Below are 144,179 nucleotides of genomic sequence, written 5' to 3'. Positions count from 1 at the left end.
ATAGACCAACGGGGGGCTAGAAGTTTTTCTTAGACCTCTAACCCTTTCCATTAGCCACTTTGAGAGTACAACTTCACCTTGTCCACCATATCTGTTGCCATAATAGCCCAAGATTGGTCTTGCTTTGCAATCCAGACCACAAGTTTTGCACAGTGGGCCTCAGCATGAATAGTTGGGTTGAGGATCTCGACACCACCAAGCTCCACTGGCCTAGCAACCATCTCCCATTTCACCTATTGCCATGGCAATGAGTCTTTAGTGTTATTTTTCCATAAAAACCTTTTCACCATTACAAGAACTCTTTCTAGTTACACTTGGCAATCTTGAGGAGCAGTCCCGTGAAGGCAATGTACATGATCATAAAAGACTTGATCACTTTGACTCACCTTGGGAAGGAAAGCTATGCATACTCCCATCTTCTTAACCTATATCTGATCTTGTCCAAGAACCAATAGAATCTTTGCTTGTGCGTCACTTCAACCCCCAGGGGGGACTCCCAAATTCCTGAAAATATTTTCTTTTGACACAATCTCTCCCATCTAGAAAGATGGATTGAATGAGTCATTTTCAAAAAGTGAGATCATTATTGATATCTCAATATTGCACTTAGATCTTGAGGCCATCCCTTGCTTGTAGTAGATAGAGCCAAACTAGGGGCATTTTTGAGTAGCACACACGACGGCCCATTGTAGCATCGATTTCAGCATCAACCACAGCTAAAAATAGCCCATTTCATCAACAATTTTAGCCCTCAATGATGGCTGAAAAAATTCCATAAATAGCAATGTATTTTAGCCAATAAACAACTATAACTTTAGCCCCAAAACACTATAGATAAGGCAATAGCTTCAACAACTAAGAACGACTCTTTCGGGAGAAAATCAATTGCTCATATGGGCGAAAAGTTGTGGTCATCTGTCCAACATCAGCGATTTGGCTTCTTACCTCGGAAAAAGTAGAGAGTAAGAGCAAGAGAGAGTAGCTTGGCTCTCCTCTGACATAGCTTCAACTTTTGGCTTCTTGGCAAGCTAGCTAGCGACTTCCATTCGGCAGTGAAAGATGGCATCAACATCTTTTCCCTACTTTGACATAGCAAGAGCAAGAGAGAGAACTTTGCCTCTCCTCCGTTGTGGCCTTGAAATCGGCTCTCCTCCCACACTCATTCAGAGTGATTTTTCTTTGATGGACTCTCCCTAGCATCCCGGCCTTGATTTAGAAGGAGACGAATTGAGAGAGAGTGGCGTTGGCTCTCATCTAGCATGCATCCAGAGAAGCTCATCTTTGATGTAGTCTCCTTGGAAATCCTCTTGGTGAAGACTTGATTCCCCCCTTTGATGACACACATCCAACACATATGGCTCTAATGGATTTTGTGGAGAGATCTTCCAACGAGTGGCTTTGACTCCCGGATGTCTACAACTACGGTACATCTTGGACATCACAGGGATTTGTGCACCAGATGGTACTTTTTTGGGCACAAAACCCGAGAATATGTATACCTTTTGTCATAATAGGTGGTTGGTTATTCTATGTGTTTGATTTTTTATTGAGACGAGCTTTTTGACGTGTGCCAAATTCTAGGCATTTTGTTCATAGGTTGTGCTTTTTCCTATGTGGATTATGTGGCACAAGTATTGTGCTCATGTATGATAGTGTGGGTCACTTTAGAGAGTATTTCCAACATGATTTTGTGCTATCGTTTTAATATGTATGCATATATGGACAGCGAGTGAGCTAGTTACAGCTTTCAAGTGGTAGCTTCATGGGTTTACATGGATTTTGGATAGGTATAGTTGTTCATAGAGACACTCCTTCAAGACTGAGCTAGATTGTCAAGATTTTTGTAGTTTATGTATACCATATGTGGATTTGCTACTGAGACACTGAGTGTCGGTTTATGGTCTATCCGATTTTGGTGAGATTTTTGATATTTTGCTCAAATTACAGGGAAAAATCTATCCATTTTTCCCAAGATTCTTGTGATGATTTCTATGTATCTTTAGCTTACTCTTTTATGGTTTAGTAGTTCACTGTGACCCCCACTTTGATAGCGATCGAGTTTTGACTCTCATCTTGACAGGTTTTGTTAGTTTGGACAGAGATTGGTGTTTTATACCCACTCTTTCAGGAGTTGAATTTGCATATGCTTGTGTGGCTATCGGCTATAGGTAGCTAGCTGATTGGTTCTACATGTTATAGATATAGGTTACTTACAATTGTCAGATTGTGCATGAAATTTTGTGGGATGCGTATTGAGCATCGTGTTTGCTCTTTACTTACACATATGGTTATGCAATTTATGCTTGTTTAAGAGTTGTTTATCCTTGATTGTCTATGCATAGATTTTTCTTGGTATAGAAGATTTTACTCCATCATAGTATGTTGACCCTTGGACAATGCTATAGTACATTACTTTGGTAGAGCTACATTGTGCATATGCAAGCATGAAATTGATGTAGTGGTCAAGTGATCTCCCACTTTGGCATGGTTTATGGTTGAGATTTTACTTGAGATTTTTCTCAACTTACAAGGGGGACTCTGTCAGATTTCTCCTAGAATTTCTCACAATAGTTTTGGTTCCTTGACATCCATCTAGCAAGCATGTCTGATGTTTCAAAGTCTCTAGACATGACTCATGAGAGACAGAGGTCTTGCTCATGCTGATACTTGTGTTGTTGGCATTGTGGTCACATTGGGCACATTAGCCATCGCATTGTTTTTTATGTATGAGGTAGCGATATTGATGTATGCAAGAAGTAGATGTGGTTTAGACACATGCTAAAGAGGTGGCTTCATATACCAATGATAATGATGTCACATTTACCTCTAGTGTTCCTCTTGCTTACATATCTTTGAGGTGGAACTTCTTCCCATTTGTTACTAGATGAGGGTGCAATTTCCCATGTCACACCACATTGTGAGTGGTTTACCACTTTCTCTAGTGGAAGCTTTGGTTGTAAGCACTTGGCCAATGTTTTGGCATTTGACATTGTAGGAGTAGGAGATGTTTTCTTGTCATTGTCCAGAGGTGCATCATATACAATTTATCATGTGCGTTATGTTCCTTGGGTAAGATAGAGTTGAATCTCAGTGAGATAGCCTAGCAGATAGTAGATGTCCTATACTACATAGAGAGCAATCTTTCTAGATGCATTGTAGATCACTAGTGATTTCCAAGGGAGCTAGGAGTGGCTTAGTATATCCTATGCATGTATCTAAGGTACAAAAAAAAAAGTCTTGATTTTGTTTCTAGCATGCAATGAGCAAGAGACAAAACATGTCTCCTTTTCTTGTGAGCTTCACCATGCTCACAAGATAGAGCTTTTTTAGTTGTGCTAAACATCCCAGTAGACTCTGTAGAGATAGAGGTAGAGCGGTAGTGCTCTAGTGACACAAAACAGGTGTGTGATCCAAGTCTATGTAAATAGAGGTATAGCATGTCTGCTCCCTAGAGATAGAGGACGAGATAACAAACATGGATTTCTTTGATATGCTCATGCTAGAGGCTGATAAGTTGATGACAGGATGCATAGTTTTGACTATGGATGAATCCTTAGACTTGGCATGATTGTAAATGCAAACTTTCTCTTTGCAAGAATATGCAACATAAGTATCACCACTCTTGGTAATATCAATAGAATTCCTGTGATATCTTCAATGAGCACACTACCAACTACATCATTGTAGACCAACTTTCCCTTAAGCGCACAATTACTTATGGATGCGCAAAAACTATCCCATGAGGAACATAAAGAGCATAACAAGAAGATAGATTGAACCTCTTCATCAAAATTGAGTCCTTGCGACGTCAGTTGATGAGAAATATTATCAAACTCATCTAAGTGTCCAAAACTGGAGCTACCTTCTTTCGTACAAATCTCAAATAGCTTCTTCATCAAGTAAACCTATTACTTGCACTCTTGCTCTCATACATTTTCAACAAATTATCCCATAGCACTTTAGAAGCAGCTTCAATATTAATAGTAAAGTACACTGATGCTGCAAGATGTAGCCAAATAGTGGATATAGCTTTAGCATGAAGTGATTTTCACTGAGAATTTGTGTAACTACTGCCCTCTTGGTGCTCCAACAATAAGTCCAATTGACCTTCTTGGATCAAACATCCTGAATTTTCTCTTTTCATATGGAAATTTTTTTGCCATCAAACTTTCAAATGTTATAAATTTTCTTCTCAAAAGTAGAATCCATAAATGCAAGTATCAAATCTATGGCAAGAAAACCAAAAAACTATGGCAATAATTCTAGAAATTTTTTTGACAATGTCTCCCTTGTAACTAGAGCAAATCTCAAACTAAAATAAGAGTAAAGGGCTATCAAGTCATAAACAAATACATAAAGAGTCAATTGACTATACATGCATCTACCACTCATCACAAATGACCCCAAAGACTACCAACACAATGTCAAAAGCACCTATTTCTCTCTGTACATGTCCTACGGCAAGGCCTCATAAAATAGGGGCACTGTAGAAACCTGTATCGCCAAAGGGATCTCAACATTTGAGAATACTCGAGCTCAATAAAACCTTACTATAACCCTACAAATGGCTATGCAAACTCAAGACTATGGTCAAGCTCATGAATGACCATCTACTAATCAAGTCTCAAAAATTATATGGGCTATCGTAAATGCCAAGATGGCTCCACAATCGACATACAAGAAGGTATTATCTGCAACTCAACGTACATAATCAAAGTATATCGCTACTAAATGTAAGAGGATCTATGCATAAATAAGCACCAAAAAGATGCATGCATAAAATAGTGTCAAAACTACTTGTGGGAAAATTTGCACAATGCTTATGACTATGCATAACCATAGAGCAATCATAGTACTCTATGCATCCCATAGAAGTGTAAAACTCTAAAAACTACAAGTACATGGAACGTGTAATCTTTCCCTTAAAAAAACCCGTGTGTAGTTACACCTGTATAAAGAAATCCACAAGATAATCTATAGCTGTAAAAACTTTTGGATATTTTCAAAATATAGATGTCACCAATGTGTCTAAAGCATGTCAAAAACCCTTGGTGGTTAGACTCCATCATTATACATATATGAATCCGTATGAGAGAGGTATGCAAAAAACTATGTTTTGGAGCTAAAAAAAAAAAGAAACATGAGGTGCATTGCTTGTTTCTACCTGGTTCTTCTTTGCCCAAATCTATCAAAAACCTCAAACCTCAAGCTCTATACACACTTGAACTGTATCTTCAACCTTAAAATTTATGCAAACAACTTTGAGCACCCTTCGTGCTTTCAAAAGTGTATCATACTCACACACTGTGAGAAACAAAAACCTGAAATGTTTTGTATATAATCCGTCTAAGCAAGATAGCAAAAAACGGAGAGGAGTTTGCAAAAAGTTTCTTATGCAAAGTTGTTGACCACGTCAAAACAAAGGGGCATGGTAGGAATCTACAATCCACAAGGAGAAAAATCAATCTATAATCTACAAGGGAAAATTTGATCTGCAAAATACTGCCGATGTGCACAAACACATGGTTTTAGGGCACCTGCACCTACACATTGTCTTCCACACTCTCTTTTGAGCTTCTACAAGTGCATACATCACTCTCAATTGAGCTCACAATATCCCATTGTATTCTCACAAATCTCCTCATCTTTCTTGATCCCTCTCCACGACCAAGTTGACAAACACATCTCTAATACCAATTGAAGTGTGTGTGAAAGCGGAGCATGTCTGTAGTGCATGCGGTGGAGAAGTAGGAGACACACAGTGTAGGTGGAGTCTAGTAGTTAGAAATCTCTCACTAACTCCTTATTCTATTGATAATGAATAATAGAGTTAGTACATGGGAGTTAGTGGTTGTCCGGCCATCCACTTGGTCATTACCCTAACACATTAGGGACAAAAACAACTAAAATAGGGATGTAAAATGGAGCAAGAAGAACAATTACGACATCATACTTGGACGACCCTTTATGAGACAGCTTAAAATGGTCCAAAACCGGGGGTATGATTATATATACCTCAGACACATGGAAACCACAACATGAATAAACCTAAAAGACCATAGGTTTACAGTCCTCAAGTCCAAACTTACATAGTAATTTTTCTATGTATCTTGCTTGACATAAAGCAATCCCTCCATCACACTGCTTAAACTGTATGCCCAAGTAATGATGCAAAATCCCCAAGTCTTTCATTTTGAAAGTAGCATTCAAATCAGCCTTAAATTCAGCAATGTGTGTCTCATTCGGACAAGTAATCAGCAAATCATCCACATATAGAACGACAATCAGAAATACATCACCCTCACGCTTGACATACAAAGTACTTTCAGTTGGACTGTTACGAAAACCTTGCTTGACCAAATGAGTGTCAAGTTTCTCATACCAAGCACGAGGAGATTGCTTCAACCCATACAAAGCTTTGCTACATTTGCATACTTTGTTTTCATGTGCTTTCTTGACAAAACTGCGAGGCTACGTTACATACACTTCCTCAAATAGATCACCATTCAAGAAAGTAGTAACAATGTCTGACTGATGTACATTCCATCCAAAATGGGCTGCCAATGGACATAGAAAATGAACAATAGTCATACGATAAGTGGGAGCAAAAGTCTCTTCGTAGTCAATGCCTTTTTGTTGTGCATAACCTTTTGCAACAAGTCTAGCCTTATAGCGATCAATTTCACCATCCGGTTTACGTTTCAACTTATAAACCCACTTTGTACCAATGGCCTTTTTGCCAAGAGGCAAATCACATAAAGTCCACGTGTCATTTTCTATAAGTGCATCAAATTCCGATTGCATGGCAGCCATCCAATTTTTTGAATTCTATGCTTCATCAAAGAAAAGAGGTTCCTCTTCATCACACAAACTGGAAACATCCAAAGAATAACAATCCGACACATAAGATGCATGGGCAAAACCTGAACAAGTACGACTAGATCAAGATGCATCCAATTTATTGTCACGCAAAGTGTGCACCAGCCATTTTTGCATACTTCTAGCCTCCTCATTTTCAACCCTTTCCACATCAAGTACATCTGCATCAGTAACAGGCTAATCCGTAACAATTTCAGAAACCCCCAAAGGCTGTATACACATGTGCCTCATTGGAATTTACATTGAAATTTCCACTCGTAAAAAGAGGCAAGAAACTGTCATAAATGTCCTATGAGCTTACATTACTATCTCTAGTACATGATAACAAGGGCTGAACAGAATCTTCCACAAACACATCACGTGAAACCAAGATATGCTTTTGTTTGTGGATGATATAACCTGTAACCTTTTCTTTCAGCACTGCAGCCAACAAAAATACATTTAACAGCCTTATCATCCAATTTTTTGCATTGTGTTTGTGGCACCAAAGCATAAGCCAAACAACCAAAAACACTCATGTGATTAATAGATGGCTTGTTTTCATGCCATGCTTCATAAGGAGTGACAAACTGCAAGGCCTTTGTAGAACACTTGTTAAGTACATAAGTGGCACACATGACAGTCTCAAGCAAAAACGAATGTAGTAAAGCTTGAATTTTGACCATACATTGTGCCATTTACATAAGAGACCTGTTTTTTCTTTCAGAAACACCATTTTGTTGAGGTGTATACGGCAATGTAGACTAGTGTTTTATCCCACAACCAGCCAGAAATTCATTAAACTCATGAGACATATACTCCCCCCCTCCCCCCCGATCTGAACGAAGGGTGTCCATAGTACCTTTAGACACATTTTCAGCGATAGCAAGAAATTGCTTGAAGCACAAAAACACTTCGGACTTAGCTTTAAGCAGATACACCCACGCATGCCTGGAGTAATCATCTATGAAAGTCACGAAGTACAATTAATTGCCCACACATGGTCTAGTTTGAGTGTGTGTGGAATAATGCCTCACAAATCAGCCCCTTCCCTAGTTCCTCGCCCTCTAGGCCCGCCCCTACACCCCTCTATGCCGCCCCCTACACCCCTGGTGCCCCTCCGGAGCTCTCTCCTTCCATTATTGGGGAGAGAGAGAAAGAAGACAACGAGGGGGGACCTGCTGCCCCCCTCGTTGACTCACATACCGCCCCCCTACCCTCTCCATCTCCCCGCTGCAGAAGAGGAAGAGAGAGCGCAGCGCCCTCTCTCTCCATCTCACTCTCCTCTCTCGCTCTATCTCAGTCCCTCTCTCTCCTGCTCGTTCTTGCCCTCTCTTCATCTCATTCTCTCTCGCTCTCGCTCTCCCACTTACTCTCACTCTTCTACAGCTTTACCCACACACTCTCACTCTCATCACTCCCTCTCTCACCCTCTCGCCCAGGCCGCAGATTGTTCTCAACCGCCTAAGCGAAAACACACACACACACACACACACTACCCACACACTCTCTCACCCACCTAAAACCTCCCTCGCACACATATTCTCACTCTTATTCTCTCTCTCACACACATTTTCAAACTCACCTACGTTTTCACTCACATACACACACACATTCATCATACACACACAAAGCATACACTTACGCACATCCACGCCATACACACATGCTTACGCACAAAGCACCATCACAAGCACTACACGCATTATGCATGATGAGAAAAAACGAAGGAAGAAGATCGACGCAACATCACCACACCGAGCGGACGCAGCACCGAAAAGGCGCCAAAAGCACGCAAGAGGAGCACCGAAATGAAGATTTACGTCGGAGGCATGCGTGAGGAGTCACTGGACCGCACAAATGCCAATTCTGGGCGGGTCCTGATGACCGACGACGACCAAAAGTCAGCTAATCAATAACAAAAGCGGTAAAATCCACCTACTCTCACCTTTTTCCGATATTTTTGGCCTTTCACCCTCTCCAGCAGTTAAACCATCGACAAAACCTTTGTAAAAATCCCCCACACCCTCTCTCTAGCTAGTCGCCACTAGAAAAACCCCTGTAAAAAGCCACTACTCACTCTAACTTTCTCTCTCTTACTCACACTCTCTCTCCTTCTAGGCGCGGTGGCCACCCACGCACTAGAAGGAGCATCTATCTGCATCACCCCAATCCAAAACAGTAGTCTTCTGTGGGTGCCTGAGTCACATGCTTGGCTCCACACATTAAAATAAGAGAAAGAAAATAAAATAAACCCTAAAAAACCCCTATAAAATCACACTGAGAGGTCACTCTCAGGGACAACAGCAGACAACAACAGGCAACAGCAGACCACCAGCCGAGAGAATAGCCACACAACACAGCCAGCCGGTGCTTGAGTGAATCAAGTGCGCTCATTGGCTCCAAGGATCATTACGCACACACCCTGCACACATGGATTCTCCTTAGAGAGCGCACCATTAGCTACACATCTCTCTCTCTCTCTCTCTCTCTCTCTCTCTCTCTCTCTCTCTCTCTCTCTCTCTCTCTCTCTCTCTCTCTCTCTCTCTCTCTCTCTCTCTCTCTCTCTCTCTCTCTCTCTCTCTCTCTCTCTCTCTCTCTCTCTCTCTGCCACCACCATCTGCCGAGGTACAAAAACCCCTTGTAAATTTCCCGTTAAATCAAGCTGGTATGATCACCTAAAGGGAGTCTGTTCCATCCTCTCTCTCTCTCTCTCTCATCTCTCTCTCTCTCTCTCCTCTCTCTCTCTCGTCTCTCTCTGCTACTCTCTCTCTTCTCTCTCTCTCTCTCTCTCTCTCTCCTCTCTCTCTCTCTCTCTCTCTCTCTCTCTCTCTCTCTCTCTCTCTCTCTCTCTCTCTCTCTCTTCTCTCTCTCTCTCTCTCTCGTGGTGTGTAATTTTAGCGAGGCTGTGCATGGTTGCTGTCCGCGTCCTAGCCGCTCAAAGCTAGGTGGTGCCCCTACCTGCCACCCGGCTCGTCGCTGTCGGGCCGGCCCCGACGTTTTCGAGGCTGTGGTTGGCTCGGCTTGTGCTTGCGCGCGTCATTTGGTGCCCCCACTGAGGGGGGCTTCTCGGAAACCTCCAAAGTTTACAAGATGAATAAAACGATGCTCGTTGCCAACCATGGACTAGTGGCTTCAAGAGTTCTCAAACTAGAGAATGGAGGAGGAGGAGATGAAAGAAGCGTTGCAGATCTTCATCGAAACACTGTTGCCAGGATATGTCGTCATGAACATCCAAGAAGTAATTCATCGTGTTTCCCCTTCTAACCTTGAATCAAGAATAAGGAGAGGGAGCATTGTAGGCTGTTCTAACTGCCGTTGCCCACCACATCCTGTCAATGAGTGCCGGAAAAAGTAAGGAAGAGGCAGAAGTTTCATGTGGAGGACCAGGTTCTTCTTCTCAAAGGCTTAAGGAAGGTCCACAAAGTACACATATTTTTACGGTCAGCTCACCAAGCTTGAAGCATCTACAAAGGTCAAGCGGGCCCACCCTCTCTTTGGGTCGCGAACAGTCGACGGAAGATCGTCCGTTAAAGCTCCGCCAACGAATGCAAAATGGGAGACCAATCCCAGTGGACTTCTCTCGCCCAGTGTGTTTTGGGCCAGGAGTAGAGGATTGCACGGAGATGTGCACTCAATGCATCAACGGCCGTATGGTAAGAGTGTAAGAAAGCTTTTCTACACTCTGTACATTATGGATAACGGGCCAACCTTTTTCCCGTTTAGGTTTTTACAACATATGCATGTAATTATCCATGTAGATAGGAAAATCTTCTTCCAACAGAGGATTGTATTCCTATTTGGTGCTGCAGTGCTAGGAGAAATCCTCAGCTCCCCGAATCCCTTCATTCTCCCTGTGTTAGATTACCACAACTCTTTCAATGTATCCATCTTCATTCTATTTTGAGTTTTCCACCTAGCCCTGTAAAAAGTCGCTATAAGCCGCTAAGTTTGTACTTTTAGAAGAGAAAAAAAGAAAAAAAAGAAAAAGAGGTTTGAAAATCTTGTCTACATGGCAAATGTCTCCTTCCCAACCTTCACTGGTAAGGTGGGGGAAGACACATCGGATTTCTTGGATAACTTTGAGATAGCATGCGTCGTCTCTGGGAGAGATGACGATGATTCACGGTTACGAATCTTCTCACTTTTGATGAAAGTGGAAGCAAGGTCATGGTACAATGCTTTGGTGCAGGCCAACAAAGAGAGATGGGATTTTCTGAGAGCAGCATTCCTAAGGCATTTTCGAGAAGGCACCACATCCGAGAAGTTATGGCAATTGCTGACAGAACTGAAGCAGGGGAGTATGGCTGAGTATGCAGCCTACGAGTCAAAGTTCATAGATTTATGGGAACGATGGGTTGCATCGTTGAGGGAGGGTGAAGGAGCGCCCGATTTCCTGAAGAAGGATCGGTTCGTGGCTGGTTTGTGGCTAGTTCTTAAGGAGAAGGTGAGGGGAAGGTTTCTTGCTACATATGAGGTAGCAGTTGAAGTGGCCCGCCTTAAAGATAAGAAGTTGCATCTACAAGCCAGGACGATTGACGTAGAGGAAACGGGAAGGGCCCCAACCACACCTTGCCGCACCTACAACAACAGCCATCCAGAGAGAACAGGCACAGGAGCCTCTTGAAGAACAACAAGACCGGCTCAATCGGATCACCAACCAGCTAGAGAACCTCTCGGTGTATTTGGTGTAGCAAGGGCATGCACCTGCCAGAAATCTAGAACAAGGAAGAGGGCAGCGAAGGCAGAATCAAGATTACTTTTGTTACAACTGTGGAGAAGACGGGCATGGCATTTACTACTGTTCTCACCCTAGAAGGCAAAACTTCAATAGAGGAGGGAGGCAGAATCAGATTTCACCACCAAGGGCGAGACCACCACCGCCTAGGCAGCCAGGGCCGACTCCACCAATCCAAATCTTACGACCAACTGTACAACCACAACCACCACCACCACCACCACAACCTCTCATTCCACCTCTACCTCCACCACCTACTGGGAACCAAGCAGTAAGTGTCATCAATCTTGAAGCTAAAGGCAAGACAAAGGTAGAAGAGCGTCTCAAGGAGAAGGACAAAGGAAAAGGAAAAGCAGGAGAAGTGGATGCCATGGGAGTGAAGCGTGCTAGGCACGAGGATGCCTCTCAGAGGGAGGACAAGATGAAAGAGAAAGGAGAGTCTAGCAAGCATGCGTCTAAGCCTTGTCGAAAGATCGACATTGTGGACTTTTCATTGGGTGAGTATGCTAAACCATATGACTTAGTTCAGGATGTATTAATGCAGGGTCCGAAAATCACTTGTCCCTAGTTACTTCATCTTGCACCAAGGATGAGAAGGCAATGGACAAAGATGGTAAGTACCAGAAGATCAAGACCGAGGATAGCTGGGGCTATCTCTGGGAGAAATCTTGACGACATCCTACCCATCATGGATGCCCACATCAAGGGGCAACGTATCTCCAACATTTACATAGATGGTGGCGCACAGATATGCATCATGAGTGAGAAGATGATGCACCACCTAGACCTAGAGGTAAGTAGGCCGGCACCTTGCCGAGCCAAAAAGGCGAACAACGTCAAGGTGAAGTGTGTAGGTATCGTGAATGCTGTCAACATAAGGGCATTCAACACAAAAGTGGAGGTAGACATTTTTGTCATGCCACACGAAGGGGAGGGCTATCCTATCATTCTTGGAAGACCATGGCTCATGGCTATGGAAGCTAAACAGGATTGGAGTACTAGAATGATCTAGATGAAGGATGCTAAGAGTAAGTCTATATTCTACGACATGAGGACAGGCAAGCAACACAACATGATCTTGGAAGCGTCAGAAGATGAATTCACTAGCGACTCTTCAACCACCTCAAGCAAAGAGACAACAACCACTAAAGAGAGTGACAGTAGCATCGAAGTGATGGGAGTCATCCTCAGAGATCCCAAGGGGCTTACACAGTTTGAAGCCCTACCAAAAAGTCAAGGGGAACTATCAGGTATGTAACCCTTGGTGGATACAAGTAAGCTACACCGAATGATCTCTAATGAGTTAGCTAGTAAAGAGAGAGAAGAATACATTTCTATGATGGGAAACTTCACCACCTTTTTCATTGATGGCTATGACAAGATCACAGGCATCACAATGGTGCAGCACCACATAAGGCTCAAAGAAGGAAGCAAACCAATAGTGCAAAAGCTCAGAAGGCTTGGGGTAATCCAGCAAGAGGCACTACTGAAAGAAGTCAGGAATCTGCTACATGCAGGATTCATTTACCTTGTCAAGGACTCAGAATGGGTCTCTCCAGTGGTAGTCACACCAAAGAATAGCGGTAAGTGGAGAATCTGTGTAGAATATAAGCCTCTCAATGCAGCAACAAAGAGGGACCACTTTCCCCTCCCATTCCAAGACGAGATTCTCAACGAAGTAGCAGGTCATGAGCGCTACATAGTCTGTGATGGCTACTCAGGCTACTTTCAGATTAGTATTGCAGAGGAAGATCAGAAGAAGACAACCTTCATCACACCATGGGGATGTTTTGCTTACAGAGTGATGCCTTTTGGCCTCACTAACGCTCCGACCACATTTCAGCACTATGTGACTTTTGTCTTTCAGCCATACTTTGATAGTTCAATACGGGTCTTCATCGATGATTTTTGCATCTACAGTTCCCACTCCCTCCATTTGAGCAAGGTCTATGATGGCCTAGTCAGACTGCAAACTTTGGGAGGCCAGTTGAATGTAGATAAGTGCCACATTGGTGAAAGTAAGGTCACTCTTCTCGGCCATGTGATTTCAGTCAAAGGAATTGAGGCGGACCCAAGAAAGATTCAAGCCCTAGTGTCTTTGACATCACCCACATCAGCTAAGCAGTTGGTCTCTTTCCTTCAGAAGGTAAGATACTTAAGCAGGTTCATTCACTTGCTCTCTTAGGTAGTTCTTCCTCTACAATAGGTCACCCATAGAGAAGTTTTCCTATGGAGTGAGGAAAATGAAAAACAATTCAGTGAAGTGAAACAAATCTTGGATTCACTTCCCACCATTGCACCCCCCAAATGGGATGAGCCATTTTATGTCAACCCCAGTGTCGGAAATGATACACTTGGAGCCGTGTTAATGCAAAAGGATCCCCAAACCTCATTAATGCGCCCTATCTACTTCTCTAGTAGGGTCATGATCCCATCAGAAAAAGGTTTCACAATGGCAAAGCACATGGTGCTCGCATTGATGTTTGCCACCACGAAGTTCCGCTCCTATCTGTTGCCTAGACCCTTTGTCATCTTGACAATGGAGGAGGTGTTCCCATATGTACTACAACACATGGATGTCTCATCTCGAATCTCAAAATGGCTTGTTAGGTTGCAAGAATTTGATTACACCATGCAAGTGGAAAACTCCACCAGAGCTAGTCTAGCAGGCATTCTTACTCATCGTCACTATGAGAAGAAGCTTAAGATCAACTCAGAAGGCAAGGAAGTAACGCCAGTGGTAGAAGTTCCTAAGGTAGAAGGAGTTTATTCACTTTTCTTTGATGGAGCTTACAAGCGAGCAATGGACCAGGCTGCGGCCGGCATTGTCATTTTTAATGAGCAAAGAGAGAAGGTGTTCTCTATTGGGCAACTACACTCTCACTCTAACAACAAGGCAGAGTATGCAACCCTCATTCTTGGGTTAGGGCAATGTGTTTTGCAAGGGATACAAAATCTAGATGTGTTTGGCAATGCCATGCTCCTAATCAAGCAGATAAAATTATTTCACATTCCCAGGGCAGAAAATGAAGAAGCCGATGCCCTAGCCAAGGACAGAATACAAGATGTTCCCGTGGGCGCTATCAAACTAAAATTACCCCTCTTTCAAGGTAGTGATGCTATGCAAGATATCATCAATTTCTTAAATGCAAGAGAATGTCCTGAAGGGTATACCAAGGGCCAGAAAACATGGCTTGTTCTCAAGGCAACAAGATACCGCCTTATCAACGACACATTGTACTGCAAGGGCAAAGATCAGATTCTCAGGCGCGTGCCAAGCTCCAGTGAAATCATGGAGGTAATCTCAAGCTGCCATGATGGTGTTTGTGGCGGCCACTTTGCTCTAGACACTAGTAGGAAGATTCTACAGGCTGGGTTCTATTGGCCTAGTCTGAACAGGGATGTGCATCATTGGTGTAAGACATGCAGGGCTTGTCAAATCTCCAGTGGTAGGACGCTAACATACGAGCCACAGACAACTATCATCTCATATGGCCCGTTTGAGAAATGGGGAATTGATGCAATTGTTCCTTTACCAAGGGCCCAGTCAGGTAAACTGTACATTATAGTTGGTGTGGATTATATGACCCGATGGGTAGAAGCAACAACGACCACCCACATTACAGCCCAAGAGGTAGCAAGGTTCATTTTTGAGCACATCTGTTGTTGTTTTGGCAAATCTCTAGAAATAATATCTCATAGAGGACCAGGCTTCAGAGGAGATTTAGTGGGAGAATTGATGAAGAAACTAGGCATCACACACCGACACTCAACTCCGTACTATCCACAATGCAATGGCTTGGTGGAAAAGGTGAACGGCATGATCTGTAAAATTCTCACAAAGCAGGTGAATAATCACATAGGTGATTGCGATAAGCATCTCACGGCCGCTCTTTGGGCCTACCACACCACATTCCGAACATCCCTAGGTTTCACCCCTTTTCATCTGGTATTTGGAAAAGAGGCCATCTTGCCCATAGAAGTGCAAATAGCCAGCTTACGAGTCATGGCTAGCCAATTACAACGCCCAATTGTCAACCACATTTTGGATCTCGAAAGGCTTCATCTAGACCGAGAAGAGGCAATCAACTACTATGCAACACAGGCAGAGCGACGCCGACTCACATTCAATCAAGGGCTCAAAGAAAAAGGCGTGGAGAAAGGTATGTTAGTGCTCAGGTATGACAACCGGTCTGACACAAGGAAAGATAAGAAGTTTCAACACAGATGGGAGGGGCCATTTATCATCAAAAAGCGATACGCCAATGTTAGCTATAAATTGATGGATGCAGATGGCCACATCCACAAAATTAGAGTCAATGGATGGCGGCTCAAATGGTACTTCTTAAGGTTTGATCCGGAGTTCATAGTAGATATCCCAGAGGAGGGAGAACCCTCCAACACACCCGCCAACGAATCAAAAACAGAGCTAGAGGCATGAATGCCTCTAGCGCCAAGAGGAGGGCTTCGGTTTTTGAAAAAAATGTTTTTTTCTCTTTCCCTCTCCTCCCAGAGCAGATGGAAAATTTCGGCAGCACAGGGATTTCTCTGGTCAATTAGTGGGCCGTTCGACAAGTCGTGGAGAACATCGGTAAGCCGGGGTGGCCTCAGTGTATGAAGCTATTTCTAAAGTAATATGGAGTGCTCTGCCGACGGGCACCAAGCTACAAGAAAGTTGAATCGGGCCCGATCATTGCTTGCAGTGCAGAATGGCTAAGAGGTCTAGCCCAAGTCTCTGTGGGATGCAAGGCTATCAGTAGCATGGCTGTAAATTTGCAAGTGGATAAAAAGGACGTGGTAAATCAAGTTCTTCAAGAATGATCTGCTCTTTGGTAGCAACCGGACGGGAAGTCGTCTTCTTCTGGTATGCACTCAAATGGTCAGGTACTACTTCGTTCACCATATTTGGCAGGCACGGAATGGTCGCAATGTTGCAAGAGATCTCGCTTTGGAAAGCTTCTTGGAAGTCATACAAGGTGGCAAAGTGATGCTTCGGCCACTCAACCCCCTCCCCTATGGGAACCCCACCGGAAGAGGGGGATTTTTAACAAAAAAATATAAAAAGTTTTTTAAAAAACTAAAGGTGGCGGGCCGACAGCCAAACCCCGCCCCCCTGAACCTACGTTGCAGCGCGTGGGGGAGGGGGAGCCCCCCCCCCCCCCCACCCACAGGTTGCTCTCCTCTCCCCCCTCTCACACACCCTACCCCCGCCCTTTCTCTATGTCGGCAGAGAGAGAGAGAGAGAGAGAGAGAGAGAGAGAGAGAGAGAGAGAGAGAGAGAGAGAGAGAGAGAGAGAGAGAGCAGGGCTCTCTCCCCCTCTCTCTCGTTGCTCCTGTCTTGGCCCCAGTTGCCTGCCCTCTATGCCCGTCCCTACACCCCTCTATGCCGCCCCCTACACCCCTAGTGCCCCTCCCTCTCTCCCTCCATTATTGGAGAGAGAGAGAGAGAGAGAAGACAACGAGGGGGGACCTGCTGCCCCCCTCGTTGACTCACATACCGCCCCCCTACCCTCTCCATCTCCTCGCTGTAGCAGAGGAAGAGAGAGGGCAGCGCCCTCTCTCTCCATCTCACTCTCCTCTCTCGCTCTATCTCAGTCCCTCTCTCTCCTGCTTGTTCTCGCCCTCTCTTCCCCTCATTCTCTCTCACTCTCGCTCTCCCACTTGCTCTCACTCTTCTATAGCTTTCCCCACACACTCTCAATCTCATCACTCCCTCTCTCACCCTCTCGCCCAGGCCGCAGCTTCTTCTCAACCGCCTAAGCAAAAACACACACACACACACACACACACACACACTACCCACACGCTGAGAGAATATCCACAAAGCACAGCCAGCCGGTGCTTGAGTGAATCAAGCGCGCTCATTGGCTCCAAGGATCATTACACACACACCCTACACACATGGATTCTCCTTAGAGAGCGCACCATTAGCTACACATCTCTCTCTCTCTCTCTCTCTCTCTCTCTCTCTCTCTCTCTCTCTCTCTCTCTCTCTCTCTCTCTCTCTCTCTCTCTCTCTCTCTCGTTCTCTCGTGGTGTGTCATTTTAGCGAGGCTCTGCATGGCTGCTGTCCGTGTCCTAGCCGCTGAAAGCTAGGTGGTGCCCCTACCTGCCACCCATGGGGCCCGCTTGTTGTTGTCGGGGACTCGATGTTTTCGAGGCCGTCGTTGGCCCGGCTTGCGCTTGCGCACATCAATACGCTTCAATTCTTCGCGATGGCCATTTCATGGAAGCTATAGAACTTCATTAGAGAACCACAAGTGATCATTTGAAGAGTAGAATCCCTAATTGGATGCCTCACAGCCTCAACCATGCAGTTGGAATTGCACAGGACTGCACACGGACCCTTCTTTGGAATGGGTGTATCTCCTTGATTATATGCGCAAATGAGCTCATTCTTTGCACTAGAAGTTCACTTACAACTCGAGCAATGACGGCACCATCGTTGATGTGGAATTTTGAGTCATTTTGTGCTATTTTTGGGCTATTTGTGACCATTTTATGGTCATGCCATTTTTAGCCTAAAAATACGCATTTTTGTTTGTAAAATGCCCAAACGAGCCAGGAAAAATCCCCAAAATTGTGGAAATGTCCCTTTGGCCTCAAATTACATGTTCAACCTCATTTTTCCACTTGGAGTGCATTTTGTATGCATCTTTGACTACCCAAGATTGCCCGCATTGATCTTTCTAGATGAAACCATGCACTTGACATATGTACATTTCTAAAGAAAATTTGGCATGTTTTAACATAAATAAACATGCAACAGTGCCATGTCCAGGGTGTTGCCAACCTGGCAAGGTATATACACGACTGCAGTAGTGACAACCGGCCTAACACACGTGACACTATATACATTGTAGCATTTAGTCCCACATACCAAGGGGCATAAAAGCAGGGTGGAATTTAATATTTCACATAATAAACCTGCCACAGCACGACAGCGCCCACGCAGAGCTCCCCGAAGGAGGAGGAGGGGCCGCCATAGCCGGCGGCTCCTTCAAGCTTTGCCTTTGCTCACTGGATGGTTACAAGGTCGCCATCATTTTGGTTAAATACAATGCGCCTTTCGGGGAATTATTCGCATGTGGGGTAATTGACCGCCACATGGCGTCGCCTCATCCCTTGCTGCCCTTTGGGCCTCCAAAAACTCACCCAAAAGACTTTATTTGAACCACCTTTTGACAACACTTTGGGAGTCTGCCATCCCTTACCTAGTTGTCCAGTGGCTTGGCTATCAAGCCTTAATGAAAGCCCACTTTCTGGACTCCACATGCCAAAAACCTCGCCACATTCCGACTTTATCAGGCTATTGAACCGGGGGCTCCAAAGCAGGAAAAAATCTTCGATTCTCTCGCGTCATCTTCAACCATAAACTTTGATTGGCCGTAGCTCTATGCATTGTATTCCAATTGATGAGCCGTTTCTTTCAGTCAGCTTCCTATGCTATGCATTATCTCCACAAACTCTGGCGAGCCCAAAATGCCACCAAACAGCCTACCTACCGATGCAGTCAGAACACACCATATATGGCCCCCGTGAAATCTTCAACTGGCCATAACTTGTCCGCCACCGATTCCCTATCCAAGAAGACCGGCCTACTCATTATTGCAAGCACTCCAAGTCTATCCACTCGTATCATCCATGATTACCCACTGGCATCCGCTCAATCCGCTGGGGATCTCGAAGCCACTTTTGCACTAAAACTCCCATAACTTGCTCTCTAGGGCTCCGTTTGAGAAGCCGTTTGAACCGGCCTAGAGAGCATATCAAAGACCACATTCTCACATGGGGTTCCCACCTTCCTAGCACCTTTGACTACCAACTTTACTAGCCTGATCTAGAGTCTTCTTGGCCTAGAAAACCACATCGGGCATACATTTCCCCAATCCTTTGGCTACAATGGCTTTAGACACCTGCTCTAGCACCATCATGTGCACCTATACACATACATATCCCTAGATGAGCCCATAACTAGAGTCGACATGTTTTGGGTGCACCATCATTGCCAACCCTCTCGCTGAGCATTCATGCTCAACTAAAAGCACACTTTTTGAACCTAAAAACCGAACACTTGACAAGCACTGAACGAAGCCAAAAACAGCAGCTGTATGTACATGCTATATACAGAGTATGTACAAGGTGTCATCTCTTTTTGAATTCCCTCTCTCTTTAGGTTGGATGCCCAATCCCCGTATCCATAATTTGGTTTACGTCAGGCACTAAACCCCTAGCAAAATATAGCTTAAACCGCACACCGTTCACCCTGTGTCTCAAATGCCCGCCATTAGCTCTCACTAGCTGATAGGTCCCATTCGAAAAGGCTTTATGCACCTTATACGGACCCGTCCACTTCTTTTTAAACTTCTTCTGGAAAGTAAAATCCAAGTAGCTCTCATACTTCATCACCAGATCCCCCTCTTGAATCTCTTTGTCTGGCAAGCTCTTGTTGAACTTCGCCACTCGCTTATCCCTTTGCTTTACATAAAAGTCTGTTGCTGCCTCTCTATCCATCTACAAAGCTTCCAAACTAGTAATCCAATCCTATAAAATATCCTTTTGGGTGGCACTGACATGCCACATACCCTTTAGTGCACCTAGCTGTGCATGCAATGGCAGCACCGCTTTCTTACCATAAACCAGATCAAACAGAGTGAAGTTTGTGGCTACTTTATAGGACGTTTGATAGGCCCACAAACACTTCTCTAGATTCACCTCCCACTCTGTCACCTGTTTGTAAACATACTTGGTGAGCATCTTTATAATCTGTCCATTAGCCTCTAACTTTGATAGGTCCATTTGGATGCCCTCTTGAGAGATAATGTGACCTAAGTACTGAATCTCTTGTAAGAAAAAATCACTTTTCTTTCGATTAATGAAAAGCCTATTCTCTCGCAAAACTTGAAAGATTACCTGGAGGTGTCGCTTGTGTTCCTCTAATGAATTAGAGTAGATGATTATATCATCAAATAACACTCCAATAAATCTACAGTGAGGCCTAAAGAGTTTCTCCATCATGCGGTTGAAGGTAGCTGGTGCATTGGTCAAGCCAAAAGGCATGACAATGTATTCGTAGAGACCAAACATGGTGCGAAATGCGATCTTCACAATGTCTTGATCAACTATCCTTATCTGGTGATAGCCACTTTTTAGGTCAATTCTACTGAAGTAGGTCGACCCTTGTAGCTTATTGAATAGATCTTCTACCCGTGGAATGGAAAATCTTTTCTTGATAGCGATCCTATTTAGTGCTCTATAGTCTACACACATACAATATGTGCCATCTTTCTTTTGCACTAATAAGACTGACGAACAAAATGGAGAAGAACTCTAACCATTTCTTTCTCAACCAACTCATGCACTTGCCTCATAATCTCCTCTTGTTGAGCTTGTGAAACTCAATAAGGAGGTTTATTAGGCGGTGAGCTTCTTGGTAGAAGCTCGATTGCATGGTCATCATCCCCTTGTTTTGGAGGTAGCTCACTAGGGATGTCGTCCATGAAAACATCTTAGAATCCGTTTAGGAAATTGAATAACTCTAATTCCTTTTGATTCCCTTAATTTTTATTTGACAAAACATTAGGTTCATTTTGAGAGTCTTTAACAAAAATCATGTACGCGTAAATAGAGCTCTTTATTGACTTATCAAAAGCTTGCGTATGTACAAGGGGTATGGTGTTACCCGACTCGTTGGCAACTATGTACATATCCTTTTCCTTGTACCTAAAGTAGATTTTCCTTGCAAGGAATTTGATGTTGCAACCATGCGATCATACCATGGTGCCCCTAGGATAACATCCTCATGCAAGTTTGGCCTCTCTTTTGTGAAGGAGATGCCTCTTCAAGGAGTAGGCTTTTGAGCCCTTCGTACAGGTCCTCTTCTTCTTGCACCGTAGAGAGTCCTCTTTTGGAAATCTCACTAGGAGCTTTCCTAGGCACTCTCTCTTCTTGGTGGGGAGTTTGGAGGATCCCATGGGTGAGTAATTGATGTAGCACTTCACCTTGGAGGGATGGGTTTCCCATGGCTTGTTGCAGCCTAGAAACAAGATAGTTCACAAGCATAGGGGCATCATTAATTGCACTATCATGTGCAAAATCAAAGCCATCAACATTTATTTCAGTCTCTATACTATTGTCAGCCATACTAACAAAATTTAGGTGTAAATTTTTACTTGTTCTTTGGCACTTCAAGCCCTAGTTGATACTCCTCTTTACTTTCGAACATTAGCACTCAAGCATCTATACTTGTGGCAAGGAATATTGTTAATTGCAAGGAATAGAAGAGAGGGTTCAACAGAGCCAAGATAGCACCGGTTCCTGTCAAGCTTCTAATATCTCAATAATGATTAAGCCATAGGCAAGCCGCATGGGATTCCATTATTAATACCATAGCTCTTGACGGTGATACCCCGTTAACTGCATAAAGCGGGCGTGCCTCAAGGATGAAAAATCCCTATTCTACTTACCCTCCTACAATTAACAACACCAACCGTTTGTAGCAAGCTTGATGACCTCTCTTCTTGAGCAAGAAAAGAGAAATTGATAGCTTTGATACCAATGTAACATTAATGAACTAGTAACGTGTGTAGCAGAAAATAACTTAACATAGTGAGCATTTCATTAGGAACAAGTTTCTAATAAGCATAGAGAGTGTGCTTGGTTGGAGAAAGCAACTTAATCATTACACCTAGTTAGTTTGGCATGAACAATACTTGAAAAAGAGAAAGAAATAGAGCAATTGACAACAATTGAGGACCGGATTTACATGAGCCGGTCCCCCCTCCAAAAGGCTTTTGTATTATAGCTTCTCCCATTAAGAGAGACTTTGTACAATACAATACTTTGTGTTCCTTGATAAAACTCGTTGGTGCAATGAACATGGAAGCTTCATGCACCAAATTATGCTTGAAAACACAACTATTCCTCCTAGCTTCAGTCCCAAGACCGCACACACTTTCAAAAATGGTGAGAGCTAGCAAGGAATGAGGCAAAGAGAAGAGGAAGAAGATGTAACTTACGAGAAATAATTATTCTCCTCACATAATCACTCTTATAGCATAGCATAGCTTAGTAATTAAGATGGTAGAGGAGATGAGCATGCCATTGAAGCTTGGCTCTTGGTTGGATTTGGATTCCATAGCCAAGAGTTGTTGGTGTAGGCCTCCACTTCTGAATTCTTGGAGAAGGAGATGGAGTTCTTTGCTCCACACATAGCTTGTGTGAGTGTGTGTGTGTGTGAAATTTTGTGATGCAAATGAGCCTTCTCTCTCTCTTCTTGGTCGACCCCTCTTGATTTTTGCTCTTGCTGGCTCCTCATCGGCTCTTGCAAAGCTTAGACAATAGGAATTGAGAGGGAAAATGGTTAGCCTTGTGACAAGTGTCCTGCTTTCCCCTTTAGAGAGATCTTAGGTAATTAATTTAATTAATCTAAACTCTCATTGGACCTTTGAGTCTTCTGGACAATAGGAATTAAGCAAGCTTATGGGCTGCTTAATTCTCATTGGATCCTTTGGTAGACTGTCCAATAGCCTTCTAGGACACTTAATTTTCGTTGGTTCTTTTATCAAGCATTTCTAAAATGATTAAGCTCAATTTACTCACATTTAATTCTCATTGTTCCACCTCTTTGGCCATCCAATAGGATTTAGGCTTAATTGAGGGCAACTTACATGAAAGCCTGACATGTGTCCTATTTGATTTATATGTAAAGGGGACTCTTGTAGAGAGAGTGTGTGTGTGTTCTCTCTCATCTCCTACTCTTTGGGCTTGCCCCCTCCTTTGTAGCCCACTTTGTTGACTTTTGTGGTAAGCACCTTAGTCACCTAAGAGACGAGCCCTAGTTCCCATGGCGTAAGACCTAAGGAATTTAACACTAGCCTTTGGAAGTCCTAATGGAGTTGAACCTTAGGGTCTTTTAAAACTCCATTGGTGCACATTTCTCTTTAGTAGACCATCTCCATTTGGATCCCTATTTTCCCTCCTTTGGATCCCCTGCTGAGACAGGTCTGACAGCCTAGCCAATATACTAGCTTTTGTTCCCCTTGTACCTCCCCATATTAAATGATCAGTTTAACATGAGAAAATCTTTTGGCAAAGTTAGATATTAGTTTTTATGACATCAAAGCTTATCTGGTTTTGTGCATACTTGAATTTTATGGAATCTTTGTTTTGTTGGAGTCTTCTAATGTTACTTTTACTTGAAGTACATTCATAATGCATTATGGCTAATGGAATTGCATAGTATTGACCATTGGTTACAACTGTAAAGTATCCATTGACCAATGTGGTGTAGCATGGTATGTACACATCAACGGTACTCCTAATACAATTTGCTCATTGATATCATGGTCAACCATTATATGAAATTGATGTGGGCATTAATGTTGCACAATGGTGTATTCTCCGAATGTGTGACTCATCAATTGTTGAAAATTAGTAGGAGCATTGGTTAGGCCAAATGGCATAACTCAATAAGCATGGATACAACATTCAATGGCAAAGGCAATTTTTTGTTGGTTCTCAAGTCTGATTTACCAAAATATAGCCATTAGGAAGAGAATGGGGTATAGGAGGGCCTCTTTATTTGGCAGTTTAAGGGAATACCTTAAACTTAAACAAGATTTGACCAAAGGCTAGAATGGTGGGGTAGATAGCTTAAACATGCCTATATAAAAATGCTTTTGCATTTTTTTTTTGAAGAGTATATGTAGATTTTACTAGATCTTCTTGGAGGGGGGAGTTACTCTCCCCCCTCCCCCAGTAACTCCCCCCTCCCCCCAAAAGTACTTTTCAAAAAATTAAAATTAAAAGTTTCCCTCTCTTATCCCCTCTTTGTCTTCTCTCTCTTCTTATTTCTACCCCTCTAAAAGTTTTCCAAGCTCTCTTTCTCTCCCCTCAACTGCTCAAAAGTGTAGAGACTTTGTCGTCGGAGTCTTCAGATGCCATATTGATTTTGCCTTTGTTATTGGAGGTTCTACCTCTATCTTTGTCCTTGATGTGCCAATGTCTTTGTCTTTGTAAAAACAAAACTTTTATGAAAATGTGTTCTTTCCACATACGTTGCATTGGTTGATCTTGTAGCAATCCTTTGATAAATGGTTGCTTCTTCCATAGTGTTGGCACCGATCCTTTTTGCTACTAGTGACTGCATAGGTTCCATTAAAGGTTTCTTTAGTGCTTTTGTTGTTCTTCTTGGCCTCTTCTTGAAGTGAATTGGTGACGCTTTCAAAGCTTGGTATTGGTTCATTTTCTTTGAGAAAGGTCATTATTTGATTGTACTCTTTGGGGAAAGCTTTTAAAAGAACTGCTATCTTGTCCTCTTCATCTACTGGTGATTTTATGTAGACCAATTGAGTGGAGATGATCTTTAGCCTATTGACATGGCTAGAGCAATCCTCTCCCTCTTTCATCATTAAACCATACAACTACATTTTGAGTGAGATTTTAGATTGTTATGCTTTAGCACCAAAGATACTGAGGGCCGCTTTTCAAAATTTGTTCACCTCCTTCTTGGGACATGCTTGATGGCAAGGAGATCCAGGTTTGATAGGCTTCAAATTGGCATGGTCAATGTAAGGTGGCATTTTTTTCGTAGGAACAAGTGCTTGAGGAACCGCTTGTCTAAGGAGCTCATGTCGAAATGCCAAAGTGTGCTACTTCTATCATTAGGAAGCTGCATCTACAATATTCAGTATTATGTGGACACAAAGGAAATTTTTATCATGCCTTTGGAAGGATGTGATGCCTCATTGGGGATTTCTTGGATGTTCTGTGTGCCTGGTGGGTTTGCCAAAAGGATCGCTTTGAAGGGGGAAGAGGGGGGGGCACCTCCCCCCCCCCCCCCCCCCCCCCCCCCACCCCCCTTCTCTTTTTGGTGGGAACCACGCCCCCCTAATGGGGGCAACTTTTTTTCTAAAAAGAAACAAACAAAAAGTATATATAAAAGAAACCGCCTACCTCTCTTTGCGTTGTGAAAGGAGGAGGGAAGGGGGGGGGGGGGGGCACTTTGTTCCCCATACGTTCCTCACTCCTAGCCCCCAGACCTCTCTCTCCCCCCCTTCAAAAAAAGAGGAGAGAGAGGGATTGCGCTCTCTCTCTCCCTTCCTCCCCTCTGTCGCAAGCTGCTGTGCAGGCCTGCAAGCCTGCCAAAGCTCTCTCTCCTTCTCGTTCAACAACCCTCACACACTCTCTTCACCCCCCCCCCCCCCCCCCCCCCTCACTCTCTCCCTCTCCCTCTCAAACTCCCTCTCTCTCGCTGTTGATAGAGCAAGGGAGAGTTTGCCCTCTCTCTCTCTCTCTCTCTCTCTCTCTCTCTCTCTCTCTCTCTCTCTCTCTCTCTCTCTCTCTCTCTCTCTCTCTCTCTCTCTCTCTCTCTCTCTCTCTCTCTCTCTCTCTCTCGTTCTCATGACACCCGCCTGCACCAACACCCTCTCTCTCTCTCTCTTGTTCTACACATATGTATACACACACCCTCACACACTTTCCCCTCACTCTCAACCACTCCATCAATCCATCCCTCACACATCTCTCTCTCTCTCTCTCTCTCTCTCTCTCTCTCTCTCTCTCTCTCTCTCTCTCTCTCTCTCTCTCTCTCTCTCTCTTTGTGCATTGTGGGTAATCTCTATGTTCATCACGTCTTGGATTGTGTCACATGCCACTTCAATGCCATGAGTTAGTCATCCTAGCCACACACCAATCATTCATCGGTATTGATTATAGCTCTATCTTTGCACACTCCATCCACTTTGGGTGCATCCTGAGCATCTTTTCTCATGGGTTTGGCTAGCTATGTGTGTTTTGGTGCCACCCAAGGTGTTGGTATCCATGTCCTAGCCATGTCAAGCTAGGTGGTGCCCTTGTTTTGCATCCCTGTGGGGGCCGTGGCACACGATCCTGGTGTAGAGGCCACTGGGGCCGTCTCGTTGAAGCGGCCCCTCATTTGGTGCCCCCACGGAGGAGGGCTCTCGCCACCTTTGGTTTGAAATACTAAAAGTGATATGCATTGTCAAACATGGACGAGTGGCGGCAAGAGTTCTCCAATTGGAGGATTGAAGAGAAAGAGATCAAAGAAGCATTGAAGGCCTTCATTGAGCTAGTGCTACTACCAGGGTGTAGTGTCATCAACATCCAAGAGGTAAGCCCCCCATCTCACGCCGCTGGTACTAATCATGAATCGTGAGTATCAAGGGGAAGGGCTACAAGTTGCTATCATTACCATCATCCAAGGCATTCTATCAATGAGTGCCAGTCAAAGAAGTGCAGAAGAGGCAAAACATTTCTTCTTCAACCACACCATCACGCTTACATCTGTGAGTTTTTGTATAGCACCTGGGTTCTTCTTTCCAAGGCCTGAAGAAAATCCACGAGCTGCATCAACTTCAAGGGCCAACTCATTGAGCATGAAGAATCTAGTGAAATCAAGTGGGCCTACTCTCTCTCTTGGCCTTGAAGGATCAAGTGAAGATCACCTGCCTAAGCACCGCCATTGTATGCAAAATGAGAGGCCAGTTTGGGTAGACACCTCTTGCCCAGTGTGTTTTGAGCCAGTGGTGGAAGATTGCATTGAGATGAGCACTTTAAATATCACAAGGGCAACGACCTCTTGTGTATGTGCCACCTCATCAATGCCGTGAAGGTAAGAATATAGTAAGTAAACCATACCCTGTGCATCATGGAGAATAGACCATCGTTCTTTCCTTTTAGGTTCTTGTAGCATATGCATGTTAATATTTATGTTGATAGAAAGATATTCTACCAACAAAAAATTGTATTCCTATTTGGTGCCGTTGTGCTAGGAGAAATCCTTGGCTCCCCGCTTCCAATCATTCTACCAGTTATGGATTACCACCACTCCTTCAATGTATTCATCTTTATCTTATTTTAATCTAATCTAATCACCCAATCATTGTAAGAAAACCACTATGGACCACTCAATTGCTTGTATCTTAGAAGAAGAAAAATAAAAAGAGTTCAAGGTACTGACCTTTGCAATGGCAAATGTAGCGTTCCCGACCTTCATTGGTAAGGTGGGAGAAGACGCTGTAGATTTTTTGGACAATCTAGAGATAGCCTGTGTTGTCTCTAGAAGAGATGACAATGATTCGCGCTTGCATATCTTTCCACTACTGATGAAGATGGAGGCAAGGTCATGGTACAACGCCTTGCCACAAGCCACCAAGGAAAGATGGGATCTATTAAGAGCATCCTTTGTTAAGCACTTTGGAGAGGGCACCACATCAGAGAAACTATGGCAGTTGCTGGTGGAGTTGAAGCAAGGGAGTTTGCTTGAGTATGCATCATACGAATCAAAGTTTGTAGATTTATGGGGATGATGGGTTGCATCGCTGAGTGAAGGTGAAGGCGCACCTGATTTCCTAAAGAAGAATCGGTTTGTGGCGGCTGGGTTATGGCCAACTCTTAAATAGAAGGTGAAGGGAAGATTTACTGCTACGTTTGAGCTAGCAGTTGAAGTGGCCCACCTCAAAGACAAAAAGTAGCACCTACAAGCCAAGAATGCCGATGAAGAGGAAGTTGGTAGAGCCTGACCACACCTAACCTCACCTGCAATAGCCGTCCAGAGGAGTTAGCCAGAGGAGTCAGCCACAGAAACCAGTTGAGGATCAGCAAGACTTGCTCAATCGAATCACAAATCAGTTTGAGAACCTTTCAGTACATTTGGTGCAACAAGGGAATGCACCAGCCCAAAATCTAGAGTAAGAAAGAGGACCACGAAGGCAGAATCAAGATTACCACTGTTACACTTGTGGAGAAGATGACCACAGTATGTATTACTATCCACAACCTAGAAGACAAAATTTCAATAGAGGGGGAAGGCAAAATTAGCTTTCTCCACCAAGAGGAAGACCACCATCACCCAGGCAACCACAACCAATCCCTCCTGTTCAAATCTTACGGCCACCCATGCAACCACCGCCACAATCACCACTTACTCTCATTCTACCCTTACCCCGAGCACCAACTGGCAACTAAGCAGTAAGTTTCATCAGTCTTGTAGACATAAGGTCAAGATGAAGGTGGAGGAAGAAGAATCAAGCGAGAAATTTGTCCAAGAGATTGAAGCAGTAGAGCAAGAGGCTAAAGAATCAAAAGATGTTGTCCCACTAAAAGAGGTAAGTCAAGGTAATTTGGTTACAAATCCTAGCAGATCTCCATCCTTAGGTAAATTAAACACCCATGGGATCAATCGACAGCATTGGGCGATATGGGTAAGAAGATGTGAGGTTGTAATCAGGACTCGACAGAGTAAAAAGCATGCAAATAGCATGGAAAATACAAGAAAAGAGGAAGAGGAGTCTGCTAGCAAGGTTTTGCAGAAGAAGGAAGATATATCAATCCAAGGGGAGGGCTTTGAAGACAAAGGCCTATGCACCAACATGGACCAAGAGCAATGTAGCAAGCTGAAGGGTATCCTGCATCATGAATGTTTTACCAGAATACCATGAGAAGGAGGTAAGTATGGTTGAAGGTTTGGAGTTGGATATTGTTTCAAAGGCTTGGCAACCAAGTAAAGGTCTATGTGAAGGTGTTATAGACTTGGAGATGGAAAATGCCTCCAGTCTATAGGTATTATAAACTTGGAGGGGTAAGTTTGATGGGCAACATGTTGCCAACCTTATGAGGATGATCCAAACTCCTCTCCAACAAAGCATTGTGTTTGCATGGGATGCATGGGATCTTTGGCTACTGTTAGCTACAAAAAAAAATGGAGGTAAGATTAGCATGGAGATAAGGGTGAAAGAGCCACGGTTAGACAAATGGATGGGAGAATGCAAGAATGAAAGTCTTGTCTTCAATTTTGTGCAGATTTTTACAAATAGTGCATGCTCTCTTTGGAAAGAGGTGAGTAAGTTAATCTTGTCTTTGAGCTACAAGGTTTGTAGCTTACTACCAACATCAGGAGAGGCAATGGACACTTTTGATAACACCCAAGAAGAATGTGAATTTTTTGCTAGCTTCTCCAATAATGGTAAGCTAAGTTTTGAAGACAACTGGAGTTTGCCACATCAACAAGGAGGCCATAGATGGCGGACTCTTGGCACACTCTTGGGGATCATGATCTTGAGTTCTGTCTTTGAAGGAGCCAAGATGCTCATTTATCCTCTCACTACTAGTGGTTACAAATCTTGTCCTATTTGGCATGAAAGTTCTATTCTTTACCTGAGATCCAGGAGGATATTGGCACAAAGTTTTGGAATCCATGGGCTTCCCATTCACTCCAAATTAGGAAGTGTCCCTAGTATTTTAAGGAATAGGCTATCTTTAGGACATATTCCATTTCTCAAATATTTGTGGATATCCCAGAGATCTCACTAATGGTCAAATGCAATGGCTAGTTCAGAAGAAAACTAGATATCCACTTACTCCTCTGCCTCAACCAAAGAAGAATCAAGGGCAAAGCTAAAGGCATGAATGCCTCTAACCAAAAGGGGAGGGCTAATGAGGGCTTTTTTTTTAAATTTGTTCACCTCCCTCTTGGGACATGCTCGACGGCAAGGAGATCGAGGCTTGAAAGGCTTGAAATTGGCATGGTCAACGTAAGGTGGAATTTTCCCCACAGGAACAAGTTCTTGAGAAACCGCTTGTCTAAGGAGCTCATCTTGGAATGCCAGAGTGTGCTACTTCTATCATTGGGAAGCTACGTTTTCAATATTCACTCTTATGTGGACACAGAGGAACTTTATATCATGCATTTGGAAGGATGTGATGCCTCATTGGGGATTCCTTGGATGTTTGTGCGCCTGGGGGGTTTGTCAAAAGGATGGGTTCAAAGAGGTGGGGGGGGGGGGGCGAACCCCCCCTCTCTCTTTTTGGTGGGAACCACGCCCCCCTAAGGGGGGAGACTTTTTTTCTAAAAAGAAACAAACACACAGAATGTATAAAAGAAACGAGGGTGGTGGCGGGCAGTGATGCCACCACCCCGCCTACCTCTCTATGTGTCATGAGACAGGAGGAGGAGGGGGGCTCTATTCCCCACACGTTCCTCAGCCCCAGCCCTCTGACCTCTCTCTCGCCCCCTTCAATAACAAAGGAGAGAGAGAGCTCACTCTCTGTCTTCCTCTCCCCCTCTGTCTCGCAAGCTGCTAGCGGGCCTGCAAGCCTGCCAGCGCTCTCTCTCTCCCTCTCATTAAACTCACCCTCACATACTCTCTCCCCCCCCCCCCCCCACTCTGTCCCTCACCCTCTCAAACTCCCTCTCTCTGTCTGCCGATAGAGAGAGGGAGAGTTTTCCCTCTCTCTCTCATTCTCACCTCGCCTGCCTGCACCAACACCCCACTCTCTCTCTCGTTCTACACATACACACACATCCTCACCCACTCCATCAATCCCTCCCTCACATCTCTCTCTCTCTCTCTCTCTCTCTCTCTCTCTCTCTCTCTCTCTCTCTCTCTCTCTCTCTCTCTCTCTCTCCTGTGTGTGTGTGTGTGTGTGTGTGTGTGTGTGTGTGTGTGTGTGTGTGTGTGTGTGTGTGTGTGTGTGTGTGAATTCGCGGGTAATCTCTATGTTCATCACATCTTGGATTGGGTCACACGCCACTGCAATGCCGTTAGCCAATCACCCTAGCCGCACACCAATCTTTCACAACATTGATTATAGCTCTGTCTTTGCACACTCCATCCACTTTGGGTGCATCCCGAGCATCTCTTCTCATGGGTTTGGCTAGCTGTGTGTGTTTTGGTGCCACCCAAGGGTATGGTATCCATGTCCTAGAGCCGCGTCGTGCCCCTGTTTTGCATGCTTGTGAGGAGGCTGTGGCGCACGGTCCTAGTGTAGAGGCTGTCGAGGCCATCCCGCTGAAGCCGCCCCTCAATACGTTCTAGTGTTTGCCAAGCATTATCGTGCATGTGCTCTTTCAATGAACGTGTGTGTGTGTGTGTGTGCGCACACACACACACACATGCATACATCCACACATGCACATGCATACACACATACACACATAAAAATGTAAACACACACAATACACATAAACACGTATACACACACACACACACACAGTAACATAAGCCATAAGTAAAACCAAATGGTAAGATATATGGTGACACATAGAGAGAGAGAGAGAGAGAGAGAGAGAGAGAGAGATTTATCATCCCTTGGGAGGTCACATATGACCCCTGGGACCAAAACCATGCATACAAAAGAGTGTCCTCTCTCAGTACCATGGAGAGAGGAATGGTTGTTACATTGAGGTATTGACTCAGAGGTTGGTATGACTAGACAGCTCCTAGTGGCAGGGTAGAGATAACCTGAAGGCTACAAAAGAAAAGAGGGAAACATCATAGAATAACAAAATAAAAGCTAACAAGTGGTGTTTGATGCTTAGTGCTTAGCACATAGTCTTTAGTAGTGCAAAGTGTTTAGTGCATATTGTTTAAAGCATAGTGTTTAGCACATAGTGTTTAGGGCATAGTGTTTACCACATATTGTCCATATTGTCCAGTGAATAGTTCCCAGCTTACGCTTACTAGCTCTACTTTGATGTTCATTAATTAATTAAAGTGTAAGATTCCATTCCAAACCTTAGCAAACGCAAGTCCCCTGTCCTGGCGCTATTCCCACGTAGCCCCCCTCGCCTTCCTCTCTTCTCGCATCTGTCTCCCTGCTTTTCTCTGGACTGTGCACATTGCCCTCAGCCTCACCCATCACCTCCTGAATGAGGGCACACAATCCCTCTCTTAGCTCATGTCCGCCAGTAGGAGAGAGACAGAGAGAGAGAGAGAGAAATAGAACCCCCCAAGCTCCATCTCTTGCATCTCCGTTTTGCACCTCTGTGCCTCTTATCCCTCTCTATATTCTTCTGCGCAGCACTCTTAGCACCACCCCTCCCATCTCCCTTGCTCTCTTGTTGTCTCTCTCTTGGAACCCTGTCAGCAATGGCAACACTCCCTTGCGCAGCACTCCTAGCATCATCACCCCATCAGCAACCGCAATAGACACCCCCCCTCAAGAGAGAGACACTTCTGTTTTCCTCATTGAGAGCATGCAGGTTTGACAGAGAGAGCTTTGCCTCACTCATTCAATGCGTGCAAACATGAAGAGAGATGCCTCCATTGCTGCTACGCACCTGCGCACACACACATACACACAGAGAGAGAGAGAGAGAGAGAGAGAGAGAGAGAGAGAGAGAGAGAGAGAGAGAGAGAGAGAGAGAGAGAGAGAGAGAGAGAGAGAGAGAGAGAGAGAGCCGGTGCGCCGCACCCATGCCCTGCCTTGCAAAAATAGTGGCCCTTCCTCAGCACAAGCACATGAGGGCCCAACCACCACCTGTGCATCCAAATGATCGGTGCAAGTGCTCACAAGCACCCTTATCATAGTGTAACAATCTCTTGGGTTGCTACTTGGGCAGTTTCACCTTGGTTGAGAAAGAGAAGGCCAAAGATGGCAGTCTAGCATGGTGGGTTGCAGGTTGGGGATGTAGCAGCAAGGTGGATAAAAGAGTGGCATTATTTGTGAGTGCACATGTGGTGCATGTGAGTGCATATGAGGAAGGAGAGGAGTAGACTCTGATCTCTCAGGAGCATCACTAGCTCTCTCTGGAGCACTACTAGCGGTAGGTACATCACTAGTAGACTAAGCTATTTGCATAACCAGACTTTAGGCTACGTCCTTGAATCTTACTTTGTGATACTCAACCTATTTCATGGGTTGTTTGTGCATCTTTGAATCATCGAAGATCACTTGTGAGCTACAAATAACTCTCCAAGATTCCGGGTGCCAATGACGATAACCCATCTCTCCATCTACACCATAGCCAATGAAGATGCATTTGTGTGACTTGGGGTCCAGCTTCTTTCCCAGATCTCTAGGCACATGTGAGGATGCCTCACACCCAAACACATGTAATCTGTCATAATTAAGCCACTTGTCTATCCACATCTCTTGCAAAATTTTGTAGTTGAATGGTGTACTAAACAATCGATTGATTATATGCATCACTGTCATAATAGCCTCTCCCCAAAATTCTTGAGGTAAATTTTCCATAGATAGCATGGAAGTGACCCTCTCCTGAATAGTTCTATTCATGCGCTCAACAACTTCATTCTAAGGAAGTACGTACGACGTAGTGAACTGCCTCCTAATGCCTCATTTGATACAGAAGTCCTTAAGCTGAGTAGAGATGTACTCTCCCTCGTTGTCAGTGTGCAAAGCCGTCAACTAACTGGCTCTCTACCATTGCAAGAAATTTTTGAAATGTAGCAATGACTTCGTCTTTTCTCTTCAATAGGTAGGCCCACATCTTTCAAGCAGAGTCATCTATGAAAGTTAGGAAATATAATGCCCCCCCAAGATACTTATGTGGAATATGCTCGTAAAGATCACTATGAACCAAATCTAGAGGATTCCCTAACTTTTGATCTAATGGCAATGAGGTAAGCTTAGTCTGTTTCCCATATATACAATGCTCACACAAACTAAAATTAGAATAGTTTAACACAGGGATATAGCCAAAACGTTGTAACTTCTGCATTCCCTTTTGACTCATGTGACCAAGCTAGCTATCCCACAACTCAATAGAAGGCAGCTCGGCTACATAGATAGAATTCTCTTTCAATGAAGAGACATATAAGGAACATAATGAGCCAGAATTTTGACCTTTGAGCATGACCTAGTTACATTTTTTAATAATTCAAGAACCATTGCCAAACACTATACTAGTGTATCCAAGATCATCAAGTTATTTTATCAAAAGCAAGATCTTAATTAGCCTTGGCACATGTCTAACACCTCGTAGCATGAACTCAGTACCGTTGCGCATACACAATTTCACATCTCCAATGCCACATATCTCAAGTTGATAAGAATCACCCAGCTTGACTAAACCATGCGTAGCAGCATAACTAGAGAACCACACAACTTAATTGAACTATGTGTAGAAGCATAACTAGAGAACCGCTCCTTGTGAGGAGTAACATAAAAGCTGGCACTTGAGTCTATAATCCAATTTTGTGCATAGAATTTGTCAAGAGCTAACAATGCCTCTGAACTCAAATCAAAAGTGAAGACTAGTGCATCTGACGGTTGCGGCATGTCAAGAACAATATTAACATGTGGACTCAACAACATTGATCTCCTCTATCTTCACATTGCTCTTAGGAGGTGCAAAACATACAGCAATGCCTTTATCCTTCTCTCTTTGCAACAAACGATCTTTTTTCATGTGTCCTTTCTTATGATAGTAATAGCGTTCAATGTTCTTCGTGTCACATCCACGACTCTTGCTACGTGCATTCTTGTGATCCTAAGAATGACCGCAATTGTGACTATGACCTCTCTGCACTTGATTGTTTTTGTGGCTACTTCCACTTGCCATATACACGTCACTATGCCCACTAGTGTCTAGAGGCTAACGTCAAATCTCTTTTGTGAGCAAAGAACTTTTAGTAACATGGATAAAAGCAAGCTTTCCCTTAGGGATTGAGTTATTAATGGCAGTGTTAAATGTATCCCATGGTGCAAGGAAAGAGCATAGCAAGAATAGGGCTTTTATTTCATCATCAAAATTGAGTCCCTTGTTGTAAGCTATGAAAAAAGATGTTGAACTCATTCAAATGTGAAGTGACATTGCTATCCTCTTTCATGTTCAAACGCATGAGCTTTTGCATAAGAAAAACTTTTTTCAAGGCACTCTTGCCATCCCAAATTGAGCATATCAACTCCCATAATTCCTTTGCAGTGGTCTTATCAATAAAGGTAAAGAAGATAGACTCACCAAGGTGTAGGCAAATGGTTGCCATAGTACAAATCTCTTCACACTTATCTTTAGTGTAAACACCCTCCTTTAAGCTCTTTCAATTGCGTTACAAGGCTCTTATTGACCAAAACATCAAGCATATGCTGCTTTCATTTTGTGAAGTTGGTGCCATCAAACTTCTTCATATAGTACTCTTCTTTCTCAAAAGTGTTAGCCATAATTGACAAGAGCAAAAACAAGAGAGTGAGACTAGGAATTTATGGCAAATTTTTTTGACAAAAATTTGGCAGAGTCTCTATGCACACGGAGATCAAAGTCTCAACAAGAAACTCAACAAAATCACTGCAATTTTAATGCAAAATAGTATTATAAGCAAACTAGAGGACTTGCGAGAAAAATCGATAGAGTCTCCTCTGTATGGGGAGCAAAATCTCAATCCAAATCAAGAAAAAATCAATGCATAAGCTATCAAGAGTGTTGGCAGGGTATAAACTATCATATATTGCTCAAAGAAACTATCGAATGACTACCAACTTGGCATCAAAGCACCTCTATCCATCTATACATATGCTATGGCAAGGCCACAAATAGAGATCTCGAGCAACCTAATCTACCTTGCATTGGGTAACCCGGCCCCCATTCCTCGACTTCAAAAGTTCTCATGCAATGACTCTCATGAAAGGTTATGTACACATGACTAGCCACAGTTTCAGAAAGGGCTCTTCTAAACCGAGTCTCAAAAATGATCAGGATTATCAAAACAAGTCAAAATTAGCTTCGCAACAAGATACAATGGTAGTATCCGCAACACAACTTACATACAAAACATAAATTGTCACTGCAAGATCGTAGAACACATGCTCAAACCGGCACCACTAAGATGCAAGCCAAAATCACAGGATTCAGCTCTCGGTAGGGAGTAAAACGCTCTCAATAGAGCTCACAGTACAAAATCCATGCCAAAATATGCATTAAAAACTCCCACTAGAACTAACCTGCTTGTCACTGCCAAAGATGCTCGCAGATCTGTTGTGTCAAAAGAACCTAAAACTATCTTTGAGAAGCCGTCAATGGCTATGCATCACATATCCAAACCACAATAGTCATACATTAAAATTTGTGCAAACACTACACCAAGAAACCAAGCAGTAAAATTAAGACTGCTCTCTCTCTGACGATGCCGTGGAAAAATGTTGTGTCAATGTCGATGTTGATACGGAGACGATGTGTCAATGCTGAGAAGAAACTCTGGATGTTGATGCCAATTTTTGCCATCGGACAAAAATGCCTCACCAATGTCGAACACCGAAGAAGCCGATGCCGTCGAAGTCAATGCCGAAAGTAAGTGTGTGTGTGTGTGTGTTGTCGAGACTCGAGGAAATTGTGTGTGTATATTATCCAATGCCAAATGATGCTGGAGGAGAGCCAATGTGCTCTCTCTAACGCTCTCTAAGCCAAGGTTGCCAAAGCTGCAATCTGAGAGATGGGATCGTCGATGTCGAGAGCTGATGCCAGGAAGAAAGAGAACCATCGAGAAGTAGTGTATGTATGTCATATTACACACACAATCCCTCTCTTTTTCTATTGAATCTTCTTTCTCTTATTCATTTAGAATGTATGTATTTGAGGCCTTCAATGTTGAAGTTGAGATGAAGCTATCTCTTCCTCTCTTTATTCACTCTCTCTCCTCTCTTATTCAGTTTAAATGCACAATCCGCCTTTAAAAAAACGGCCTCTATGTTTTTTATTTTAGACATACTTTAACTCTAAATCAGCTGACAGGTTCTTCTACAAAGTTGTAGATCTCAAAAAGACCATTTTGATAGCAAAAAGGTTTTTGAGTCTGAGCTTCTTAGCTCAAGTTATGAGCAAAACAATTACCTGCTATCAATATGCCCTAAACCGAGCAACCTACTTCTCTCTCTTTGAGCTCACAGAAAGCTCAATCTCTCTCCCCTTGTGTCTTGTGGAGTTCAGCCCCTTGCCACCTTGACATAGAGCTCACAATGCCTCCATAGCCATGGAAGCTCTGAGCTTTGATCTGTTGCTGATGTCGCCGAGAGGAGTAGCACCCTAAACCTTCAGCTTTGATGCCACTTACGAGTGCACATATGGTGTGTGCATGCGAGTGCAGGTGAGGAAGGAGAGGAGTAGTTCTAAGGCGTGTGCAGTGCGAGCATGCGAGTGCGGGTGAGGAAGGAGAGGAGTACACAGCATGTTGGTGGAGCTCTCAGTGAGGACTAGGAATACGTCACTACTTATTATTTGTCTGTATAACCAAAGAATAGAGAATAAAGTTAGTACGATCAGTGATGGGTGTCTACCCAATTGTCCTAAACCCAATTGTCTACCCAACTGTCCTAAACCCTAACATTATCAGCTAGGTACTGAACGTCACTATCAATGCAAGAAAACCTAGGTTTAGTATAATCCCACCTACAAATCTTGAGATTTACCTTTAAATATTAAGTTTGAAGGTGAGAGAAATGTAGTGTACATATCTTCAGGTATAGTCAATTTATAGATTTGGAGAAGTGTAAAAACCTTCAAATATAGTCTATTCACCTTTGTAATTTCTCACATGTGTGCTTTCTAAGTTTTTGAATTTATTTTTTTTCGACCATTTAGGTATTGCTGATAAGTGAGATAAGACTCACAATGCTAAAAAAAAAACTAGGTTTAATGTTGTCTTGCCTACAAATTTTGAGATTTATCTCTAATTTCTAAATTCTTGGAGAAATTTTAGTGCAAAACCTTCAAATACAATCAATTAACCTTTGTAATTTCTAACATGTAAGTTTTCTAAGTCTTTGGAAAACAATTATTTTGACCATTGGGAAGGAGAGGAACACTCTCCTAAAGTTTGGCAATAGCAGCTTGACGTCCTTCCTCTAGGTGTGCAGTAAAGAAGGAATCACTCCCTTTGTGTTGGGTAAAGGCTTGTGGCCGCCGCCCACAACGCGACTGACCCTAACCCCATTAACTCCTTTTACTAACCCTTCATACACAATATACAAAAGGTAATAAAGACCCACTCCTAGATATCTACAAGGTGTAGTGTTTCCCCCTTTGCTTGCTTCATCTCCCCCTTCCAAACATGCACACGAGCACGGGCCTTAACCCTCACAACTGGTGTCAGAGTCAACTCCCCGACTCTGAGCCCACTTTCCCATCCCCGCATGTGTAGCTCCCCTTAGTGCTTGGATTGGGATCCACAAGAAATCGGCCAGTGCAAGAAATCGGAAATAGAATCCGGGCAACAAGAGATTAAGGATCTACAATCGAAAGCATAGAACCCATGCAGCAAATCGAGAGTTGTGTGGTTGTGTGCACAACCACGATGTGTGTGTGTGCACGCGCGCGCGACTTGGAGGAGGTTTGAAGGCAGCAAGAGATTAAGGATCTACAATCAAAAGCATAGAACCCATGCATCAAATCGAGAGTTGTGTGGTTGCGCGCACACACACACACACACACACACACACACGATGGGAAGCAGTTCCAAGACCTGCGGTAGAATCGGGCCTGTCCGAGTACTCTAAGTAGCAACAAAATTGAGTAACATAAAAATAGCAGCTCACAGGTCAGTAGATTAGCGCTAAACATAGTTTTGCAATTCAAAGTGACGTTCTCAAAATACCATTGCATTGGGGAAAATTCAAAACAAGGGCAACGCTGGAAATCAAGGAATGTGGCAGCACTAGAATGTGGGACTGAAAATGAGTAGTGCACCATTTTGAAGTTATGAAGAGGCTTGGAAATTCACCTTGCAAGGTAGCACTGCCTACGAATCCTCAGCATCGCAAGGCAAATCAAAATCTTTGATTGGCATTGCAAGTAGCACTATTTTGGAAGCTTAGAACAATGTTTTTGGGGGATTTTGTCTTAATAAAAGCTTGCACAACGTTCTATCAAGGGTATGGTAGTGTGTGTAACACACACACTCACAAAGCATCGGTGACTTCGACATTGTAGAGAGAGAGAGAGAGAGAGAGAGAGAGAGAGAGAGAGAGAGAGAGAGAGACTCTTTGGCTTATCTCAAAGGTTTGACTCGCCCTATCAATTTCGAAATCCCCGCTACTTTGCTATCAGCTATCACCCGCGATGGCCAATTTTGGTCATTTTTGGCACATATAGAGGGTGAGAGAGAGCCAGCATAGCTCTCTAGCCACGCACAGCTCGTCAATCGCGACACCTAGATTTCTCGGTAGTGACTAGCTCCATTTGGTGGAGCATGCATAGTGTGGCGTTTACCCTTGGCATTTTCCTAACATCCCACACATTACGTGGTGGATTTTTTACATCTGACCCTTGACGTCGGCTATTGTGCTTGCATACACTCACACACATAGGTACCCCATTTTTTAGCTACGTTTCAACTTTGAGGATCGACGTTTTTGGCACTTCTGTCTGACGGTGGAAGTCAGCATCGGATTCCAATCTACATTGACATACATGCTTTCTTATAGGAGGGCTTTTGAGCACGTATGTGCCTACTCTCCTTGTGGCCCGACACACATTGACGGCTTTTTGTGCACATAACTATCTCTTCAAGTTTCAAACACACATAGGTACAACGCCTTCACAGGAATTCTCAGCATGATTTTGGAAGCAGTGTCAGTGTGGGATGTTATGCATTGATAGATGCTTTTTCTTTTTGAGCACTCAAAGTGCCGTTGAGCTCTTTTGAGAGCAAGTATTCCCGTAGGGATCTCGTCTACTATTCACATCAGGCTTTGGTGCATGTTTGTGTGCGGCTCTTACTCATGTACGTTGAGTTGTACACTGTGTGGAGCCATTTCTTGGCATGTTTTGGCAATTTCTTGGCCATTTTTAAGACTCGGACCGAAAGAGCCCTTTCTGAAACTATGGCTAGTGTTTTGTGTCTACTTAGTCTTCTGGAGGGTTTTGCATGGTGTTTTATTGAGTTGGGGTATTCTCAAATGTTGAGACACCTTTGGTGATACAGGTTGTTGGAGTTCCCCATTACGGTATCCTTGCCATAGATTATGCATCTAATGGAATATTTTACTTGACAATGCATATGGCAATCATTTTTCAAGGACACTTGACAATTTATGCCCAAATTGACTCTTTTGGGTTGGTTTTATGCATTCTATGTGTCATAAAGATTGATTTCTCACTCCATATACAAAGGAGACTCTACCGATTTTTTTTGGCGAGTTTATCTATGCGTTTTATGACACTTTGAGCATTGTTTTGGCTTGAGATCTCTCTCTTGTTATAAAGGAGGTTCTGTCAAAATCTCGCTAGGTTTTCTTGCCATACCTTCTAGCATTCTTACCATAGTGCTCAAGTTTTGCAAACATGACCCCTTCTGCTGAGAAGGACATTTACAATATTAAAAAGTTCGATGGTACAAACTTTTCTATGTAGAAAGAGAAAATCTAGAATGTGCTAATCCAAAAAGATAAATTAGAGCCATCCTTGAGCGTGCAGAGGGAGATGGCTATACGAAAGCACAGTGGAAGATGTTAGATGAAAAAGCAAGGTCCACTATTGGCTTACACTTAGCCAAGTCTGTGTATTTCACCATAGTCGGAGAAGCTACTGCTAAATCCTAATGGGACAAGCTATGCAATACATATGAGAGCAAAAGCGCAAGTAACAAAGTGTACTTGATGAAGAAGTTTTTCAAACTTCGCATGAAAGAAGGTGACACAATTTTTGAGCACTTATATATGTTCAATGTACTTTTCAATGAATTGATATCACAGGGACTGGAATCTGACAATGAAATGTGGTCTATCTTCTTATTGTGCTCTCTACCCTCTTCATGAGATATATTTTGCACAACAATTAGCAACTCTGCGCCTTAGGAAAAATTAGCCTACGATGTTGTGGTTTTGAGTCTACTCAGTGAAGAGATATGCAGAAAATCTATGGAGCCTGCAAAGCAAAGTGATGCATATATTGCCAGTGGCAAAGACCATAGAGGTCACACTCATAATCATGACAAAAGTAAAGATCACAAGAATTTTTGCAGCAAATCTAAAGGTTCTTTACGCAATGTTGAGTGATACCATTGCCACAAGAAAGGGCATGTAAAGAAATAATGTCGTGCATGATAAAGAGACCAGAAAAAGTTTAAAGACAACAAGAAGTCTGACAATGACGGCAAGGGAAAAGGTAAGATTGAGGAGCTCAATGTGCTAGAGTCTCATAAGATTACAGATGTTCCTGAGGTCCATAGGAGCTAGTTTCCATGTGACTTCTCATAGAGCATGGTTCTTTATGTTTGCACATACTCGTGGTAAAGTGAAGCTTGGTGATGCCTATGAGCTTGAGATACATGGTGTTGGAGACATCAAGCTAGTAATGCATAATGGCACAAAATTCATAGTAAAAAATGTCAGACAAGTTAGCAAAGAGTTTGATATCTGCTAGTCTGCTTGATAACTTAGGTTACATGACCACCCTTGAGAATGGTTCATGGTCAATCCGAAGGAAAATCTTGTGATTATCAGGGGTCAAAATCATGGAACGCTTTACTCTATGTCTGTTTTGTGTGTAAAAGAGGATTGTATATCCATAGCCAAGCTACAATCTATTGAGTTGTGGCATAGCTGGCTAGGCCATATGAGCCGAAAGGGAATGAAAACACTAGCTCATTTTGGGTACTTGCTTGTGTTAACTTATTCCAATTTTTCTATGTGTGAGCATTGCATCTATGGTAAACAAACTAGGGCCACCTCATCGTCATTGAATAGGAAGCGTTTGCAACCACTAGAGCTTGTCCATAGCGATGTTTGCGGTCCTATGCTGACAAAGTCTCTAGGGTGAGCTAGCTATTTTGTGACTTTCATAGAAGATTCCACTAAGAAGGTGTGGGTTTATCCTTTGCAACATAAGGATCAAGTCTTCTCTACTTTCCAGAAATTCTTAGCATTGGTAGAGAAATAGTATGTCTCCCATCCACGCAAGTGATCATAATGTACTTGTTAACAATCAAGTACAACTTGATTGTTAACAATGAGACATGGGACTTGGTTGAATTGCCAGAAGGCAATCACGCCTTATCTTTCACATGGGTTTACAAAAAAAAGTTTACATCTAATGATTCCTAAGCCTAAGTACAAGGACCAATTGGTTGCTAAGGGGTTCAAGCAACAAAAGGGAGTTGATTTTGACAAAATTTTCTTGCCCATGGTCAAGATGACTACAGTGCGTATAGTGGTTGCCATTGAGGACATGGAGCTTGTCCAAATGGATGTGAAGATAGCCTTTCTTCATGGGGATCTAGAAGAGGATGTTTACACAAAGCAACCTGAAGCTTGAACAGCCTAGTAGGGAGGAGCTTGTATGCAAACTCAAGAAAGTGTTTTATGGCTTAAAGCAGGTTCAAGGCAATGGTATCAAAAACTTGACGCTTTTATGCGGTCACATGGTTTTTGAAGGAGTCAAGAGGATCATTGCTTGTATAAAAAGGACTCATTGATGGTTCTTTAGTCATTATATATATAGGACATTTGTGCTTATGTATGTATAATGGAGAACACAAATTTATATATAGGACATTTGTGATTATGTATGTATAATGGACAACACAAATTTATATTAAGCCACAACAAAAATGGCATGTGATTGTTGGCACTCAACCGGGAATAGGATGCTTTACCCACTTCTCCAAATTTTCATCACCATCAGCCACCATCTCATCGGTGTGTCACCGCACAACCGCCAATTTTTGGCTGTTGGGCTCTTGGCGATTGTGTGGCGATACACCGACAAGACGGTGGCAGATGGCCATGAAACTTTGCAAGGGTAGGGAGTAGAATGCTTTCCCCATACTTGCAAAGTTTCATCACCATCTGCTACTATCTCATTGGTGTAGCGCCGCACAATCGCCATTTTTTTACCATCAGACCCTTATCACAAATTGGCGATTGTGCAGTGACACACCAACGAGATGGTGGCGGATGGCCATAAAACTTTGGAGGTGCAAGGAGTAGGATACGTTTTCCATCTTTACAAACTTTTATCACCATTTGCGCCGTCTCGTCGGTGTGGCGCCGCACAATCACCAATTTTTGGCACTTGGGCCCTTAGTGAGCCATGAAACTTTGCAAGAGCAAGGATTAGGATGCTTTCCCCATCCCTACAAAGTATCATCACCATTTGTCATTGTCTCATTGGGTGGCACCGCACAATCGCCAATTTTTGGCGATTAGGCCCGTAGTGAGCCCAATGGCAAAAAATTGCTGATTGTGCGGTGACACACCATCAAGATGGTGAGGGATGGCCATGAAACTTTGCAAGGTCAGAGAGTAGGATGCTTTCTCCACCCTTGCAAAGTCTCATCACCATCTACCACTGTCTCATTGGTGTGGCACCACACAATTGCCAGTTTTTGGCCATTGGGCCCTTAGCGATGGAAAAAGATCTCCAACACCCCACTGGTGGTAAAGGGTGACTAGAATCTGTCAGTGGCACATCAAGCAATCTGAACACACACACGTGCTATGGAAAAGGCAGTAAAGGTGAAATTGATGGCCACAACCCAAAGTGTAGAAGCCTCCGTCGTCAAACAAATCAATAGAAATGCAGCACTCTGTGTGGTCTCCCAATGTAGCATGTACGTCCATCGAAAGCTCTCGCCTGCCCAAACCCATGTGAGGCATGTAAGGGTATAGGGATATCAAAGGTTGTACTCTGTGTATGCTAGGAGAGCGGCTAAGGTAAGCATGTTGGCGTGAAAAGTGCTCTTCTTGAAAGTAAGCAATGTGTCGCTCAATGGTGGAGTCCCACAAAGCCGCTCAAGTCTCTCTAAGCTCCTGCTCCAGGTCTTCAAAACTATGTTGCATTGTGGTCATCTCTTGTGTAAGCTCCTCTACGCGAGTGCAAACCTCCAAAGAGGGGTCAACCTAAATCAAACACAACAACATACAGAGCCGCTCGAGTCTCTCTGAACTCCTGCTCTAGGTCTCCAACACTCTATTGCACTGTGGTCAGCTCTTGTGTAAGCTCCTCTAAGCGGGTGCAAACCTCCAAAGAGGGGTCAACCTAAATCGAACACAACAACAAATAATTAGTGAGTTAACTTTCAAAAAATTATTTTGTAATTATTAAAACCATAGGTGAGTGAGTGTACATGTGAAGAAGGGCTAGTAGTAGTGGGCACTACCGGTGTCAAGGGTCTGGACAATGGGAGTGGCTCCACTGCTGATGTAGTGGTCTGATTGTAGAAAACCAAAAAGACAATAGTAGTAAGCATAGTGGCAATCATAAATAAAGCAAACCAAAATGTGGAAAGGGTAGCTATATCGTGTCACATGTAGTGGCTGTAGTATGGTCCTCTCCATGTGGGCTAGCAAGTGGTGCAGTATGTATCGGTGCCTAGAAAAGTAAAACATCAAAAGCATAGCATTACCTACCACTCTATCAACTAAAAAATCGTAAGTAAATATGCTTGAATGTACCTGGGAAGGGCCTCCTAACTGTGCAAACCACTTGATGAGGTGGATGAGTGTGTCACCCACAGATCAAACCTCTCATCCAAGTTGTGTACCAAGCCCCTGAACTAAGCTCCATAAAACCATCATCTCTACCCGACGTCGGCAAGCCAGACGGCCAGTGAACTCCATCGTCTCTGGCAGCCTCTGTTGCTATCCCAACCTACCAAAACCATGACCCCCTCCTAGTCATCTATCATAGTAGTCAACAACGAGCCCGAGAACAAACTCTACACAAAGGTGGTAGGCACCTCCAAATGGTGGGGTACGGCACCAAAGTACATCATGTACCGTAGAAGGGCATTCTCTCTCATGCCAGGGTGGAGACAATGCTCTATGAGAAAGGGTGCTTGGGGCAATAAGGCTCCTGGTTTGGGACAAAATTGCTATAAAGTGAGCTCGCATATTGATGGAAGGGCCTCCACCTCACATCACATCAAGTATGTAAGCCCAACACGGTGTGTGACCGCCCACTCTTGGACAACGTGAGGGTCATGCATCGTGGTGAACGTATCCGTGGTAGCCTCAAAGGCCTCTATTGTTGTCCTAGACTCTCGGCAGGATGGAAGACTACAAAGGCACTCTGCACCACGAAACAACTCCTGTGCCAAAGTGTGTATGTGCGCTAGAGAGGGTGTAGGAACGGGAGGTGCATGAGCGTGCTCTAGTGGATGTGGCTGCTATGGGGGAGCCGGCTATACTGAGGTGGCTCTGACTGCTATGGGGGGTCAGTACCTCCATGCTGCGACTGGTGTGACATGGTGCCTGCATTGAAAAGAAAACATGATCAATATCACAAAATGCAAATGAATGCAACAAAAGATAGATAAAAGGTAATCCTTGGACCGTGAGGTGTGGAAATTGATTATTGATCCTTAAAAAAAACTTTATAATTGAAGATAGCCCTGGAGGAGCCGGCTAAGAAACCCACTGACTATGAAGAGTATGCACCAACTTTGCCCAAATGGTTGTCTTAAGAGTGGATGTAGAGGAGACCAAGATTCCAAAATGTGGGCACATACAGCCTTTCATATGGTCCAAAGCGTGATGTTGCATATCGTGGCTGGCCAAAATTGTGTCTCGGTTGACACTGGCATATTAGTAATGGAAATGCTCCTGCTGTTGACCGTTGGGTCAACCACACAACATAACTCAAGTTTTGTACCAAAGTCTTATCTTTTGCGAGTTATGAAATGCTGCGGATTATGGCTATAAACGTCATTTGTAATGAGTAGTTATTCTAATTTCAGAAGCCGGGGTGCAATGGCACTTCCAGATTGTAAATACAAAGCCATTTGACCCTTTTAACCCCATTTTTGGTTAAACCTAAGGTAGCCTTAGTATATAAGGTACCTAGGTCATTTTGTAAGGGAGACTTTGATCATAATCAAAATTTTAGCGCTGCCGTCTACTGTGTGTGAGAGAGAAAGAGAGTGAGCGTGAGATTTATCCTCTAGCTACGCCCGGCTCGCTCAACACATTGGAGATCCGACTGCACCATTGCTGTAGGCTCGAGGAGAGCTACATGACAATGCCAAGCATTCCACGCGAGACGAAGCGCACACGCCAACGCGCCTACGAGCTATTTGTGGCCATAAGTGTATCAAACGATGTCTGTTTTCTGCGTGCTAGTAGTCTATAGAATCGTGGCGACATAAGCTACACATAGGTACTCATAAATTTTAGTTTCGGGCACTTTCAAAATTCTGCTCTGTCATCCTACGCGTTTTCCGCAGATGTGTTTAGAGTGAGGGTTTTGAGTGTAGAAGCTTAGGGACAGATGTATCCTAGTGAGGGGATGGTGTTCCTTAATTTTCATACGAATATGGCATGATTAGGTGAGTTACCTTCCGTATGTGTGTATGTGGCTAGGTGGTGTAGTTGAGAGCAGTGAGGTTCTTGATTGTGGTATAGTTGGCCTTCCAAAGTGTTGTATTTGTAGGATGGTCTCAGTCTGACAAGCTAAAGAGATTTCCTCCGTGTGCCTATCGTGTCATCTGTGTCCGCGATTGACATTATGATGATCTAGATAGTGTTTGCATGCACTTCATGGGTGTGTGAGTCGCTCCGTCCAACACTGGCGCCGCTGCCGGGGACACAAGGACCTAAGTAGGTTTCCTACTAACACTTGTGTGATGGTTGCTTGATTTAGTTTCGGCTAAAGAAAGCGTTTTTCTTAAGTGGATCTGGAAGAGGATATTCCGCGATCAAGTGGATAGCCAGGAAGCGTGTGTCTTGCCGAGGGTCTGCGACTAGATAGGTTTAGTTAGGATATGTGGATTAGAGTAGTTGTTGGTGGTCGAGTGATTTGTGAGGTGATAAAAGCGTTTACTAGTCCGTGTGTGGCAGTGAAGCGTTTTTCTTCTCATAGATGCAAAACCCCATATGATTTGTAGGAGTAGCTTTAGGTAAGTGATCCGATTCTGATCTAGAGCTATTCATCACTGAATTATTTGCTAAAGTGCTTGATTGCATTTGAAATCACGAAAAAGTGACCTTTTGAGGATAAAAATACATTAAACAAGCTTTTGTGGATGTTTTTGCATGACTGACTGATGCTGTGCATATAAAAGAGCATTTGTAAGGGTTCTGTGAAGAAAACCTGCAATTTTGTAAACATAGACATCCTACGCGTAGGATGTCTCAAGGGGGTTCTGGAGACCAAATTTGAAAATTCTGACTGTACCAGTGGGTTCAGAGGGTAGGTTTTACTCTATTTTCATATTGACTTAGGTGTTTTTCCCTATTTTTGTTGACCAAAATCCAAAAGGCGGAGTCAGAAAACGTAAAATTTCAGAAAAGGCTTAAATTTGAGTGATTTTTGTATGTTTTTGCAATTGTGAAGCATACTTGCACTTGCTAAGAGCATAAGGAAGCATTAGGGACACTTCAATCTTAAAAAATCAATAGTAGACATCCTACGCGTAGGATGTCTACAGGGTGATCTGGTGGAAATTTTGAAAATCTGAGGTTACCAGTGTGTTTAGAAGGTAGGTTTTACCCTATTTTCACCTGGAAAGTGAAAATTTGACCAAATTTCGACAAATCAAAGCCAAAAGATGAGAATTGCCAAACATCCTACCCAAATTGTGTCCAAGGCCTAATTTTGAGACCAAAACCATAGGATGACTCCATAGGCATGTTCTAAATGTTGTATTGAGTGCATGTGATAAATTTCATCTCATTTGGGTCGGTGAAAGGGAAGATTGAACAGACTTTAGCATTTTTTACTGAAAAAGGCAAGGATAGCTAGTTTTGGGGTCTTTTGACATCCAAATTAAAGTCTGAGCATACCACAATGATCAGCACCTTAAGGAGAGTCTGTGGTTCAAATTTGGGGCAATTTTGAGCAGTTGGACATCCTACGCGTAGGATATCTAAAGCATGATTTAGAGGCCAAATTCAAACTGTGGACATAGCAGGGTGTTGTATAGCCTTAGACAAGCCTCCTAGTCAATTTTGGTCCAATTTGAAGTTGATTTGACTTGGGAATTCATCAGAACAGACATCAAGCTTTTGGTACAGATTCTTGATCATTTGACCAACCTATAGGTGTCAGAATCGAAAAGTAAAAATAGCTGTGAGTTTAGCACATCAAGGGGAAGCTCCAGTGCAAGTTTGAGCTGAAACATAGCAAAAAGACATCCTATGCGTAGGATGTCTCCAGGGTCATAAAGTGGTCAAAATTCTACTTTGGCCATATAGGGAGGTTCTAAGTGTCTCAAGGATTCCAAAACTTTTTCCAAAAGTGAATTTGGACCTTGTTTGACCTATTTACCAAGCAAAGACAAGAATTGTCAGACATCCTACTCTTAGAGTGCACTAGAAGCTTATGCAGCCCAAATCTTGACCTATTGGCATCCAAATTCAATTTTGAGTATACCATTGGGTTGCTGAGCACTAGGAGAATCTTGGGATCAAGACATTGGATGTCTGCACCATTACCGACAGTCCAACAACAAAATTTTGTGATAAGGATAGCTATGATGTGTTACCCTATTACATGGTAAGCGTTGTGCCAGAAAAGGAGACGGTAGAACCACTAGAACAAGAAGAGTTTTACAACTCCTCTAAACATTTGGAAGTAAATGATGATGCAGATAATGAGTGTTCAGACACCTCAAGTGAGCGTGGAAGGGAAGCCGAGAATATCAAGTTTTATGATTTTGCTAACCAACACCCTAGACGTTAAGAACGCTATAGGAGGAAATGAGCAGGAAACAAAGCGAGAGAGAACCTGATGCCCAGGATAAAAGGTAAAACTCACTATTTGATGCTTGTAAAAGCAGAGGATTGTGTAAAAAGATCAAATATCAGGAAAATTCTCAAAAAATCGAATAGAACGAATGCGAGAGGAAATAAAACAGGTACGAAAAGCTAAAACCGAAACAAAATCACAAAAATCTGAAAAATAAAAAAAAGAAATGTAATGGAATTTGCCTATTCAATTTGAGAATAGCGGAATTTAATGAGAGTACTTTCAAGAAATGATTTTGTGAGCATAGCGGGTAGACATAATTGAAGATAGCAACATAATCATAGCAATTAGTTAACTTGGCATAGACAATACTTTTGCAAGAGAGAGAGTTTAGAGAACATGACAACAATTGAGGACCGGATTTATGTGGAGCCGGTCCCCCCTCCAATATGCATTTGTATTATGATTTCTCCCATAAAGAGAGACTTGTTACAATACAGTCTTTGTGTTCCTTGTGACCTAGGTGATGCCATGAAGATGGAAGGCTTCATGCACCACAAACATAACATAAACTTGAAGAAAGCTTTAACTATCCCAAGCCTCAGTCCCAAGACCTCAAACACCTTCGAAGGTGGAGAGAGCTAGCAGGGAATGAGGGTAGGGAAGAGGAAGAAGAAACATTTCGTAGGAGAAAGAATTAGTTCCTCACTTATCATACTCTTGTTGCTAGCATACATAATAGCATAGTAATGAAGAAGAAGGAGATGGCAAGCTTAAGCATTGAAGCATGGCTCTTGGTTGGATTTGCACTCCATAGCCAAGAGTGTTGGTGTAGGCTCTCAACCTCTACTTGCTTCGAGAGGGAGCTCTTGCACTTTGCATAGCACACCATGAGAGTGATTGTGAGTGTGTGTGGGTGAGTATACCCCCTAGGCACCCCCCTAGCTTGCTTGGGTCGACCCCCCCTTGTAGCTCATGCCTGAAGCTCATTGGACCCCTCCAGGCCTAGCCAATCACAAGCAGGAGCCATTACAAGCAACATGGGTAGCCTTGGGACAAGTGTCCCCCTTTCCCCTTTGAGAGAGAGGACTTGATAAATGCTAAAACAATTAGATAATTCATGTAATTTATCATTGGACCCCTTTGAAGCTTAGCCAATAGGCTTCAAGCAACACATGAAGGTAACATGGGTAGGGGCCTGACATGTGTCCTTGCTGCCTCTTCAAGTTGGGGCTTCCCTTGTGTGTGTGAGTGGGTGTTCTCTCTCTAGCTCCTAGGAAAAGGGCTCGCCCCCCCTCTTGTAGGAATGATTTTGACTTTAGGTGATCAAGCACCTTACTCATCAAGCATGACAAAGCACTTGAACTAGGGGGTGTTCCCACAAGCATCTCAGGCAAGCTTCTCAAGGCACCTCAAGTACCTTAATCATGCAGCAAGTCAAGCACCTCAAGCATCTTAATCAAGCACCTCAAGCATGAAAAACACCTCAAGCATGACAAGCACCTCAAGCAGGACAAGCACCTCGAGCTTGGGCCGGGTTCCCACCTCAAGCTCAGCCCTAGCTTGCTTAAGGTCAAAAGGACTTTTACACACATTTATTGGAGGTCTTCAATGAAGCTAACCCTAAGGTCTTATGCTCCATTGGTTAGCCTTGCTCTTTGATAGACCATCTCCCTTTTGGGCCCCTTTACATTGGCCCCGTGTTGAGATAGATCTAAAAGCACATACCTATATCTTAACACTTGTTCCCGTTTATTCTCCCACATTAAGTGATCAATTTAATATGAGAAAATCATTTGGGTTAGTTAGATATTAGATTTTATGACATTAACTCTCTCTTGAAATCATAGTCGTCCTCGACTATGAGGTAGAAGAGATAAAGTCTTAGTCATTAGTCAATCGTACTTAGCGGGTAAAGGATCCCTTTTTACCCTACGACATCTTTCCAAGATGGATGACTAATCCATTTGGTGCTTGGGAGACATAGCTGCCGCAAGCATGTCTGCTCTTTAGTCCATTTCATTCTCCCAAAGTAGAGTGACAAATTCTACTTGGTGTTTGAGAGACGTCGTCATCACAAACATGATTCTAAGCATGCATACTAGTTAAATTTGTGCACAATTAAAAAGAGGACTAGTCATATAAGACAAAAACATGAGTTATTTAAAAGAAATTTGTACATTTGCTTACTCTAATGTAGCATTGTAAGCATTGACAAGGTTCATACTATCCTTAAGTTGTACTCCTTGCATCCATTTAGCATCTTCAAAAGGATAATTTTTGAACTTAATAAGATACCGTCGGATAATCTTACCATGTCGTAGTACCTTGTCTTCATGCCGAAGGATAGCTTCGGGTTGTAGCACCTCTTCTTGGTCTTCAACTTCGGGAGGGTCTTCAATAATTGGTTCAATTGGTGGCTCTCCTTTGTAGGGCTTAAGTAAGCTTACATGAAAGGCATTGTGTATAAGCCAATGGTTGGGCAACTTGAGTTGATAAGCCGTCTCATTGATAGGCTTCAAGATTTGGAAAGGACCATAGTATCTTTTTGCTAGTTTAGCATAATACTTTTGATGGCCCGTAGGATTTTTGCCCGTCGTTTGCCTTAATCGAGCCTTAGGAAACTTGAGTAAGACCCAATCATTTTCTTTGAACATTAAGGCTCTTCTGTGCTTATCAGCAGCAGCTTTTTGCCTTTATTGAGAGATGGCTATAGCCTCCCTAATCTTTTGAAAAGATTCTTGTAGGTCACGGCTATACTCATCGGCGGCGAAGATCTTCCCATGTACTTTCAGTAGCAAGGGACTTTTAGGTCTTCCTTCTATGATCTCGAAAGGTGCTTTGCCCGTAGAAGTATGTACAGTATTATTGTAGGCATACTCTACTAGCGGTAAATACTTTTCCCATTGTGAGCGTTGATCTACTTCAGTAACATAAGTCTTGAGTAGATCGAGTATCGTAAGATTGGCTATCTCACTTTGGCCATCCGTTTGTGGGTGATAGGCCGAAGAGAAATTCAATCTTGTTCCTAGATTTTCAAAGAGACCTTTCCAGAAATTACTGGTCATTCTAGGATCTCTATCTGACACGATGGATGTGGGTAATCCATGGTGCTTGAAAATCTGAAATATGAAGAGAGTTGCCATTTGATGTTCCTTAATAGTCTTTTTGACAGGAATAAAATGTGCTTGCTTGCTAAACCTGTCGACTATTGTCCATATTCTTGTATTCCCATGGATAGACTTGGGTAATCCAAAGATGAAATCCATGGATATACTCTCCCATGGTGAATTTGGAATAGGCAATGGCTGGAGTAATCCAGGTTGCTTCCCTCTATCATACTTGGTCTTTTGGCATACTACACATTTTGAAACATACTCTTGTATGTCCACTTTCATGGTAGGCCAATAGAAATACGTCTCTACTCCTCGGAGAGTAGGTTGAATACCTCTATGCCCTGCATATGGAGGAGCATGGGATTCATACATAACCTTCTCACGAAGGGAATGGGTAACACATAGCCTATTGCCGTGGAGAAGATAACCATCCTGCAAGGTGAATGGTTCCTCTTTCTTCCCCAAAGCAAGGGCTGACATTATGTCTCTAAAGTCAGGGTCAGTAGCATACTCATCTATCATAGAGGATAGATCATTGTGAGTAGCTATAGACACCGCATTAACTTTTGGTCGTCGTGAAAGTGCATCGGCAACTTGATTGTGCTTACCAGCTATGTGAGCAATATGGAAATTAAATTGCGAAAGAAAATTTTCCCACCTCATTTGTTTGTCGGAAAGCTTGGTTTGCGTCATGAAATACTTGAGACTTTGGTGGTCGGTTCGTAGGATAAATGGAGTCCCCAATAGGTAGTGCTTCCATGTGTCTAGGGCATGTAGAACAGCTAAAAGCTCTTTCTCATAAATGCCCAAGACTCGTTCATCACCATTGAGCCTTCGGCTCTCATATGCTATGGCATGCCCTTCTTGAAGCAAAACTGCTCCAAGGCAATCACCACAAGCATCACATTGGACCTCAAATGGCTTTGAGAGATCCGGAAGCACGAGGACTGGTTGGGAAGTAAGCTTCCCTTTGAGTTTTTGAAAAGCATTTTGCTCCTTAGCAGACCATACAAACTTAACGTTCTTCTTGGTTAAGTCGTGTAGTGGTCCTGCTACTTGAGAGAATTTTGCTATGAAGCGTCTATAGTATGCACACATACCAATAAAGCTTCTTAGCTCATGTAGATTCCTTGGGTTAGGCCATGATTTTATTACCTCTAACTTTGATGGATCCATACGAATACCATCGTGAGAGATAATATGGCCTAGATATTGAATCTCTTGAAGGAAGAATTCACTTTTCTTTTGGTTGAGAAAAAGTTTGTTCTCCCTCAAGGCTTGAAAAATCACTTGGAGATGTTGCTTATGTTCCTCCAAAGACTTGGAGTAGATGATGATATCATCGAAGAACACTCCAGTGAATTTTCGATATGGTCTAAAAATTTTCTCCATCAAACGATTGAACGTAGCTGGTGCATTAGTCAAGCCAAAAGGCATGACTAGATATTCATAAAGACCAAATGTTGTGCGAAACGCGGTCTTTAAGATATCCTCATCCACTATCCTTATTTGATGATAGCCACTCTTAAGGTCAATCCTACTGAAGTAGGTAGAGCCTTGTAGCTTATCAAACAGATCTTCTACCCGAGGTACGGGAAATCTGTTTTTGATAGTGATATGGTTTAGTGCTCGATAGTCCACACACATACGGTATGTACCATCTTTCTTTTGCACTAAAAGGACTGGAGAACAAAAGGGAGAGGAACTAGGCCTCACCATCCCTTTGTCTACCAGCTCTTGTACTTGCCTCATGATCTCCTCTTGTTGAGCTTGTGAGACTCGATAAGGAGGTTTGTTAGGCGGTGAGCTTCCTGGAAGGAGCTCAATACGATGGTCATCATCCCCTCGTTTTGGAGGTAGGTCCATAGGGATATCATCGATGAACACATCTTGGAATCCTTTTAGAAAAGTAGACAAGTCTAACTCTTCTTGATTCCTATCATTTTCATTTGATGAAACATTATTAGCTTTTAGAGACTCTTTGACATAAATCATGTACGCAGAAACTGAGCTCTTCATTGATTTATCAAAAGAAAGAGGATTTATAAGTGGAATAGTGCGACCACGCTCACTAGCATCTATATACATGTTCTTTCCCCTGTAGGTGAAGTAAATTCTCCGTTCAGGGAACTTCATGTTGGCAGCCATGCGATCAAACCATGGTGTCCCTAGGATAACATCCTGATGTTGGAGGGGAGAGATGAAGAAGTCTTCTTTGTCGACATAGCTTTGGACATGAAGCCTCAACTTCCCAATCAAGGGAGTAACGGAGGCTTGTTGTCCCTTGAAAGCTGCATCAGCTGTTATTATATCTCCCATCTCAAAAGCTTGAATGCCCAACTTGGTGGCCAACTCTATTGATATGAAGTTGAGAGTAGAGCCAGGATCAAACAAGATGAAGGCATCATGCTCTCTTACCTTTCCCCAAGCATAGGAGAGTGATGATCCTTTGCAATGAGCATCCTCTTTTGGAGCTTCGATGGTGGAAGCCCTAGGAGTCTCATTGCGAGTATTCTTCTTGGGGCAAGAACGATAGCCATGTCCTTGCTCCCCACACTTGAAACACTTATGGTCCTTGCGAAAAGCTTCAAGCTCTTCAGGAGAGAGTTTGTTTTTACCTTTGTAAACTCCCTTCTCCTTGGACCGATTGTTGTTGTTGTTGTTGGAAGTGCCTTGGGAATTATTTTGAGCATTGGATTTCCCCTTTGCATCATTTTTATCTTTGTTTTCCATGGGCTTGACATTACGTCTAGCCCCTTGATGGAAATTGATGCGTGAAGCAACCATGGTGTGGTGGATTACTTCGGTAATAGTACCGGGCCGTTGAGAGTTGATATATTCGGCCATCTCTTCAGGTAATCCCGCACAGAATTGTTGTCTTTGCTCGGCAAAGTCTATCTTTTGAAAGACAGTAGCTTTGAGATGTAAATCCCAAAACTTATCTACATACTTGTTGATAGACTCATGAGAGAGGAGCTTCAAGCCGCGCCATTCGGTAAGAACTTTATCTTTAGTATCGCTTGGAAGAAATTGCTTCATGATGGAAACTCGTAGAGTTTTCCATGTCTTTGGGGCTTCTCCATTGCCACGAAGGCTAGCCCACCATTGACGAGCTGATTTTTGGAAGTGCATAGCTACATGGCGTAGCTTGGAGGACTCTGTGAAGCCCTCGTCCCCAAAGGCCGCATCAAATTGCTGGATGAAGGCCAACACTTTGTCGGTAGCACCAAAGGTGCCATCGTAGGTGAGAAAAGAGATACTCTTTCCTCCCTCCTTGAACTTCTTTAGCTTTTGTGACCTTCGCCATGCAGGAAATGATTTGCGATGTCCTCCCCTCTTGTATTCTCTAGGAGAATAGCCATAACTTTCATCGGAAGAGAAGGAAGGTGAAGAAGAAGGAGAAGAGGGTGACCTCTTCCTAGCCCTTTTCTTCCTTTGTTTCCTCTCTTGCCTTTGAGAGTGATGAGGAGAAGGACTATGGGTTGCTCTTTTCCTCTTGGGAGGAGTAGGCGATCGTCTAGACCGCCTTCTTCGTGGAGCCACATCTTCAGAAGAACTTAGACTTTCATTGCTTTCTTTCTCTTTGGATTCCTCCTCTCGAATGGGAGAGAGTCTTCTTTTGGGGGTCTCTTCAAGAGGCCTCCTAAGCTCTCTCTCCTCTTGGAGAGGAAGGGAAATTCCATAAGCACGAAGTTGTTGAGTAACTTCGGCTTGCAAGGTAGGGTTGCCCATAGCTTGTTGCAACCTAGTCACAAGATAATTCACAAACATGGGAGCATCATCATTAGCACCTTCATGTGCAAAATCAAAGCTATCAATGTTCATTCTACTCTCTTGATTATTGTCAGCCATGATAACAAAATTTTATGTATGTACTTAGTGTATGCTTTGGCAATTCAAAACCTTAGTTGCCACTCCTCTTAGCCTTTGAAAATCGGCTCTTAAGTATCTACACCCACGGCTCAAAGTGGTTAATTATAGAGAGTAGAGGAGTAGGTCTAACATAGCAGAGTTGCCAAGGGCTAGCTCCTTTCGGACTTCTTATGGCTCAATAATGGTAAAGCCGTAGGCAAGTCTAAAAAGACTCCATTATTAAGTCCAAAGCTCCCGAGGTGTGCACCATCCCCCACATAGTGGGCTTAACAAAACCGGTATTAGATCCCAGTTCCACTTACTCTATTATAATTAACAACATCAACCATTTATAGGCTACTTAAGGACCTCTCTTCTTAAGCAAGAAAAGAGAAACCAAATGCTCTGATACCAATGTAATGGAATTTGCCTATTCAATTTGAGAATAGCGGAATTTAATGAGAGTACTTTCAAGAAATGATTTTGTGAGCATAGCGGGTAGACATAATTGAAGATAGCAACATAATAATAGCAATTAGTTAACTTGGCATAGACAATACTTTTGCAAGAGAGAGAGTTTAGAGAACATGACAACAATTGAGGACCGGATTTATGTGGAGCCGGTCCCCCCTCCAATAGGCATTTGTATTATGATTTCTCCCATAAAGAGAGACTTGTTACAATACAGTCTTTGTGTTCCTTGTGACCTAGGTGATGCCATGAAGATGGAAGGCTTCATGCACCACAAACATAACATAAACTTGAAGAAAGCTTTAACTATCCCAAGCCTCAGTCCCAAGACCTCAAACACCTTCGAAGGTGGAGAGAGCTAGCAGGGAATGAGGGTAGGGAAGAGGAAGAAGAAACATTTCGTAGGAGAAAGAATTAGTTCCTCACTTATCATACTCTTGTTGCTAGCATACATAATAGCATAGTAATAAAGAAGAAGGAGATGGCAAGCTTAAGCATTGAAGCATGGCTCTTGGTTGGATTTGCACTCCATAGCCAAGAGTGTTGGTGTAGGCTCTCAACCTCTACTTGCTTCGAGAGGGAGCTCTTGCACTTTGCATAGCACACCATGAGAGTGATTGTGAGTGTGTGTGGGTGAGTATACCCCCTAGGCACCCCCCTAGCTTGCTTGGGTCGACCCCCCCTTGTAGCTCATGCCTGAAGCTCATTGGACCCCTCCAGGCCTAGCCAATCACAAGCAGGAGCCATTACAAGCAACATGGGTAGCCTTGGGACAAGTGTCCCCCTTTCCCCTTTGAGAGAGAGGACTTGATAAATGCTAAAACAATTAGATAATTCATGTAATTTATCATTGGACCCCTTTGAAGCTTAGCCAATAGGCTTCAAGCAACACATGAAGGTAACATGGGTAGGGGCCTGACATGTGTCCTTGCTGCCTCTTCAAGTTGGGGCTTCCCTTGTGTGTGTGAGTGGGTGTTCTCTCTCTAGCTCCTAGGAAAAGGGCTCGCCCCCCCTCTTGTAGGAATGATTTTGACTTTAGGTGATCAAGCACCTTACTCATCAAGCATGACAAAGCACTTGAACTAGGGGGTGTTCCCACAAGCATCTCAGGCAAGCTTCTCAAGGCACCTCAAGTACCTTAATCATGCAGCAAGTCAAGCACCTCAAGCATGGAGCCAGTCAAGCACCTCAAGCATCTTAATCAAGCACCTCAAGCATGAAAAACACCTCAAGCATGACAAGCACCTCAAGCAGGACAAGCACCTCGAGCTTGGGCCGGGTTCCCACCTCAAGCTCAGCCCTAGCTTGCTTAAGGTCAAAAGGACTTTTACACACATTTATTGGAGGTCTTCAATGAAGCTAACCCTAAGGTCTTATGCTCCATTGGTTAGCCTTGCTCTTTGATAGACCATCTCCCTTTTGGGCCCCTTTACATTGGCCCCGTGTTGAGATAGATCTAAAAGCACATACCTATATCTTAACACTTGTTCCCGTTTATTCTCCCACATTAAGTGATCAATTTAATATGAGAAAATCATTTGGGTTAGTTAGATATTAGATTTTATGACAAGAAATAAAAAAGGACCAAGAGTGGACCAAACTAGAGCGTAAACAGAAATACCAAGAACTGAAACGGTCTTTGAGAGAGATATGGACTACGGAAGAAGATAGTGATGGTAAAGGGGAGTCAGAAAAGGGGAACATGAATGTACCATCACACTATCGGAAGTTTACTATCCAGGACAAAAAAATCATCATGACACCACCAATCAGGGAAAGAACCAACCAAGAATCTTACGATGGGCCTGAAAATGCAAAAAAGATAGACCTCGCGGAACCAGGTGAAAAGCCTCAGCCGGTCTATATAGCTAACGATTTAGAGCCTGAGGAGGAAGCACAACTAACACAACTTCTCAAGAAGTATAAAGATGTGTTCGCTTGGTCCTATAAAGACCTCAAAGGAGTTGATCCATTGATATGCCAACATACAATTCCTTTGAAATCGGATGCAAAACCTAGCAAACAACGTCCTTATACATATAATGACACATTTGCTAAACGAATCAAAGAAGAGATTGATAAACTGATGGAAGCTGAATTTATCTATGAGATCGAACATACAGATTGGGTGTCACCAATTGTGGTAGTTCCCAAAAAAATAGAAAACTGCACATGTGTGTAAACCTCAAGAAGGTAAATGTTGCAACCATAAGGGATAATTATCCCTTGCCGATCACAGAACATGTACTTGAGCGAGTGGTCGGGAAACGGGCTTATTCCTTTCTGGATGGGTTTTCAGGATACAACCAACTGGCAATAGCAAGGGAGGATCAACACAAAACAGCGTTTGCCACAGAATGGGAGATTTATGCGTATCGAGTTATGCCATTTGGCTTAACTAATGCACCAGCCACTTTCCAAAGGTTAATGACTCACGCATTCAAGGAATACCTAAGAATATTCTTAGAAATTTACATGGATGACCTGTGTGTACACTCTCTTCTACGAGAGGAACATATGGCCCATTTGCAAAAGGTCTTTGAAAAGTGCAGGACATATCGAATCTGTCTTAACCCGAAAAAGTGTGTATTTATGGTTAAGCAAGGACGAATCTTAGGACACGTTGTCTCAAGAAATGGCATAACCACAGACCTAGACAAAGTCAAAGTCATTGTAGACCTGCCCAGGCCTACTAATGCGAAACAAATGCAATCCTTCATGGGACACTGCGGATATTATCGAAGATTCATATACATGTATGCGGTTATCGCACAACCTCTGTATCGTTTGCTAGTCAATTTCGAGTGGACCAAGGAGTGTGAAACTCCATTCCAAAAGCTGAAGGAAAACCTTATATCAGCACCTGTACTAAAGGCACCAGATTGGGAAAAGATATTCCATGTGCACATTGATGCTTCAGCATATGCCATTGGAAGTATTCTAGCTCAACCTGGAGATGGAACAATGGATTTTCCAGTTTGCTATGCGAGCCGACAGTTAAACAGTGCAGAAAAGAACTACACAACCACCGAGAGGGAAGGGTTAGGAATGATTTATGCTGTAAAGAAATTTCGTCATTATTTGCTTGCAAACAAATTTGTGTTCTTCACAGATCATCAAGCTCTTTTGTACCTAGTAAATAAACCTTGCAATACAGGGAGAATCGTACGCTGGTTTATTATATTGCTAGAATTTGACTTCACAGTGGTGGTCAAAAAGGGTAAAACCCATCTACGAGCAGATCATCTTTCAAGGATACACAACGGGGAAGCTCCTGAAGGAGTAGATGATGACATACTAGATGCTTATCTTTTCAACATTGAAATGGTACCCAAATGGTCTCAGGAATTGTTAGCATTCTCTCCTTCGGAAGTGAGTTTGATAATACGGAATGCGGATCCAAACAACAAACAATTCGACAAACAAAAAACTTCCAGTTGATAGCAGGACAGCTGTATCATCTTGGATCCGACCTAATCCTACGATTATGTATAAATCCGGAAGAATTCGAGTGCTACCTTGAAGAGACACATGTCCAAGGTTGTGCATTTCATTGTTCAACAGTGAAGACACACCAAAAACTAAAACAGTTAGGGGTTTACTGGCCAACTATGTATGCGGAGACACATTATTATGTTACCAATTGTACGATATGTAGTGCCAAACGACCAGTGGATCACGCAACTTTGTTTCAGGTAAACATAACACCTGCATGGAGTCAATATATCATTGACTTTAACCACCAGGACGTTCCCTGAGAACATCACAAGAGCATGGGAAAAAGCTATAGAGCTGGAAGCACGTGACTTTCAGTTAATTGGGAATCAACTCTATAAGCGGGGAAAGGACAATCAACTTAGAATCTGTGCAAGTGAAAGCGAATACCTGCTGATTCTAGAACATGCACATAGCGGAATAAGTGGAGGCCATTTTTCGGGCGATAAGACGGCAAAAATTGTCTTAACCGCAGGAATTTGGTGGCCTACATTGCACATGGATGCTGGAGAATTCATAAAGCGTTGTGACGCATGTCAACGCACCAAGATGCCAATAAAAAGAGATGAGATGCCATTACAGCCAATGATGGGAGCAAGAGCATTTGCAAAATGGGGCATTGATTTTGTGGGACCTATATCACCCCTTGCATATCGCACCCATACCCAATATATCATTGTGGCTACGGACTATCTCACAAAATGGGTCGAAGCCAAAGCAACACAAAAAGCTGATGCACGCACCACGGCATAATTTTTGTATAAGAATGTTTTCGTACGTTACGGGTTACCAATAGAAATTGTCAGTGATCGAGGAACACATTTTCTCAATGAAGTCATTGAATATCTACTAGAGGAATTCATGGTAATACATAGGAAATCCTCACCATACCATCCACAGGCCAATGGGCAAGCTGAGGCCACAAATAAAACACTATGCAGGGTTCTCACTAAAATAGTGTTAGAATCAAGAACAGATTGGGATCAGCAGCTACACTCAACACTATGGGCATATAGGGTAGCTTACAAAACATCAATAGGAACAACACCATACAACATGGTATTTGGCCTAAATGCTATACTACCCATCGAGTTTTTAATCCCAACTCTACAAGTAGCGAAAAGCTTGGAATGGACAAGGCATGAGCTCTCTTCAAGGATTGATGATCTTGAAAAGCTAGATGAACTCCGCTTACGAGCTGTCGCTTCAATCTATGCTAAAAAGAGAAGACAAAAGGAATTTTTTGACAAACATGTGCATACCAAAGAGTTCAAAACAGTGATTACGTACTTGTTTATACCTTGAAGCAACATGCCAAGAAACTTAAAAAGCGAGGGATGGGACCATTTGTGATTAGTGATCTATCACAAAGTGGAGCTGTCAAGCTTGCTACATTAGCAGGTGAAGAAATGCCAAACTGGATTAGTGGATGTCGATTGACGAGGTATCATCTACCACTCACACAGGAGATGCTCCAACAAATTCATCAAGGAAAACAAAGAATGAAGGAAAAACAGCGAGTACGGGAGGAAGCTCAAGCCGAAGCACAAGAACGCATTGCAAAAAGACGGCTTCTGCGACATCAACAACAAAGTGGACCACCATTGAGAATAAATGCCATTCGACTGACGAAGTTGGAGGAGGAAACAGTGGAGACAATAATTACGGTAAAAGTGGGCAGCAATCAAGTTGAATCAACAGCATTGCTTGATTCGGGTGCTCAAGCAAATTTAATCTCTTACGGATTATACCAACAGCTCAAAGTCACAGATCAACTTCATCCTACTCATCAAGTACTGGAAAGTAACACATCACACCCATTGAAAACATTGGGATGGACTATATTGCATGTACAAATACATCAATATATTTACCCACACAAATTCTATGTGGTGACAGATGAAAGCACACAACACCAAATGATGCTGGGGCAACCTTGGCAAAAAGCATACAATGTGCAAATAGATTGGAAAGCAAAGGCGGTCAAAATTCAACATGAACATGAACAACAGGTGATAGCTTTTGCTCAGCAATACAAGCATGATCAACTGCAAGCCATGCAATCACTGGAAACAAATCCCAAAGCACAAATGCCATTAAAGAACAAGATACCCGCGACAAACAATCAAGTAAAATCCAACCATGCTAATTACAGACATATGAAGTCACCGGCCGCAATGCAAATATCTAGGCTACCAAAATCCGGGAAACAAGTATGGATGCGGAAGGATAGAAATGACAGGGCGGGCACACAACAATGAAACCACAAAATTCCAACAAAGCAGATGGTTTAACCACAACCCACGGTCATAAAACAGATATGGATCCCAAAGAAAATGCTTAGCCATAACCCAATTGTCACTCACATTTGGATACCAAAGCAGAAGCAAAAGGAATTACCTTCAGTACAAACAACAATGGAAAGCAGACAGCGGCATTTCAAAAAGGAAAACCGACATATGTGGATGCCGATGAAAGACAAACCAGCAGCAAACAAGAAAGAGCCAAACCATCTACAAAAATCAGCAGCAACAAAATACCAATGGAAAGCCAAGGCCATAAGGCCCATAGCCATTACATCCAGCCAATTCTATCCTTAGAAACAGCTACAATTCCATCAACAGTGTGGCAAAGCATTGCCTTTTGCACAAAAGACAATTAAACAGAGAGCAGCAGAGTTACAGCTATTACTTGCAAAGAAAGCATAAAACCTCAACGGCGAATGCCAATAAGCATCTTTCTTATTCCCTTCTCTTGCACAACATTAATTTTTCCATGCATTGACAGAGTATGCATAAAGTAGAGCCACATTAATCGGTCAGGCATTGGCACAACTTTTTTAACCTATGCACGGCACACACTCCGAGGCGAAACCTTGTCGTCCGGGAGGACTCCGGCTAGGAGGGGGGAGGCATTCTAGAGGCACTCTCAAATGCGGAACCAATGACAGAAATAGCAAAAAAAGGGCATGATTTTCGACTATTTTAAGGGTTGTTGTTTGATTGCGAAATTTTCTGGAGTAACCCAAGTAAATATGCCCTTATACATCATGAATCTATAGGTATATGGGGCCAAACACTAAATCAAGCCCCTAGGTGTGTGTATATAAGTAGAAATAGCCATTTTTTCAGGCAAAATATTTATAAAACGGAGAAATCCGGCCATAAAAATTGCATGTGAGTGTATATAATGTGTTGTGGTGATGTTTGTGATTTATTATGATTTTTGGGAATTTTCTGGGTTTGATTTGCTATTTTCCTTTTAATTTTGCTAATTTTCGGCAGAAAAACTTCAAAAATACAAAAAGCAGGTGAAAAACAGTCGTAATGAAAAACAAAAAATATGGTGATGATCAGTGACTATAGGACAACCTATGGTACAGTGGGGGTGCAATTATGAGACTGGAGCGGAAAGCGTATTTTGGCCAGGTTTTGACCGAAATGCCAAATTTCTGGTAAACAAAGCAAATGGAGTCCAAATCAAGAAATTTTTGAGCCTAAACCGCATCTCGCAAGAAGATAGGAGCACATGTCAAATTTCATGAAAAGTGGTTCGGGGACCTCCATTATAAGAAATTTTCACCTCATTTTTAGCTCATTCTCACTATTGACTTTGTGGAGAGAGCTTCTGCCACCTAGAGCGGATCGACCTTCCAGCAGCTTCTATGACGCGCACGACTACTCGACGAGCTCCAGACATGAGAGGTAGGCTCACCACCTTGAGCTTTTCGCGCATGTTTGTCATTATGTCGCGAAAACTAGCGTAGGGGTCACACACAAAGCGAGCGGTAGAGACCTACAAGTAGAGACAGTGGCCTAACGGCTAACCCGAAAGCAACAAGACTTCATTGGCAGCTTACCCTAGTCTAGGAGACCAGTCCTGGATGGCCAAAGGCAGTAGGAAACCATCGGGAAAAACCCTAATTCCCAGAAAACCCCAAGAGGCCACCAAATGGGAAATCGGCGAAACGGCGACCAAATGCTACCAAAATTCATGGGTAGGAGCATCTCGACATGCTCTACAAGTCTATATATGACCCGCATGACCAAAAAGTGACCCGAGGTGGCACTAAACTTCAGAAACGGCATCAGACACACAAAGCGTCAAATTACACTTGCGATCAAACCGCAAGTCCGTTTGCCACCAAACTTCACGAGCGGCTTTCCTAGACCATCAACAACCAAATCCTATGGTGGTAGACCACCACAAATCATCAAAGGTATGTAAACGCAACCACGGGTGCTTCTAGAGCGACAAATTGCCAAATGGAGCTCCAGTGAAGCCAAAGTCGACGGAAACCATACGGCAAGGATCCCCAAGGGGTCGGGAAGCTATGAAGATCAACATCGAGAAATTTCATCGCCAAAAAGCACTCCAAAAGTCAGAAAACGGCTCGGAGGCTCTGAAGTCCACACAGGGAGTTATACTCTATCCATTTGACTTTTTTGTTGAAATTAAGCTCAAAAGGGACTTAGGGGAGCAAAGGGCAAGCACTGGGAGCACTAGCACTGTAAAAATCACCAGGAGACATCCTACGCGTAGGATGTCTCAAGGGCATTTTTTGGCACAGACTGCAACATTTTTTATCATGCACATGTTCTGAATGACATTTACAAGCCATACACCAAGTCTTATCACATTTAGACCAAGCTTGACCTCATATGCATAGAAAAACACAAAGTTACGACACAGAGGCAATAATGGGCCAAAGACCTACCAAATCTTGTCCAAATCCCATGAAACTTGCACAACACATTCACCAACACATCAACAAACAATCTGTGTGGTCAGGGAGAAAAAATGATGAAATAGACATCCTACGCGTAGGATGTCTAGTTGACCTTTTTGGCATGCAAGGGATGTTTTATCATTCCAGATCCAATTACCTCATCATCAAGAGCCCATATGTCAAGTTTGAAGCCATTCTAATCACTTTTGACCCCCAACACCTTCAAGATACACTTTTTGAGCCCAAAAATACCTCACAGAGCCTTACAAGCATCAAATCTTGTCCAAATTCAAATCCAAGAACATGGCCATGTTCCATAGGCCAAGGACAACCCACATAACAAGTTTGATGTCATTTTGATGAAAAAAGACATCCTATGCGTAGGATGTCTCAAACATAATTTTAGCCTTTTGTGCAAAGAATGACATCATGGGAGACAAGACCATGGTGCAATGAGCCCATATACCAATTTTTAACCCATTTGGACATCAATTGCTACCTATGATGGACATTCTACCCAAATTGTGACCTAAAACCTGATTCAGCCCAAAAAATCAACTTTTTTGATATCCAAATTCAAATCCAAGCCTATAGCCATGTTCCATGAGCCTTACACTACGTGCATGTCAAGTATGAACCAATTTTGATGAAAAAGACATCCTACGCGTAGGATGTCTAGATGGAAATTTTTGACCAGATTTGCACTGTGAGCACATGCACAGCTTCACAAGTTCCTTTTAAGCTTTAATTTCAATTTTCAAGTCATTTGGATAAGTAAAACTCAGTTTCGCAGCTAATATGGAAAAAACGCTAACTCCGGACTACTGAGTGCAACAGGATCTATGGCAGCCTCGAAGTCATCGGCAAAGAGGAAAAGAATGACCATCAAAGATTATCTGGACGAAGTGGAACCCTTTGTCATTCCAGAGGGAACACTAAAGCCCACCAGCACCTGAATACAAGAAGATTTGTTAGAGTCAAATGACCTAAAGATCTACCAGGGAGTGTTCAAAGACAATGAAGGCAATGTAATAGAGCTACCAATGCTGCCAAGAGAACTCAATGAATTTGTACGAAGCAAAATGGCCGGCTACTTGGAGAAAATTGACCTCCACAACTACTTTGAAGCAATACCAGCAGGAGTGGACATCAAAAGAGTATGGGAATTTGTAACAAGCATCAAAGAGGATGGAGTGGCCAAGGTAACAGATTTACAAGGCAGACCAGATACAGAGATCATAATCACGGAGTGGGTTGTAGATCATGCACTAGACCTCTCCAATGAGGGGGATAGCATCACAAAAAGAAGGGATGAAGTCAAAGTGTACAAAGAGAAAAAGGCAAATTACACCTTTGAAGACATTGCCAACCCAAAGGTGGCAATTATGAGCCAGTTGTACAACCAGTACTTCCACATGTGCACGAAGAGGCCACAGAAGTACAGGGTGCATCCAGGTGCAATTGCCACAACGTTTACTTGGGCAATGATGAAGGGCACCCCAAAGATAATCAACTATGCGGCATACATACATGACAGCTTAGTAAAGATGGGAAACAAAAAGCGAACATACATAGTGCCAGGAGAACTGATCACCAAGGTGGTTTATGGGGCACTACACGCTAAAGGAAGGTGGCCTGACCCCCCATCTCAGAATGATTGGCTGAGAATCAAAGAAGACAAGGAAGATGAGCCGCAAAGGGCACCAAGGGTGGCTACGAGATTGAAGAGACGGCTGGAGCCAGTTGCAGAGGAGCAACCCGAGCAGAAGAAAGGAAAGAAGGAGTTTGCTCAAGTGCGGGCCAAAGAAACCAGGTCTCAGAAAGCGGCAAGACTCGAGAGGCTGATGGAGAGTTTTCGAGCAGAAAGAGCCCTCAAGGGTGATTTAAACGAACTCTGGAAGCCATCTCTCGAGTCTATGTCCGGATCTTCCAGAAGAGTGCAATGGGACCGCTTTGAAGATTATATCAAGATTTTCGAGATTCTTGATGCTGCAGTGGAAAACATTCCCCATGTCCCTTTCACCGAGGAGGAAGTGGAGCAGATAAGGCAGACATTGCTAGATGAACAAGAAAGCCAAGAAAGAGAAAGAAAAACAAAAGCAGATAGGGACTTAAAGGGCAAACCGGAAGCTTTACCAGATAGCCCTAAACCCAGCCCACAACCATCTCCACCGCCCTCACCACCTCCCAGCAGCCCTCCACCAGAAGATAAGGAGGCTGAGGACAAACAAGATGAAAGGCAAGCTGAGAAGCAAGAGCAAAGGCAGGAACCTCAAACCAAAGGAAGAGGCCAAGCCTGAGTCTGAGCAAAAAGGATTAGATGAGGCCTACTACGCATTTTTGGACCTGCTAGCTGCAGGCTATATATACAAAGGAAGAAGCCGCCACAGTTGCATTCGACTTGGCGAGGACAGGGCATAAAGAACAGATGCAAGGCATCCGGCTAGTGGAGCTAAAAGAAATTGCTACCGACACGGTAGACCTGCACCCTAGACCTGCACCTGCCCTCCAATGACTGGGACAATGTATGGCTTTAGAGAAAGAGATGATAACTCTCAAAGCCACCGAAGAAAAGACAAAAATGGAAAGGGATTCTCTGTAGGCACAAAGCCAAGGGCAAAAAGAGAGAGAAGCTGACCTCCAGGCCAGCTTGGCAACGGCTCTACAAAACTGCCAAGCAATGGAAGAAGCAAATGAGGCAGTAGCAAAAAGAATACAAGCAGCTGAAGAAGAGTGTCTGCAGCTCAGCAAGTCATTGCGAGATGCCGAAAGAGAAAGAGATAATCTGACACCACAGCTGGCCGAAGAGTCGAAAGAAGTAGAGGCCATGAGAAATGCCAAGGAAAAAGCAGAGATAGAACAAGAAGCAAGCCTGGATGAAGTCCTTGAGCTCAAGGACCAATTAAAAGTCAAAGATCAAACCATCCAGAGGCTGCGAGCATCACCTGCTAGAGTCAAAGCTACGAGCTCGACTCAAATCATGTCCGAGAGTCAACTATATGAAGAGCAAATGCAAGAACTTGAGAAGGAGCTGACTCTCGAGAAAAAGCAGAGGTTAATGATGGCTGAAGGTTCTGTCGTAATGCAAACAAGAATGGAGGAGGGCCAAAAAGCTCTGCAAGAAGAAGTGGAAAGCATAAAGAAAAATCTCGAGGAGGCGGAAAGAGTAAACGCTGAACTTAATGACCTCCTCATGAATATGGGCGGAGAAGCTGAAGCGGAAAAGAAAACACTCCTCAGGAAAATTGAGGAGTTGAAAGGCCAGCAAGGAGGAGAGGCAGAAAGCTCAGGGCCAGCCGCCAATGAGGGTATCGACCTCAACAATGTGGCAGATCCTGTGGACACACCCATGCAAGACAAAAGCATAGCAGGATCCTCTCAAGAGCCACAGGATCTAACACAAGAAGAGGAGGAAAAATTGCATAAGGCAATAGAGGAAGAGCTAAGAGAAAGCACGAAGGAAGCCTTGGAATGGGAGCAGAGGGTCTTCAAATCTATGACAATTCAGAAGATCGACGCCAGAAATCTTAGGCGCGAGTGGCTTCAACCCTCTCTCCCATATCCATTGCTGAAATATGAGGCAGCAACAATAAACAAGCGGATCAGAGAAGAGCCAACGCAACCTCTCTACAATGCAGACACCTCAAAGCTAGAAGAAGTTAAGCTTATAGTGGATTCTCAGCCAAAGTGGAGGAAGGCTTGGCTTACCAAGTACCCACAATACCTAATCCACCTGGTAGAGGCACCTAAAGATATAAGAGACAAACTCAGCTTCTATCCCCTACCAAGGGCTAGGACGTGGAAGGCACAACAAATTTTGCAAAGAAGCCAACCCACTTGGCTGAATTACCCAAAGCTGCTGGGCATGAAGGCAGGTGAGAGAATAAATGTCCAATTCATGGTGAAAACCCTAACAGGCGCCATAAAGTTGTTCACAGGCTCACGCATTATGATGAGGAAAATTTGCAGAACCATCTTAGCAGTGTTCGAGACCTTCAAGCCAGGCCAGGTGACCGACAGCATATTCTTCTTCTAGGATACATACAGATGTGCTTATGATCTGTCAGGTCAGCCTTCCAAGGAGGTGATACATGCGCTGTATCAAAGAATCATGTTTCTACCATCCTATCACCTCCAGGCTTTTGAAGAAGCATTCTATACCGGGTTCTTCACCATGAATAAAGATATCTTTGGCCCAGCAATGTTGAACCTACATGCCAGGTACGAATCACTGCTCAAGATGCGGGAAACGATCAGATGAAGCAGCAGATCAAGGCCATGTCGGGGACGACATGAGCAAGGAGGGGGGGAGTGTTAGAAGCTGGACACACCCCACGGCATCTAACTACTCGGAGGACTATTATTTTTGTAATTATTCAGTCATTAAGAAAAACCCGATTTTTCACCTTGTAATTATTGGGACTTACAAAAGTTTCCAGATTGTATCCGAGTTTTGATAGTTGGATTGAGTAGATGGTTGATTTTGTAACTTTAGGGTTTGAGAAGTTGTAAGGTATATATACCACTTTTTTACCTTAATGAAAGACCTTTTGTCATTTTAAACAAGTTGGAAGTCTGTGAGTGAGCGTACTGTGTATGAGAGAGGGAGTGTGAGCTTCGTCTTGACACTACGTGTGCTCCGGTGGTCGGAATCGAGTGCGGAGAAGTGCAGTGTGTTGCCCGACTAAAGCTACGCGCCAATACCACCTTGCGCGCGTACGGTCCGGCTTTGTGAGATCCTTCTACGAGCTTCATCGGTTGTTTGGGTGAGCATACATTGTCCGATTTTGCATTGCAGCATATCCACGCATTCACATTGAGTAGAACTACACATTAGGTACTTTAGATTTTGGAAACGAGGACCTGCAGATTTCGGCCAGACATCCTACGTGTTTCTGCACCGGGTGTTTTGGGTTGGGATTTGGTTCATAGACCTTAGGGAGAGTGACCTATTGGTATTAGTAGGGTCTCCTTCAAGTTCTATGGTGTTTCGAGATTGTTTGATGGGTGTTCGGCTCTAGAAAGCATTGTAGGAAGTTTCCTCTTTTGCACTCTTGAAGGCTGTGACTTAGACAATTGGTAGAGACCTCTGTATGAATTAGTTAGGAGTCGGTCGAGTGTAGGTTGACACCTTATGCTTGCTTCCACACGCCTGCGGGTCGAGCTTTGTCCTTAGCTGACATTACATGTTAGGTGAGTTCTCGCTGTGCTGACGTCCGTCGCGGCGTATCCGTCCAACAGTTGGTGATAGTGATGGCCTGAGTTGATGATAGGGGATGTCATAAGATTCATCACTATCGCTACTATCCTCAGCAAGGTTGACTTCTTGTGCTTTCCCTTGATTTTTTGGCTGGTAGTGGAAAGTTACTGTCTGTTTGCTCGTGGGTGGTAGTTTCTTGGAGGACTTTTCTAGCCCATTGATTAATGCATGGTTAGCTCGTTTCTCTGGTCGTATTCCTCCTAGCTGAGTCTTTGCATCCTTATTAGGAGCCATGTATGAGGATGCTTGTGGTGGCTGTGTCTTCATTGAGGACTTTGGAATCCACTTTTGATGCACTTTATTCGTGTAGCGATGACATTGATTCCCGGGTCATTGATCTTCTTGAAGTTCGAAGTGTTCTACAGAGTCATAGAACTCGTCGTCTTCTTCATCTTTTGATTCTCCACATTTCTCTGTTTGCTCCTTATGTCGAGAGCTTGTTGATGTCTGGCTCTCTTCGTTTTCCTGGATTACACTCACTGCAAAATAAGGAACGACATCATAGCCATTTTCATCACAAAACTTTGTTGTGGGAGCATCCTCCACGGCGCACACGTCCAAAGTAGCCAAGATGTGTTCCCATCCAAAAGGCTCTAACTCTTCTTCAGGAAATGGTTCTGGGATATAGTCCATATCCTCTATAACCCGCTCTAGGATACATTCCTCACGTTTCAAGCTACCACATTGTGAAGCTCCACACATCCACAGTTCTTTAGGCCTACCTAACCAAGCTGGAAGTTCTGATCCTGCCACTGTGGCGGAATCAAACTCCTCAACCGGTGTTCTCATCACATCCCTATAGCTATGGTCCCTCAAGTTTATCTTTGTTATGGTTTCCATATGTCTCAGGTATATATGGTCATAACCCCAATCTTGGACCATTTTCAATTGTCGCATGAATGGTCTTCCCAGAATGATGTCATAGTTGTTCTTCTTGCCAAAGTCAACAACAACAAAAGTGTGTTCATATTCAATGCCACAAGAAGTAACAAGTACTTTTTCTAGCAGTCCTAGGGGCTTTTCCTTGTGTCCGTCTGCAAGCTGCAGGGTCATTCGTGTGGATATCAAGGCAGGTTTTCCCCATTTTTTCCAAACCTCTTTGGTTGCAATGGCCACACCAGCTCCACTGTCAAGGATTGCCATGGTTTTTACATTATTGAATTCCATAGAAAGGGTGGTGTTTCCATCTTCTCCCTCGTAATACTCGCCTACCTTGTTTAATGGCACTGGCATAGTATTTAGTTGAGGTATTTCAAGCTCTTTGATGCCTTCCTCGATTCGAGTCATTGGGATTTTTACACCACATTAGCCCACATGTTTGGTCTTATTCTGAGCAACTCGGCTAGCATTATTGTACACGTGACTGGGGTAGATAGAATATCTACTAGCCCCTTTGAATCGATGGCCTTGTTGGGAGACAGTCTCTGTGATGGGACTGCAACCACATTTGACTTGGTCTCGTACTCTCCCATGTAGGATGGTAGTGTTCTTTGTGAATGGGGTTGACTATCCATAGATTGTACAGATCCTTTGTCGCCCCAATACGATCGCACGTCTAGATTCATTTGAGATCCAGTTTCAAATTCCTCTATTGGTGGTAGAAACACTCCTCGTTCATCACCAATCTTGTCTACTCATCTTCTTAGGTCATCTGCTTCATTGGCCTCTCTAACTTGTTTCCACAATTCTTCAAGATCATCTATCTCTTTACAATCCTCAGGTATAGCTTGGTGAAATCCCTCGGAAGAGTTATCCGTGGTATTCAGTACTATCCTTGGTTCTAATGCTGGGTCTTTGAGGTTTGGTCTGTGCTCATGACTAGAATCTGGCTCTTTTAGTTCTTGATTTGGTGGGATAAGTCTAGAGGTTCCAAGGCATCTTTAGGGAAAGGTTCCGGAATATACTCCTTGTCCTCAATTGCTCTTTCTAAGACGCATTCCTCTCTTCTTAAGCTTCCACAATGTGAAGCTCCGCACATCCATAGCTCTTTTGGTTGCCCTAACCATGCTGTTAGTTCTGATCCTGCTACTGTAGCCGAATCAAACTCTTCCACAGGTGTTTGGTTGACATCTTTGTAACTATGGTCTTTCAGGTGTATTTTAGTTGTTGTTTCTCCATGTCTTAGGTATATGTGGTCATAACCCCAATCTTGGACCATCTTCAGTTGTCGCATAAATGGTCATCCCAAGATGATCTCATAATTGTGCTTTTTGTCGAAATCGACTATTGCAAATGTATGTTCATACTCAATTCCGCACGAAGTGACAATCACTTTTTCTAAGAGTCCTAATGGCTTCTCCATGAACCCATCTGCCAATTGCAGTTTCATTCTGGTAGCCCTCAAAGCTAGTTTTCCCCATTTTTTCTAGATTTCTTGGTGGTGATTGCAACCCCCGCTCCACTGTCAAGAATAGCCTTGGAAACTACTCCTTGGAATTCTACCGGTAGCATGGTGTTTCCGTCTTCTCCCTCGCAATATTCTCCAACCTTATTCAATGGTACTGGCCTAGTGTTTAGTTGAGGCCTGTCTAACTCTCTGATCCCTTCTTGTAGCTTCAAGGTGGGGTCTTTCACTCCAAATTTTTCTAGGCATTTTCCTACTGTGGTCCACATGTTTGGCCTTCACCTTAGGAGTTGTGCTAACGTGATTCTGCATGCCACCGGAGTGGATAACAACTCAATCAATCCTTGCGAATCCATCACCTTGTTAGAAGAAAGTCTTTGAGATGGGATTGCTCTCACTTCCGACTTAGCTTCGTACTCTCCTAGGTAAGAGGGTAAAGTTCTCAAAGAGTCTGGTTGGCTGTGCCCCGAACTAATTGATCCTTGATCTCCCCCTTGTGAATGTATCTCAAAGTTCATTTGCGACGTTGCCTCAAATTCTTCAATAGGAGGTAAGATCACATTCTTTTCTTTGCTCGCGCTATTCAGGTGGTTACTCATCCTATTAGCCTTGTTGGCCTCACAGATTTGCTTCCACAGATCATCTAGACCTTTACAGTCCTTACCCATTTCTGCCAATATTTTATGCTGACGCTGGAACCCATCACTTGCCCCATCGGTGGTATTTGGAACTATGATAGGCTCTCCTCTAGACTCATAGTCATTAGTGAGTCTTTCCTTTGTTTCCTCAGGTTTCTCTAGCGTTGGTTGCATAGGGGTTGGAGTTGGTGCCTCGTGCCAATTTGCAGGTTTACCCAGCGGTTCTTCCATCAATGATTGAGCCGTCTTGATCATCTTTCTACACATATCCAACCTCTGTTTTTCTATTTCTGCATATGGATAAGTCATCCACCTTTGCTCCTGGGTTTGGTTCTTTTTAAGTCGAGCTTCATAAGCTTTTAGAAGCGCATCCAACTGCTCGTTTACCTTGTCTGCCAGTACAGATCCTCTTGATCCCGCACTTTTGGATTCTGCTATTTCCTTGGGTGCTATGGCTACTGTGGTGTGTGAGCTTAAGCTAGCTAGATCCTCTAACCGCTCCAATTTGTCTTTGGTATGTTTCAACTCCTCGGATAGGGCTGTTTGCTCTCGTTCCTTCCTGGCTTTCCTACGCACCTTTCTAGCTTTCCATGTGCTTCTCTGATTTTTCGTTTCTGAACTTTGGGCATCGGTTTTTGGCTCTTCAACTATGGGTTCATTCGTCCTTCTTTGGGCTTCCTCCACTGGAAGGTACTGTTTATAACATATTCAAGGTGGTTTTTGGTCCTTTGCTCGGGTTTTTAGGGCAATCGGGAATCAAATGAGTAATTCGACATTCTGGGCAATACGCATTGACTCTAATGATTTCATCATGAGGACAATCTCTCAGCCAATGGTCTCCTCCACACTTGTAACATGGTCCCTTGGGTTGTTGAGGTGCTCCTTGAGCCTCTCTTTGTTGGTAAGCATGTCTCTGTCCGCCCATGCCTCCATTGGCTATGAACATCAGTGTTCGTTCATCTAGGCTATATCTTCCTTCTCCTGTGGCCTGTGTAGCAGTTGGTGGTCCTTGATTCCCTATCATGCTCCATGGTTCTGGCGTCGAGGGTTCTTCTGGTGGATAATAGACAGGGTTTGCCGCATATCCATTGAAATCTTCATAATACGCATGCATAGGCACCAAAGCCTTTTCCTCTGATTCAGCTACTGTTGGTGTGTATCTTATACCAACTAGTCGTAATCCTAGTAGGGGTGGTTGTTGCCCCAACACCGGTTGTGGTCTTTCTACACCTACAGGTCCTGGTAAGTTGTCTGCTTGATATCTAGGCATCGGTGGAACTTGAGGGGAAGCTACTAGAGCTTGGGGAGCGTAAGGTCTCTCTCTCACATATTCCTTGTTATAATAACATTCCTCGGTCCCATGGTTTGTCCATTTTTGTTCAATAGCACACCACTTGGGCTGTTTAGCCTGGGGTTTGGTGTACAAGTTGATCTTTTTTAGCACTTCATCTACAAGCTGCTCCTAGTTTACCGCTACTTCTCCTTTCGGTGCTGTCTTAGAAGACTTGCTTCCACTTTGCTGTGAAGAGGAATCATCATCAAGGTCCTTGAACTCCCCCTCTTTGTAGACCGCACAATTGTCCACAAGGTACAGGGAGTCCTTGGTCAACTCATTCAATGTCGTGCTCCTCTTCATATGTAAGTCTTTCTGGAGATCTGCATTCCTTAGTCCTTGGATGAATATCAACATAAGTCTGGACTGAGTTGGCAGTTCTTCAATAGGACAGAACTTAACATATCTTTTTAGTTTGAATTTATGGATCTGTGAGACGGTATTATGAGCTATTCCCCTTTGAGAGAATTCCTCAATAACTTGTCAAACACTTCCTCCATCGACTCAAAGTCTGTACGCTCTACAGAGTCAAACCAAGTGGCTGCATCATCCTCTAGGGTTAGTCCAAACCCCTGCAAATTGGGTGGGAAAATCTAACACCTCTTCGGCTCTAATTACACGCACAAAGGCTGCGACATGATCTCTTGGGTCTCTGCTTCCTGTGTATTTCTTGTTTACCCATTTTTGCACTTGAGAAGGTTTAATTCTGCGATGGTCTACAAACCTCATCATTGGATCACCCCATCCCAGTCGATACACCTCCTCAAGCCTTCTATAATAGGCTGGTTCCTCTCCCAATGGTGCTCCTAAGACATAATTTTTAACGGTTCTTGCTGGAGGTGGTTCTTCTCTGCGAACTCGTTCTATGGGTGGTCCTACAGGCTCTGTTGACCCTTGTGTTTTTGGCTTACTCTCTGCATGATACCTTGAATAGTGTGGTGGTTCTTGCAAATCCCTGAGCCCTTGTGTGGCTTGATAACCATCTCGGTTTCGGTCTGATTCCATTCTTGCACTCTGTTGAAGCCATGCCTGCAATGATGGGGCTGGTTTGCTGGTTGGTCTTGGCCATTGAATGCTTGTGGTCGGGTGGAATGTGAGGTAGTGTCATACTCATCTGAAAAAGGATTCGTTGACTTGCTTGGGGTGTGGGCGGCTCTTGGCACTTCCTCAGGGGCATATGTTGATGCTCCTGGATCTGTTGCTCTCTCTACTTCCTCTGGGAGAATACGTTGGTATTCTCGCCCGTATCTATCAACAAAAACTATGCCCTTCCCCATAGTAGTTTCATAAGAGAATAAGTAAAGAACCTAGTCTTTGCTTAATTCGTTTACGTATGGTTCTTTGTTGCGAAAGTAAGAGACTATACCCTCGCTTTTATGTTTGTAGATTCCCACATTCTCGTTATAAGTTGGAACCCTGGTTGTTTTCTTATCATACATAAAAATAGCTCCGGGTCGATCAATGTTTGGTGGCGGTTCTTGAGTTTCTGAAACCATTTTTCCTTTAGCCACGTTATCTCCATATCTGTTGTAATCTTCAGGGTTACTAACTATTAAATAGTGGTTCCCCTTTTCGTCTCAGAATCTATCTCCATCATCATACACTCGGATTATCTCCAATCTTTGAGCTGGCCTCTCTTCGATACAAATGCACTTGCGGCCTCAATGTCAAAATAGACTAGGGCTCCTCTCGAGTTTGTTCCCTCCAAGAAGATCTCCGTGAGCCTGGAATCATTCAAAGGATTTTGGGAGGTGCTTCCTCCTCGCATAGGTCCATCATAGGTGTAACCTCCTGGCTATTGACTACCCATCATGAAGAAATATTTACCTGACAAAGTGTCAGTATCACTACCTTCCTCAATAATTGGTGCTAGCAGATCTAGCCTTACCTGAGTTACACTCTCTTCTGTGGACACTAAGCTACCTTGGTCACCTGCCACTTTCTGGTCTCTAACAATGTATCTTTCTGATCTTCAATTCATCAAACTTATCAATACAATTTATCACAAATTCAACCACTCACCTGGCAATGGGTCAGTTTCTGCACATCTTCTTGCTTTGTTGCTGAATATACCTGTACACAAGTGTTTTAATTTCGGCAATTGAATCAAAGCATTTATCTGCTAGAGGTTATCTTAGTAATGATTGGTATAACTGGATAGTTAATCTCAACCACTACTGTATTTTATACACTGCTGCTGTTCTGGATTAGGTTTGATAATCTGAAACTGTACTACCCTCCGTTGTTGGTCAATTTACACGAAAAAGTCTGAATTCAGACTTTGCTTCGTCAAATGGGCAAACAAGGTCCAAATTACTTCTGAAAGAAGTTTTGGAACCCTTAAGCCAAATGGAACCTCATTGTCTATGCTAGGTCAAATTTTCTTTGCAGTATGCCCCAATAGACATCCTACACGTAGGATGTCTCCTGCTGTGTTTTGCCTGGATTTTTGCACTGTTGTTTTCTCTTGTTGTGCTGAGCTTACAACTGCTTTTATTTTTTGATTTGGACACCTATTAGCTGGTCAAAGAGTCAGAAATCTGTTTTGACGGCCTGTTGATGGTATTGATCAGTCTAATCAACTCCAAATTGGACCAAAATTGACTAGGAGGCTTGCCTTAGGCTATATAACACCTTACTATGCTCAAAGTCAAAGTCTGGCTTCAATTTCTTGCATTAGACGTTCTACGCGGAGGATGTCTATTTCTTCAGAATGGCTTCAAACTCAAAGCCCAGGCCCCCCTTGAGTTGCTGATCACTTTGGTATACTCAGAATTCAGTTTGGAGTCCAAAATCACTCAGAAGACATCCTACGTGTAGGATGTCTTTTTGGCCTGTTTGACCCCAGATTTGTCCCACAGCTTCCCTTTGATGTTAGTAACCCAGTGGTATGCTTAGATTTTGTTTTGGATGTCAAAAGTCCCAAATTTCAGCTGTTTTTTCTTTTTTAGTCAAAAGTGCTAAAGTCCACTTTGAACCTAATTTTCTTACCCAAGTGAGGTGAAACCCCTTTCAGTCACTCAATATATCATGCAAGACATGCTCATGCAGCCATCTTATGGTTTTGGTCCCAAAATACTGTTTTGGCACTATTTGGGTAGGATGTCTGGCAATTTCAGTCTGTCTGGCCTTATCCTGTCAAGATATGGCCAAATTTTCACTTTCCAATTGAAATTAGGGTAAAACCTACCTCCTGAACACACTGGTCAACTCAAAATCCCAAAATTCCTCCAAAATGGGCATGTAGACATCCTGTAGATCTATCAGAAACACTCACAGTAACTTTTGGACTTCAATTAGGCTTTCAAACACACTTTTACGTCTTTTTGCGTCTTTGAAAAACTTGTAATGATTTTACCAAGCAAGTGTACATGCATGAAATGCTCTAGATCCTGAATCATGATGTCCTACTTACTCTACTCCTACCTATCATGTGAAATGGTGATAATGGTGTTTTTGGTTGCTTTTTGGCTTCTCCGGACTCTCAAGCTCTCCTCTCACCGCTTCTACCACTCCAACTCCTACTCTAGAACTCGACTACTACCTAAAACTACCTAAGTCAACCTCATCTACCTAAGTCGAAGGATCTAAGCTAGACACACGCTTCCTAGACTACCTCTAAGACCTAGAGAGTCCTCCACCCTCTGATCCTATCTAAATGTAAAGCGAGACTCTTGGCAAGACAAAAATCCCAATCCTCAAGGATTAGTCTCGGTCACCTACCTAAGGTTTTCGTCCCCGGCAGCGGCGCCAATGTTGAATGGATACGCCGCGACAGACGTCAGCACAGCGAGAACTCACCTAACATGTAATGTCAGCTAAGGACGAAGCTCGACCTGCAGGCGCGTGGAAGCAAGCATAAGGTGTCAACCTACACTCGACCGACTCCTAACTAATTCATACAGAGGTCTCTACTAATTGTCTAAGTCACAGCCTTCAAGAGTGCAAGAGAGGAAACTTCCTACAATGCTTTCTAGAGCCGAACACCCATCAAACAATCTCAAAACACCATAGAACTTGAAGGAGACCCTACTAATACCAATAGGTCACTCTCCCTAAGGTCTATGAACCAAAATCCCGACCCAAAACACCCGGTGCAGAAACACGTAGGATGTCTGGCCGAAATTTGCAGGTCTTCGTTTCCAAAATCTAAAGTGCCTAATGTGTAGTTCTACTCAATGTGAACACGTGGATATGCTACAATGCAAAATCGGACAACGTATGCTCACCCAAACAACCGATGAAGCTCGTAGAAGGAGCTCGCAAAGCCGGACCGTACGCGCGTAATGTTGGTATTGGCGCGTAGCTCTAGTCGGGGGCAACACGCTACACTTCTCCACACTCGATTCCGACCATCAGAGCACACGTAGCTTCAAGACGAAGCTCACACTCCCTCTCTCGTACACAGTACGCTCACTCACAGACTTCCAACTTGTTTAAAATGACAAAAGGTCTTTCATTAAGGTCAAAAAGTGGTATATATACCTTACAACTTCTCAAACCCTAAAGTTACAAAATCAACCATCTACTCAATCTAACTATCAAAACTGGGATACAATCTGAAAACTTCTGTAAGTCCCAATAATTACAAAGTGAAAAATCGGGTTTTTCTTAATGAATGAATAATTACAAAAATAATAGTCCTCTGAGTAGTTAGATGCCGTGGGGTGTGTCCAGCTTCTAACACCAACCCCTTCAACAACAACCATGACAGGTCAAAAGAACATGACAACAAGTCAAAGCCAAAAAGTTCGACAAATCTGGATACCAAAAAGCCAGATCGGCCAAAAAAAGATATGGATCAAGAAGACAAAGATCTCTAATGACAAATCAAAAGATCCAACACCAAAACAAAAACAAGGAAAGCGTGCATGAACGGGTAAGAATATCACAAAGTCGCAAGCTTTCACAACTCAGGTTTGGGCTCCAAAGAAGTTGATTCAAGCACAAAAAAGTCAGGAATTCATTTGGATTCCAAAACAACCACAATATCAACTTTCAAAGCCTGAATCCCGTCCCCAACCAAGCGTACAAGGACTGAAGCAAAGACCACTGTTGACTCACACAACGAAAAGGTGGATCCCAAAGAAGTCCCTTCAAACACAAACGAAGCACGGGCAAGTATGGGTTCCCAAACGAGAGCCAGCAACAAAACAACCAATAATCGCAAAGAAATGGGTCCCAAATAAGAACAACAAAACTGTTGTCAGTGCATCGACGCTTGAATTCTTACAATTCTTCCTACGATTATAGTACAGTTAGAAGAGAGCAAGTCGCTTCAATCAAGCAACGATACAGGAGCTTCAAAGACGATTACATTTCTTAGAATAGGAAGCCTCGCCAACAAATTCCAATAAGCAAATTGCTTATACCCACAGCTTGCACAACATAAATCTTTTCCATGCATTGATTGTGTATGCATAATAGGGCTACATTACAAGGCCTGCATAGGCACAACTTTTAATTGCCTAAGCACAACACATAATCTTTGCGATACCCTGTCGTAAAGGATGACTCCAAATAGGAAGGGGGAGGCAACTGATAGTGCCTGATTCACGTTCAACTGCTCAACTCCAATAAGAGCGTATACCAAAGGCATTTTTTTCCCACCGGGTTTTTTCCCTTTGGTCATCCAGGTTTTAGACCCTAATCTAAAGACACCTATCACCATCCTCTTGTACATATTCTTTCTACATCAACAATAAGGAAATGCTACTCAAATCAATTGACAAATGAATTGGAGCACCAATTTCATATCATAGCATACTTCTCCTCAATGGCGAGTCGAAGAATGGCCTACAATGACAAAAGCTGCAGACAACACTAACAACATGATTACACAGGAACAAAGAAGTCCCCAATGAAGAAGCACAGACATAAGGGTAATCAGAGGATCTCAAAAGCTTGTCCTTGATAATGTGCATCGAATGCTTGGCAGGGTTTTGAACCTCAAATTAGAATAATTAAATCCTGGATTCGGCCTGACAGACAGACTTTGCATTGGAGTGCAACTTTGCCTAAATAAGTTAAGGGTTTAGCCATACAATTTCTACAAAATCCTTACAAAGTTGTCATTGGCTCACAAGATCAGAAAGCCAATCACTCAATTCTATAGATTGTAGAAGTTGTTTCTGAGAATCACAAATACTCTGAATTGACAAATTTGCTGGAGCAAGTGATGGATGGAGCTTTCTCTATCCATGATGATAAGAGTCAAGTTAAACAACATTGGGCTCTTTTTGAATTCAGATCTGGCAGTAGACCTATAATGACAGAAACAGATGCTGCAGCTCGGAGCATGGATGTGAAAGACATAAAGTTCGTCATCAATTACGATTTTCCTCAATCATGTGAAGACTATGTACATCGGATTGGACGAACAAGACAAGCTACTGCAAAGGCTATAGTCTATACTTTCTTTACAACAACAAAATGACAGCAAAGACCACATCCCCATCGACAATCAGGTCATGTCGGGGACGACATGAACGCGGAAGGGGGGAGTGTTGACCGCTGGGTCAACAACACAACATAACTCAAGTTTCGTACCAAAGTCTTATCTTTTGCGAGTTATGAAATGCTGCGGATTATGGCTATAAACGTCATTTGTAATGAGTAGTTATTCTAGTTTCAGAAGCCGGGGTGCAATGGCACTTCCAGATTGTAAATACAAAGCCATTTGACCCTTTCAACCCCATTTTTGGTTAAACCTAAGGTAGCCTTATTATATAAGGTACCTAGGTCATTTTGTAAGGGAGACTTTGATCATAATAAAAATTTTAGCACTCCTGTCTACTGTGTGTGAGAGAGAAAGAGAGTGAGCGTGAGCTTTATCCTCTAGCTACACCTGGCTCGCTCAACACATTGGAGATCCGATTGCACCATTGCTATAGGCTCGACAAGAGCTACGCGACAACACCAAGCATTCCACGCGAGACGAAGCGCACACGCCGACGCATCTACGAGCTATTTGTGGCCGTAAGTGTATCAAACGATGTCTGTTTTCTGCGTGCTAGTAGTCTATAGAATCATGGCGACATAAGCTACACATAGGTAGTCATGAATTTTAGTTTCGGGCACTTTCAAAATTCTACTCTGTCATCCTACGCGTTTTCCACAGATGTGTTTAGAGTGAGGGTTTGGAGTGTAGAAGCTTAGGGACAGGTGTATCCTAGTGAGGGGATGGTGTTCCTTAAGTTTCGTACGAATCCGGCATGATTAGGTGAGTTACTTTCCGTATGTGTGTATGTGGCTAGGTGGTGTAGTTGAGAGCAGTGAGGTTCTTGATTGTGGTATAGTTGGCCTTCCAGAGTGTTGTATGTGTAGGATGGTCTCAGCCTGACAAGCTAAAGAGATTTCCTGCGTGTGCCTATCATGTCATCTGTGTCCTCGATTGACATTATGTTGATCTAGGTAGTGTTTGCATGCACTTCATGGGTGTGTGAGTCGCTCCGTCCAACACCTGCCTCATCCTATTTTAATCGTGAATTAGCTTCTCTAAAATTTCATCGATGCAACCCTGTGAACCTCGCCATCTCCGAATTGCTTATGGACCTTGATGGATCCCCTTCACTATTCACTAGCATCATGCATACAGCTCTTTTAAGCTTCATCTCCTCTTTAGACAAGGAGGCTTTGACTTTGGTGACTGTGCCTTGTATGTTGGAGAGTATAGACTTCTCTAATCCATGGTGAAACTGTCAAAAAGTTGGTTTCTCTAGAAGCAATCAAAAGGTGGCTTTCTTAGCTTTGCAATTCATGCCTTTTGCAGCTTCTTGCTAGCAAAGCACCATTGTTTTGAAAATTGTACTCATATCTCCCAACCTTGATAAGAATGATGTGTCACATTCTCTTTTCCTTTGATGGCTCTCTCATTTCATCATGGCCCAATACTATCACATCCTATGTGTGGCTTCCTGGCGAATCATGGTTGAGTACTCAGTGTGGCCATGAGGAGGCAACCCATCATTTATTCGATTGTTCTTGACATGATCTTGAGATGAGTGAGACCACTCTATTGGATTTGAAGCTTGCTGATGGTATCCAAAACCATTGTCTAAAATTATGGGCTTCCATCCAATGTGGCGATCATTTGGAGGATGTTGTTGGTGTCCAATTTTTTGTTGCTTCCATAGACGTGGGCTACAATCCAAGCTGAAGATTTTGTAGATAATGATTCTAGTACAACACAATCCCCTCTTCCAAACTATCCACACCTACACACATGGTTGGTGCTTAATTTCTTCTCCCAATCTATTGACGCTTGTACTCATGGGATTCCAATGCTCCTGGTGTAGAAAAACACCCTCTTCCAAGATATTCAAACCCACACAAACATATTGCTACTAAATTTCCTCTCCCAACCTACTAATGCTTCTATTCATGGCCAGTCATCCACCTTGAGAGTAGTGAGAAGGCAACAGCTCTTGAATTTCCTGTTGCCGCATCTTAGCCACACCAGTACCATGTTGCGGATACTCTCCAACCATGTTTCTCAAGGCCCAATCTTAACCTGTCAATTGTAATATGTACTTGAAATAACTTGCATCAAGCTAGGTATACATTGAGTGTCATAAAAACTAATATCCAACTTTTTCTAAATGATTTTATCATATTAAACTAATCATTTAATGTGGGAAGATAAAAAGGGAATAGGAGTTATGATATTAATATGTACTGCTAGATCTACTTTCAACAGGGGACCGAGAGAAGAGATAAAGCTTATCTCTAAAGGGTCAAAATGGAGAGAGGTCTACCAGAGAGCAATGTGCATCTAATGGAGCTAAAAGATCTTAGGTTAAGCTTCCTTAAAGCCTCTAAAGGTTAGTGTTAAAACCCTAGGACCTTGAGGTGGGAACCTTGCCCAAGTTTGAGGGGCTTGAGCTGCTTGTGAATTGCTTGTGAGCTACTTGAGGTGCTTGTGAGCTGCCTGAGATGCTTGAGGTGATTGAGGTCCTTGTGAGCTTCTTGTGAGCTACTTGAGGTGCTTAAGGTGTCTCTGTAAAAGTCAACAAGAGCCTACAAAGAAGGGGGTGAGCCCTCTTAGTAGGGGATGGGAGAGAACATACATTCACACACTCAAGGCTTGCCAAAGACCAAGAGAGGCATTAAGGACACATGTCAAGCACCTATCTAGGCTTCCATCAATTAAGCTTTAATCCTATTGGATGGCTTATGGAAAGTACCAATGAGAATTTAGTTAATGTTAAATAATAATCTAAGCTCTCTCTCTCTCAAGAGGGGTAAGGAGGACACTTGTCACAATGCTACACCCCTTGCTTGTTATGGAGATTTCCTACCATTGGCTAACCTTTGGCATGGGCCAATAGGGTGCAAGGAGAGTCTCATTTGAATACACGACACACACACTCACACAATCTCATGTGTTGAGCAAGGAATCCATCTCCTTCTCCAAGCTTGATAAGTAGAGAGCCTAAACCAACAACTCTTGATCATGGAATGAAAATCCAAGCAAGAGTCAAGCTTCAATGGCATGCTCATCTTCTCTATCATCTTCATTACTATGCTAAGGTAAGCTCTAAGAGTAATATATGGTAAGGAGGATATGTCTTTCTCATATGTTACATCTTCTTTCTCTTAACGGTCCTCACTCCTTGCTAGCTCTCTCCACCTTTGAAAGTGTTTGCGGTCTTGGTATTGAGACTAGGGAAAATTTAATTGTTGTTATTATGTTTAATTTTGGTGCATGAAGCTTTCCATCGTCATGGCACCAAAGGGGTATCAAGGAACACAAAGATTGTATTGTACAAAGTCTCTCTTCATGCGAGAATATATAATACAAAAGCCTTTTGGAGGGGGGACCGGATCCAAGTAAATTCGGTCCTCAATTGTTGTCAAATTATCTATTTCTCTCTCTTTTGCAAGTATTTTCATGCCAAGTTAATTAGGTGTAATGTTTATGTTGCTACCTTATCCAGGCACTCTCTCTAATCTCATTGGAAACTTTCCTTAATGAATTGTTGACTATTGTTATTGTATTTCCGGTACCACAATGTTATTAGTACAATTCCATTACATTGGTATTAGAGCTATTGGTTTCTCTTTTCTTGCTTAAGAAGAGAGGTCATCAAGCTTGCAACAAAAGGTTGGTGTTTTTAATTGCAAGGGGATATGTGGGACATGGATCTATGGTCTAGGTTGGCATGCCTATTTTTAAACAAGAACGAGGGACCCCACTGGGAGCTATGGACTTAATAATGGAGTCTTTTGGGGCTTGCCTTTGGCTTAACCATTATTGAGCTATTAGAAAGCCTAATAGGAACTGGTGCCAATTTAGCTCTGTAGACCCTCTCCACTACTCATTGCAATTAACAATATTCCAAGCCACGGGTATAGATGCTTGAGTGCTAATCTTTAAAAGTAAGAGAAGTGGCAACTAAGGCTTTGAAGCTATTAAATAACAAGTTAGCATCCACCTAAATTTGATAAGCATGGCTTACAATAATAAAGAGAGTAGAATGAATGTTGATAACTTTGATTTTTCACGTGAAGGTGCTTCTAATGATGCCTGTGCGCTTGTGAATTATCTTGTTACTAGGCTACAACAAGCCATGAGCAACCCTGCTTTACAGGGTGAAGTTATTCAACAACTTTGCACCCATGGGATTCTCCAAGCTCCCCAACAAGAGAGAGTACCTAGGAAGCCTCCTAGTGAGACTCCCAAAAGAGGACTCTCTATGGTGAGAGAAGAGGAGGATTTTCACAAAAGAGAAATAAGTGTCTTCATACACGTTGAGTGATGTGGCTCCACAATGACAGTGGTCACAAAGGTCTCCAACTCCTCCAAGAAGAAAAGATCGCCACAAAGCCCTCCTAATTGACATCTTAAGAGGGAAGAGAGGAATAAAATGAAGAAAAGAGCGAGAAAGAGGTCACCCTCTTCTCCATCTTCATCATCCTCCTCCTTTTTCGATGAAATTCATGGTGCTCTTCCCAAAGAGCCCAAGAGGAGAGGCCATCAAAAATCGTATGTTGCCTGGAAAAGGTCTAGCAAGATCAAGGAGTTCAAAGACGGAGGAAAGAGGATCTCTTTTCTCACCTATGATGGCACCTTTGGTGCCACGGACAAAGTTTTGGCCTTTATCCAGCAATTTGATGCGGCCTTTGGAGATGAGGGCCTTATGGAGTCCTCCAAGCTATGACATGTAGCTATGCACTTTCAAAAATCTACCAGGAAATGGTGGCCTAGCCTACGAGCTAATGGTGAAGCTCCAAAGACATAGAAAGTTTTAAGAACTTCCATCATGAAGCAATTTCTTACAAGCGACGCCAAAGACAAATTTCTCACTGAATGGCGAAGCTTGAAGCTGTCTCCCTATGAGTCTATCCACAAGTATGTAGACAAATTTTGGGATTTGCATCTTAAAGCCACTATCTACAAAAAGATAGACTTTGGAGAGCAAAAATAGCAGTTTTGTGATGGGCCAACTAAAGATGTGGCCGAGTATGTCAATTCTCAACGGCCTAGGACCATCTCTGCGATTATACTTTATATGATGGTCGCTTCACAAATCAATTTCCAACAAGGCGCTAAGAGGAAATTCTAAGCCCATGGAAATTAGAGACAAAAATGAGTTTAGAGGGAAGAATAATCCTCAAAATTCTTCCAAAGGCAGCTCTAGCAACAACAACTCTAAAGCTAAGGAGAAAGGAGTCTTCAAGGGTAAAAATAGACTCCCTCTCAAAGAGCTAGAGCGTTTTTGCAAAGAAAAAAAATGCTTTAAGTGTGGGGAGAAAGGACATGGCTATCGCGCTTGCCCCCAAAGAAATGCACGCAACGAGCCACCTAGAGCTTCTATGTTTGAAGCTCCAAAAGAGGATGCTCATTGCCAAGGGTCTCCTCTTTCCTATGCTTGGAAAAAGGTGAGGGAGCATGATGCCTTTATTCTTTTCAACCATGGCTCAACTCACAATTTCATATCAATGGAGTTGGCCACCAAATTAGGCATCCAAGCTCATGAGATGGGAGATACTATGAAGGCCGATGGAGCTTTCATGGGACAAGATGCCATAGTTACTCCCTTGATTGGGAAATTGAGGCTTCATGTCCAAAGCTATGTCGATAAAGAGGACTTCTTTGTTCCCCTCTCAAGCATAAGGACGTTATACTAGGGGCACCATGGTTCACTCACATGCCTTCCAACATGAAGTTCCCTGAAAGGAGAATATAATTTAGTTATAGAAAAAAGAACATGTACATAGATGCGAATGAGACGGGTAACACCATACCCCTTGTAAATATGCCTGCTTTTGATAAGTCAATGAAAAGCTAAGTTTTTTCGTACATGATTCTTGTTAAGAAGTCTTTCAATGACCCTAATGTTTTATCAAACAAAAATGGTAGGAATCAAGAGGAATTAGAGCTTTCTAAGTTCCTCAATAAATTCCAAGATATTTTTTAGATGACATCCCTAGTGAGTTACCTTCGAAATGAGGGAATGATGACCATGCAATAGAGCTTCTCCTGGGAAGCTCACTGCCTAATATACCTCCTTATTGACTTTCACAAGCTCAACAAAAAGAGATCATGAGGCAAGTGCATGAGCTAGTAGAGAGAGGGATGGTGAGACCTAGCTCTTCTCCCTTTTGTTCACCAGTTGTTTTAGTGAAAAAGAAAGATGGCACATACCATATGTGTGTCGACTATAGAGCACTAAATATGATTACTATCAAGAATAGATTTCCCATGCAACCATAAAAAAAATTATTATGATTGTAAACCACACTTCCATCACATGTGGTCTCACTTCTAGAGGCATGTGCTATCTTGGCTGCTAGCATTCCCCCTTCCTCGGATGACATGACCAGATGTGGGTTGGTCTATGCGCGGAGGCCCGGATTAAAGAGTCACCTCAAGCTCAAGTGCAAAAACCATCAACTAGACAAGAAGAGCCTCCAAAGAAAGATGAAGACAAGAAGAAGCAAACACTAAGCCGGAGCATCAATACCATAGAGATAGCATGACCATCTACATACAACGGAATATCAACCCTAAAACCACCAACACAAGAAGAGCATGATGAACAAAAAAGGCAGTTGAATGAAAAGAAGCGTAGAATGGTTCAAGATTTCAATCTGGGGAAAACACTTGGAACGCAAGAAATGTAATTTCTCAGCCACAAAGCTATCATCCAAACCAAAGAAAAAGACCTAGTCAAAGCTAAAGGGTCCTTTGAAGATAGGGCACCTGCAGAGAAGAGATTAAAGACCAAAGTGCAAGAGCTATATGTAAAACCTATATATGGTGTGCATTCAAGGACTATTTTAAAAACCCCTTAGCTGTGAATTTTTCACCAATACAAGGGACCCTCAAGACTTAATGCACAACTCTTGCTTCTTTAATGCAAAAAACCACGATTCTTGTTTGGCTTGCCTTTGCTGGCCTAGAAGCTTGCTTCACCTTGCTTGATTTGTCAAGAATCCTTTCTTCAAAATACAAAAGCAAGCATGCCTTGATATGGAGTGTAAACCATTGTGTCAAAAAGGATAGGTTTGGAAAAGATGAATCATGCCTCACTTTTCTCTAAGGTGTTTCCTTGGATGTGAGGGCCCCGGGGCGTTCACTTATCATAAGCTCCCTATATCACGTGTGTTCAAGAGGCTATTAATAATACCTCAATATACATACTACATTTACACTACATACCTACTTAAAAACCTCCCACCACCCTCTAATTATACATAAAAGTATACATTTTGGATAATTAAGAATCCTCTCCGGTTACTCATGTGATATGATACACATTTTGAAAAGTGACTGCCCCAGGGTGAGGGCATGGTTTCAAAAGCCTTGGATGGCCCCACCTACTTGATTACACCTTGACTTCCAAACTTGGAATCCCAACCCATTGGGTCTTGCTTGAGTTGGGCTGGTGAACTTTTTGAATTCTTGGTTGTAAACCCTTGGTGTAAGCCTCTTGAATGCCTTTGTCCTTGGTAAAACTGGTTCAAGAACCTTGTGTGCTCTCAGGACCTCCACAACTATGGCTCATGGCCTTGACCTGCCAAGCCTATGAAGGGAGTGAATTGCCCTTGAGGCGGCCTTAGGCATCCTCTTGGGGACCCAATACATAGGAATGTGTGAAAAGATGCTCCTTTGAGCATGGCGGCAACAATAGTGCCAAGTGAGGGAGAAGAAGAAGATAACCCTTGTTCTTGATTCCTTAGTTTATCTGTGAGTAATATAACTTGATAAAAAGAAACTAGGCTTGATTTTATTCAGTAAGGGTAAAATACAAATTGATGTCTTAGGAGACTTTGATTCACAACATTGCTCTTAATACAATCCCAGCAGCATGGCAACTAAAATTTGAACAATGTAACAAACTTTGTGTACAAGATTTTTGTACATACAAAGCTTGCTCACACATATATCTAAATAATGATGATAAAGAATATCCTCAACAATCAAACATACCTTGAGGATATCTTTTCCCCAATAGATCCAACAACATCCCAAAAACTAAACAAATTTGTAAAGAAGCTTCAAGCTTTGAATGCATATAGACATGCAAATCAATGAAGTTTTATCCTTCCAAAGATCTTCCAACTTAAATCATTTTCAAATCTAGTCAATCAAGACAATCCCAACAAACAAGTTATCATAAGTTCCAGGACGTTATAAAATGATTGAGCTTGGATACAAGATGTCTCTCCATGGACCTCCATTTGTCATATGTGTGCCCTGATCTACTATAATGATCGAGCCTAGATCTCCATATTTGCACTCCATAAATAATGGGAGAAGTGACCAAAGTGTCAAATAGCCACATCTTAATGTGTGGCTCCTAAGCATCTTTAGTACTCCTATCATTGTACGACCAAGTTGGCATCACCTCTATATCATCATACAAAGAGCTTTCATGCTCTAAGACATGTGAAATGGTCTATAAGCACTTGTTCCTGCCAATGTAAGTGAGAGCACTTGAGGCTCTCTCAGATATGCACTTCATGAACCGCCACTGGCACACTCGCTAGTGCATATTGCAATTCCCCAGCCATGGCTAAAACTCTTGCCCCTTTTTTAGCAATCCCCTCCTCTCTAATATTCATGAATCCCACCTTCCAGACCAAGTGCATGCCACAATTCCTCTTGCAAAATATTGGGGGCACTTATGATTGGGTCGCCAAGCCTCACCATATCTATGATAGCAAACCAAGAACCACATATACATAAAGTGTCAATCCATGGGACGTAGTTGACCTGTCTAGTGCATGCAAGCTACAAAAGGTTGTCAATCCCTCAAAAAACCCAGTCACAACAACTTACTACTCTCAAGTGTCAATCTCTAGTGTGGCAATCACCAAAAGCTAATCTTTTAGTTGTAAGCACACATGCACGTTTCATTGAGTTAAAGTGCTGCAATGAAACCAAACTTGCTAGGATGGTAGACAAGAACAAACAAAACCTCTACATGGTCTCAAATCTTTGATCCAACACTCAAAAAAATCATGCATGTTTTTAGGGGCCTGTTTTTAGTAGGTTGATTTTAATGTTTAATACACTCAATAGCCTTGGGTTTCCTATGCTAGGAATTCCAAATGGATGCATGAATCAAGCAAAACAAGCAAAAATAACAAGAAGATGGCCACAATAAAAACACAAAAACTTTGCAAGAGACTTACGTTGAATTAAAGATCTTTCACCTATGATCACAAAGTTAGTCATGGATTCACGATAGCATTTCACACGAGGAATATATAAGCATGAGAAGCAAGAGGGTAGAGAGAGTACTCAGAACAACAGAGCGTGCACTTTCATTTATCCAAAACTTAGGTTCAATTTACAAAAATTGGCCTTTATACTTTGCCAATGGTCAAAATCTAGTCCTCTAGTCAATATGGCTTATAAAACTAACAAACTAAGTGCCTCGGGTAATTTAGTTATAAGTTAAAAGCCATCAACCCCAATCTACTCAATAAAGGCTTACATATACAGCCATAAAAATAATTATTATGATTGTAAATCACACTTCGATCACATGTGGTCTCACTTCCAGAGGCATGTGTTAGCTTGGCTGCTAGCATTCCCCCTTCCTAGGATGACACAACCAGATGTGGGTTAGTCTATGAGCGGAGGTATAGATTAAAGAGTCACCTCAAGCTCAAGTGCAAAAACCATCAACTAGATAAGAAGAGTCTCCAAAGAAAGATGAAGACAAGAAGAAGTAAACACTAAGCCGGAGCATCGATACCATAGAGATAGCATGACCATCTACATACAAAGGAAAATCAACCCTTAAACCACCAACACAAGAAGAGCCCGATGAACGGGAAATGAAGCTGAATGAAAAGAATCGTAGAATGGTTCAAGATTTCACTCTAGGGAAAACACTTGGAACGCTAGAAATGTAATTTCTTAGCCACAAAGCTATCATCCAAACCAAAGAAAAAGACCTAGTAAAGTTAAAGAGGCCTTTGAAGACAGGACACCTGCAGAGAAGAGATTGAATACCAAAGTGCAGGAGTTAGAGGTACATGTGGAAGAGCTCCAAAATGAGAAGGCAAGGTTGGAAAAGGACCTACGACTCACCCATGTTGATGGCATCCAAAACCAAGAGGAGATTCAAAAATTGGAAGAAGAGAAAGCCAAACAAAGGAAGCAGTATGAACAATTAACCACTTCTTATGATTTTGTGAAGTCTACACTAACAGCTCTACTTATGAACCTAGTGTCACACACATCAACAACAACTTCCTCAAGATCTATGCAGAATGCAAAAATAGCAAAAGTTAAAGAGGAAGAGAATGGGTCTAAGAGGGCCTCTTTATTTGGTAGTTTAAAGGAGTCAAACCTTGAGTGTTCACAAAAAGCAATCAAAGAACGGCTTTCAAGCTCAAATTGGCATAACAACAAGTTTATTTGAGTTTTAATAACCCCTCACTACAAGAGATGCTTAAGCTCAGCAATGTTCATTGTGCGATTCTCAAAACTCTTGGCGTCGCTATGAGCATTGCTATATAGCGATGCTCATAGCGACAGTGACTCTGTAGGTAAAAAATTATCCAAGAGTGCCAAAACTCAGATTTGGTTTTGGCGCTCTTGGGCAACGACGACGAACAGAGGTATACCTTCACCCCCCCACACACACACATGAGGAGAGGAGGGAGAGCCACATAAGATCCCTCCCTCTCCTTTCCCTCATGTTGCCTTCCCTTCTTTTCTTTCTCCCTCCTAGACACACACACACACACACACACATGAGGAGATGAGGGAGAGCCAGGTATGCTCGCTCCCTCTCCTCTCTCTCATGTTCCCTTCCCTTGTTTTCTTTCTCCCTCCCTCCCTCGCACACACACACACACACACATTGAGAGAGAGAGAGAGAGAGAGAGAGAGAGAGAGAGAGAGAGAGAGAGAGAGAGAGAGAGAGAGAGAGAGAGAGAGAGAGAGAGAGAGAGAGAGAGAGAGAGAGAGAGAGAGAATGTACACACACATGCATAAATAATCAATCTACACACACACACACACATACATACATTGACAATCTCAGTATTTAAATGTTCATTAGCAGATGGCTGGTGTGCTAACACACTATCATCATCGTGACCTGATAAGTTCCCAAGAACATCAGCAAAGCTTGAAATGTATTGACTATTACCTATCACATCCGCTACAAAATTCTATCTTATAATCATCAACTGGATAGAGTGTTGTCGAAGCTTGATCCATAGACATTGCACCCTCCATTTCACCCTCATGATTAGCTGACGGACACATGTCTGCTCTAAACTAGCCCACTTCACGGGTTCTTGATTCATAAGTGATTGACCATCATCAGTCCCCGTTAGCAGTAACATATTGCTGAAAGAGGTATGTTGTTCTGCCTTTGCTACAGAGCTTGAAAATGCTTGAGGTGCATGATAATGCACCATATTGGACGCAGATCCAGACATACCCGTGTCCTTCTCTATACCTACCCACATTTAAAGAAAGCGATTCTGGAAAAAAAACAATACAACAGCCGTAATCTTCTTGGAGATATGACCAATATACATATGTCAGTGTCGCTGACATTACAAGAAAAAATACTCATCATCAGTAGGTTTTTGTACACATGAAGATATCCATGCATTGATATTTATGGAAACTTACACTCATTAGCATCATGTATGTGTGTTCTACGACTACGTTGTCCATATATGAAGAAACGAATGTAGTTCAAGAAAGCAACACACATGCCTTCTTTTGATTTCCTGTATAAATGACCTTAATTGAATTTCAAGACATATCCTTTCCTTTATGTTTCAATACCATAGAATCCAGATTATTAAACATTTCATGCAGTCATTGTGCCCACTACATGCCTAATATGCAATGAAGGTCGGCACCTATAGCAACGGATGTCACACAATCATGACCATGGAGGCATGTTAATACGCATGAGCACACGAACACTATCCATTCAAATCTAGTGTTGTTTCTCTTGACTAATCCACTTGAATGCTTTCTCAAGCAAAAGAACTAAACATAAGCGAGAGATTAAAGCACTTCTTCTTCACAGGAAACAAATTAGCGGAGACAAAAATCTGGCTTAGAGTGGTTCCATTTTTTGTATATACATCATGTCCTGCTGGATTAATTATAACAACAAATAAAGCAAGTTTGTATTAACAGTTCAAAAACCATAATATTTTCAAATCCCAAATACGCATCTATCATTGTAAGCAAGACTCTAATTGAAAAAGTATCATTAATGTAGAGAGGAGTAAATGAAGTGCTTACACCACTAATATTCATGTATTGATGGAGTTGCTAAGTTGCGGGTGCATTGTGTTGAAGATGGCCTCCATAAGAGATATATTGTTTGAGCATAAGACTAGTAGTTGATGCATGTTGCCTGCCAATCAACATATTATGATATTTTTGCATCAGAGGAAAATCCAAGTTGCAAGTATCCAGCTCTATCTACAATGAGGCCATAGAAAGTCTCTAGTCGGTTTGCATGTTGCTTAAGCTCAACCATGACCATGGCATGTACGGGCTATTCCCACCAGTTTTGTGACCAACAATGTATCCGATTGAGTTCCTCCAAATCCACCTATGCTCTTTCTTGACCTTGAGCTCTTGCCAGAGAGCATTATGTTTGCTTTTGACTCTGCATATTGCTTTCATTTTGTCAAAGTCAATGGAAACAGAATGCTTGAGGGTCTTGTTGATGAAATAGTCAATTCATGGGTGGCCGAAGTAGAAGGCTTTGCCAGACTTGGAGCAGACAATGATGCTAACTTTGGAGACACAGTATGGAGAGCTCACGTGCTTTCTTGATGAGACCAACCCTTCCCTTGGAGAAGTAGGAAAGCAACATAAAAATTAAACAAAAGCAAAAATGGAGGTATACTAGAAAAGATCTCCGCAAGGCAAGCAGAGACGGCGGACTCTGATGTGTCATGAGGGAGTGCAGAGAGTGCAGGCCCGCTTGTAGCTTGTTTCAGCTTGCAAATCAACTAGAATTTTCAGTTTCAGCCATCACCAATGTTTTTCAGTTTTCAACCTTGCATTGCCATCTTTCTCGGCTGTCCATTGGGTGCTAGCTTTTGGAGGTCCAATTCTTTTGGATGTAACTGCTTTTAGCCAAGCCCAATGCCTTTCTAAGAGTGCTAGTGCCTCTCCTCTTGGACGGATTGGCTGAACAGCCTTGCTTAGAGAGAGGACCCTTGGACATTGTACTTGTGCAAAGTAATAATAAAGAAATATCATGGAGGGGCACCAATCTTTGGGGCCATGCATCTGGGTGCAAAATTTCACCGTGCCGTGTCATCTCTCCTCTTCTCTCTCTCTCTTTGAATTTTTTTTGGTGTACCACAAGTGTGTTGCATTAGATATTTGTCTTGGAGTGTCCAAGTCTGCTACAGTGGTATCAAAGCTCAAAAGATTCTTCTTCTATGGAGAATCTAGTCCTTTTCCAGCACACATGGGTTCTCACCAAGAATTTGACAAGATGGAAGAACAGCAAATTCCCAGTAGGGGATCTGAGGAAAACAGTAAGCAGACAAATGGGGATTGGATGGGGAGTCAGCCTCTTTCTAAGGATTCCAACCAGGAGTATGGCCTGATCCCAGCTACTTGGGCTGAAAATTGGTATTTCATACCACAAGCACACCGAAGAAATGTGTTTGTTTTGATGATGATCCCAGTTCATCATCATCCTCCTCCTTGAATAGCTCAGAGGAATCCTCTGACTCTAGCGATGAGGGCAGCGAGAACAGAAAAAGAAGAAAGACTCATAAGAACAAGAAAAGCAAGAAGAAGGCAAAGAAGAGTAAATCCCATAGAAGGGTGGTCAAGTTTGACACCTTTTAAGACCCACAAGGCTTTGTCTTTTATTCAACAATTTGACATAGTCTTTTTTGGAGGACGCTACTCAGAGCACTCCAAGGTTAGATGTGCAGTATCTTACCTGAAGGGAAATGCCCATACATGGTGGTCAACCTTACCGTTACATAGGGAAGATCCGACCAAGTGGTTGAAGTTTAGTGCAACATCTTACCTTAAGGGAAATGCCCATACATGGTGGTCAACCTTACTGTTAAGTAGGGAAGCTTTGACCAACTGATTGAAGTTTAAGAGAGTTTTTACTTCCTCATGGCTCACACATGAGTATGAGCATGGTGTGATTATGGCTTGGAATCATCTACAAATGACCAAAGAGGACACTTTGGATTCTTACTATCAAATATTTTGGGATACTTTTCTACTGGCCTCTTCTTTTAAGAAGATCGCCTTCAAGCAACAGGTTGAACGATTTTGCTATGGTCTTTTGTCTGAAATACGAAACTATTGTTTGACGAAGAAGTTTGAGTCTATTCAAAGGCTCATGGGACACGCCAATCAAGGGTTTGATATGCATGCATGCACAATTACAAGGCAGTAGAAGACCAAGCAAAGAAAGGAAGAACAAAGGCAAGAAAGTTGTTTCTGAAGTCCGCTATGTTTTTGCATCCCAAAAACACTGCGGACTTCAAAAACGGTTTGTCTGCCAATCGTTTGCGCATGTGAGCTTGCAAGTAGCTTGCATGTAGCTTCCATGGGTTTAGGTATGTAGTTGTTTGCAAGCTCACGTGTGCAAACAACTCGTGGGAAAGTTGTCTCTGAAGTTTGTTGCGTTTTGTGTGAGAAATACCGAAAAGGGGCACCAACCTTTGGGGCCACTGCATCTGGGTGCAGAACTTTGCCATGCCGTGTGGACTCTCCTTTTCTCTCCCTCTCTCTATTAAAGTTTTATCCAATTGTTTGAAGATTTTTTCGTGTGTTTTTATTGATTTCTCTCTTGGAGTGTCCAAGGCTGTAACAGTTGTTGAATCATTTTTCTTATGTGAACCTTTGTGCCCATCAAAGAACTCCAAAGCTTGATCCCCTTCATTAGCATTATGAGATTCATCTGGACATCTTGTTATGATGTCTATCATGTACATAGAGAGGTCAAATATTGCAGATTCATCATGAGAAGAGTCCTCATGAGAAAATGCTCCATCAAACGGAATACAATCCATAGACTCGCTTGCAGAGAACAAGCTTGCACTATCATCAGATTCAAAATCACTATATAACCACTCTCGGACAACTCTTCACCATCATACATCTTGCATGGAGCATCATCAACCACTGTAATAACCACTATCTAACAACTCTTCACCATCATACATCTTGCATGGAGCATCATCAACCATTTGTTTGAGAACCTATTTTAGCACGCAAATCTGATAGACGAGATGTATTATTATCCTTGATAAGCATCGGCATCACATTGACTCTTCAACATTCCCCAAAACTCATCTTGCAACGACTCAAAAGTAGTGACAAGAGACCTCTCTATTGGATCTTTAGGTTTTGGCAACCAACCCTCAATGCAGACCAGCTATAATGCCACTCGTCCGGAAGCATGTGCAAAAACATGAAAGCATCATGAGACAAGCCTTGTGAGGCATATGCAGCTTTTGCTACATCGTCGTCAATTGCAAATTGCATCATCTTATGCTCAATATCTGTTATCCAAGATTGTATACATTTATTTATAGTGACCAATCTGTGCCTTGACTGTGTCCAAGTCTCCATGAAGTAGGAGGAAAAACGGATACAATCAGCATTCATGCACCTCATTTTTATTGCCCGACGGCAAGCATAAAAAGAGTTTGTCACCGCAGAATTGCTCAGCAAAAAAACACATCTTCAAAAGGCCAAAGTCACCTATGTGACTAGAAAGTTACAATTTGATTACATTGGGAGCAGTGAGCTTACATTGGGCTAGGAGTCTCAGAGCAAGTCCAGCAAGCTATGCAAGGTACTTTTTCCCCCTGGCCTACCCATGTTGGGCATATCCCACAATGATTGTACTCCACGAGATAACAATCCAGACTGTCAATGATGACAGCGACGATGATGATGACAATGGTTGAATTATGAATTTCTTGATGCAAGGGCTGATTGGACCAATCTACAAAAACCTAGCTGATCTGGTCCAGCTAAAAACGCTACCAATTTAATGCTGAAAACTGATTGATAATGGGCTGAAAACTGATCGCTAAATGTTGAAGCTGAATTTGCAAAAATGATGATAGTTTGCGGCTGAAAATTGAGTGCTAGTTGATCTGCTGCGATAGGGTGAATGTGATGAGGTTCTACGACCGGCGGGGATGCAAGGTCACGATCCTAAGGGCTGAATTGTAAAAAGCTAAAGTTGGCTCCAAATACACTGAGGAATCTACTGAGAAAATGCTGAAGATGCTCTCTTGACGCACTCCTTGACTTGGGCACTTCGTTGGCTTTCTGCTCTCTTGCTGCACTGTTGTTTTGGGCACTTGGACTCTCCGCTGGCTCTCTCGACTAACAATATCATCGTGCCCTTGCTTTGTATCCGTCAAAAACAGCCCATGCTTCTCGGACCTACCCAAGTTGGGCATCTCCCATAATCAGTGAAAAACAGCCTAGAGCTTCCTGACCCTTGCCTTCAAGATGCAAGCGTATGTGATTGCATATGGAGAGACACCCTCGCTTTGCATCCGTCAACAACAACCCACAACTTCTTGGTCCTGCTCAAGTTGGGCATAGCCCGCAATCAATGCATTTGAAGAGACAACATCCCAGACAGGAAGCTCCTTAAGCACTTTTTGTGCTCTATGAAGTGCAACACGCTCGGCATACATGTTGACCAAGGCAATGCCAAGCAAAACATTTTCTTTCAACAACCCTCGGCTAACACTATCATCATGCCTTGCTTTGCCCATATCAGTATCTTGTGTAATGCCACATGTTTTCTAGGGACAAGTGTACGTGATTGCATTTGGAGAGATGCTCTCTCCATGCGAATGCTGAAAATAGCACAAATCTTCTTGATGACCCTTGCCAAGCGTATGTGACTACATCTAGAGAGACACCCTCGCTTTGTATTCGTTGAAAATAGCCGAGAACTTCTTGGCCCTGCCCAAGTTTGGGCGTATTCTACAATCAACCAAAAACAACCCAAAGCTACCCGACCTTGACCCTTACCTTCAAGATGCAAGCATATGTAATCACATCTGGAGAGACACCCTTACTTCGCATCCGCCGAAAACACCCCAAAGCTTCTTGTCCCTCCTCAAGTTGGGCATATCCCAAATAGCCTAGGGCTTCCTGACCCTTGCCTTCAAGATGCAAGTGTATGTGACTACATATGGAGAGACACCCTCCCTTGGCATCCGTAAAAAAAAACCCACATCTTCTTGGCCCTGCTCAAGTTGGGCATATCCTGCAATCAGTGCATACAAAAAGACGACATCTCAAACAGGAAGCTCCCTAAGCACTTTTGTGTTATATGAAGTGCGCCACATTTGGCATACATGTCAACCAAGGCAGTGCCAAGCACAACATTTTATTTCAACGATCCCTGACTAACAATATTATCGTGCCTTCCTTTGCCCATATCAACATCTTGTGTAATGCCACACGTTTTCAAGGTGCAAGTGACGTGATTGCATTTGGAGAGATGCCTTCTCTATGCAAATGTTGAAAATAGTCCAGAGCTTCCTAACCGTGACCCTTGCCAAGCATATGTGATTGCATCTAGAGAGACACCCTTGCTTTGTATCTGCCAAAAACAATCAAGAGCTTCTTGGCCCTTCCCAAGTTAGGCGTTGTTGTGCTGTGGCACGTACATGGTGGGAACGAATGTTAAGATATTTATTTTATGACTTTTTAGATACATAAGTATATTTTTCATAATGTACATATATTAAGTATAATCTTAATCTTTCTATCTCATTTTAGTATTTATCTCAATCTTTCTATCTCATCCTAGTATTCATCTCAAAGGAAATATATTTTTACTTTACCACTAGAAAATATTATGGGAAAAATGCCAATAGCTGTGCCTCTTTTAACTTGGGAAAAAGAAAAAGCATTGGTTCTTTTTTTTTCTCTACTATCTCATTATTATATTCTAGCTAGTTCCTATTGCTAGTGTGGCTCCCAATATATATGTTTTCTATATATATATTATATTCCTTTTTACTAGCTACTAGGAAGGTATCAAATCCTAGTGGGATCCTAGTGGAACACTACCTTGCATAATTTTCAAAGATGCACTTATTTTAATGCATTATTGATAGGGTGCTTACAAAACTTTGTCAAGGAGCAATGTCATGCTTTCATATTGCATGAGGTGTCCATTGGAATCAAATGGAAGGGGACATCAAGAAGACTTTTGCTGTCAAAAAGGTACCCGATTTTGATGGTTTTTTTACACATGGTTCCAAACCGAGTTGGAAAAAGTATATAAAAAAGGGGTCGTAGCTTGTGAGCTGAAGATTCTGCCCATATTTGTTTTTTTTAATTTGGAGCTACGGTTGAGGATATAAGCTCAAAATGGTGGACCCGAGTCTACCCACAGCCTGCAAGGATAGACCATTTCAACTTTTTCCAGCTCCTATTTACACTGACTCCTCTCTCTTTTGTGTATCCCTTGGGGGTTCCCTTCACCTATAAAAGGGGACTTCTTCTTCCTTGAAAACCATAGAAGAGAGGATGTGAGGATTAACATTTAATTGCACTTAGCCATAATCACAAACCTAAAGCCCTACACTTGCTCCTTGAGGAAGACTAGCCAATCTTGTAAGCATTCTATGGAAGATCAACTCTAATCAAAGAAGGACTCAAAATTGGTGCATCAATCAAAGCTTGAAGTCTTCCCTCACCTTCTCTCTTCATCAAATTGGCGAATAACTCATGAAGTGTTTATCAAATAAGGTGTGTTTTACTTTGTGATTTTCTTGTTGTTTTGGTTTTCATCTCTAGCCCAACCTATATCTCTATCTCTATCACCAAATATATTCCCTAACCTAGCTATTATCCACTTCTAATTTTACAACCACCCTTACCTGTATCTCTACTTGTACTTCTATTGCTATTCCTATCTACTCCTCTCTTGTGTCCTAATTGTTAAAGGCGTTCAAGCCACAACACTCCGTCAACGCGATGATAAACCTTCTTGGAGAGCTATTCTAATGTACAAGTTGAGTAATCATATCTTCTTCGCACTCTCACAAATATCTCTCACTTTAGAAGCTCATTCTCTCTACACACTCTAGTTTCTCCTTGCTACAAGAACATCTCTCCCCGCAGTATCTTTATTGCCTACGGGCAACAATAGGGCTTGGGAGGGAAAAATCTCTTCTTTCCACCTCTCTCACATCTACCTTTTTCACATTCTCTAGATGAATAATCCACATAATGTGAATTTCTATCCTTTTCACTTTGTGCGATCTATTACAATTCACGTATGGATTAGCCGTAAAATACACTTCCAACAACGTATAGTGTTTCTCTTTGGTCCAGAAAGGCTCAATGAAATACTTCTTTCAACGGATCCCATCATACTACCCTTGCTAGACTATAACCATTCTTTTGATATGAATGTAGTTATTTTGCTATGAACCAAGAGGATTTGTACACACAATTAATCCCAATCACTAGAAAAAATATATATATCATAGTAAGCACAAAATTACAATTCCAAAGAACAATTCGCAGCTTCTTTGTTCAGCAAAGGTTGAATTCCATTAACTCATCTATTGACCCGTTCATCTTACCCATGATAAGATATGATCGAAGCCTTGACGTTTTTATATTTGTGTTGTTTTGATCTTCTCACTTGTGTTGAGTGTGTGAGTGTAAGGGAGATAGTGGGGCTTCCTTGATTACACTCCCTACCAAACTCTAGACTTCATGGTGTCTATGGCATAACTCCTTCCTATCATCTTTGAGTTTCCTCACAAATTCTCACAGCAAGAGGCCCGGTGCTTTCCTGGCAAGACCGCAAACTTCTCGACATATTTTTAGTGAACCTGACGTGAAGCTGCCAGGGTGAGAGTTTGTGGGTAACCATGGGCGATCATGTGGATCAACATGGTGTGCATTTTGACCCAGCACAATGCAAATGTTTCAAGCATTTGCAATGCTCATGCAACAACAACATGCCACTGAAAGAAGGGAGATTTCAGCAGCCAAAGCCATACAAGCCGTCATCAACAGAATGGATCAGTTCAATGGCAAGTAACCAAGTACTTGCACGAGTATGTGAAGGAGATGAAGCTGCATCGCGTGTCAGAAGGTGAGATGATTCAAAGTTTTGAGCTAGTTGTTACCCCAGAAATTAGGGAACATGTAAGGGCAATTAAAGATGGGCATGGGGGAAAGTGGGAAGAACTCAAAGTAGCTTTAAAGGAAGAATATTTCATGGAGGACTCTGAGAGAGTGACCAAAAGGACATTCTTAGAATGGGTAGTCAAACCAAAGCAGGGACTGTCAATAACAGAGCTACTTAGAGAATTTGAGAGGCGCTATGCACAACTCACAAGAACAAAAAGGGCCACACTAGATGTAGAAAATACAGATCTTTTCTTACAAGCTGCAGGTAAAGAGTTTCAAGAGAAGTTGGAGCTGCTTCTGGAAGATAAAAATGTTGAGCAAGGGCTAAAGGTGCTGTCTCACTGCTTGCCAAGCGACAAAGAAGAAGGGACAAGATGGTAGTAAATACTACAAGTCCTTCTTCCTCAACTTCTGACAAAACAGTAAAGCCTGCTTTTATAGATCCTAAGTTTGATGAGTCCATACTAGATGAGCTTGTGAAGGGAATGCGTGACTTGAAGGTAAATCTTGCAAAGCTTGAGGAAAAAGGCCAACCATCAGGGCCACTTTTTAGGCAAAGACAATAGTCCAAAGAAGGGTTTGTCCAAAGATGTATTTGGTGTGATAGTACATACCATGTAAGAAGGGATTGTGATAGTTTTAGTGACACTTTGACAAAAGATAGTGTCTTTTTTAAGGATCGTAAAATCCACTTAAGAGAGACAGGTCTTCCCTTGAGAACTAACTTTGGAAGGGGGGGAATGCAAACCTTAGTTGAAGATATGGCAACTAACCATGCCACCTCTTCAATTGAGGCAGCTACTTATGGAGTGAAAATTGAGCATCTTAGTGATGAAGAGATGAGTAATCACCATGGAAAAATTTGGCCAAATGTCATGGAATTAGCTAAAAAAAGAAAGCTTACAAAAGAGATTCTTCATGAAGCAGGTGATTGCATACGTCTAGAAACAAGGTGGAGTGATCCAGTGGACTCAATGTCCGTGCATGCCTACATTACAAACTGCCAAAACCATGAAGCCATTGTAGAAGAAAAGCGTAGTCATGAAAATGGTGATGAAGGGCCTTCAAAAAGAGCTACAAAAGGCGGAGGAAGGAATGATGCAGTCCCTTCGCGAGTGCCACTAGCACAAGAGGCACCTTCACCCCGAAGTGACCATGGAGGAGTCTACAACACGAAGGAAGAAGGAGTCAGCAAAAGGTAAGCCAAAAGGACCAGCTTACAAACTACAATCTAACATTGAGCTTGCTACAGACTTGAAGAAAGTACTAGAGGAGAGGATTTTGAATAGCAAGGTTGAGTTTACCTTGGGGGAGGTGCTTGGCATAGCCAAGCGTGAATTCCATGAAGAAATTATCGACATCATAAAGAGAAAGAGGCAAACACTTGGAGAGGCTATTCGCCCACAAGCTGAAGGCGATGCTCTGAAGACACAAGGAGTATAGGTGCAAGCTAAAGAAGGTGACGGAGCTATGGTAGGATGATACCAGTCTTCTTGGAATGTAAGACAAGTAAAATTTGCTGATGATGGGGAAGAAGCTCAAAGCATTCCTAGGAGCCACTATTCTAGAAGCCATTGGGCACAAGCTACTACAGAGACATTGGTCAAGGTAGGTGATCTTGAAGAACCATTTGTTGCCTTAATTGACCATGGGTCTGAAATAAACATAATTTCCAAAAGTCTTTACAACAAATGTAAATGGCCAATGGACACATAACATGGTTGGATGGTCAAAGTGGCAAACAATTCATCAGATGAATTGTATGCAGCATGTCCAAGTGTAAAGGTGACAATAGGTGATGTAAAGGTTGAACAAAATTTCTTTATACGGGACACATCTTCATATCATCTTATCCTTGGACAGCCTTACATTATGGGAGTTCAAATGGAAACAAAGGTAGTGGATGATGGTTCAGCTTATGCCAGGGTACAAAGCAAAGATGGTAAACGAGCTGTTCAATTTCTCACAGTTTGTGTAAACCATGAAAGAAATCGTGACAACCTTAGAGAGCATCCTCTACCAAAGGTGAGTAAGGAGTTTCATGATCATAGGGAAATGATGGGTTTTTGCTGAGTACCATTGTAAAGAGGGATTGCAGTGGTACAGAAGAAAAAAGGGTCTCGCCTGATCCAAAAATGGTCAAAACTTTTTCTACAGGATCCTTGGTAACCAGGAATGGATTGGTATGTTTTACAAAACTTGAATATTTGAAGAGATGTGAAAAGAAATATGTACATAATGTACAAATGTGCATGAAAGAGAGTGGGTTGTTAGAGCCTACTGAAAATGTTTTGCGTCTGTGTGAGCAAGTTTCTTTGGTAGATACTATTGGTGAACTTGATGCTGTAATGGAGTCTAGTTTGCATCTTGGGAATGAAGTTGTGGAAGTATGCTCTGTGGAGATGTATCAAGTCATAGAAGCCTTTAAAGAAAACCAATGTTTCAAGCAAACCATTGGCCCAAAAGTCCATGTTGACACTAAATACAAGAGTTTAGCAAAGAAGGTGAAACCAATAGCTTCACCTCTACCACCCAACAACAGGGAAAAGATTGAGCAGGCTTCTTTGCAACCAAGTTTGAGGAATCCTAAAAAGATTGGGCACACCTTCACAAAGGAGTCCTTTCAGGAGTTGCAGATTGGCTGTGACAAGTTTCTAACACAAGAGGAGACAAAGTGCTTCAAAGAAATGCTTTCAAAGCATGGTAAGGCTTTTGCATTTGAGCCACATGAGATAGGATGTGTTGATCCTTCTATTGTAGCTCCTATGGTAATTTTTACGGTACCTCATGTACCATGGAATCTACAACCTATTCCGGTTCCAAAGGCCCATTTGCCAAAGTTAGTAGAGCTATTGAATGAAAAGATCAAAATGGGGATTTTGGAACCTTCTTGTGCTCCATTCTAAAATAGGTGGTTCGCAGTTCCAAAGAAGAATGATGCTCTACGCTTCATCCAAGATATGCAGCCAGTAAACAAGGTAACAATTAGGAATGTAGGTACATGTCCAATTGTGGATGAGTTTGCAGGAAGGGCAATCTACTCAATGGGGGATCTCTACTCAAGGTATAATCAATTTCATCTTGCAATTGAAAGCAGAGACTTGACAACCATGAGGACACCTTTAGGTTTGGTAAGAATGTGTACCTTGCCACAGGGAGCAACCAACTCGGTTGCACATATGATGAATGGGATGAATAAGGTCTTACATGACTTTATTCCTCAAATCACAATGCCTTTAGGACTCTAGCAGATGAGATACTTAGTTCTTGCACGAGAGGACCTGACTAATCAGGTTGAAGGGCGAGCATTAAGAGAAAAAACCACAGAAGCTGTATGCAAGTTCCTTCTTGATGATGTGATTTGCTGTTATGGTTGTGTGGGAAAGATCACTGCAGACAGAGGTGAACTAGATGCTGGGGAAGCAAGGGAGTTCTTTTCAAGATTAGGAATCAAGCTTTCCCTTACTACAGCTTACAATCCTGAAGGCAATGGAAAAAGTGAAAGGGGGCATCCTCCTATCATCAAAGCCTTGGCCAAAGCTTGTGAAGGAAGAGTTGGTGAGTGGCCAAAATTATTGCCATATGCTTTGTGGGCTGATCGTACAACACATAGCTCAGTAACTGGCTTTATGCCCGTAGAGCTGAAGTATGGTCAAAAGCCAGTGATGCCAATTGAAGATACAATTCCCACATGGATTGTACTACCTTGGCAAGAGGGGCTTAGCAGGGAAGAGCTCCTTGCATTGCGTATAAGGCAACTAGAGAGACAACCTAGAGACATTGAGGTTGCAAAAGAGAGACTAAAGAATGCAAAGTTGAAAAACAAGGACTACTTTGATAAGCGACATCAGCTCAGGAGCAAAGCAATTGACAAAGGTGACTGGGTTTTAGTGTATAATAGTAGCCTTGATAACCAGCACAAAGTCATGCATAAGTTCTCAAAAAGATGGTTTGGACCATATGTTGTAAAGCATGTGCATGAAAATGCTACTTATAGCTTGACTGAACTAGATGGGATAGCAGTAAAGGTTCCCATTGCAAGGAAAAGGATCAAAGTGTTTAAAAGAAGAGAAGACAGTGATCCAGAAAATGTTGATGAAGAGGAAGAGCAAAACACAGGTGAGGATCAAAGTGAAGAAGAAGCTTTGGAATCTATTGATGAAAGCATGGAAGATCTGCAAAAAATTCAAATGTGGCACATACCAGAAGATGTGCAGGTTTAGAGGGGGTGGATGTCGTGCTGTGGCACGTACATGGTGGGAACGAATGCGAAGATATTTATTTTATGACTTTTTAAATACATAAGTATATTTCCCATAATGTACATATATCTAAGTATAATATTAATCTTTCTATCTCATTTTAGTATTTATCTCAATCTTTTTATCTCATCCTAGTATTCATCTCAAAGGAAATATATTTTTACTTTACCGCTAGAAAATATTATGGGAAAATGCCAATGGCTGTGTCTCTTTTAACTTGGGAAAAAGAAAAAGCATTGGTCTTTTTTTTTTCTCTACTATCTCATTATTATATTCTAGCTAGGTCCTATTGCTAGTGTGGCTCCCAATATATATTTTTTATATTCCTTTTTACTAGCTACTAGGAAGGTATCAAATCCTAGTGAGATCCTAGTGGGACACTACCTTGCATAATTTTCAAAGATGCACTTATTTTAATGCCTTATTGATAGGATGCTTACAAAAATTTGTCAAGGAGCAATGTCATGCTTTCATATTGCATGAGGTGTCCATTGGAATCAAATGGAAGGGGACAACAAGAAGACTTTTGCTGCCAAAAAGGTACCCGATTTTAATGGTTTTTTTACACATGGTTCCAGACCGAGTTGGAAAAAGTATATAAAAGAGGGGTCGTAGCTCGTGAGCTGAAGATTCTGCCCATATTTTTATTTTTTAATTTGGAGCTACGGTTGAGGAGATAAGCTCAAAATGGTGGCCCACAGTCTGCAAGGATATACCATTTCAACTTTTTCCAGCTCCTATTCACACTGGCTCCTCTCTCTTTTTGTGTATCCCTTGGGGGTTCGCTTCACCTATAAAAGGGGACTTCTTCTTCCTTGAAAACCATAGAAGAGAGGATGTGAGGATTAACACCTAATTGCACTTAGCCATAATCACAAACCTAAAGCCCTACACTTGCTCCTTGAGGAAGACTAGCCAATCTTGTAAGCATTCCATGGAAGATGCTACCCATTTTGGAGCCAAACTTGCACGACAATTACGAAGGAATTGGAGTGACAACAAACGAAGGCAAAATAATTTTGAAAAATCAACCATTATGGAGACAAAAGTGGTCAGAGAAGAGACCTGCTAACAAGACACTCTACAAAGGGGCTCCACAATGCATACACATTGATTTGACTTATTGATTGATACCCAGACAAAGATCTTGGAAATCATTTACAACCTGCAGGAATCGCAAGAAGTCTATGCTCAACTACCCAATGATGGCAAGTCCCCTAGAGAAGATTCTGCCATTAGAAACATATATGGTGCAAACCTTGAAAGCTACCATACCTTGCTTAGAGATTAAACTAGAAGCAAGCAAGCCACCTGTGGACATTTTTTATTGAAGGTAGTAGAGACATATGTGGGATCTCAACAATACTGTATCATTTAATAGTATCCTTGTGGGTATGTATGCCAGATTGATATTCTTACCTTCTCATTATCTACAAACTTTTGAAGAGTGCTTTATCAAGCTTCTTCAAGATTGAGCCGGAAATATTTAATCCACTAACCAAAGATCTATAGGCTAGGCACATTGCCTACTAAAACACGTTGAAGTCCATTCATCTTCAACACATCATATTCTCTTCAACGCATCATATTCAAGGGAGAGGCTAAGGTAGGAGTGGGAAAATTCAACAAAATCATCTAGTCTCTTGTAGAGGACTACTAGTGTGAATGACAATGTTGAGGATGAGCATTGTCTAGGAGGGAGGGAATTGCAAATGCCAAGATGGATACCCATTCAAGCTAGAATTCCCTAAATGTAATTACCAGATTGTGAAGATACATGGAATTCTCATATCTATGGTGTAATTGTAAAATGGCGCAATTACTTTTCATGTATTTGTACTATACCCATGGGAACTAAATCTTAGAGCTCACATTTTAGAATCCCTAGGTATATAAGTCTCTTTTATTAGAAAATGGGGAGACTTTTTGAACAACCTCCTATACAGGTGAAGTTGAAGCTACAGAGCCCTTCTGTAATCGACATTTCTCACAATCTAATAATCAAAATCATATTTCGACAAGCGCATTGTGTTCCCCTCCTCTTGCTCTATCTCTTGAGTGTATTCAGTATTAGTTTGATGAAGGTTCATGTCTACGTTTTGTGAATCTTAACCTACTTTTTAAATGAGATACTCAAGTTTAAATTATAATTTTTTTTATAAGAGGTTGATTCTAGGCCTTAAGGAAATCTGTTAGACTATTTTTGTTCATGTTTTGATGACATGTGGAACGAAGGATCGTAATTTTTGTACCCTTACAAATTAGGTTTTTAAGGTCGAAAACTATTGTGATAGTCCTTGCCTATCAGCTTCTAGAATTTTGAAGCATTTCAAGCTCATTTATTTGAGTGATTGGTTGGAGCGAGGATTGACTATATGCCTAACTATTGAATGATGTGTGTTTATTCATGATTTCTCTTGAGTGCATATTCTAGCATAGGTTACTTTGTTGTAATAGACAACCCAATGCACCTTTGTGCCCCATCTTGGTCGCGTCCTTGAGTATTGACAAGAGAGTGTGTTAGTGCCAGCTAACTATGCTATAGACATCTATCGCAATGATTCGCTAACACAAAGGCTTAAGTCGATAACCAAGTCTAGGGGTATACTATTGGGAAAATAGGTATTTGTCTAAACTCAAGCCTGTTATGCTCTAAAATAGAAAAATAATTCATATCTTTAGACAGGATGAGGCAAACATGTTACCTCATTATAGGTTAGAGAAAAATACAAAAATGGTTTCTTGATGATGCTTGAGACAAATATAGAACCAATAACCTATAAGGGCTTTTTTGGTAAGACATTGTATGCCAAATAAACAAAAAATAGATGCTCAACCAACAATAAAATCTTTCAAGAGCATGAAAAATGAGCAAGGATCTATTCAAAACAACAAGCTATTGGATGAAGGTAGAGATTCTATTCCTAAAGACTAGATAAGTGGGGGGAATAACACTTCCAATCTAATCAAAATAGGTGGTTCAAGCACATAGAGGGTCCCAAGAGTCACACTTGCAAAACACCTTATTCTAAGACTTAGGATCAGTTGGACTAGGACCTGCAATTCCTTAAAGGCTAGGAGTGGACCACTCAAGGAGACTACAATCAGTGGATTCCAGTACTTCATAGCAATGCATGTAGAGTTATGGAAGAAATTCAAATGAACCATTCATGGGAAGAATATAACATAGTAGAGCTTGATTATTGAACTTGAAAATGATTACAACAATGCCTCTTATATAGGCATATGCTAGAGCTTATTGCTTACATCACGATCGGGTGTGAGAGAGCTCAAGAATTAGCTCAAATGGAGAGAATCAAGTGGAAAATTTGTATGCACCCTTTTACGGGCTATTTTGACCTACCTCTTGGCCTCATATGCAAGTGGAACATGTGTAGAAACACCCATGGGTCATATACCTATGTATGGACATCATTTGCACTATTAGGGATCACTTGAATACCAACGCCAACTTACCGACGTCATTGGCGGGCGTCGGTATGTGCATCGGGAATACTGGAGGGAGTCCAGGTTTTTTTTTTAAATCAATCTTCGATTTCTGGCGCTGATATCGACGTGGATATCGACATCTATTCGGAAGTGCATATCGACGCCAATTCGGAACTGTATTCCGACGTCGGGTTAGCAGTCTATACCGACGCCTACTGGTAAAAACGAACCCACGGGCTCTTTTCTTGTGCACGCTTTTTGAATCTCACTCTCTCTCTCTCTCTCTCTCTCTCTCTCCTCTCATCTCGGGGGCAGATCTGCAAGTTTGGACGCGTGTGGGGTTGAGCAAACACAACCACATCCTCCGTACTTGCGTTAGGTAAGATTGTTTGCTGTTTTTTTGGTTTTGTGTGTGTGTCAGTGTGTATGTGTGTTTTTTTGCAGGTTTGGAAAGCTACTTGCAGAGGCTTTGTGCACACATATGGGTGTATGTGAGTGCACTAACTCATTGCTCTTTCACACACACACACACACACACACACACACACACACACATAAATTTTAATTTTTGTTTAATTTTATATTTAAATTTGTTATTAAAATTAAATAATGTTGCTAGCTATTGAAGTTTATGTGTTTTAATTGATTTGAATTTCTAGTTAAATTAAAAAATATTGTTAATTGTATTTTGTAGTTTCTTGAATTTAATTTTAGGTTTAAAGTTAATCAGTTTAATGCTTTTGTATATCAAAAAATACCAAAATAAAAAGGACTAAAAAAACTTTAAATAAATTAACAAAAAGTAGCAAAAAAACAAAGTAGAAAAAGAAATTAAACATAAAAAAAGGGAGAGGAAAAAAGAGAGATAGAGAGAAGGAGAGAGTAGAGAAAGATAGAGGGGGAGAGAGAGAGAGCTCGAGGTAGAGAGAGAAAGAGAGTTAGAGAAGGAGAGGGAAGGAAAGAGAGAGAATAAAGAAAGAGAGAGGCAGAAGGAAGGAGGGAAAGATAGAGGTAGAGAGAAAGAGAGATAGATAGAGGGAGAGAGAAAGAGAGGTAGAGAGGGAGAGGGAGGGAAAGAGAGAGAATATAGAAAGAGGGAGGTATGGAAAAATAGAGGTAGAAAGAAAAAGAGGTAGAGAGAAAGATAGAAAAATAGATGGAACAAAAGAGAGAGAGATATAGACAAAGAGAGGTAGAGAGATAGATAGATGGAGAGAGAAAGAGAGGTAGAGAGGGAGAGGAAGAGAAAGAGAGAGAGAATAGAGAAAGAGAGAGATAGAGAGAGGGAGGGAAAGATAGAGGTAGAGAGAAATCCGTAGGTCAAACGGATAGAAGAAACGCCAAATACACGAGTCGTTTCTGAAATCTGTTTGCGTTTTTTTACGAAAAAACGTAAACAGACTTTGAAAATGGCTTGTGCGGTTATCGAAACCATCCATAGTTGATTAGGTAGTCTTAAGGCAATGTCAAGAGCGCGTATGGCAAGCCGTAGGTCAAACGGGTAGAAGAAACGCCAAATACACGAGCCGTTTCTGAAGTCCGTTTGCGTTTTTCTACGGAAAAACGCAAACGGACTTCGGAAACGGCTTGTAAGGTTACCGAAACTGTCCATAGTTGATTAAGTTGTCTTAAGGCAATGTCAAGACCACGTATGGAAGCCGTAGGTCAAACGAATAGAAGAAATGCATAAAACACGAGCCGTTTCTGAAGTCCGTTTGTGTTTTTCTACGGAAAAATGCAAATGGACTTCGAAAACTGCTTGTATGGTTACCGAAACCATCCATAGTTGATTAGGTAGTCTTAAGGAAATGTCAAGAGCGCGTATGGCAAGACATAGGTCAAACGGATAGAAGAAATGTCAAAAACACGAGCCGTTTCTGAAATCCGTTTGCGTTTTTCTATGAAAAAACGCAAACGGACTTCGAAAACGGCTTGTACGGTTACCGAAAACATCCATAGTTGATTAGGTAGTCTTAAGGCAATATCAAGAGCGCGTATGGCAAGCCGTAGGTCAAACGGATAGAAGAAACGCGAAAAACACGAGCCTTTTCTGAAATCCGCTTGCGTTTTTCTACAGAAAAACGCAAACGGACTTCGGAAACGGCTTGTACGGTTATCGAAACCATCCATAGTTGATTAGGTAGTCTTACAAAAATGTCAAGAGCGCGTATGGCAAGCCGTAGATCAAACGGATAGAAGAAATGCCAAAAACACGAGGCGTTTCTGAAATCTGTTTGCGTTTTTCTACGAAAAAACGCAAACGGACTTCGGAAACTGTTTGTACGGTTACCGAAACCATCCATAGTTGATTAGGTAGTTTTAAGGCAATGTCAAGAGCATGTATGGCAAGCTGTAGGTCAAACAAATAGAAGAAACGCCAAAAACACGAGCCGTTTCTGAAATTCGTTTGTGTTTTTCTACAGAAAAGCGCAAACAAACTTTGAAAACAGCTTGTACGGTTATCGAAACCATCCATAGTTGATTAGATAGTCTAAAGGCAATATGAAGAGCGTGTATGGCAACCCGTAGTTCAAACGGATATAAGAAACGCCAAATACACGAACCGTTTTTGAAATCCGTTTACGTTTTTCTACGGAAAGACGGAGACGAACTTCGAAAACGGCTTGTACGATTACCGAAGCCATCCATAGTTGATTAAGTAGTTTTAAAGCAATGTCAAGAGTGCGTCTGGAAAGCCTTAGATCAAACAGATAAAAAAAACGTATAAAACACGAGCCGTTTTTGAAATCCGTTTGCGTTTTTCTACGGAGAAACGCAAACGGACTTCGAAAATGGTTTGTACGGTTATCGAAACCATCCATAGTTGATTAGTTAGTCTTAAGGCAATGTCAAGAGCGCGTATGGCAAGCCGTAGGTCAAGCAGATAGAAGAAACGCCAAAAACATGAGCTGTTTTCGAAGTTCGTTTGCGTTTTTCTACTGAAAAACGCAAACGGACTTCGGAAATGGCTTGTACGGTTACCTAAACCATCCATAGTTGATTAAGTAGTTTTAAATCAATATCAAGAGCGCGTATGGAAAGCCATAGATCAAACGGATAGAAGAAACGCCAAAAACATGAGCCGTTTTTAAAATTCGTTTGCGTTTTTCTATGAAAGAACGTAAATGGACTTCGGAAACGTCTTGTACGGTTATCGAAACCATCCATAGTTGATTAAGTAGTCTTAAAGCTATGTCAAGAGCGCATATGAAAAGCCGTAGGTCAAACGGATAGAAGAAACGTTAAATACACGAGCCGTTTCTAAAGTCCGTTTGCGTTTTTCTACGAAAAACGCAAACGGACTTCGAAAACGGCTTGTAGGGTTATCGAAACCATGCATTGTTGATTAAGTAGTCTTAAGGCAATCTCAAGAACGTATATGGAAAGCCGTAGATCAAACGGATAGAAGAAACGCATAAAACACGAGTCGTTTCTGAAGTCCGTTTGCGTTTTTCTACGAAAAAACGCAAACGGACTTCGAAAACGGATTGTATGGTTATTGAAACCATCCATAGTTGATTAAGTAGTCTTAAGGCAATGTCAAGAGCGCGTATGGAAAGCCGTAGGTCAAACGGATAGATAAAACACGAACCATTTCCGAAATCCGTTTGCGTTTTTCTACGAAAAAACGCAAACGGACTTCAAAAACGGCTTGTACGGTTATTGAAACCATCCGTAGTTGATTAGGTAGTCTTTACGCAATATCAAGAGCGCGTATGGCAAGCCGTAGGTCAAACAGATAGAAGAAACGCCAAAAACACGAGCCTTTTCTGAAATCCGTTTGCGTTTTTCTACAGAAAAACGCAAACGAACTTTGGAAACGGCTTGTACGGTTACCAAAACCATCCATAGTTGATTAGGTAGTCTTAAGGAAATTTCAAGAGCGTGTATGGCAAGCCGTAGGTCAAACGGATAGAAGAAATGCCAAAAACACGAGCCGTTTCTAAAATCCGTTTGTATTTTTCTACGGAAAAACGCAAATGGACTTCGGAAACTATTTGTACGGTTACTGAAACCATCCATAGTTGATTAAGTAATCTTAAGGCAATGTCAAGAGCACGTATGGAAAGCCGTAGGTCAAAGGGACAGAAGAAATGCCAAAAACACGAGCCGTTTCTAAAATCCGTTTGTATTTTTCTACGGAAAAACGCAAATGGACTTCGGAAACTATTTGTACGGTTACTGAAACCATCCATAGTTGATTAAGTAATCTTAAGGCAATGTCAAGAGCACGTATGGAAAGCCGTAGGTCAAAGGGACAGAAGAAACGCCAAATACACGAGCCGTTTCTGAAGTTCGTTTGCGTTTTTTTACGAAAAAACGCAAACGGACTTCGAAAGTGGCTTGCACCCACAAATGTAGGCTTTAATTTGACCAATAAAAACATGAATATTATTCGGTGGTCCTGATCTCCGTGCACCTCTAGACCGAGGTGTGTGGGGATCAGGCATGACTAGAGAATGTGAGGTAGTTTACATTGTGGAGACGAAGAAAATGGATCTGAAAAGAAGACGAGGACTCTTGAGACCGTTTACATGGATTTTTTGAAGAGCACGTGTGTGTGTGTGTACGTATGTTGCACCCACAAATATAAGCTCTAATTTGACCAATAAAGACATGATTATTACCTGTTGGTCCTGATCTTCATGCACCTCTAGACCGAGGTGTGCGGAGATCAGACATGACTAGAGAATGTGAGGTAGTTTATGCTGTTTATATATACAAGGTTAAAGAGAATCTATGCTCCTTACTATTAATTTATTGTACGGATGACACTGATCAATTATGGACGGTAGAATGGCATGTCCTTGTGTGCGATGCAAGCACCAGATCTTTCGAAAACGAAAGATATGTGAACAGCACATACGCAACAACGGTCTCTTCCCTGCAGAGCAACTACAAGATCTATGTTTTTGATCTCATGGTCAGGAGGCAGTCGATCAATCCCCACTAATAGATGTTGTTCCAACCTCATCACAAAGAAGACGAATGTCAAACGAACCACCACCAGTGGAGTCTATCCCACCAACAGAGAATATCACATTCCAAGAAGCTGAGATGGATCAAATGTTGGATGCGTTTTTTGACATGGATCTGGTTATTGAAAACCAAGGTGGAGCAAACATTCAAGTGGAGAATGTCGATCAACCTCAGTCATCACGTCCACACCGACGACATGAGAGTGACGTTGAGCCAGAAGGTGAGATGATGCGGACTCTTGCACGGACGTCGCTTTACAATGGTGCAAACATTTCAGTTCTTCGTACATCTTTGGCACTGCTTAATCTACAGTCTATTTATGGATGGTCTGACACGAGTGTCACAGAGCTTTTGAGATAAATATATTGTATGCTTAGCATGGACACAAAATTCAGAACAATAATCGTGGCTTATGATGTGCTGATGTATTGACAGGTTGCTCAACGAGCAAATATTGTAAAGACCGCTTTTCGTACAACATTTGGTCTTTATGAATATCTAGTCATGCCTTTTGGCTTGACAAATGTTCCAGCCACATTCAATCGATTAATGGACAAATTTTTTAGGCCCTACCACAAGTTTACTGGAGTGCTCTTTGACAATATCATCATCTAGTCCAATTCTCTTGAGGAGCACAAACAACATCTCCAGGTAATCTTCCAAGCTTTAAGAGAGAATAAGCTCTTTATTAATAAAAATAAGAGTGAATTTTTCTTACAAGAGATTCAATACTTAGGTCATAATATCTGTCAAGATGGCATCCAAATGGATCCATCAAAGTTAGAGGTAATAAAAGAATGGTTTAATCCAAGGAATCTACATGAACTACAAAGCTTTATTGGTATGTGTGCATACTATAGACGCTTCATAGAAAAATTCTCGCTAATAGCAGGACCATTACATGAACTAACAAAAAAGAACATTAGGTATAAATGGATTACAAAAGAGGAAGATGCTTTTGAAAAGCTTAAAGAGAAGCTTATCTCTCAACCCGTGCTTACACTACCGGATCTCTCAAAACCATTTGAGGTCTAATGTGATGCTTGTGGTGATTGCCTTGGAGAAGTTTTTCTTCAAGAAGGTAATGCCATAGCATATGAGAGTCGAAGACTCAATCCCATTGAGCAAACTTTGGGCATATACAAAAAGGAGCTATTAGCTGTCCTTCATGCCCTCGACACGTGGAAGCACTATCTTTTGGGGACTCCATCTTAAGTACTTCATGATGCAAACCAAGCTCTCCGACAAACAAATGAGGTGGGCAAATTTTCTTTCGCAATTTCATTTTCATATTGCTCACATTGCTGGCAAGCACAACCAAGTGGCCAATGCACTATCACGATGGCCAAGAGTAAATGCGGTATCTTTAGCAAATCACAATGATCTATCTACTATGATAGATGAGTATGCTACTGATCCCCATTTCAAGGATATAATTTCAGCCCTTGCATTAGGGAAGAAAGAGGAATCATTCACCTTGCACGATGGTCATCTTCTCTATGGCAATAGGCTATGTGTTACTAACTCACTTCGTGAGAAAGTAATGTATGAGTCCCATGCTCCTCCTTATGCAGGGCATAGAGGGATTCAACCTACCCTTCGAGAAGTAGAGACATACTTTTATTAGCCTACCACGAAAGTAGACATACAAGAGTATGTCTCAAAATGTGTGGTATGCCAAAAGACGAAGTACGATAGAGGGAAGCAACCTCGATTGCTCCAGCCATCACCAGTTCCTAATTCACCATGGGAGAGCATATCCATGGATTTTATCTTTGGATTCCCCAAGTCTATCCATGGAAATACAGGAATGTGGGCAATAATCGACAGGTTTAGTAAACAAGCACACTTCATATCTGTCAAAAAGACTATTAAGGCACATCAAATGGCAGCCCTCTTCATATCCCAAATTTTCAAGTACCATGGCTTGCCAGCATCCATAGTGTGGGACAGAGATCCTAGAATGACCAGTAATTTTTGGAAGGGTCTCTTTGAGAATCTAGGTACAAAGCTAAACTTCCCTTCAGCCTATCATCCACAAACGGATGGCCAAAGTGAAATAGCTAACCTTACGATTCTAGATCTACTTAAAGTCTATGTTACGGAAGTAGATCAAGGCTATCAATGTGAGAAGTACTTACCCCTTGTAGAGTATGCATACAATAACACTGTACATACCTCTACAGGAAAGGCACCTTTTGAGGTCATAGAGGAAAAACCTAAAAGTCCCTTGCTACTTTAAGTACATGGGAAGATCTTCACTGCTGCCAATGAGTATAGTCGAGATCTGCAAGAATCTTTTCAAAAGATTAAAGAGGCTATATCCATCTCATAGCAAAGGCAAAAGGTTGTTGCTAACAAGCACCAAAGAGCCTTAGCCTTTAAGGAAAATGATTGGGTCTTACTAAAGTTTCCCAAGGCTTGTTTAAGGAAAATGACAGGCAAGAACCCTACAGGCCATCAAAAGTATTATGCTAAACTAGCAAAAAGATACTATGGTCTTTTTCAAATTCTCAAACCAATCAATGACATGGCTTATCAATTAAAGTTGCCCAACCACTGGCTCATACACAATGCTTTTCATGTGAGCCTACTCAAGCCTTACAAAGGAGAGCCACCAAGAGAAGCAATAATTGAAGACCCTCCAGAGATCAAGGATCAAGAAGAGGTGCTCCAACTTGAAGCAATCCTTCGACATGAAGACAAGGTACTAAGACATGGTAAGATTATCCGATGGTATCTTATTAAATTCAAGAATTATCCTTTTGAAGATGCTAGATGGATGCAAGGAACACAGCTTAAGGATAATATGAACCTTGTCAATGCTTACAATGATACAATAGGGTAAGAAAATTTAAATGCTTTATGAATAAACAATGTTTTTGTCTTATAAGACTCTCTCTTTTTCTTTTATTGTGCACAAATTTAAGAAGTATGCATGCTTAGGATCATGTTTGTGGCGACGACGTCTCCCAAACACCAAGTAGAATTTGTCACTCTACTTAGGAAGTAAGATATGGACTAAAGAGTAGACATGCTTGCGGCATCTAAGTCTCTCAAGCACCAAATGGATTAGTTATCCATTCTGGAATGATGTCGTAGGGTAAAAAGGGATCCTCTACCCGCTAGGAAGCCATGGACTAATGACTAGACTATATCTTCTTTACCTCATAGTCGAGGACGACTATGATTTCAAGAGAGAGGTAATATCATAAAAACTAATATCCAACTTTTCCTAAATGATTTTCTCATATTAAATTGATCATTTAATGTGGGAAGATAAAAAGGGAAGATTAATGTGTGCTAGATCTACTTTCAACAGGGGACCGAGAGAAGAGATAAAGCTTATCTCTAAAGGGTCCAAATGGAGAGAGATCTACCAAAGAGAAATGTGTATCTAATGAAGCTAAAAGACCTTACATTAACCTTCATTAAAGCCTCCAAACATAAGTGTTAAAGACCTTAGACTTAGGACCATTTGGTGGGAACAATGCCCAATTCTGAGGTGCTCGAGGTGCTTTAGGTGGGAACCATGCCCAATTTTGAGGTGCTTGAGGTGCTCGAGGTGGTTGAGGTGGTAACCATGCCCGAACTTGAGATATTTGAACCATTAGGTGGGAACCATGCCCAACCTTGAGATATTTGAACCATTAAGCATTAACGCCACATGTCAGGTCCCTAGCCAAGTTGTCCCAAATTAAAACTGAATCCTATTGGATGGCCTATAGACTTGAACAATGAGAATTTAGTTATTTTAAAATAATAATTTAAGCTCTCTCTCTCAAAAGGAGAAAGGAGGACACTTATCATAATGCTATACCTCCTTTCTAGTTATGAAGTCTTCCTCCCATTGGCTAGCTTTGGCATGGACCAATAGGATGCATGCATGAGTAATGAGAGAGAGGGAACGACCAAGGCAAGAGGAGAGTCTCATTTTTTACCATTCAAAACTCACACACACTCACACAATCTCATGTGTTGAGCAAGGAATCCATCTCCTTCTCCAAGCTTGAGAAGTAGAGAGACTACACCAACAACTCTTGATCATGGAATGCAAATACAAGCAAGAGTCAAGCTTCAATGGCATGCTCATCTTCTCTACCATCTTCATTACTATGCTAAGCTAAGCTCCAAGATTAATCTATGGTAAAGGAAATAATTCTTTCTCGTACGATGCATCTTATTCTTCTCCTCTACCCTCACTCCGTGCTAGCTCTCTCCACCTTTGAAGGTGTTTGAGGTCTTGAGATTGAGGGCGGCTACAAGTGTATTGTGATTATTAAGCATAAGATTGATGCATGAAGCTTTCCATATTCATGACATCAAAGGGGTTTCAAAGAACACAAAGATTGTATTGTAATAAGTCTCTCTACATGGGAGAATCTATAATACAAAAGCCTTTTGGAGGGGGGACTGGCTCCAAGTAAATCTGGTCCTCAATCATTGTCAATTTCTCAATTTCTCTCTCGTTTGCAAGTATTTCTCATGACGAGCTAATTAGGTGTAATGATTATGTTTCTATCTCCAAAGAAGCACTCTCTTTATATTTATTAGCAAGTCTCTTAATGAAATGCTCACTATTGCCAATCTATTTCCACTACAATCAATGTTAATTGCTTAATTCCATTACACGCACCAACTCATGTGGACCAAAAGTTAGCTGCCACATTGAGGCCGTGATACAATACTCATGCACCGCTTTGGTGTGTGTTACTTCCACATTTGAGAATCGGGATGAGGAATGAAGAGGCAACAGCTGCACCATGCGCACTACTCTTTTTTTTCCATGGCTAGTAGATTTTCCCTTGGGACAATCCTTTTTTCCATGTCCGCTCCCTAAACATGTAAAACATAATTTTTTCTTTTTAGACTTTTTGAACTCTTCATTTTTGACCCCTTGGGTTTTTTGGAAGCCTCTGATGCATTTGCTGTGAATTTTCTTTTATTGTGCCCATGTTGTGCGTGTGTATTTGCATGTGTAGTGTTAGGCACATGAGTACTATACAATTTCTTTTCATCAGGATCGTCATGTATATGCCCTTGCACTACTGCCCCCTCAAGCGTTTGGGGATCTTGGGTTTTGACATGCTTCTTAACATTAGGTTTGTGTTTGAGCCATTTAAGGGGCTTGAGCCACAATAGTGGCTTGGTACCTCATTTTATAAAATTGGCTTTAAGACTGTTTATTTTTCATGAAACCATGAACATAGGATATCAATCAAGTCCTATTGCATAAAGGAACATTTTAGTATATCATTTATCTCAAAAAAGTACAAAATTAAAAATCATGGTTTTCTAAAAATAGTAAAAAGCCACTAAATTGGCTTTTAAATTTGACAGCATACATGTCTTTGAGGCTTAAAACAAGTTGACAATCTTTTTTCTAAAAATAGTATGTGTAGAAATTCCTATTGTATGCATATCCAAGTAATTTTCAAAAAAGTTTCAATGTGCTTTGAAGGTTTTTAAGGGGTTTACATGGGATATCAAAACTTTTGAGCAAGTTTTGTTCGATTGTACTTAAAAGATGGGCCTTGAAAAATACTAATTTGATACAAAAATATTAATTTCTATTTTTTTCTCAACTTTCTACATGCCTTGAACACAAATCCCTGAACGGTTTTGGTGAGGTTTTTTATGGTTTGTGGGAACAAGATTTTATACAAAAGTTACTTATAGCCACTAAAGTGGCTTATGTTCATACAAACCTAGTGTTAAGCTCTGGTGTCAGCCCGTGGATGAACCCACGTACTTGCTGAAAGGTATCCAATCCCTCTAGCTTGAGAATGACATCATGATAGTGTGAGATATACTCCAACAATGTTTTATGCTGATGCATAGAACACGTGTCCCAAGAAGACCAATTTCTCTCCTTTTCATTGGTGGGTAAAAATTCTTTTCTAAATACAAGGTTGCCTAAGTCTGTAGTACGATGCCCTTCTCCTTGAAAGACATCCACCATTTGTAGGCCTTGCCTTCTAACGTCAAACTTGTTTGTAGCGCCTTGGCTGCATCTAGAGTGCATCTAAGATCGTGATTCCATCCCATTTGCTGAGGAATATATTCACCGTATCTTTGTTGTGCTCGCACTCCTCTCCCCTAAAAATTGGTGGCTTGGTATTTTTTAACAAGTCATCCACCTCTTTTTGGGAGAGAGAGTGCAAAGGATCCAGATTGGGACCTTTCCCTGGATTGGAGCCTTGGTCCTACACATGCATGTCAACAAAGGCCTTGGCTTGCTACTACATATATTATACTACTAATTTGATAATCTAGTAACATTTTGATTCAAGCGTCCAAAATTATTTTCTAACATAGTCATGCGTGTTTGTAGCGCACAAAATTCTTGCATGTCAAGAAACTCATAAGTGTCGTTCGACGCCATCGCCGCGTGGGTATTCTCCGTGAGAGTAGCTGGCTGCGTGGCATTGGCAGGTGGAACATGTGCAGAATTCTCAACATCAAATGTATGTTGTATGTCAATGTTCAAATCCATGACGATCAATGCTGTGCTAGCAAGAGAAGAGAAGATACCTTATCTCCAAAGTTTGTTCGATGAACGCAGAAGAACAATGTGAACTAAGCTCGCTTGGCTGTGCCAAGTTGAAACCGCGAAGATACGACGCCGGTGAAAAAACAAAACCATAGCCTTCATTAAAGCACTTTGATATCTTGCCGATTTTCTTTGAGAAGTGGTCAAAATTTCTCAGAGAGCATGTCAGAATTCACACTGTATGGAGTTATATACAGATAACGGCCTTGATTGCTCACAAAACCCGCCTTTGAAAGCTCCAAGATGAGATGGAGAATAAGTACTTTCTCCCTTCGATGCAAGTCGTGCAATTGAGAAGGGAAAACAAGGGATTTTGGGAATTTCAAATTTTTTGAAAATTCCGCCTACTCTTCCCCCAAAGAATTTTAGATTTTTCGACTTGCGAGGTATTCCAAACTCCTTGGGAAGCTGAACCTCCTTAGGTTCTTATTTTGACTGCCTGCCCCGCCGGGTGGGCTGGGGTGGGTATACCCCCTTAAGATTTTCTTTTAGAGTGGCCACCCCTTGGCTGTGGGCGGCCACAAGTGACAAAACTAAAAAAATGAGCAGGTAGCCATGGCAGCTCTGCGCCAAGGAAGATCGAAAGAGAGAGAGAGAGAGAGAGAGAGAGAGAGAGAGAGAGAGAGAGAGAGAGAGAGAGAGAGAGAGAGAGAGAGAGTTTTGTGCCAAATCGGGGCTAATTCCAGTGTTGAAAAAGCTCAAGCTTCCTTCTGCGACCCCAACGAACCCAACCGCATGCGCTTTTGTCAAGGTCGACCTTCAACCTTCCCTCATCCCAAGAGATCCTGTACAAGGGCCGTCTTTGGTTTTGTCCTCGCTTTCCCCTTCTCCATGGCTCAAGACATGCAACATGCAAGGATTTTTGCTAAGAATAGTAGGTCCACGACCCTAAATCTCTGATACCAGTGAAATGACCGAGGGACTGCCATGAGAGGATTCTTCGCCCTACCACACGTTATATAGACCCTTGGCTTGCCATAATTAGAATCCCCCTGTTTGCGCTAGGCAAGCGACCCTTGGCCTAAGTCCGTGACCCCCTGGGTTTGCCTTTGGCATTACATTGTATGGTTAAAAATTATAACCTTCTTCTTATATCAAAGATGCTTGAACATCTCATGCTGCAAAAGTGCAAAAGGTGGAACAACAATGGAAAATTTGAGAAGCACAAGAAGAAGCCAAACTTTGCATTATCAAATGCAAAGCTCAAACACAACCACATGAATAAGTACGACAACAAAATGTACTACTACCAATGTCCATTAATGTGAATTGGACATCACAAAAATGGCTTGGAGGCACATATGCTTGAATTAATGTTCAATTACCAGATGGCACAGAGCATTAGTGTATACAAGAGCCAGAGCTAATTTCATGGACTACACCACTTATTATTGATTCAATAGAACCTTATGCTTATCAACAACTAAAGCTAAAAACTGCCAATAACACTAGACTTGTAATGAGCCACAAAACTAGCTGAAGCCGCAAAAATGGCTCAGATCAGGATTCTGAGACATAACTTTTGTATATGACATCAAAACCTCATGAAACTTCCTATGTATGGGTTTAAGATATGAAATAAGTTTTCAAATACATAATTTACATGAAAACTTCAAAAATAAAAATCTAACTTTTCTAAAATTAGTAAATTATTCGTAAAATTGCACTTCACTACATAATTTAGAGGAGTTAAAAATGTTGGCAGCCTTTGAATATGGGTCAAAAGAGCTTGGTACATTGGTCACATACATATTGAGGGATTTTCCAAAGAAGTTTGGGGCTGCTTAACAATGATTTGATTTACTTTCAAAAGAGAATATAAAAAAATTCTCCATTTCCACAAAGTAGTTGTTGAAGATGACCACTAAAAGACACCTTTAGACACCTTTGTACTATTTTTTATCGGCTCATATTGAGTGTTGGGTGTGATTCCCTAAATTCATTTTCTATTTAGATTGCTTATGCAGTGTTGGATACTTGTTTACAAAAGTCTCTAAAAGCCACAAAAGTGACTATTTTTTTTATAGGACTAGTGATAAGGACATCATGGTTAGTTTGGGCCGTGCCAATGCCAACATCACCATTGTGCAACATTAATGCCCACATAAATTTCATATAATGACTGACCATGATATCAATGAAGAAATTGTTCTAGGAGTACCATTGATGTGTACATACCATGCTACACCACATTGGTCAATGGATACTTTATAGTTTGTAACCAATGGCCAATCCCATGTAGTTCCATTAGCCACAACGGATTATGAATCTACTTCAAGCCAAAGTAATATTAGAACACTCGAACAAAACAAAGATTCCACAAAATTTAAGTATGCACAGAACCGAAAAAGCTTTGATACCCAAATCAATGTTTCACAAAGCATCTACTTTTTTTTGGATTCCCAAACACATCATCCAAACTACATCAAGATTCAGATCTCAATAGAAAGCCATACATCACAAATCCATATATCAATTAATTCAATGGCCATTTAAATCACACGTCTATAAATGGATGCTTGGCATACAAGTCTTTGACAGCCAAAGGCACGATGGATTTGGCTACCGAAGCCAAAAGAATCCACCCTAAAAAAATCTAACTCCAACTTCAATCAACCACCATTCAACAGCCACATGGTATGGAACACCAAAGAATAGTGCAAAGCAGTGAAGGAGGACTCTACTGCACCACAACTAACACAACTATGGAGACCCAAACATCAGAGTCACAGAGAAACACCACACCGACTCTCCATTAAAGCACGGACTTTGCAATTGTACGATTTTCTCTTTATAAGGCCATTGTTGCAAGAAACTTTAACACCAAATTTCCCTGAGCACGCTGCTCAAGATCTACTTCTTGCATCCCATATTTTTTTGAATTGCATTGACATCATTGGCATAATAGGGCCACATTACATGGTCATGAACATGCACTACTTTTTGACCTATGCACCGGACTCCACCCTTGAAATCATGTAATCTAAGAGGACTTCATTTAGGAGGGGGGGAGGCACATAGGCAAAGCAAAGCATAAGAAGAGTAAATTGAGTGTTTGGATGTGTATATATTGTAAAAAGCGTGTTTTTATGAGTTTTTGCTATTTTTTCTCTTTTTTTTGCATAATAATGAGATCAACAGCTCAAATTTCTATTAATGAGAGCTTGAGTGATTATGGTGTGAGAGAATAATTTTGGATAATTTTTTGGGTCAATAATAATAATTTTTAACTTAATTTTTTAATTTTTGACTAATAATGATAAAAAACAATAAAAATTTTAATAACATCACTAAAAAAGTTGGAATCAAAACCTGGAAGCAAACTTCAAATCTTTAATTGAGCACTTCAAGCATGTTCAATATGGAGAAATTCAGAAGATATCAAATTTTGGGCTTAGCCAAATCTGGCACTAATCGTCACAAATGCACGGTATGTAGGTGTCGATTGTCAAAATTACAAGCCATTTGAGCTACAGGTAATGTGAATAGGACAATGAAGCCAATAGAGTAGAAAACGCAAGTCGGATATTGGGTAAGCGGGCTTGATATAGGAGAAATAGGCCAAATTCGAGCTCATTTGTGTTTGCACACTGAGAGAGAGAGAGAGAGAGAGAGAGAGAGAGAGAGAGAGAGAGAGAGAGAGAGAGAGAGAGAGAGAGAGAGAGCTCTTTGGTGACCTCTTCTTGCCTGCACACATTCCCATGCTATGCATTGGTATATGCCACCACTAGGGTAGAACCGGCCCATTGTATGCCCATCAAAGTGAATCCAATCTACTTGGGTGTAATCGGGCCTCAACCAAAACAAAAGGGCAGAGGGCTATCATAATTGTGGAGCCCATGATCAATGGAAGAATGAGTGTAGAGAGCCAAGTCAAGACTTGGTACCTCCTACTGTATATTGTCATGAATGTAGTAAGAAAGGGCATCACTTTCTAGAGGATGTCCAAGAAACCCAAACAACCATAGCAAACCAACATTGAACGTGGTAGAATAAATTCCGTCAACCTCATCCAAAGGCGAACCAATAGTGCTCGTGAATGTTGTGATAAGAGCTTTAAAAAAAGCTCCAAAAACAAAACGATGTTGAAAATGCTGAGGGAATTAAGAAGTCATCACAAGCTATGAAAAGAGCAAGAAGGCATAGAAACTCACTAAGAAAGCAAAAAGAAATGGCTCAAGAATTGTTTGTAATAGGGGCAAGAGAAAAATTGCAAGAACAAGGAAATGAAACAAAACATTTGGGTGAGAGTGCCAAGTCTTCAATAGAGATGTGAAAAGCTAGAAGATAGAGATATGAGGAAAGGAAACAACAACTTCAGGCTCAAGTGGAGGCTAAAACCCAAGAGATCATGGAAATAATAATTTTTTTTGGATTTGACCAGATAGTGGAATCATCAGCCAAGTTAGCGGGATGTGTCTTGGTTAACAAAGTCTATGAACCGATAAATGTTGCTCTAGAAGCATACGAAATGGGCTTACACACAAGACAAAACATGGAAAACCAATGGAAAAACTATCCACACTTAAGTTTGAATTAGAAAAACTTGAAGCTTATGAGAGATTGGGCAAGATAACACAAGAGCTTTTGGAAACCCAAAAACAAGAACAAATAAAGCTTGATGAAACAAAACCAAAGAAGACTACTCGTGGAAAAAATCTACCCACGTGAGATCAAACCATTTTAAGAGAGGAAATGGTCCAAATATTGCTAGGTTTTGAAGATGGACTGAGAGGAATTCCATCTGTTGATGAAGATTGGCCCATACAACTATGGGAAAGGGCAAGGGGTAGAAAAGTGTACTATTTTCCGCATTCAAATTTGTGGTCCATCCCTTGCTCTTACAATGGGACCTACAATCCTAGCGTTCTAATTTTGGGTGGGTGGTGATTCTTAAAATGAAAATGATGCACCCTACGTATGGTTTTAACTGTGTATATGTTTGAATTTTCATCCATATGATTCAAATTTTCTTAGGAATGTGCATCGTGTACCCTTTAGGTTTTTATCTGTAAAATGTATAAAGGATTGCATCCATTTCCCAGCCTATTGATCCGGATCATGACAACGTTCTTATCATTGAAGGCCCTGTATTTGATGAATGGCCTCTTGTGTATACGGATTGCAATGGTGTGATAAAGCAGCTCGTCGGTACATTCTTTCTGCTCTTAGTGATTCTCTTTTGCTTGATGTATATGATCTTTCTACTTCCCACGACATATGGAAGTACCTTATTGCAAACTTTCAGAAGATGTCTGTTATAGAAATACTTTATTTGAGAGGTCTGCTTACCAAGTGCAGTATGAAGTTGGTACTGCTATGATGGGACATACTGAGTCTTTCAAATCTATTATTAATCATCTTGCTACTGCTGGTGATCCTGTTCCACAAAAGCAGCTAATTATACTTCTTCTTGACACGGTGAAGGATTCTTCCTATGAAAACATTGTTACCATTCTTTCTAATAAGGACGGTCTGGATTTCAAACAGATCTGCATATCTTTAGCTGAATATTCTCAACATCAAGAACGATGTAATGCTAATCGTGATGCAGCCATGATTTCATAAGAAGAAATCGAGTCGCAACAATCCACGAACGGGCGTTTTATGTTCGAAGGCGTCCATTTCAACGTGCAATCCCCAGAGGTGGGGGTTGTCACGGGTAATATTTCCTTTTGTCTCAAATTTCCTAGCAAGCATTGTTTTTACTGCAACAGAAATGGTCATACCAAAGTTGATTGTTGGGCACGTCAATATGACGAGGAACACAACATTACTACTAAACAACCATGTTTATCTAGATATTCTTCTTCTCCTTGTGATTATTGTGGACGAACTGATCATCCCACCCACATGTGCTTTAAGCGTCGATTTGATGCAGATAAAAATAGAGTAGAAACAAGCTGTGTTTTATGTTCGGTTCCTCCAGATAGAATACTTCATGTACGTGATGGTTCACTTTTCATTATCAATTCTGGTGCTACAAGAAATATGCCATATCAGTCTAACTGGCTACATAACTATCATCCACTACCTGTTAAGTGTGTTGTTTATCTTGCTGATGATACAACTTTTCAAGTAAAGGGTATTGGAGATTTATATCTTGGCACCTTATCTTCTTCCACTCGAGTCTTGTGAGGGGTCCTATATGTTCCAAATCTTCAACGTAAGATTCTCTTAGTGGACAAACTTGTTGACCTTGGTTTGTTTGTTGGATTTGATCATACCAAATGCCTCATTGAGAAAGATGGACAGACTATTGCGATTGCTTCTTGAAATGGTAATATGTTTGAACTCTCTCTCAATGATCCTGTAGCAAATGTTGTCACTGCTCCAAGCGATCATGATTGCAAGGTATGGCATCACCGCTTTGTTCATGTTGATTTCTCAAAACTCCTTGAAATTCATCGTTGTGATCTTGTACATGGCATGGACCTTAAAGCTCATCTCCACATTGGAATCTGTGAGTTTTGTGCTATCAAAAAACATAATCGCAAACCCTTTCCTCTCTCAAATGCAACTCATTCTTAGGATATATTGGATCTTGTTCATACTGATGTTTGTGGACCTCTACCTTCATCGAGATCACAACATCGCTACTTCATTACGTTTATTGATGACTACTCACGGTATACTGCTGTTTTTTTGCTTAGACAAAATCTGAGGCGTTGTCTGTTTTCAAGCAATTTCACAAAGCTGCAGAACTTCAAACTGGTCGTCGTCTCAAGAAACTTTGTAGTGACAATGGAGGCGAATATGTTTCTCGTGAGTTTCAAAGTTATTGTGCTGATAGTTGTATTCATCATAAACACACTATTCCATATTTGCATCAACAGATTGAAATTGCTGAACATAAGAATTGCACTATTCTTAATGTTGTAAGATGCATGCTGATTCATTCTGGGTTATCTCGTATTTTCTGAGTTGAAGCTATCTTGACAACAGTATTTCTTCAGAATCATCTTCCTACTACTGCTCCTTCTGGTAAGATACCCATCACAACATGGACAAGTGAAATCCCTTCTGTATCTCATTTTCGAACCTTTGGATGTATTGCTTATATTCATGTTCCCAAAGAAACATGAATAAAGCTTGATGCTCCTAGTTTTAAAGTTATTTTTCTTGGATATTCTGACACTTCCAAAGGCTACAAATTCTATGACCCTTCCTCTAAGAAAGTAATCATGAATCATGATGCTGACAGCTTATGGAAGGCTCATGGTCTATGGATGATGCTGACGATACTAAGTTTTTGTCTGAGGCATCAAGCTTTTCCATTTCTTTCAGATGATGAATCCCTTTCTACAATGCAGCCTCCCACTTCACAACCATCAATTCCAAATGTTACTAATGATGATGTTGACATTTTTGTTGATCTGCCTCTTGATTTTGAGCATGGTTCTTATCATGTTTATGATGACGATATTGTCGATAATGCTCTCTCTACTTCTGAAAATCCTATCACTTATAGTGAAGCTATCTGTTCTCCATAAAAGGATCAATAGCAAGAGGCTATGGAAGCAGAGTATGATTCTCTTATTTCTAAAGGTATGTGGATACTTATTGAATTGCCTCCTGGCCATACAACCATCAAGTGTAAGTGGGTGTATAAGACTAAAGTCAAAGCAGATGGATCTTTTGGCAAATTCAAGGCACGTTTAGTTGCAAAAGGTTATTCTCAAGTTGCTAGGATTGATTATCAAGAGACCTTTTCACTAGTTGTTTGCATTACCACTATTCAAGTTTTATTGGCATTTGCTATTCAATATGACTTAGAGACTCACCAAATGGACATCTGAACTGCTTTTCTCAATGGAAATTTGGATGAGGAAATTTATATGGATCAGCGAGAAGGGTTTGTTATTCCAGGTAAGGAAGACCTTGTTGCTCAACTTCACAAGGCGTTATACGGTCTCAAGCAAGCTTCACGGGCATGGTATATAAAGGTTGATCTTTTTCTTACCTCCCATGGATTTATCTCTTGCTCTTCAGACCCCAACTTATATATATAGCGTCAAAATGATAGTTTTGTGATCCTTGCTCTTTATGTGGATGATACAATCCTTGTTTCCAATTATTTGGGATTTCTTTAGCAATTCAAGAAGTTGTTGTCTTCATCATTTGATATGGTGGACCTTGGAGAGATTCACTCATGTCTTGGCATTCAGATTCAAAGGAACTACACCAAATGTATTTTGTTACTTTGACAATCAAAGTTTATTGCAGATATGATTCAAAAATTTGGTTTGGAGTCTGCACATTCATTTAATACTCCTTGTCTTCCGAGTTCTACCAAAAACACTTCTAAAAGTGGCGGTCAACTTGTTACAAATCAACCTTATGATAACTTGATTGGATGTCTTCAGTTTGTTGGTTTGAACATTGGTCCTGATATTTTGTTTGTTGCTAACTATCTTGGGCAACATCTTGCGCGTCCTTTGCCTAAGCATTGGTCTACAACAAAATGTGTCTTGAAATATCTAAAAGGCACTGTAGATTTTGGTTTGGTCTATCGACGGCTATTGACGTCAAAATCTATGCCATCTCTCTCTCTCTTTTGGGTTATGTAGATGTAGATTAGGCAAGCTCACATTCATCTATGCGATCTACTAGTGGCAATTGCTTCTTCATTAATGGTTGTCTTGTTTCTTGGATCAACAAGAAACAATGTTGTGTTGCAGTTTCTACCACTGAGTCTGAATATGTTGTTGCATCACTTGCAACTCGTGAGTTGATTTTGGCTTCGACAAATGTTGGTTGATATTGGTCATTATCCTCTTTCTAGCACACCCTTGCGGTGTGATAATCAGAGTGCTATTAGTCTTGCAAAAGACTACGTACAACACAACAAGTCAAAGCATATTGTTTTGCATTATCATTATGTTTGATATGAAGTACGCAAAGGCACCATCATGATTGAACACTGTCCAAGTGACTAGAGGATTGTAGACATTATTACCAAAGGCCTCAATGAGTCACGGTTCATCCTTCTGCGCTCGAAGCTTGGAGTTTCCTCAGCTTCACTCTTTCTAGATTAGACTCCCTATTGTTATGGTAGCTTTGTACATATGTCATTGTAATCCTATAGGTACCATACACCATGTACATTTCACACTTGCACACTGTGACCTCTTGGTCATTTGTATATTTCTAGAGAGATGCACAATGCACCTTCACATCGTTACTTCTGGTTCATATTTTCACATTTGTATAGGGTCTTAGGTTTTTCCCTTGTACTCCCCAAGGGCTTTTTCATCCAAAGCTAAAGACATTTGTTTCAGTTGGGGTGTTGGAGCTATATGTGGCTCACTCTACTCAACTTGGTTTCACCTATATATATATGTATCTTGTCCTCAATATGAATCAGTATTTGGGAGAGTACATGGTGTGTCTCTTGTCTTGTCTCTCTCCCTCTCTCTCGCTATCTCAACAATAATGACACAAATTTGACCTAGCCAAAAAGAGGAGAGAGGTACGAGAGCCATAGAAAAGGACCATGCTTGATTCCATCCCATGGGAGTTGAATCGTTATGGGGAAGAATCCATGCCGCAAACATGAGAGCAATTATATCTCACTCAAGAGCTTCATGGTGTAGGACTCTCTGCGTATGACATGTCAGAGTGGAAGAAGGATATCACAAATGAGAGAAATGTGAAAATGGCTCTTCTAGATGACCATTATTACGATAAAGGCCCTAAAGAGGAACTTGAAATTGAGTTGAATGAGGATGAACCAACCTTCTTAACAAAGAAAACAAGGTACTCCATTGATGTGTCATGTGTAAAATTGTAAGAAATCTGATCTGGGCCAAAAAGAGGAGACAGATCCGAGAGCAATAAGAAAGGACCATGCTTGATTCCATCCCATGGGAGTTGAATCATTATGGGGAAGATCCTATGCCGCAAACATGAGAGCAGTTATATCTCACTCAAAAACTTCATAGTGTAGGACTCTCTGTGTATGACATGCCGAAGTGGAAGAAGGATATCACAAATGAGAGAAATGTGAAAATGGCTCTTCTAGATGACAATTATCACGATAAAGGCCCTAAAGAGGAACTTGAAATTGAGTTGAACGAGGATGAGCCAACCTTATTCAAAGAGAAAACTAGGTACCCATTGATGTGTCACGTGTAAAATTGTAAGAAATCCAGATGGTTTAGTTTAGAGAGTTACAATGACACAATCTGCTTTAGCCAAAAAGAGAAGAGAGTTGTCAGAGGAGCAGCAAAGGACCATGTTTGATTCCATTCCAAAGAACTTGAATCGTCCTTGATAGGATCCTATAATTCAAGAACTTTGTGGTGTAGGATAGTCTATGTATGACATGCCCGAGTAGAAGAAGGATGCAATTGGTAAGGCACCCGCACCCACATTTGGCCAGCAATCAAAGCTATCAATACAGGAGCAAAGATAAAGTATTCCCATTTACAAACAAATGATTGAGTTAGAGCAGTGCATGAGAACCAAGGAAGAGTCCAAGAAAGGGTTTTTTGTGATTATCATCAAATTAAAGAGGAGGATTTGGTAGAAAATGGCTCTTCTAGACAACCACCAAAGAGAATGAGTTCACTTTGAGACATGGAAAGCTAAGCAACTAATAGCGTCATGTGTTTTTGACATGGGATTACCCCAATTATGATGCTACAGGATTTGGACTCTTTTATCAAGAGAAAGGCACTAAAGAGGAGCTTGAAATTGAGCTAAATGAGGATGAACCAATCTTTTTAAAAGGGCAAAAAAAAAACCCCCGTGATGTGTCACCTATGGAAATCCTAGATGGTTCACTTTAGAGAGAGTTGCGAGAGAATCAGTAGAGGACCATGCTTGATTCCATCCCAAAGGATCTAAATCGTCCTTCTAGGAAGATCCAATGCCAAAAAAGGAGGAGAAGTATCTCACTCAAGAACTTCACGGTGTAGGATGCTTTGCATATGACATGCCGGAGTGGAAGAAGAATGCATTTGGTAAGGACTTGATAAGGCACCCACATATGGCCATCGATCAAAGCTATACAAGAGTAGAGATAACATCTTCCCATTTTCAAGCGAGAGTGGTCCATGAGAAGGATAAAAATGGCCCTTCTGGCTGGCGACCACTATGACTATCTAGATGCTCCATTTATTACTGATTCGTAGAAACATTTTTTTGAGCTAGTCTCAAAAGGTAATATTCATTTGAAGCTCAATGAGGATGAATTGCCCTTCTTAAGAGGGTAAAGAAGGTACTTCATTGATGTTTCTCTTGTGAAAATTGTAAGAAATCCAAATGGTTCAATTTGGAGAACTGTATTGGAGAGAGTTGTGAGAGCAACAGCAGAGGATCATGCTTGATTCCATCCCAAAATATCTAAATCATCCTTGGGACAATCCCATGCCAAAAGAAGAAGAGCGACATCTCATTTAGAAACTTCATGGTGCAAGACTCTGTGTGAAGAAGAAGGATGTGTCACCTATGGAAATCATGAAAAATGAAGACAGTTCACTTAAGAGAGTAAATCTAGATGGCTCAGTTTAGAGAGTTGTAATGACAGATGGTGGAGTGGAAGAAGGATGCAATTGGTGACACACCCACATTAGGCCAGTGGTCAATGCTATCAATATAGGAGCAAAGACAAAGTCTTCAAATTTACAAGTTGAACTTCATGGTGTACTACTTTGCATATGACATGTGAGTATGGAAGAAGGATGTATCACATGTGGAAATTGTAAGAAATCTAGTGGTTCACTTTAGAGAGTACATCCAAATGGTTTGACTTAGCCAAAATAAGGAGAGATATCCAAACTTCGTAGAAAAGGACCATGCTCGATTCCATCCCATGGGAGCTGAATCATTTTGGAAAGATCCCATGGTAGAAATAGGGGAGCGGTTACATCTCACTTAGGAACTTTGTGGTGTAGGACTCTCTGCATATGACATGCTAAAATGGAAGAAGTTCATGACAAATGAGCTGGTTAAAGCAATCCATGAGAAATGTGAAAATGGCTCTTCTAGGTGACCATTATCACGACAAAGGCAGCAAAGAGGAACTTGAAATTGAGATATATGAGGATGAACCAGCCTTCTTAAAAGAGAAACCAAAACACTCCATTGATATGCCATGTCATAAAATCTAATATCTAACCAACCCAAATGATTTTCTCATATTAAATTGATCACTTAATGTGGGAGAATAAACGGGAACAAGTGTTAAGATATAGATATGTGCTTATAGATCTATCTCAACACGGGGCCAATAGTAAAGGGGCCCAAATGGGAGATGGTCTATCAAGAGCAAGGCTAACCAATGGAGCATAAGACCTTAGGGTTAGCTTCATTGAAGACCTCCAATAATGTGTGTAAAAGTCCTTTGACCTTAGGTAAGCTAGGGCTGAGCTTGAGGTGGGAACCCGGACCAAACTCAAGGTGCTTGTCGTGCTTGAGGTGCTTGAGGTGCTTGATTAAGATGATTGAGGTGCTGGACTGGCTCCATGCTTGAGGTGCTTGACTTGGAGCATGATTAAGGTGCTTGAGGTGCCTTGAGAAGCTTGCCTGAGATGCTTGTGGGAACACCCCCTACTTCAAGTGCTTAGTCATGCTTGATGACTAAGGGGCTTGCTCATCCAAAGTCAAAAAGATCCCCACAAGGAGGGGGGCGGGCCTACAAGGGGGGGGGGGATGAGAGAGAACACACACACACACACACACCAGGGAAGCCCAGCTTGAAGAGGTAGCAACGACACTTGTCAAGTTCCTCCTCATGTTGCCCTCATGGTGTGCCTGAAACCTATTGGTTGGCCACCCAAGGGGTCCAATGATAATAAAGGATATTTAATTAATTGATTTTGCATTTATCAAGTCCTCTCTCTCAAAGGGGAAAGGGGGACACTTGTCCCAAGGCTATCCCTGTTGCTTGTAATGGCTCCTGCTTGTGATTGGCTAGGCCTGGAGGGGTCCAATGGGCTTCAAGCATGAGCTACAAGGGGGGGTCGACCCAAGCAAGCTAGGGGGGTGCTTAGGGGGTATACTCACCCACACACACTCACAAACACTCTCATTGTGTACTATGCAAAGTGCAAGAGCTCCCTCTCTTTCTCCAAGCAAGTAGAGGTTGAGAGCCTACACCAACACTCTTGGCTATGGAGTGCAAATCCATCCAAGAGCCATGCTTCAATGCTTGAGCTTGCCATCTATTTCTTCTTCATTACTATGCTATTATGTATGCTAGCACAAGAGTTATGATAAGTGAGGAACTAGCTCTTTCTCGTATGAAATGTTTCTTCTTCCTCTTCCCTACCCTCATTCCCTGCTATCTCTCTCCACCTTCGAAGGTGTTTGAGGTCTTGGGACTGAGGCTTGGTATAGTTAAAGATTTCTTCAAGTTTAGGTTATGCTATGATGGTGATGCATGAAGCTTTCCATCTTCATTGCTTCACCTAGGTCACAAGGAACACAAAGAATGTATTGTAACAAGTCTCTCTTTATGGGAGAAATCATAATACAAATGCCTATTGGAGGGGGGACCGGCTCCACATAAATCCGGTCCTCAACTGTTGTCATGTTCTCTAAATTCTCTCTCTTGCAAAAGTATTGTCTATGCCAAGTTAACTAATTGCTATGATTATGTTGCTATCTTCAATTATGTCAACCCGCTATGCTCACAAAATCATTTCTAGAAAGTACTCTCATTAAATTCCGCTACTCTCAAATTGAATAGGCAAATTCCATTACATTGGTATTAGAGCATTTGGTTTCTCTTTTCTTGCTTAAGAAGAGAGGTCCTTAAGTAGCCTATAAATGGTTGATGTTGTTAATTATAATAGAGTAAGTGGAACTGGGATCTAATATCGGTTTTGTTAAGCCCACTATGTGGGGGATGGTGCACACCTCGGGAGATTTGGACTTAATAATGGAGTCTTTTTAGACTTGCCTACGGCTTTACCATTATTGAGCCATAAGAAGTCCGAAAGGAGCTTACCCTTGGCAACTCTACTATGTTAGACCTACTCCTCTACTCTCTATAATTAACCACTTTGAGCCGTGGGTGTAGATACTTAAGAGCCAATTTGCAAAGGCTAAGAGGAGTGGCAACTAAGGTTTTGTATTGCCAAAGCATACACTAAGTATAAACATAAATTTTGTTAACATGGCTGACAATAATCAAGAGAGTAGAATGAACATTGATAGCTTTGATTTTGCACATGAAGGTGCTAATGATGATGCTCCCATGCTTGTGAATTATCTCATCACTAGGTTGCAACAAGCTATGGGCAACCCTGCTTTGCAAGCCGAAGTTACTCAACAACTTCGTGCTTATGGAATTTCCCTTCGTCTCCCAGAGGAGAGAGAGCTTAGGAGGCCTCTTGAAGAGACCCCCAAAAGAAGACTCTCTCCCATTCAAGAGGAGGAATCCAAAGAGAAAGAAAGCAATGACAGTCTAAGTTCTTCTGAAGATGTGGCTCCATGAAGACGGCGGTCTAGACGACCGCCTACTCCTCCCAAGAGGAAAAGAGCAACCCATAGTCCTTCTCCTCATCACTCTGAAAGGCAAGAGAGGAAACAAAGGAAGAAAAGGGCTAGGAAGAGGTCACCCTCTTCTCCTTCTTCTTCACCTTCCTCCTCTTCCGATGAAAGTTATGGCTATTCTCTTAGAGAATAAAAGAGGGGAGGACATCGCAAATCATTTCCTGCATGGCGAAGGTCACAAAAGCTAAAGAAGTTCAAATAGGGAGGAAAGAGTATCTCTTTTCTCACCTATGATGGCACCTTTGGTGCTACCGACAAAGTGTTGGCCTTCATCCAGCAATTTGATGCGGCCTTTGGGGACGAGGGCTTCACAGAGTCCTCCAAGCTACGCCATGTAGCTATGCACTTCCAAAAATCAGCTCGTCAATGGTGGACTAGCCTTCGTGGCAATGGAGAAGCCCCAAAGACATGGAAAACTCTACGAGTTTCCATCATGAAGCAATTTCTTCCATGTGATACTAAAGATAAAGTTCTTACCGAATGGCGCGGCTTGAAGCTTCTCTCTCATAAGTCTATCAACAAGTATGTAGACAAGTTTTGGGATTTACATCTCAAAGCTACTGTCTTTCAAAAGATAGCCTTTTCCGAGCAAAGAAAACAATTCTGTGCGGGATTACCTGAAGAGATGGCCGAATACATCAACTCTCAACGGCCCGGTACTATTACTGAAGTAATCCACCACACCATAGTTGCTTCACGCATCAATTTCCATCCAGGAGCTAGACGTAATGTCAAGCCCATGGAAAACAAAGATAAAAATGATGCAAAGGGGAAATCCAATGCTCAAAATAATTCCCAAGGCACTTCCAACAACAACAATAACAACAACACCAATCGGTCCAAGGAGAAGGGAGTTTACAAAGGTAAAAACAAACTCTCTCCTGAAGAGCTTGAAGCTTTTTGCAAGGACCATAAGTGTTTCAAGTGTGGGGAGCAAGGATATGGCTATCGTTCTTGCCCCAAGAAGAATACTCGCAATGAGACTCCTAGGGCTTCCACCATCGAAGCTCCAAAAGAGGATGCTCATTGCAAAGGATCATCACTTTCCTATGCGTGGGGAAAGGTAAGAGAGCATGATGCCTTCATCTTGTTTGACCCAAGCTCTACTCTCAACTTCATATCAATAGAGTTGGCCACCAAGTTGGGCATTCAAGCTTTTGAGATGGGAGATATAGTAACAACTGATGCAGCTTTCAAGGGACAACAAGCCTCCGTTACTCCCTTGATTGGGAAGTTGAGGCTTCATGTCCAAAGCTATGTCGACAAAGAAGACTTCTTCATCTCTCCTCTCCAACATCAGGATGTTATCCTAGGGGCACCATGGTTTGATCGCATGGCTTCCAACATGAAGTTCCCTGAAAGGAGAATTTACTTCACCTACAGGGGAAAGAACATGTATATAGATGCTAGTGAGCGTGGTCGAACTATTCCACTTGTAAATCCTCTTTCTTTTGATAAATCAATGAAGAGCTCAGTTTCTGCGTACATGATTTATGTCAAAGAGTCTCTAAAAGCTAATAATGTTTCATCAAATGAAAATGATAGGAATCAAGAAGAGTTAGACTTGTCTACTTTTCTAAAAGGATTCCAAGATGTGTTCATCGATGATATCCCTATGGACCTACCTCCAAAACGAGGGGATGATGACCATCGTATTGAGCTCCTTCCAGGAAGCTCACCGCCTAACAAACCTCCTTATCGAGTCTCACAAGCTCAACAAGAGGAGATTATGAGGCAAGTACAGGAATTGGTAGACAAAGGGATGGTGAGGCCTAGTTCCTCTCCCTTTTGTTCTCCAGTCCTTTTAGTGCAAAAGAAAGATGGTACATACCGTATGTGTGTGGACTATCGAGCACTAAACCATATCACTATCAAAAACAGATTTCCCGTGCCTCGGGTAGAAGATCTGTTTGATAAGCTACAAGGATCTACCTACTTCAGTAGGATTGACCTTAAGAGTGGCTATCATCAAATAAGGATAGTGGATGAAGATATCCTAAAGACTGCGTTTCACACAACATTTGGTCTTTATGAATATCTAGTCATGCCTTTTGGCTTGACTAATGCACCGGCTACTTTCAATCGTCTCATGGAGAAAATTTTTAGACCATATCGTAAATTCACTGGAGTGTTCTTTGATGATATCATCATCTACTCCAAGTCTTTAGAGGAACATAAGCAACATCTCCAAGTTATTTTTCAAGCCTTGAGGGAGAACAAACTTTTTATCAACCAAAAGAAAAGTGAATTCTTCCTTCAAGAGATTCAATATTGATCTAGGTCATATTATCTCTCACGATGGTATTCGTATGGATCCATCAAAGTTAGAGATAATAAAATCATGGCCTAACCCAAGGAATCTACATGAGCTAAGAAGCTTTATTCGTATGTGTGCATACTATAGACGCTTCATAGCAGCAAAATTCTCTCAAGTAGCAGGACCACTACACGACTTAACAAAGAAGAACGTTAAGTTTGTATGGACTGCTAAGGAGCAAAATGCTTTTGAAAAACTCAAAGAGAAGCTTACTTCCCAACCAGTCCTCGTGCTTCCGGATCTCTCAAAGCCATTTGAGGTCCAATGTGATGCTTGTGGTGATTGCCTTGGAGCGGTTTTGCTTCAAGAAGGGCATGCCATAGCATATGAGAGCCGAAGGCTCAATAGTGATTGAGAAAGAGCTTTTAGCTGTTCTACATGCCCTAGACACATGGAAGCACTACCTATTGGGGACTCCATTTATCCTACGAACCGACCATCAAAGTCTCAATTATTTCATGACACAAATCAAGCTTTTCGACAAACAAATGAGGTGGGCAAATTTTCTTTCGCAATTTAATTTCCATATTGCTCACATAGCTGGTAAGCACAATGAAGTTACCGATGCACTTTCACGACGACCAAAAGTTAATGCGGTGTCTATAGCTACTCACAATGATCTATCCTCTATGATAGATAAGTATACTACTGACCCTGACTTTAGAGACATAATGTCAGCCCTTGCTTTGGGGAAGAAAGAGGAACCATTCACCTTGCAGGATGGTTATCTTCTCCACTGCAATAGGCTATGTGTTACCCATTCCCTTCGTGAGAAGGTTATGTATGAATCCCATGCTCCTCCATATGCAGGACATAGAGGTATTCAACCTACTCTCCGAGGAGTAGAGACGTATTTCTATTGGCCTACCATGAAAGTGGACATACAAGAGTATGTTTCAAAATGTGTAGTATGCCAAAAGACCAAGTATGATAGAGGGAAGCAACCTGGATTACTCCAGCCATTGCCTATTCCACATTCACCATGGGAGAGTATATCCATGGATTTCATCTTTGGATTACCCAAGTCTATCCATGGGAATACAGGAATATGGACAATAGTCGACAGGTTTAGCAAGCAAGCACATTTTATTCCTGTCAAAAAGACTATTAAGGCACATCAAATGGCAACTCTCTTCATATCTCAGATTTTCAAGCACCATGGATTACCCACATCCATCGTGTCAGATAGAGATCTTAGAATGACCAGTAATTTTTGGAAAGGTCTCTTTGAAAATCTAGGAACAAGATTGAATTTCTCTTCGGCCTATCACCCACAAACGGATGGCCAAAGTGAGATAGGCAATCTTACGATACTCGATCTACTCAAGACTTATGTTACTGAAGTAGATCAACGATCACAATGGGAAAAGTATTTACCTCTAGTAGAGTATGCCTACAATAATACTGTCCATACTTCTACGGGGAAAGCACCTTTCGAGATCATAGAGGGAAGACCTAAAAGTCCCTTGCTACTCAAAGTACATGGGAAGATCTTCGCCGCCGATGAGTATAGCCGTGACCTACAAGAATCTTTTCAAAAGATTAGGGAGGCTATAGCCATCTCTCAACAAAGGCAAAAAGCTGCTGCTGATAAGCACAGAAGAGCCTTAATGTTCAAAGAAAATGATTGGGTCTTACTCAAGTTTTCTAAGGCTCGATTAAGGCAAACGACGGGCAAAAATCCTACGGGCCATCAAAAGTATTATGCTAAACTAGCAAAAAGATACTATGGTCCTTTCCAAATCTTGAAGCCCATCAATGAGACGGCTTATCAACTCAAGTTTCCCAACCATTGGCTTATACACAATGCCTTTCATGTAAGCCTACTTAAGCCCTACAAAGGAGAGCCACCAACTGAACCAATTATTGAAGACCCTCCCGAAGTTGAAGACCAAGAAGAGGTGCTACAACCCGAAGCTATCCTTCGGCATGAAGACAAGGTACTATGACATGGTAAGATAATCCGATGGTATCTTATTAAGTTCAAAAATTATCCTTTTGAAGATGCTAGATGGATGCAAGGAGTACAACTTAAGGATAGTATGAACCTTGTCAATGCTTACAATGCTACATTAGAGTAAGAAAATGTACAAATTTCTTTTAAATGACTCATGTTTTTGTCTTATAAGACTAGTCCTCTTTTTAATTGTGCACAAATTTAACTAGTATGCATGCTTAGAATCATGTTTGTGATGACGACGTCTCTCAAACACCAAGTAGAATTTGTCACTCTACTTTGGGAGAATGAAATGGACTAAAGAGCAGACATGCTTGCGGCAGCTATGTCTCCCAAGCACCAAATGGATTAGTCATCCATCTTGGAAAGATTTCGTAGGGTAAAAAAGGGATCCTCTACCCGCTAAGTACGATTGACTAATGACTAAGGCTTTATCTCTTCTACCTCATAGTCGATGACGACTATGATTTCAAGAGAGAGGTAATGTCATAAAATCTAATATCTAACCAACCCAAATGATTTTCTCATATTAAATTGATCACTTAATGTGGGAGAATAAACGGGAACAAGTGTTAAAATATAGATATGTGCTTATAGATCTATCTCAACACGGGGCCAATAGTAAAGGGGCCCAAATGGGAGATGGTCTATCAAGAGCAAGGCTAACCAATGGAGCATAAGGCCTTAGGGTTAGCTTCATTGAAGACCTCCAATAATGTGTGTAAAAGTCCTTTGACCTTAAGTAAGCTAGGATTGAGCTTGAGGTGGGAACCCGACCCAAACTCAAGGTGCTTGTCATGCTTGAGGTGCTTGTCCTGCTTGAGGTGCTTGTCATGCTTGAGGTGCTTGATTAAGATGCATGAGGTGCTTGACTGGCTCCATGCTTGAGGTGCCTTGAGAAGCTTGCCTGAGATGCTTGTGGGAACACCCCCTACTTCAAGTGCTTAGTCATGCTTGATGACTAAGGGGCTTGCTCATCCAAAGTCAAAAAGATCCCTACAAGGAGGGGGGCGGGCCTACAAGGGGGGAGGATGAGAGACAACACACACACACACACACACACACACACACACACACACACACACACACACACACACACACACACACACACACACACACAAGGGAAGCCCAGCTTGAAGAGGCAGCAAGGACACTTGTCAAGTTCCTCCTCATGTTGCCCTCATGGTATGCCTGAAACCTATTGGTTGGCCACCCAAGGGGTCCAATGATAATAAAGGATATTTAATTAATTGATTTTGCATTTATCAAGTTCTCTCTCTCAAAGGGGAAAGGGGGACACTTGTCCCAAGACTATCCCTGTTGCTTGTAATGGCTCCTGCTAGTGATTGGCTAGGCCTGGAGGGGTCCAATGAGCTTCAAGCATGAGCTACAAGGGGGGGTCGACCCAAGCAAGCTAGGGGGGTGCTTAGGGGGTATACTCACCCACACACACTCACAAACACTCTCATTGTGTACTATGCAAAGTGCAAGAGCTCCCTCTCTTTCTCCAAGCAAGTAGAGGTTGAGAGCCTACACCAACACTCTTGGCTATGGAGTGCAAATCCATCCAAGAGCCATGCTTCAATGCTTTGCTTGCCATCTATTTCTTCTTCATTACTATGCTATTATGTATGCTAGCACAAGAGTTATGATAAGTGAGGAACTAGCTCTTTCTTGTATGAAATGTTTCTTCTTCCTCTTCCCTACCCTCATTCCTTGCTAGCTCTCTCCACCTTCGAAGGTGTTTGAGGTCTTGGGACTGAGGCTTGGTATAGTTAAAGCTTTCTTCAAGTTTAGGTTATGCTATGATGGTGATGCATGAAGCTTTCCATCTTCATTGCTTCACCTAGGTCACAAGGAACACAAAGAATGTATTGTAACAAGTCTCTCTTTATGGGAGATATCATAATACAAATGCCTATTGGAGGGGGGACCGGCTCCACATAAATCCGGTCCTCAACTGTTGTCATGTTCTCTAAATTCTCTCTCTTGCAAAAGTATTGTCTATGCCAAGTTAACTAATTGCTATGATTATGTTGCTATCTTCAATTATGTCAACCCGCTATGCTCACAAAATCATTTCTAGAAAGTACTCTCATTAAATTCCGCTACTCTCAAATTGAATAGGCAAATTCCATTACATGCCACATGTAAAAATCGTAAGAAATCAAGATAGTTCAGTTCAAAGAGCTATAGTGCACAATCTACTTTAGCCAAAAAGAGAAGAGAGTTGCAAGAGAAGAAGCAAAGGACCATGCTTGATTCCATTCCAAAGGATTTGAGTCATACTTGGAACTTGAAGAGGAAACTGAAATTGAGCCGAATGAGGATGAGCTAGCCTTCTTAGAAAACAAGGTACTGCATTGATGTGTCACATGTTAAAATCGTAAGAAATCTGGATGGTTTAGTTCAAAGAGCTGCAATGACACAATTTGTTAGGCAAAAAGAGGAGAGAGTTACAAGAGTAGCAAGAAAGGATCATGATTGATTCCATTCCAAAGGATCAAAATAATCCTTGAAAGGATCCTATATTACCAAAAAAAGGAGAACGACATCTCATTCAAGAGCTTCGTGGTGTAGGATGGTCTACGTATGACATGCCAGAGTGGAAGAAGGATGCAATTGGAATGTGAAATACCTTAGGGAACTATGGATGCTATTGTCCATGCAACATGTCCTCTTTCATAGACTCCTATCCTATCTTTAGGAATCCCTTGAACCTTGCATGCTTAGTTTAGGGTCATGTCCCCTGGTCCTACCATTTCCCTAGCATTACTCCCCCCTTGGAGAAGTGTTTTCATCTTCAAAAATAGTAGTGGAATATGTCTTTGTAAGAACACTAAGGTTTTCCTACTTGATCTATATCATGATACTCAAAAATTTGTGTAGGTTCATGTGGTTGAGTGAGAGTTCAATGAAATCATCTCTTGAGAACAGTGTTGTCCCTATGTAGGTGTTTTTTGTAAATGGCTTATAGGAAAAATGAGATCAATATGAGAGTGTGCAAATCACATCTCCAACTTGCTTGAGTATTTTGAATGGGCCACAGTATCTAAGAGGTAGCTAGATGAATGACCAATTATCATACTTTTTGAAGGTTTTTGAATACATAAGAATACCTCTTCTTGACCTTTTATGAAAGTTACTTACCGACGTTTCTCTTCACCATCTTGGATCTATATTGTGCTTGTTTAACATTTTGACGAGCAACTTTCAACATATCTATTTGATCTTGGATAAAGTCCTTAACTTACCGAATTTTCTCAGTAGCCAACCCCACTGTAACTGGTAATCTAGGTTGAAAACTATACATAAGCATGAAGGGACTAAACCGAGTAGTAACATGCTTAGAATTATTATTTGAAAACTCCAAAGTAAGGAGATAATCTTTCCAATCAGATTGCTTCTTGTTAACATATGCTCGTAGCATATTCTTTAGTATGTGGTTAACTCATTTAGTCTGCCCATCCATCTTTGGATGATCTACAATACTGAGATTGATTTGTATTCCCAACTATTGGAAAATAGTCCTCCAAAAGTGACCATTAAACATAGAATCATGATCACTCGTAATATTGCTAGGCAATCCATACATCCTTTGGAGATTCCCTATGGTAAATGGGAAAGCATCTCTATGGATAAGACTACATCTATTGTGACTAAAATGCTTCATAAGCTATCAAATGTATGAATTTGCATGCTATTGTAGATATGGTTTTGCTAAACACTAGGCTCCATAGAAGGTCCATAACACTTAGTGTGCATGTATTAGCAAAACCTTATCCGAGTTTGCATTTCCATTATTGGAGTGGTTTGTGCTTGTCAATGCTCGCAGCTTAGTTTATGCCCATAGCATACATGAAAGTTGAGAGAATATATATGTAAGTAGCATTTTTGAAAGAAACTAAACACTTATTACCTTGAACCATAGAAATTCATAATAGGTAGGCCTTATGTAACAATAACTAGGTAGCCCTCTTGAAACATTTGAACCATAATAGAATGTGAACATCAACCGCATCTAGGTACAAACAATGAAACATTTTCATTGACATGAAATAGCCTTTCTATGTGCATAATAAGTATGAAGAATTGCAATCTATAAAATTGAAACAACCATTTGTTAATGTTGTTTACAATACTTATTACGTTAATAATGCTTACTAGCTGTCTCACAATTTTTGGCCATTAAAATTGTTCCCGATATCGCAAGCTTGAAGCGGTCTAATAAACGAATTTGACTAGCATGTAGGGACTTTATCACAACACATTATTAGAAAATAAGGTTCTAGCGTCAGTCCCAGAGACTCATATTCTCCCCCTATGGAATACGTCTCATATAGTGATGGCAATAAATGTTACATCCATCACGTACAAAAAGTACTTGTGTGTGGAGGAAGCTTGGAACACTCAGCGCGACAGGAGTGAGAAAGACTCTCATATCTTTGCTCCACATTGACTAAACCGAACTCTGTGAGTTCCTAGACCATGTTGTATACCTTGTGACTGACAAGATGTGCCAAAAATGATTCCTACCTTTTAGGCCTATGACTATCTTAAGAGAGTTTACCACTAAAAGAGTAGATAATACATGGAGTAGATAATTACATCATAAGAAAAGTAACATGGATGAGAAAAAATTATCAAAGGAAGTACCTAGTACACTAACCTCTAATCCTTCCCATAAGTGCTACCATATTGTAGCTATGCATGACCATGTCACTTGCATCAAAAAAAGGTGTGGAACACCTTTGCATCAATTGAAAAATCTCCTGGTTTTATCTTGTCCAAAAACCCTTGGTCTTGGCTTGGCAACCTGAAACCCTTGGTCGGCTTTGCCCATGTTGTAGGTGGCTGAAAGGTGACACACATACAAAATGATACTACGTAATCCACTAGGTAGAGGGGGGCCATCTAAGCTGCCATGCTACCATTATTGATTGTAGAAAAATTGGTAGAGTGAACTTATAAACTACCCCTTGTCAATTGAGAACTTCTTTCCATGAAAGAGCAAGTGTAAAGGGTCAAATAAATGAACATTGACACTTATTGAGTGATGTTTCATTCACAAGTTGGGTCGTACCCTAAAAATGCTACTTCTATAGACACATCCGATTCTATAGACTGAACAATAGATCCTCTCAAGTTTGTTTAAGATATACCTGACAAGCATAACTAAATCATGAATGTGTGGTTGGAAGTCCATAGGGCTGTAATGGAGGCAAGAGACTGCTTGCCTTGAAGCTCTTGTAGAAGATTCACTTGATCATATGGACAATTTCCATGATAGCTAGGTCAT

The 144,179-nt window shown here is 41.9% G+C and overlaps 1 pseudogene; it reads right to left on the bottom strand.

Annotated features, from left to right (window-relative positions):
• Positions 1 to 44,083: 44,083 nt before the first annotated feature.
• On the bottom strand, positions 44,084 to 95,728 carry LOC147417530 (uncharacterized; annotated as a pseudogene).
• Positions 95,729 to 144,179: the final 48,451 nt, after the last annotated feature.

Source organism: Adiantum capillus-veneris, chromosome 30 (genome assembly GCF_014529385.1).
Source record: "Adiantum capillus-veneris isolate H3 chromosome 30, ASM1452938v2, whole genome shotgun sequence".
In the NCBI taxonomy this organism is placed as follows: Eukaryota; Viridiplantae; Streptophyta; class Polypodiopsida; order Polypodiales; family Pteridaceae; genus Adiantum; species Adiantum capillus-veneris.
Note: the sequence above shows the minus strand (reverse complement) of the source record. Positions and strands in the feature narration are given on the sequence as shown.